Here is a 135540-nt window from a genome sequence, read left to right as displayed (position 1 = left end):
GATTTGAACCCAAGCCCTTTTGAATTGTTCCTCATTTTTTGTGTCCACATTATCCCATCAGATTCTGTGACCATTTATGAAGAATCTGTAATAATAATGAACATTTATTATGCAACCACTAAGTGTCAGCCTCTTTTTCATACATTATCTCATATAATCCTCCATCGACCCTAAGAGGTAGGCATTGTTATTGTCCCCATTTTACAGATGAAGAGATGAAGGCAGGGAGAGATCACGTGCCTTCACACAGCTGGGGCGTCAGGGATCTAAACCCTAATGTGCAATCTGTTGAAGATTAAGATTATTGGCTCTGTGGCTTGGGAATAATAGTTAGTATCTCTACAGGTTGACGGGTAATGAATTCTGAACCGACTGTTTGCCCTGGGTAGATTCAACCATTGCAAATCCTGATCCCTGGCTCTGGCCTATGCCTGGACAGCAGTGTCCTAAACTTAGAATGGTTAATACCTGGAGTCTCCCTCGCCAGCTGTGAACTTCTCAGATGGGCTCAAAAGTTCTGGCAGAGGCCCTGGCCGGTTGGCTTAGTGGTAGAGCTTGGTCCTGGTGTGCAGGAGTCCTGGGTTCGATTTCCGGCCAGGGCACACAGGAGAAGCGCCCATCTGCTTCTCCACCCCTCCCCCCCTCCTTCCTCTCTGTCTCTCTCTTCCCTTCCCGCAGCCAAGGCTCCATTGGAGCAAAGTTGGCCCGGGCGCTGAGGATGGCTTTATGGCCTCTGCCTCAGGCGCTAGAGTGGCTCTGGTTGCAACAGAGCAACGCCCCAGATGAGCAGAGCATCCCCCCCCCCCGTAGGCATGCCGGGTGGATCCTGGTCGGGCACATGCGGGAGTCTGTCTGACTGCCTCCCCGTTTCCAACTTCAGAAAAATACCAAAAAAAAAAAAAAAAGTTCTGGCAGAGCCATTTGCAAACCACTGATTTAAAGGACTTCCACTTCAGTCCAAGGAAGCTCTGCTTTCATGTCGATTCCTAGCTTTAATGTAAGACCTTGGGTGTCCGTGAGCACATAAAAACGTTTGCCTCTTTAGGGAGAATGTTTGAATTGCCCATACTCCGCCATTGGCGGCAACCTAGCATCGGTCAACGCTTTTTAGTTAATATATTCTTCCAGGAATGGAGAAAACCAAAACCTGCTCTTTTTAGCTGCACTGGGCTGCATCGTCCTTTCTGTGGACTTCAACCACCTCACTCTTCAGGGCACAGACTTGCCTGCATGCACACGCGCACACAAACACACACACACACACACACACACACACGAGTCTTCTACAACTTCATGCATGTCTTACCTAAAATTAATCACTATATGAAACACACCTCCATGAACCATCTGATTAATACTCAGCTCTGGGAATTCTGAATGGGAGAAAATTTTCAGATTAGAAATCATGGATGTAAGCTTAGGGACCCTCTGAGCCCGTCACTAAACAGAGGAGCTCACGGAGACCACAGGGGAAGTGACTTGCCCAAGGTTACACAGTGACTCAGTGCTGGAGCCCAAGTGGGGCCCCAGGCTCCTGGCTCCCAGTCCAGCACTGCCCAGAGAGGTGCAGGAATGGAGGTCATTGTCTACATTTCAAGGAGACGAATACAACTTCTCTGTCCCCGAGGAGAGCCAAGGAAGAGAGTCTTTGCTGGCACAATTGGCACGAAAAGTTTTCAAAGCCTTCCCTAACCTAATATATGTAAAGAAATCTTTGGAGAGTCATTCCCATTAATCAGCTGTCAGCAGCATTCTGAGGGAGGGGCGGGGAGAATAGAAAAGACTAACTCATTTCCCAGAGCCTGTTTTCAGAATTTCGAAGACGAGTTTAGCAGAACCACTCACATTGGGGAGCATCTGAAACAATGGCGAATGCATCTCACACCCTCAAATGCTCTACACCCACACGATGGCCCCTCTGATTCAGTGCTTCTCACCCTTTTGCAAGCATTAGAATCACCCAGAAGGTTTGTTAAAACACCCTTACCTGCAAGAGTTTCTGATTCTGCAGGTCTAGGTTGGGGCTTGAAGAGCTGCATTTCTTTGTTTTTCATTATTATTATTGTTGTTGTTGTTATTATTATTATTAAGTGAGAGGTGAGGAGAAAGAGAGACAGACTCCCACAATCTCCCCAACCGGATCTACTCGGCAAACCCACTCACTCTTCAGGGCACAGACATGCCTGCATGCGTTCATGCCTCAGAACTTTTTGCCTGCCCATGGCCTTTGCCTAGGGGGCTGTTCCTCATTTTTATTGATTTGTAAGAGCTCTTTATATAGCAAAGACATTAACCTTCTGCAGCAGAGATGTTAAAAGACAGGAAAATACCTGTCTGGGGCCATTGCTTTGTTGCTTGACAACTGAGCTATTTTAACACCCGAGGTGAGGCCATGGTGCCATCCTCAGTGTCCAGGGCCAACTTGCTGGTATGAGCCATGGCTGCAGGAGGGGGGGTTGAGAGAGAGGAAGTAAGCCCTAAGTGCTGACCTGTCCCTGCCACTCCCTGGGGCTGGCACATGGTGGGTGTCCCATAAATATGGGTTTCTGGAGTTCTCCTTGTTGTTGGGTAGAGGTCATTCACACCAGGGCTTCCCCACCCCCTATTAAGTGGAAAGGAAGGGACAGCTGACACAGGATCTACGGGAACATCAGGAGTGCCCCATGAGTCTCAGTTCTTTGCCTTGACATTGGGTGGGGGGTAATGAGGTTCTGAGGCATGAAGGTGGGCCCAAAGTCTGTTTCCTTTCATTGTAATACATTGTAATAACTTTCACTTGGACGTCCTTATTTTTTTTACAAGTTCTAATTCTCGTTATTTAAAAAAATTAGGAAAACACTTGGAAGCAAAAAGTATCCCCCATCATCTCATCCATAGTAGGACTCACTGATCATTTGGACACACTTTCTTCTAGGTTTTTTCCTGCACGTGTGTGTGTGTGTGTGTGTGTGTGTGTGTGTGTGTGTGTTTGAGATAGGATCATGCTGTTTTGGAAGCTGCCTTTTTCACTCAATGTTTTATGAATATTTGTCAGGTCTTGAATAACTTTGAGAGCTAGTTCAGTTAAGGGCACAGACACTGGAGTCAGACTGCCCAAGTTCACATTAGTACGTGCCGCTTACTAAAGAAGAAACCAGGGACTAGTTACTGAACCTCCCCGTGCCTTATTTCTCACCAGTGTAATTGGGATGATAATATTAGTAGTTACCTCAGTTGTCGTGAGGATTAAATGAGCTAATAATATATGTAAAACATTTAGAATGGTTGCTAGCATGGAGCCAAAGAAACATTATACAAGTGTTACCTCTTGTGACGTATTTTTCTGGTGGCCAGAGTATCTCATTATATCGATGATGTGTAATATATGCGTCAGTATTCTGTTTTTAAAGATTTTTTCCAGTTTTTCCTATTATAAAAATTGTGATAAACATACTTATACTTCTGCGCATATGTGTAATAAATTCCTGGAAGGACAAAATGATATCCCAAGGACGGTTCTAAACATTTTAGAGCTTTTTTAAAAGAATTTTTAAAAATGTATTCATTGATTTTGGAAAAAGAAGAAGGGAGAGAAAGAGAGAGATAGATAGATCAATCTGTTCCTGTATGTGCCCTGACCAGGGATCAAACCAGCAACCTTTGCCTATCAGGATGATGCTCTAACCAACTGAACTATCTGGCCAGGGTAAGCTTTTGAAACATACTTTCCAAATTGCCCTTCAGGAAACTGGTATCAATTTACTCTGCAGCAAACAATATATGTGAGTCCCAGTTTCCAGAACAATCAGCAACCCTGGGTATCATTTCTTCTCTTACAATTGTCCCTTTAATGGGTCATCATAGTATCTCATTGTTTTAACTTGCTTTTCTTGGGTATTTGGTAAGGCTGACAATTTTTCATACTCTTCTAGCCTTCAGGGATGTCATTCACAAATTGCCTGTCCATGGCCTTTGCCTAGGGGGTTGTTCCTCATTCTTATTGATTTGTAAGAGCTCTTTATATAGCAAAGACATTAACCTTCTACAGCAGAGGTGTTAAAAGTATTCTCTTCAGTTGGTCATTTGCTTCTCAATTTTATCTTTGCTGGGCTTCTTCCCTTGTGTGTCACTTTGTTCCCATCAGATTCATTTGGTAACCAGCCAGGGAAGCCATAGCTTCCTCCCCCCATCAGCATCTTCCCTGCCAAGTTCCATCAGCCTGGGGCCCTTTTAAGTTTGTAGCCAGGAGCAGTCCCTTTGATTTACTGCCCTTACATAATGAAAAACCCCAAATTGGAAAGTGGTTGATCAGGTCTTTCCAGAAGTCCTAGATGACCCCAAATCTGCTGGGCTCCTACCCCTGCTGGCTGCACAGGTCACAGGTCATCACGCCCCAATGACCCCCAAAAAGGGATAACTCAAGCCCCCTGGTGATAACAGTTGATGCCAGCCAACTGGTTAGGCTGCTTGCTTCTCTAAATGTCCCTGTTCATTTTGGGTGGAATGCAGTTTATAGCCCAGGGCTGTAAGAGGAAAATAATATTCACTCGAGGATAAGTGATGAAAAGCTGCCCCTTCCAGAGCCCAGCTAAGTGCCAGCCACCGGACACATGCTACCTCTCCCGCACCGCCACCACCCCATCACAACCTAAATGTTACTGCGCTCCTTTCTTAAATGAAGAAATCAAATTTCAGAGAGGGTAAGTAACTTGCCCCGGAAAACCCAGCTCGTGAAGATTAAAATGGAGTTCATCACGTTTCGAAGCCTGTGTCCTATTGCACTCACTGGACCCACCTGCCAATAACCCCGGCTTTGCCAGCTGCCTGCTCTGTGACACCAGGAAAACCGCTTTGCCACCCTAACCCCAATTTGCCTTCATCTCGTGATAATAATTACCTGGCTTATACCACTCACTATTGAAGCAAAAATCAAGTTTTTAAAACACAAACACCAAAACCCTATAAACTGTAAAGGGGTTCAACAGCAGTGCCAGTGGTACCTTCATACACGGAACATAGCTACTTATTCACTCAGTCTTACAATTAATATCAACTTGTATAATCATACATAGACAGATACTTACATAGACAGGGTGGATCACCAACCCTCTTCCCACTCCCACACTCATTCATTCACGTTCTTGAGTGGAGGGGCAGACTCTGTCTGTGACCTCAAGGAGTCCACACTAATACATAAATGTCACACATTCACACACGGTACACACCACGCACGCACACACATGCATACACACGCACGTGTTTTCCATTTGAGAGTCTTTCTCTTCCATGGCTTTGAACCCTTGACTCTCCAAGGTCTCAGAGACACAGAATCCTGAGTTCACTTGGAACCAGATCCCACACTTTACCCCATGCCCCAATGTGGCCAGTCTCCCGGACACGTGGCAAATCCATGTTCACATGAGCCCCCCACACCTGGGATTACCGGGAGCACAAGTATGGCTCTGCGCTCTCAGAACGTGGCAGCCAGGGGAACCTCAGCTTCCTCCTGGCGGAGGGTCCCGCAGAGGTAGAACGAGGCTGCTCAAGATCCCGCTGTGTCTGCTTGGCAAAGACAGTTCCTTTTTGCCTTTAAACCAACAACCCCCTGTGCCAATAAGGACAAACCTCCAAAACATTATGTTGGGTAAGAAAAGCAAGTTTCAGCCTGATACCCTCAGTATACCACATAGAATCTGTAAAGATTACAGATTTTAATGTAAACAGGTAGTAAAATGAAAAAAAGCATGTGTATTTGTTTCCTGTAGCTGGCGTGAGAAATTACTAAAAAACCTGGTGAGTTAAAACAAAAGAAAGAGGTTTTCTCACAGTTCTGGAGGTCAGAAGTCCTAAATCATACTGTCACGGGGCTAAACTCACAGTGTCACAGGGAGTGCTCTCTCCAGAAGATCTAAGGGACAACCCATTCCTTCTTCCAGTTTCTGGTGGCTGCCAGCACTCCTTGGCTGATGGCCACATCACTCCGATCTCTGCCTCCACGGTCACAGCACCTTCTCCTACTCTGTGTCACATCTCCCTCTTCTTCTCTTTTACAATGCCCCCCCCCCGGGGGATGGCACTTCCAGTCCACCCAGATTATCCAGGATAATCTGTCCTCCTCAAGATCCTTAATTTAATCACATGACCAAAGAGCCTCTTGCATTTTAAGATAACATTCACAGGTTCCAGGAATTAAGACCTACTGTCCCTGAGGCCCATTATTCAGTCTTCTGCAGCATGTATAGAAATGATATGTGTTAAATTCGTGATTGTGGTTTCTTCTGGGGGAAAAATAAAGATAATGAGGTAGTGAAGGGGCACATGAGGGTGTCCACTATGTCTGCAAGTGCCCGTTCTGATTATAATATGTTATATTATAGGTGAAAGACTTAATAATTAAAAAAAAAAATTTTAAGTCCTGCCATCTCCTAGCTGCGTGACCCTAGACAATTTATTTCACATTTCTGGACTTTTGTCTCCTCGTCTGTAATATGAAGACACTGGTACCTACTTCATGGATGTGTGCTAGCATTTAATAATATAGTGTATGCTTAACAAGTGTCTACTTGTCTTAAGTACCAAGTCACCATTACCGTTATCATTGTTGCCTTTCTGAAAATGAAGAGCATTGTCTATAGCACACACACACACCTTCCCTAGCGAGAGGAATAAGTTTTTCTGTTCCGAGCCCTGGTTTCTGAAACTCAGCATCGGTTGGAGGTGGGGTAGGCAGCGAGCTACAATGGTAGACGCTGGGTGGGGGCAGGGGGTGGGGGACGCGCCTTTGCAAAGGCACTTTTTTGATCTGCTGTAACTGCCACTATAGAGAATTAGATGGAATTCATTTTTATGATGAAGGAATTAATGGTTATGGAGAGAATCGGGTTTAGGTGGAAGACTTGAATCCAAAGAAGGGAATAAAGCCTTGAAATTCAAATGAAAAATTATTATATAAGCATAAAGGAAACCTATTTTACACCTGTAAGACTAAATGTATAAATATGAACCAACTGCTCCCTCTGGGAAATGGGGATTGTGCTTTTAACTCACCTAGACAAATATGCAGGGCACTCTTCCTTCCACCCGTACATTTCAATGAAGACTGGCACCCCTGGGGGGCTCCCGGCACCCCCTCACTGGCCACCTCCTCCCTTGGGCGAGGCACTTTCTGGCTAGGCAAAAGCCCCTCTGGCTTCTCCACAGCCCCTAGGAGGGAGGTGAGTTCCTGAAGCTGCAAACTCCTTGGACAAGGTCATCTCAAAGGCTCCCTCCCAGCGCTAGCATTTGGTGGTGGTCCTGCCGTCCCCACCCCACTCCCCATGGACTCCTGTGTCACCTTACGGTCATTAGAATGTTTCATTCAGTCAATCAATAGCACCTTCTGAATGCCTGCCATGTGCTCATCTCTGTGTTCAGTGCTGGGTTCATCTGGTTTACAAAAGGGGAAACTGAGGCAACAAGTGAAGAAATGGGAGCAAGGAAGAGGCCAGGCTTTGGAGTCAAGGAGGTCTAATTTAAAATCCCTCTCCTATCACCTGATAGTCTTTGACTTTGAACTAGTCTCAGTTTAACTTTGGACCCCCATAAGTCTCAGTTTCTCCCTCCTTAACAGAGATATTGGTTTCCACCACACAGGGCAGCTTTGAGATTAAACAGGCTTGCTGCTAGATGCCTGGCATGGGGTGGGCATTCAAAAGGCTAGTTATTAATATTGATGTCCAAGGTCAACGAGTAAAATGATCATTCAACTTATTTCTTCATTGAGCACCTCTATGCTCTTCTAGACACAAAGCCTAGCCATAGAATTGCAGAGATGAGTAGAAAACAGCCCCTAGGGGCCGACTGCAGAGGAAACGGGAAGCAAGGGAGCCAGCATGCATTGAGTACTGACTGCAGAGTGAGCACGAGGCATCATTGCTACTTAAGACAGAACAGGTCGGCCAAGTTTGAAGTTCCGTTTGGGCATGCATGTATGTATCATATGTGGCACAGCAAAGGTTCAATATTATAGCAGGTCACTGACTGCACAAAAGTCAAGCCCAGCCTGACCAGGCAGTGGCGCAGTGGATAGAGCATTGGACTGGGATGCAGAGGACCCAGGTTTGAGACCCCAAGGTCGCCAGCTTGAGCGCAGGCTCATCTGGTTTGAGCAAAAGCTCACCAGCTTGGACCCAAGGTCACTGGCTCCAGAAAGGGGTTAATCGGTCTGCTGAAGGCCCGCGGTCAAGGCACATATGAGAAAGCAATCAATGAACAACTAAGGTGTTGCAATGTGCAATGAAAAACTAATGATTGATGCTTCTCATCTCTCTCCATTCCTGTCTGTCTGTCCGTCTATCCCTCTCTCTGACTCACTGTCTCTGTAAAAAATATAAATAAGTAAATAAAATTAATTAGAAAAAAAAAAGTCAAGCCCAGGTTTCTCAACCTTTTCTCAAATCCGATACCCTGCTTGTGCTTCATTCATTCATTCATTCATTCATTCATTCATCCAATGAATATTTATTGAGCATCTACTATGGAATGTAAGCTACAGCAGTAAAACAAGTACTCCTGCACCCAGGAAAGAGCACTCCCTTCTGAGTGGGCCCATGATGGAGGAGGAGGCTTCCCAAGGAGAGAAGGAAGGACTTCACCTGGGGACCAAAGAAACCCAATTCCATCAGCTTTCCCTTAGTGACAAGTCATCTAAGGTGAGGACTAGGCAGAATTTGATCTTTTCATCCTCATTCCCACCCCACCCCACCCCACAAAAAGCCTGCGGGCCTGAAAAGAAAGTTAGTCTGGGTCATAGGTTTCCCTGGAACTCCTGTACCACCAGAGCTCCAGGCCAGCACAACTCCCCCCCGCCCTGTTTTGATATTTTAATGCAAATGCTTTGCCAGTTCCATAGATGTTTAGCTGTGATAAGGTAGGTATCCAAGGGCGTAGTCTACAACCCGGGAACGCTGGACTGGGTGCAGACTGAACTTGGAGAAGTGACCCACAGGGGCCGGAGAAGGCAGCCCAGTGCCATCCGACACTTGGAAGCTGGGAGCTTGGGAAGAGACTTCCAGCGGTTCCAGGAAACAAATCCCTATTGCACACACTCCTCCACCTCCTCCTATCTGTGTACACGCACACGCATCCTGTGTACACACATGCATGCACGCAGACGCGCACATGTGCACATGTGTAGGCACACTCTATATACCCTCACACAGGTACACACAGGCTCTCCGCCTCACAGTCCCACATGCACACTCAGGGGCACACACAGTCACCTCCACCCTGTAGGGCACTGGGACCAGAATGGAGGGGCATTGTTCTTATTGGGGAGGGGGCTGCTTTTTCTACACCAGAAATGGAAAAAGGGATACTAGGCAGAGGAAAAGTTTTTCCGGACATTGGGGAACATGCTGTAAAGAGGGCCTTGGCTGCGCTTCTGAAAGCCAGAGGGAAAGTGGTCAGCGAGAGAGGACCGTCCAGAGGGAAAGTGGTCAGCGAGAGAGGACCGTCCAGAGGAACAAGAGAAGGAAGAGGAGAAGGCAGGCCCCGGGGCTGGATACCACGGTGACATGGGCAAGAGGGACCCCCTGGCACCTCCTGGGGCTCCCTCTAAGTTTCACCCCCACAGTCCTTATTTCCAGAACTTCAGGGGGGTAAGAAGCTCCCAGGACCAGCCTGAGAAGGAGAAGGGAAGAAGAGGAGAAAGAAGAGAAGGAAGAAGAGGAGAAGGAGGATCAAGAAGAGGAAGGAGAAGAGGAGGGAGGGCCCGGAAGAAGGCAATGAGGAGGCTCAGGGAAATCCTATTTAGCAGTGGGCCTGGAAGCGGCCGAATTGTTATTATTAGTATCGTTATTTATCTCGGGGACTGGAACCCAACACACACTATTTTATTTTTCTGGGAGGGGGAAATAAAAATGTCAAGCCAGAGAACATCACGGCTCCCCTTTCCCTCCCATTCAGATCTGGGCAGAGAGTTCAAGGTCTCTCTTTGAAGCATGCTACTTCTTAAGAGAAAAATAATCATAAAAGATTGGGGGAGTGTGGTAAAGGTGTTCTTTTTCCCTCCCAGGAGACTCTTCAAACGTGGCACTGAGGAATTCCGGCATCCGGAACCTGGAGCGAGCCTCCAGAGGGTCTTTTGTTCATGGATATTCCATTTCTCTCCCTTCCCCACCCCCACCCCCTCGGCTCTCATTATCAAACATTTGAGGACTGAATAATTCCATTTGTCGATGTCTCTGGCCGGAGCCTCTGAAAATGCAAAAGGCCCCACTGAAATCAAAACCCCCGGTTTTCAGGGTGGATTTATCACTCTTTAAAGGAAGATTTATTGGGCAATCGCTTTCAAAAAAAAACAAAAAACGCTCGTTGCAGAGATCTGAAATAGAGAGTTCTACCCCCTTGGGCTGGGAGAAGGGACCACTGGCCACGTGGGGGCAGGGAGAGGGAGCCCCAGTCGTGGCCATAAGTTGTCTCACACGGTCCCTCATTCACAGTCTGGGGCAGGAATGACCAGGAAAAAGCCCGTTTCTCCAGCTGATGTCAACCTGGGGTCTTGCTCCGGATCCTTGGGCCTATGTTTTTCTTTCTCATTTTAATTGGGTTTGGAGAGTTCACTTTGGGAACTCAGAAGGAAGAATTTCTATTAGCACTGTTGTTACCCTTAAAAATGAAGTGTGTGTGTGTGTGTGGGGGGGTTTCAATACATACGAAGAGGTGGAGGAAGGGGACTGTTATGCAACCAGAGAGTACTAGCAGGGGGGTGCTTTCTGGGGGGAAGGGGTGCTGGAGTCGGGCTGGGGTGGGCCCAGAGATGCCCCTCTAGGGACAGCCTGCGGGAGAGGCAAAGCCCCCTGTGCTGGGAGAGAGGAGAGACAAGAGGCCCTTCCCGAAAGCATCTGCCCCACCCCACGGGGGCCAAAGGGCTCCCCCAGAGATTCAGGTCTGAGTTCCAGCCCAGAGAGCAGTGGAAGCTGGACATACCTCAGGAAACCATGGAGATGGGGGCGGTGGTGGGCAGCACGGACAGGCCGGGACAGGGAGACTGCGGGAGAAGGCAGAGAGGCGAGGAGAAAGAGACAAAAAGAGATAGAAGAGCCTGTGGGACTGTGTGTGCGTGTGTACACGCGCGTGTGCGTGCGTGTGTGTGCATGTGTGAGTGTGTGTGTGTGTGAGAGAGAGAGAGACAGACAGACAGAGACAGAGGAGGGAGGGAGGGAAGAAGAAGCAGAGAGAGAGACAGGGAGAACAGGATGAGAAGCTGAAAGGAAAACTTGCCAGGCCAAGCCCAACCAAACAGTCAAAATGCAGACGGTGCCCCCTCAGCAGAGACTGGAGGTCTTTGGAGTTGATTAATGTCTCTATAGGGGTGAACTGGGGCAAGGAGGTGAGCAAGGGGAACTGAGAGGAGGGGGAAATATCACCCCCACCTCCAGCTGCAGCCACCCCAGTTCCCAGGTAAAACCCCCCCTTTCCCCTGCTGGATGTGAAATCGCCATTTCACCCCGCCACACTTCTTAATTGTTGCAAAAATCATTTGTGAAATTGGTCTCCAACAGGCGAGAACAGCCACGCTCATTCCAACAGACACCCCCTTCCTCCCCCTCTGCCTGCCCCGCAGGAGCCCACGGAATCCCCAAGCTGCGAAAAGCGAAAACAAAAAATGAAATCGCAAGGTTGACATCGCCAGCCCCCCTCTGGGGGAGTCTGCTGGGGGGAGGGGTGGCTCCTGTGCCACTGGACCCACAGCTGCAAGTCGGCTGCCAGAGAGGGCAGGAACCACGCCAATGGTTAGGTGGTCCTGCGGTTCCAATGTGCCCAGCGACAGCTGATTGGTAGACCTTGGATGGAGGGGTATGCTCGCCCCACCGGGTGCAGAAGAGGTATCGATGCGCAAGTCTGAGAGGGGGAACAGAGTCGGTCAGTGTCCACACCAGGTGCACTCCAGAGGTCCAGAGGTCTTTTCTCTCCAGAGACTGACCAAAACACCACTTACACCTTCTTGCTGGCACCTGGAGCTATGCTCAGGCAATATGGAAGAGATTTAAAAACATAAACACAGACAGAGACCCTCACTAATGAACACATACACTCACACCGGACCGCAGCCTCCAGCAGACCTGCGCACAAACCCACCTTCACCGACACATGGACACGCTGGCCCGGTCCACACACAAATAGAAACGGTGCCTTAAATCCTTCCAAACCGAGAAGAATATCTGATTGATGAATGAATGAATAAATGAATGCACAACACATGTAATATATGTATACATATGTGAGTATTACATACACACACACACACATACATAGATGAAATATACAACTACCTCTGTAGGTCAAGGCAGGCCAGACCCTCAAGCAAGATGAGATGTGAAGGGGACTCAAGTCTAACCCTTCTTCCCCAGACCCACACACTATGGCTTGAAACTTCACCTCCAATCAATCTCTCCTGGGGGCAGTGGATATAATGGGATGGTATCTCCATGAAGAAAAGGGACCAGAAAACCTTGTAGGGCTCCTATAACTCAGGCAGCCTGGCACCCTGGTCTGGGCAAGGCAACCTGGTGTTTCCGTTCTGAATTCTAAAGCTACTTGGCCTCCCCCTACTAATTTTGGGGCCACTGGAGGGGGTGGGTTTAATAGCTTTTCAGTAGGCCCCCCATTCCTAGAGGGCCTCCTCCTCCCCAAGCCCCCTGTGCTGGGAGAGGGGGGAGAGAAGAGAGTGTGTCACATACTGAGAGGGCAAAGGTCACAGGTGAGGAAAGAGGGGGGGGAAGAGGCACAGTGGGGCCAGCCTGAAGAAAGCCCCCCAGGCCAAGCCGAGGCTGACCCCAGCGCTGGGAGAGGGCGGGCAGGGGGCGGGCTGGTGGGCTGGGGGCGAGTTTGGGGGCTGGGTTTATTTTATTGTATTTTGCCTGCAGCGCTGGGCTGGAGACGCTCTTTCCCGGGGGAGACAAAAGGCCTGCAGTCGCGGCGTCCTGCCCCGCTGGGAGGGCGTTTCGCCCGTAGGACTCGGGGTCCGAGGCAGAGGCGTCTAGTCACTCTGGCCCAGGAGGACGCAGAATTTCGGGACCTCTGATTACCCCCACACACACCCGCTCCTGACCGTTCAATAAGGTCATTCCCCCCTTAGGAACCCCCCACTCCGCCTCCAAATTCTGAGCGGAAGAGCTAAGATTTGAGGAGCTCATGGTGGTACCAAGTGCTGGCCCGCTCCCTCCGTCCCACCTCCTACCCCTTCGGACCCCCAGATCCTGGGTGCCCACTTGCTGCTGTTCAGCCTCAGGGAACCAAACTACCTGCTGGAAACGGGTTCTGGGGGTGCCGGGGGCGCCGGCCGAGCAGGGTGGGTTTCATGGCTGGAGCTGGGCAAGGCGTGGGGGGCTGCTGGGGCGGAGGAGACGCGTCCCTAACACTTGGCAGCCCTAGTTTCCTAAGGACCGGACCCGGCCGAGTCACTCTAAGCTTCTCAGAGCTGCGGGAGGCCTGGCGAGAACCGGACGGACACCGGGGCTCAGGCGTCATTTCAGGCAAAGTCATAAATCGCTCCCTTCAAGTCACCCTCGGCCCCACTCGCGGAAAATTCAGTGAGTGAAATGAAGGAGAAGATGTGAAATACAGCGGACCCTGGCCCTGGGAGGCCGGAGAGACGGCCAGAACCCAGAGGAGCCACCAGCCGGAGGCAGACATTCCCATGCAACCCGACCGCGGCGAGGGGCCGTGGGCGACCGGGGGCTGGGCATTCCGCGGATCCGGCCCATTCGTCAAAGGAAGACACTTGGACAAAGTTGGCCCCCTCTCCTTCTCCCTCCTCCCCCAACCCCCGGCCTCCGCTCCCTCTGTTTTAACGGGCAGTTCAAATTCTCCCCCCAAAACCAGGTCGAGCCGGGGATTAGAAAACAGAAAAAAATATATTCGTTGGCGATTTCTTTTCGTTATTGGTTCTCAGCTCCCTTCCGCCCTGGCCCCCTTCCCTCCTCATAAATAAAAGTCCGAACCTATCAGATCTCGTTTGCTGCCTCTGCCTCCTCCTCCTCCTCCTCCTCCTCCTCCTCCTCCTCCTCGTACTCGAGTTGAGCACTTTTGCACAACTTACCCAGAGAGTCACCCCCTGTCGCCACCCCTCAAGCCCCGAAACCCGAGAGCCACCTTCTTCCCTCCCCAAGTGTTCTGGGGGCGGGGGTGTGGACGCCTGTGTGTAAAGAAGTAGCGAGCGTGGTCTAGAGAAAGGCGTGGAGAGGAGTGCGGGGGGGGGGGGGGAGAGCGAGAGAATAAATATATAAATAAATACGAAAAAGAATCCACTCCGCAGCCTCTCGGCTCAGAAACTTTGGCCCGGAGCGCGAGAGCGCGGCGCCCGGCGGTCCCAGGCTGGGGGCCCCGACTCCGGCTGCGTCCCCCGGGTCTGCCCGGCGCACCCGCCCGCGCAACTTCTGGCGGAGCGAAGCCGGCAGAGGCGGACTTGGGGTTGGTGTGTTTGTTTGTTTGAACTTCCTTGTCGCCACCTTCCCTCCCCCCAACCCCACCCTCCGCCCCTACCTCGCCCCCTCCCCAGCTTCTGGACGCGTTGACTGCAGCCGAGGGTGGGGGGGTGGGGGTAGGCAGTGTGTGGGGAGGGGAGCGGGAAGAGGTTAAAAAAAAAAAAAAGAAGAAGAAGAAGGAAAGAAAGAGATCGCAGCAGGGGTGAAGGGAACTGACGGGAAGCGATTTTTGCCGACTCCGGATTCGTCCCCGGCGCGCGCTAGAATGGCGGCCCTTCCCGGCACAGTACCGAGAATGATGCGGCCCGCGCCGGGGCAGAACTACCCCCGCACCGGGTTTCCTCTGGAAGGTAAGAGCGCCGGGCTTGCCTTGCCTCTCTCCTCTGCCGGGAACGGGGTCCTCCGAGAGGTAGCCATCTCCAGGGGGTGGTGGCGGCGCCAGCGACAGCATGAGGGCCTCCTTCTGTCTGGGTCCAAGTCCGGGCGCCAGACCCAGGAAGTTTCTGAGACCAACACTTGTCGGGTTTTACTTGGGTTTCGCTGACCCGCGCGCGGCCTCAGCTTCACGGGTCGCGCTGGCTCTGGCCTTTACCGCTTAGCTGAACGCGTGGATTTGGCTCCTAGTGATTTTCAGGTTCTAGTGAATTTCAGTTCTTTCCACTATTTTCAGATACTCACCCCCCACACACACACCCTCTAGTACTTTCTCGGCTCTCTTCGTTCCTGGGTTGTGGGCTTTCCACTCCTGTTTTGGATTGTTCTTTTCACCTCGGATGGTCTTCCAATCCCTTTTATTTCGAAATACCAATAATGTATGATTTTTTTTTTTTAATGTCTAAACGGGAAAGTCTATCCGCTTCTTCCAAAGCAACACTCAGAAACTACTTACTGCTTTGGGATCTGGAAACAAACCAATTAGAAATGATAAATAGTAACGAACATCCCACCGTCCAAACTTTTCTTTCGGGCTATCGAACTCTGGAGCTCTCCCAGGAGAGAACCTCAAGACGGCGAGGGGGGCACGGCGATGTGCCAACAAGGGGAAAGCGTTCATTTTGTAACATGTCCTTCCTAAATATCCAGCACCTGGGACGGGCGGCGAACCGCTTCCCGGCTGCAGAAGGGGCTAGGGGCGCGCCGCCGAGATTCCTTCCTGCGTTTTTGTTTTGTTTTGTTTTAAAACTAATGGAAGATCCTCGACCTGTCAACTGGTAGATAATTCAGCTCCCGGGGGGTAGGTAGCCCAGGGTGTCATAAGAGACCTGGCTCGCGAGATAGGTGAGACTTTTATTTTTTAATTACAGTTCTTGGTGATTATCTGATCCCCCCCGTGCGTGAGGCAGGGGAGAGAAGGCAGGGAGGAGATGGACAGGCAGGCAACCGGCTATCTGGGGAAGTGGAGGGGGGGGTCCCTCTGGCAGCGAGACGGCGCGGGTCCCTGAATTAGACAGAGGCGAAGAGAGTGGCTCCGTGATCAAGTGCGCGCCAGCAGCCACGCAGGCGGGAGAGCGCACCAGCCCGGGGATTTGCCGTAGCACTCTCCTGTAGCGAATGCAAGTAAAACAGGCAGCCGAGGACGAGCGGCGGATTAGAACAATATTTGCCCAACATGACGGAGAATACTGAGGAGAGCCGAGTGCCGGTCGTTCAAGAGGCTCTTGAATATAAAGTTGGGCGCTTGAGAGCTCTCCAGCGCTAATGGCATATCCCGCCACGGAGACCGAGTGACTCTGACTTGGCGACGCACGATTTCTGATTAAATCCGAGGGTGGCTTCAGACACCTACTTTTACAAAGAGAGGTGGGGGGACCGAGATAGCAAGGGGAGAGGCGGTAGGAACAGCTCAGCAACCGAGCCTCTTCTCGCCTCCTCCCTTCCAATTATGCTGTCGGCTCCCTCCACTACGGCGGCTGTGAAATCGGTCTAATCTGCCAGATCCCCGCAGCCGCCCAGTCCCCAAATTGGGGGGATCGAGGCCGGATTAGTGCGCCGGGTGTCCCCTAACCTTCTGTGAGGAAACTGTGTAGATTTTGCATTAAGGCGAGGCGTTTTCCTCCCCAGCGCACACTAAGAGAGACTGTCTTCTTGGTTCCCAAAGTCACCCATACCCAGGGACTTGCGCCATCTGTGCACCACCCTCTTCAGAGCCTGCACAGACGACAGTTCCTAGATTTCTAAGTCCAGGCTTGTATTTGATTTAGGAGACTGCCAACCATGGAGCATGTCCCCAAACTGTCCCAAAACGAAATGAGAACTTTGAGAGAGGTTAGAAGCAAGAGGAGGCTCTGGAGGGACAACCAGGTGCCCCAAGAGGCAGCAGCCAACAACATTATGTCACCGGTCCTCTGCTATTTGGTTATGGGTAGGACAGTCCTGTGGCCGGGTCCTGGGCTGTAAATACTAGTAATCAACCAGCCCCTTCTAGCCCCTAACAAAACGGATCAGTCTCGACCACTTAGAGCCTGGAACTGACCAGATGAGCCACATCTCACCTGGTAGCAGTGTCTCTAAGAGGCTGGCAGACCTGCAGCCCAAGCTGCACCCTTGGGGGACAGAGAGCCATTGGTCCCAGAGCCTCCAGGCTCCACCAGACTCTTGGCTCTGCCCCTGTCTCTCTCCCTCCCTCCTTCTCAGAGGCATTCAGATCCCCCAGGTGTGTCCTCATTCCCTTAGTGTGGCAAGACTGAGGACGCACAGCACCTGGAAGGACTCTAGCAGTCAGCTGTGACCCCTCTCTCTCTGTCTCTGCAGGACCCTTCTTCAGCTTCGTGACAGTTTTTTTTTCTGATTGCTGTGGCTACAGCTCTCAATGTGGGGAACTCAGAGCTTTGAGGGGTCTTGGGGCTCAAGAAAAACTGGAGTCAAGGGGTGCACTCAGTGTCTCATCCCCATCCTCACCCTGTGCCTCTCTCCATCCTCTCCCCTCCCTTTTCCAGTGTCCACCCCGCTTGGCCAAGGCCGGGTCAATCAGCTTGGTGGGGTGTTCATCAATGGGCGACCCCTGCCTAACCACATCCGCCACAAGATAGTGGAGATGGCCCACCACGGCATTCGGCCCTGCGTCATCTCCCGCCAGCTGCGCGTCTCCCACGGATGCGTCTCCAAGATTCTCTGCCGCTACCAGGAGACCGGGTCCATCCGGCCTGGGGCCATCGGTGGCAGCAAGCCCAGAGTGAGTGTCTTTGGCACAGAGCTGGCAGTAGGCCTTCCCACGTTTTGGGGGATCCTGGCTGTGGCCCCTTTCACTATCCCCTGTCATCCAGTAGCCATGGGTGACTACATTCTTCTAATGGAAAATACAATGGAAGAGTCCCCACCCCCAGATATACCCCCCTCTATTGTTTGAATTTCTCAGGGATGGGAATAACTGAGATCCAGGTTGCCCTAGACTTTGAGGCCAATGAGTCATTGCTACATCTTTCCCAACCCCCTATCACCATTCCAGACCAGGAATAATCTCCCCTTAGTCTTGCCTAAAATAGTGAGGAGGGGAATCCTGGGGGTCCTGATTAGGTTTCTACTTCCTTACTTACCTCTACCCTATCCCCACCCCATCCCGCTGCCTTCTGGGGAGCCAGAACCGGTTTCTTGAAAGGATAAAAGTCCATTTCAGAGGGGAGGCATGGTAACCAGAGCCACTAGCCTGGCCTGGGGCTCTTGGGAGGTTGATATTAAAAGTATCTCCTTCCCTCCACCCCATCTCCCCACTCCTACTCTCCCACTTCCACCTCTGAAGCAGGTGGCGACTCCAGACGTGGAGAAGAAAATCGAGGAGTACAAGAGGGAAAACCCGGGCATGTTCAGCTGGGAGATCCGGGACCGGCTGCTGAAGGACGGGCACTGTGACCGCAGCACCGTGCCTTCAGGTGAGCAGGCAGCTGAGCCAGCAGCGGTACCTGAGCCTGGCCAGAGCTCCGGAGGCTAGACGTGGGAGAGATGCTGGATGGCAGGGAACTTGGAGAAAAGTTGGGAGCAAAAGGGCAGAGAGAGAGGTAGGGCACAGGAGGAAATCAAAACTGAAAGGAAGATGGAAGAAAAGAAGGACAGGAAAGAGGAAGGAAGGAAGGAAGGAAGGAAGGAAGGAAGGAAGGAAGGAAGGAAGGAAGGAGAGAGAGGAAGGAAGGAAGGAGAGGAAGGAAGGAAGGAAGGAAGGAAGGAAGGAAGGAAGGAAGGGGAAAGGAAGGAAGAAGGAAAAGGGAAGGAAGGGAAGGAGGGAGGAAGGGAGGAAGGGAGGAAGGGAGGAAGGGAGGGAGGAAAGAGCCAAAAGTTAATCCATAATGTTGAGTAAGAACAGGAGCTCCCTGGGTGCTTTCTCAGAAAAATGGCCTAGAGACTGGTTCGTCCCAGGAGGTTAGATCCCCATGGGCTCCCTGGACTCCCATCTGCAAGTCAACATTTCTGTTCTGTTGCTGCTACCAGACACCAGGGGGTCTCAAATGTGGAGGCCCTGGACCATGCTGCCTGTGAGAGGGAAAGGGGCCCGGGCGTGTGTGTGCAGGGGCACTCAGACACGCAGGGCTGGGGCACACCTGACTGGGATGGCAGCGGCAGGGGCTGGGGGTCCTGCCTCCAGGGAGGTCCTGGGGAAGAGTGGGAATGTAAGTGCGTCTAGAGTATGTGATAGTGAAGGCACAAGGGTGTGTATAGGAATGCACAGGTGGGTGTTTCTGCCAGGGTTGCTGCCCTGTAAGTGCCCCAGGTGGGTGACTTACTGCACTCCTGCCTCCGAGTAGGTGTAAATGCTTAAATATGAGTGTGAATCCCCTTGCAGTGAGTTAGGGGGAAGGGGCTTCAGGACTTTTTTCCAGGGACCCAGGCAGCCCCGTGCTCCCTTGCCCCAACAACTTATACTCGCTCTTTTGCCTTTGAATTTCTGAGGTTTAGTGAGTTCGATTAGCCGCGTGCTCAGAATCAAGTTCGGGAAGAAAGAGGAGGACGATGAAGCAGACAAGAAAGAGGACGACGGCGAGAAGAAAGCCAAACACAGCATTGACGGCATCCTGGGCGACAAAGGTAGGGACCCTCGCGGGGCGCGACGCCAGAGATCACATTCCCCCCGCGTGCAGGTGTGCGGGCCAGTGGTTTGCTTCTGTCGCCCCAGACTGGCGGACAGAACTTGAGCGGGGGAACTCGTCGCCCCGGGGCAGCCAGGAGCCTCTCGGGGTTTGCGGAGAGCGCCCCCGCGGTGCGCCCGGGGGCCGGGCCGGGCTGGGAGCGGAGCCCGGGCGCAGACAGGCTCTCGGTCCCCGGTCCCCGGGGAGCTCGGCCGCAGGCGGTGTACGGTGCGCCGCCGACCGCGCACCTAGTCTCGCGGAGGATTCCGGGCGCGTGTCCTGCGGGGCTGGTGTTTTGGCTGCAGGTCCCTGTGTCGATTTATAATTTATAGGAAACTTGGGCAAAAGGGGCGGCGGGGGGTGGGGGTGGCGAGGAAGGAGGAGCCGGCCCGCGGCTCCCTAAATGAATTTGTTAACCAGACCCGCATACGCTCTCTAAACGGTCCCTTGAAACCCGGCCTGACAGTTGACTGACCGCCGCAATCAATAAAAATTAGCGAGGGCCGCGTGGGCCGCTGCCTCTCCATTCCGCCCGGCCAGTGCCTGAACCGAGACAGCGCGGAGTGGAGAGGCTGATGGGTGAACCAATAAGGTGCTCTCCTCCCGCGGGGCCAGGAGTTTTTGCTAAATTCCCAGAGCCCGAGTCGGAGGATCCCAGTGAAGGAGAGAGATCGGGGCTCCATTCCGCCCGTTCCATCGGCCAGCGTGGCCGCTAAGCGAGCTAGGGTAGGTTTTCCCGGGAGGTCAGCTAGGGAAGGCGTTTATCTTCCAAACGCCTGCGTGCCCGGGACGAGGGACTGTGCTTTCATTTATTGACGCGGGAAGTTCAGGAGAAGGGAAAGTCTTGCCTCATGATACCCTCTCCCATCGCCGTTGTCTTTGAGACTTGGTAAGTGTGCCTTAAGTAAGGACAGTGGGAGAAATAAAAATAGAAGACTCAGAGTCACAGACTAACAGGAAAAGAAGCAGGTCCCCAAATACACAGGCCGGGAGACAGCAGGCAGCCGGGAAAGACAGTGGCCACCCGAACCTGGCGAACGGTGGCTTTGGGAAAAGTGCAGAAACTTGTACAGAGCACATCGTGTTCGAGTTTCCTTCCAGAGGTCCCTCAGGGCCCCTCTTCTTGCTTCCCATGAACTCCCAGCCCAGGTCTCTCTCCAGTTTCCAGTTGTCTTTCCCAACCTTGAAGATGAACTTCACAGACAAAGCCTGCTTCCAGAGACAAGTCCCAGGGAGGCCCAGTCCCTCCTGGGCCTGGTAAAAGGGGGGAAGATCCAGGGGGCGGAGGCAGCCCCTTGTGAGAGCAGCTTGGAGCTGGGGACAGGGCGGGCTATTGACATTCAGGGCCCCAAGGGGAGCCTTGTCCCACCAGGGACAAAAGGGGGTGGGAAGAAAGGGAGTGAGCTGTGCCTGGCACCCCGCTGTGCCCGGCCAGCAGAGGGGCCCAGGTCTGAAGCAGGAAGGGCCCTGTGCTGCCAGGCAGCGCAAGGCTTGCCTGAGGCCACCCAGAGCCCTGGCACCCCTAATGGTGGGGTGGGGGTGGGGGGACGCAGTCCTTATTTTAGTCTGTATTGGAAAGGTACTTGGACTTCTTTGTGGGGTAGGAGACATAAAACTTGAATAATCTTTTGCAACCTAATAGGGCACAGCCGATACCACTTCTGGGTAGTACCCCGGAAAAGTACAAGGAGATTTGATTTTATTTGGAGAGACTTTAAGGGTGTGTGTGTATTTGTCTGTATGGCAGGGATATGCCCAATTCAGTCTGTAAGGAAACACAATAGATTAATTTCTTTTGAGAAAAGAAAAAGGAAAGGAGGAGGCTGGACAGATTTTGTGATTTTGGGGAAACACTTTGACTGAAAGGAGTTTAGGGGCTTCAGGTGCAGGTCTGGCCTTAGAAAACCAGCTAACGGGCGACTTCGCTAGATAGAGGTTTTTCCTGCAGCAGAACCAGGAAGCTGCACGTCTCCAGGGTTGACGGAGGAGCCTGGCAGTTCCACTGGGGGAGGCTGAGCGTACAAGCACTGAGTCTGCGGACTTGAAAAATGAAATGAAAGCTACAGGCCTTCTGTCCGGAAAGTCCTGCAGTTTTTGAGTGACAGTGGGCGTTCTGGGCATTGTGACTGTGAGTTAGATGGCCATGCAGACACTTGGGTCTTTCGGTGTGACAGAAAGTACGTGGGTTGTATTCTGAGCAAGTGGGATTCTGAGTGGGTGTGCAGTGTCGTTGTAGATGGGTGTGAATAGACAGAGTGCGCCAGGATTGTCTGCCTATCTGTGGACAAATCATAGCCGCTCCCGATGGGGTACCTGGGCCAGTCCATGGGCACCCCAGTGAACTGCCCAGCTGGAACTTCTCTCTCTCCTAGGCCCCAGACATCGGTGTCATGGCCAAGTTAAAGGTGAAAAAGATCTCCCAACCTTCACCCAAGTTGACCAGGTGGAGGCAGGCAGAGAAGCACCCGTGTGCAGAGCAAGGGGAGGGGTGCACATCCACAAACTTTGTTTTGGCTCCTTGCTTTTGACAAACGCTTTCTCCGGGGGTTGCCCCACTCGTGGCGGGGAGCCTCCGAAGAAGGGGTTTAAGAGCTCTCCTCTTTAAGCGCTAAAGAGAGATCCCTCCCTGAGTCCGTTTTTTCCTATCGTCCGCTTGGCATTTAATAATGTTAAGACTTATTAGAGCTGGTAATGAAAACTGGGACTGCTGAATAGGAAACTGTGTTGGAGAGGGGTGTAATAGCTTCCAGGCATGGTAAGAAACTATTTATCCGCAATCAGTCCTCACTCTCAGAGTTTGAAGCACAAACGTTAAGTTGAAGGGTTTTAAAGCAGATTAAATTGAGCTTTTATTTCTGTGCACTTTCATCTCTGAACAGCTCACTCCTGCTCCCCTTGGGCTGATATTCATGAGGCTGTCCATTTTTTTTTTTTTTTTTTTTTTGCTCTTATCCTTGTTAAGACTGAGTTATTAGGATTGTTGGTTGTGAGAATTTGCAGACCGCTGCGGATAGGGGCTCCAGCCATGCTCTGTTCAGCCGGAGAGGGAAATGGACAGTTCCCTGCCCTCATCCACTTGAACTCTCTCCTCCTCACCCCTTCTCTGAGAATCAGGGGACAGACAGGCAGGCCAGGGACCCAACTGGGAAAAGGTTTGAGGAGGAATGGAAAAGAACAAGATTTTCCTAACCTGAGCCCAGGAAGACTCTTGTAGGAAATTTGATAGGGGTTTGCACGGAATCAAGCCATTCTTTTATGGGAGCTGATGGAATGTGTGTGAAGAAATAAGCAATAATAATGATAAGAAACAATAACAACAGCAATAAACAACAGGAACACCAAAGCCTCAAGCCTCTGACAATGTACAAACTTAGGCTGGAACTGACCAGATCAGACATGGGGCTCCACATTGTTCTCCAGGGCAGAAAGCCCAGCAGGGTCACAATTAATACGAAATAAGGGGGAAAAGTAACAAGATTAACAAAGGAGGGTGTGCATTCTCCTGAGGGGGAGGGGTGTTGTTGATACTGGTGCCAAAGTCCCTGGGAGAATTTGCTGACTTCCGGGTAGGAAAGCCCCTCTGAAGTGGGGGCCGAGGAGTGTGTGCGAGAGAGTCAGATTTTTGTTTCTTTGCATTTTTTTCTTAATTTATCTTTAAAGCGGCACACTTACAGGTGTGGGGTGGGAAATGATGGAGAAGGATGGAAAGGAGGGAGAAAGCCCCCAGTGTCGATTTTAGACACTTGTAAAAGGAGGTGGGGAACAATTTAATTTGGCAGCGGCGGTCGCTGCTAATGCGGTTTTTGGTCGTTTGCTACACAGGAGGAAGCTGTTTTGATTGTGTGTACAAGGACCTGCCAAATTTAATTAGGCTCCGGGGGAGCGAATGAATAGGGGAAGGGGGGCACGGCTCCCCTCAGCCCACACCGTTGTTGTTTTTTTTTTTCCGGCTTCACACCTGGAAGGGGCATTGTTTCCCGGGTAGGAGTGAGCGGGGAAGGGAAAGGGGGAGGGGGCGCAGAGGGAGAGGGGCCTTGGAAGAGGGAGCAAGGGAGGAGACAAAGATAGTCCATTTATCAAGAAACAATCTGCATTGATTTAAACCAACAAGTTCCCTCATCTGTAAATGTGTGTTTAGAGAAAGGTAATTGACACTCCACCAAATCAAAGGATTACCCCGGGTTGGCAATCTAATCAAACAGAGTCCAGGCGGGATTTGAAGCTGTTCAGAGTGGGATCAGCTTCGCATAATGGGGGCTCGGAGGAAGATGGGAGGGTGTCAGGCAATTCCCTGGCTTAGGGCAGCGCTGGGTGGTGGGTAGTCAGTGAGACCCGAGGGGGAGAGGGCGGGGGCGGGGGCGCCGGGCTCCGGGGCTGGGGGGGTGGGGGGGTGGGGGGAGCCCGGGTGGAGGGGTGGGGGGGAGCCCAGGCGGGGTGGGGGTGCGTTGGGGGAGAATATCCGGGGGACGGAGCCCCTGGCGAGGCCACGCGGGGCAGATCAGACTTCCCCTTTTCTCCCTTCCATTCCCCGGACCGAAGAGGAGAGAGGGGAGGAGGGAGCCGAGACTAAGGAAGAACAACAATGAGATAACTATTACAAAGGCAAACACTGGCGCTCGCCGGCTTGCAGCCCCGGAACCCGCGGCAAATAAACAAAAGTCGGCTAACTGTTTGCCAGATAAACTCGTGCCTAAATCGAGTGTGACGGGCCAGGAGAGAAGAGACAGAAAGAGATAAGGTTGGAGGGGAATGAACGACTATAATCTAATAGACATTTAGAAAACAAACTTTAAACAAGGGAGAACAGGCGAGCGGAGGGTAATTATCTGCCCCCAGAGACGAGGGAAGACGTCGGAGCGCTGGGGGACGCGCCGGAGCCGAGGCGGGGCGGCGTGGTGGGGGGTGCCGCCTCCGGGACTCCGCCGGAACCGGAGAGGGCCCCAGGGGCGCACGAGGGCAGGGCTCGTCTCCCACACTGAGGTCCCCCCGCAGCTCCATTCTCCCGGTTGCGTTTCTAAACGGGGTGGGGTCCTCCGCTGCCAGGGCTTGCGAGTTTTAAGTTCAGCTCCTCGGGGCACGCACCACCACACACCGGCTGTTTTCAGACGTTTGTACCCAAAAGACACCCGTGCACGGCACAGCCGTTAAAGGCATTAGATATTTACCAGTTTGAAATAAGCCTGGTTAAGAAGAAGAGAGAGAGAGACGGAAAAGATGAGGCTGGGGGTAGACTTCAAACGAATTCATCACTCGGAATGGTGGAGGGGGGAGATTTACCAGACAGTATTGGGAAGTTATTTAGATATTAATAACACATTTTCCTGAGGCGCGACCACGGCAGCCATCTGCACTGCTCTCCGAGCTATTTGGCTGGGTGAAATATGGGCGTCTCAAATGTTGGGAAGAGATAACGCAATCAGGCTAACCCTGGTCCTAAAACGGCATCGCTGCGTTAAACCCGGATTAACCTCCCCCACCCCCCACCGCCCCCTCCCCTTTCACAGCTTTCCAAATTTTTCAGTGGAATTTACATGGAAGGATTTAAAAGCACATATAACAGTCGCCTTAAAGCAGTAAGGTGATTACTTGGACTTTTTATTTAAAAAATAAAAAGAATTTCTGAAAATGATAGTTATATATTACATGATACATAAACATGATATTAAAACATATATCATTTTATATAAGGAGAGAGGGCTAGTATACAAATGAGATTTCCTTCCAGGTTGGTTGCCTCTTTGGAGTTCCTACGTGTGTCATCATCAGGAAAACTGATGAGGCTTCACTCCTGAAGGGAACCTAAGATATAAACATGAACTGTACAGGACCCCTGGTTCTGGCCCTAGAAGCTAGAGATCTAAAAGCCAGACAGAACTCACACCCCAGAAGAGACAGTGCCCGGTGAGGGGAAAACTTCCTGCTGTGAAAAGCACAGAATAGAAACCCCAAAAGGGGAGGTCCTCCAGGGGCTTTGGGGCCTTGAAGGCCAAGACAAAGAGGGGGGACACATTCCATGAATTCCAGGGAAAAAAAATACCTCTTTTCCCTCACCCACTCTAGACTAATGAGGTAATTAGAAAACCCAGTTGGGGATGGGGATGAGAGGGGATTGGAAGGTTAGGATGCCCCCCTCAGTTTTTGCTGTCCTAAGCCTTCCCTTCCCCCAACTCGGACTGAAAAGAGGAAAAGGTGGAAATGGGGTCAATGCTTTCTGACCTGCTTTGGAGCGATTGGCCCTGGCTGGGGTCGGGCAGGGGGAGGGAGGGAACTCGCCTTCCCAAATCGAATCAAGGCAGAACGGTGACCTAAGGGGGAAACTTCGCCATTAGTAGATAGATCTCTCCAAAACTTCAAACAAAGTGAGGGGGGGTCGAGGAAAGAGTCCAGAGAAAGCGGGGGGGGGGGGGGGGGAGCGTGCAAGGGGAGGAGCCTGGAGGAGGAAGAGATGGGGTCGAGGGCAAAGGGGAAGTGAGAGCCAAAGAAAGGGGTGTAAGGACGGGAATGTCAAGGAAGGGGGGGGGGTCCACTGCACTTGAAACTTCAGCCAAAAAAGAGGAAAAGCGTCTGGGGCCGCGGCAGCCTCGGGGGATTTGAGGGGAAGTTGTCTGCTCCTCAATTCATGTTCTGAAGAGACCCCTCGAGGGTACTTCAGGGCGCCTTTGGCGCTCACCTGGCTGCCGGCTGGGCAGTGCAGTGAGGGTGGGTTGCAGAGAGCCGCGGAGCTCTGCAAGCCTGCTGAGGATGGATGGATTGCTTCGATGCCGGAGACATTAGATTCTAATGGACCCTTTCCAAGTCTTGGTTACTAGGGCCACGAGGGTGCGCTGGGCCTGAACCCGGCCGAGACCAAGAGAGGTGTGGGCAGAGGCCAGGGCCGCGGGTGGGGGGACACAGAGCCACAGAGGTGGGATGAAAGAGAATCAGAAAGAAGAAGAGCATCAGGAGAGAGAGGGAGAGACCGCGCGCAAATTCAGAGCGAAAAAGACCGAGCGCGATAGAAGAGAACCTGAGTAGAGCGTTTGCGGGCCGAGAAATGCAGAGGGGCCAGAGAGGCTGGGGGCAGCAGGAAGAAAGATACAAGTAGAGCCACCTAAAGGCTGGCCCTAGGACGGGCAGATCAGGAGAGGCCATGGGACCCGGAGACGGCCCGCGGGAGAGCGCGGGCGGATAGGGCGAGCGCGCAAAGCCGGACAGCGGCGGGAGGCGGGCGAACCGCTGTCCTCTTTTTGATCCTCCGCGGCTTCCCCTTATCAGAAAGCGCTTTCGGTGACACGGGCACAAAGGCAGTTCATCATATTACAGCGCGGCCCGGCGGCTCGCTGAGATCCCGCCGCCTAATTAGAGGCGAGGGAGTCGGGCTAGCGGGGCGGGAGGAGGCCGACCCCCTGGCGGGGGCCGGGGCTCCGCGCTCCGACCCGAGGCGCTGGGAAGGGGCCGGCCTACGAGCTAGGTTCTGTCGGGACTCGGAGCGAGGAAGACGGGAACCTTTATTTAGAGCGTTGTAAATAAACAGGCCAGTCCTGGTTTCACTGCCGGGAGAGTGAGGCTCTCTGTCTTCTGGTTTTTTGCAACCGCCCCTTCTAAGTTGTCAACTTTGGGAAGGATGGCGCACCAGCCACCATGCCCACTCCCCAGCTTCGGACACTGCAGACCCATGGAGGGTGAGTACGGGTAAGGTTACAATGAGCTGAAGGTTTCCTGCTGCTCTGGGTCCAGTTCACACCCACCAGTTCCAGGCGATTGAGAGTTCCGTCCCGCTTCCTTGGCCTCTCAATCTCCATTTGAACCCAACTGTGCAAGGCAGGGAGGGTCCAGGGAGGGCAAAGTGCATTGTGGTGAGCCCAGGAAGAAAGAGTTCCAGTGTTCATCCTGCCCCCCACCCCACTTAGCAGTGTAATCTGGGACACACTCAACCTCTCTGTGTCTCAGTTTCCTCCCATAAAAAACCAGAGAATTGAACGAAGACAAAGATTCTTATCCTTTGGGAAGGGGGGTGATCCTGAGCCCTTGTGAGAATCAGATAAAACCTAAGAAACATCATTCACGTATGTTCATACAGGCAGAACTCTTCAGATCCGTATAAAGGGGTCTGGGGGTTTCTAGGGGGCCACACCCCATTAAGAACTCCACATATGCGTGATTCTTGATGATTGTAGTATTCTTGAGGGAGTTTCTGATTCTGGAAGCAGAAACCCTGGGTGAGGCAATGGATTAGGAGGTGGGGGTGGTATGAAGCTGACAGCCTTCCCTCAGCCTGGCCCTTGCTGCTTCCTCCCCTTTCCAAAAGAGAGCGCAGCCCATTCCCCCCTCTTTTGGAAGAGTCTTTTCCGAGGTTGTTCTATGCAAAGATAAGCACAAATACTGAACTCCCCTTTTCTCTGTCCCAAGAAAGAAAAAGAGAAAAAGAAATTTCCCAATGGGGGTGGTGGTGAATTTTTTGATTCATTAGTAAAAATTTGTTGAGCACCTACTATGTATCAGGCATTGAGTTAGGCGCCCAGGAATACCTGAGCCAAGAAGGTTCCTGCTTTCATGGAGTTCTGAGCCAGGCAGTTGACTCAGAAGATAAACAAGTCCACGACAGACATGCCCCACCACTAGTATTTGTGTGATGTCTATTGGTGTATCTCAGTGCGCCTGCCTCCTTGCCAGGCTACCTCTGTGTTTGTGGACATTGTGTGTGTGTGTGTGTGGGGGGGGTCTCTGTGTGAACACACATCAGGATGTGTTTGGGGAGGAGGCTGAATCTGTCAGGTAGCCACCATTCTGGCCTCGCAAGTTGCAGGCGTCAGCCTGGACCCAGAAGCACTGCGGGTTCGAGCGGAGGGAGGAGCAGGAGTGGTGGGCCACCGGTCTCCTGAGCCTCTCGCCTTGACTGCGCTCTTTGTCTGAAGTGGAAAAAAAGGACCTAAGATCAAAGAGGCCCCAGACCAGACAGAAAAAGAGGTGGGACTTCGCAAGTCAGAGCTTGGAAAACTCCACCCTGAATTTTGCTGGGGTCCTTTCAGTGGGACCCAGATGCATCGGAGCCCCAGGCAAGTGGGTGGCTGCCTCTCAGTGGGGCCCTCCCCACGGTCCCAAACCTCAGCGTGGGTGACAGGTAGTGAGGACCACCATGGCTTTGGATTTAAATTCAAACTAGAGTCTCTAGGTGACTGGAAAAGGTGTAGAGAAGGCAACATCCAGGGAAAGTTTTGTAGGGTTTATGAGTGGGCGCTGTGTGGTACCTACGTTTGCGTGGAGATTGTGGGTCCGGGATCAAACCCTGATTGTCTGGAAACTTGTCCTAGAAGTCTGTACCAGGTTTATCCGGGTTGGATAGACAGCCCAGGTTCAAGCTCTAGTTTGTCTCCAGAGTGTTTGGGGGTCAGGATAACCCAAAGGATCCTTCTGCGAACATCTCTGGTTCCCAGGGGAAGCTTGCAGGAGTGCCTCATCTCCCATGTTCTCTTGTAACCACGACAGGACAGATGCTGCCTGTCAGGTCGCAGGAGGCTTTCCCTGGACTTGGCGCTAAGACCAGCCTCCCAATCGATCTCTCCATCCTTGCGGTTTTCCTCCTCCCCTGCACTTCTCGAGCTTGGGTTCACCCTTTTGAGGGTCAAAGTCCCATAATAAAAACAAAGTCCAATCCCTGGCCGGGTAACTCTGTTGATTAAGCATCTTCCGGATATGCCAAGGTTGTGGGTTTGATCTTTGCCAGGGCACATAACAAGTTAGCCAATGAATGCATAAATAAGTGGAACAAGAAGTGATGTCTCCTCTTCTCCTTTCCTCTCATCAATGAATGGAGAGAGGGAGAGGTAGGAAAGAGGGAAGAAGAAAGGAAGGAAGGAAAGAAGGAAGGAGGGAGGGAGGGAGAGAGGGAGGGAGGAAGGAAGGGAGGGAGGGAGGGAGAAGGAAGGAAGGAAGGAAGAGAAGAAAACTAACTCCAATGTATGTGTGTGGGAAGAGGGAACAGCTAGGAGAAGTCCTTTTCCTCTGCTGTTTGCCCCGCGGCAGCCTATAACCCTTCTCCCATTCCCCCACCCCAACTGCCTGCAAATACTAAAATTCACAATCTCTGTGCGCACCCTCCCATCTTAGGCAATGCGGAAGATTCTGAAATACTGTACTGGTGTTTCTGGGATTTACTGTAAGTGCTGAGAGTTCCTAAGAAAGGGGGTTCTGGGACTTTCTTAAATAGAGCTAAATTTCTCTCTCTTGGGAGGTCATATGATATTGGGTTAGGACTGTCCCCTCCATGGTCTGTACAGGTGACACCCAAGAGGTTTAGCTGGTGTGCTCAGCTACGTGCAGCTGGTGATTATTGCTGTAAATGCCACTAAAAAAAAAACCCTTTCCCCCGTCCCGGATACTTAGTAGGTTTGAATCCCGGGAGCCCATCCTCTGGTGTAGAATCTTGTTATTTCCGGTGCGGGAGCCTCAGTTTCCCTATCCGATTACCAGGTAAGGGCCCCTCCTCCCTTCCCAGGGCAGGAGGAAATAAGGGCCGGGAAAGTGCTTTGGAAACTGGTCAGCGGGTCCAAGGCGTGGGGAGGGAGGCTCCCAGCGAGAGTTTCTCCTCCGCCCCCTGGTCGCCCCCCTCCCCGCCGCCCTCTCGGCAGAGTCCCCGCTCGCGCATCAATGGCCACTTTAGAAATACAAACAACTTTAGAAATAAAGTAACCAAACCCCCGAAAGGGGCTTTGAAGGGGCGAATGCCTGGTGGCGCTTTACTATGCTGTGGGCCGAGGCCCCGGTCTAATCCCGCTTTCATTTTCACCGACGGCCGCGGGGAAAGCGCTCCCGGCCTCCCGGCCCCTCAGGAGGCTGATTAGGCCACAAAGAGTCCCCATTATCCCGAGAAGAAAACCGGGGGGCGGCGCGGGGCGGGGGGAGCCGGGGGAGCCGCCCGCCCGCGCCCAGGCTATTGACTTAGTGGATGAAGTCAAGAGCGGGCGCGCTGGGAGCCTGGAGGGGGTGGGGGCGGGGGCAGGGGCGGAGAGACCGAACAAAACAGGACGCACAAAACCCCACAACAAAACCCCAGCTCCCGGCAAGGGGAAGCCAGGCCAGGCAAAGAGAGGGCTTCGTCTGCTGATCTTCTGCTGGGTCAGCTGCCCCGGCGGCCCGCTGGGGTGGGGGTGGGGGTGGGGGACTCCGCCGGCTTCCCCACCGACTCCAATCGGTGGTTTTCTTGTGCTGAAGGAAGGGAGAAAGTTACAGCCATGGAAGTAGCTTTATCTGTCGTTCAGTGCTGCCTGACTTGAGCAGACACCCTGGCTCGCAGACCTTCCCTTCCTCATCTGTGAACCTGGGGAGTTGTGTCCAACCGTCTCCAAAAGCCATCCCAGCTGTAGCCACCTGTGGACTGTGATCAGTGATGATCCAGTGGGTAGAGGTAAACCCCACTGAGATGCTCCAGAGGAGATGCCCAAGTGAGGGGGCTGGGGGTCAGAAGGGGGGTGTGAAGAAGAAAGAGGTGCTCCACCCCCAGCCTGAAAGACGTGAGTAAATTTGAGTGAGGTGCCCTGAGAGCCTCAGTGTTCCTGTCTGCAGAATGGTCCTGTGGATGACAAGCTCAAAGTGCTTTGGGAGGAATCAATGTAATTCTATACAGTGCAGGGCAAAGGGGAGGCTGGGTAACTACAACCTTCCAAGCCCTTCTGCCTCCTCTTCTCCCCAAGGCCGCTTTCAATCTAGAGACCACTCTCCCAGGACTTGAGGACTCATAGGGCTGTAAATCTCCAAGTGACCACCATTTGGGGGGTGGAGTGGAGTAAGGACAGGTACTCAACCATGTACAAATGAATAGCATCCTTTCATATCTGAGAGAAATAAGTGGCCCCCCTGTGGACAGCTCCTCATTCAACAGAAGGCCAGGGGAAGAAGGCAGGAACAGAGCCATTTCTTGGGGCCCAGCAGCTGCTGTTATATAAATGAGCCCCCCCCCCCCCCAGGTAGAGGCCAGGCAGCTCTGGTGAGCAGAGTAGAAGGGCAGGGTGAACTCTATGTGGTGGTTAAAGGAGATGGTGGAGACATCATCCAGGTGTAAAGGAGGCACGTAAGGGTATGCGACATCCTTCCTGATGGGATGCCTTGGGAGTACTTTGTAGGTAGCTGGCTCTTTATTTGTTCATCCCGTACCTCTTTATTAAGCTCTCCTTTGTGTGGGCTGTGCTGGGGTGATATCCCTGGAGTCCAGGTTTCTGTTCCTTTAGGCTGAGTTAAGGAGTTAGGACTTATTCCAAATCAGTGGGGAGTAATGGGCTGAGCAGAGAATGCACTGACGGGCATGGAGAGGCCAGCTCCAGGTTCATGCTGTGACGCAGAGTCAGGTACAGAGGGGATGGAGAACAGAGAGTGAGCGGGGGAGTGAGGAGAGGGCAGCCCCGTAATGTGGGGTGGGAGGAGTAGCTGTTCCCAGATGACTCCCACCCGCTGTCCAGGTGCGCTGGACCTGTGGCTGGCTGCTAGGTCAATCAAAGGGACCTTGGAATCCCTTTCTAGGCTGAGATCCCAAAGGATGAGTCAAAGTGGAGGAGGCTTCAGAGGTCATCTGGTTATTGCAGATGGCGAAGCTGAGGCCCAGAGGGCGTGGCATGAGCGAGCCCCCAAAAGGGAAAGGTGACTGGCCGTCTGGCAGCTGCCCTGGTAGAGGAGCAAAGTACGCTGAAGTCTTGTTTCAGGAACTCAAAAGCTAGGGCAGCCATGAGAAGTTTGGCCTTTCCCCATCCCTATAGTCTCTTACTCTCTGTAAGTTCCATTTTACAGAGGGGGACATTGAGGCACAGAGCATAGCCCAAGGAAGTAGGGGAAAAGGGGACCATCTTCATAAGGGTGGCAGGAGGCCCGAAGGGCACAATCAGCTACTCTCCGTTGTCCCACCGGGACACCTGCAGCCCAGCACCCCCCCACCCAGCCTTCGTGCACCCTGGATCCTCATGCCTGGTGAAGACTGTGGCTCAAGCCAGGACCCCCAACCACCACCCAACTGCCAGCACCTGTGGGCACCTACTGGCATCTTGAAACTGGATAGAGGCCACAGACCTGGCCCTCTGAAGGGCCTGTTCATCTTCTGGGAAAAGCCCTTTTAGCAGCATGAAAAATCAAGCCCAGAGGGAAAGGAACTGCAGTGTGGTGGCTAGGGTTAGACTTGAGACCTTCCCATGAGTGACCCACAGAGTGGCCCTTTGGCACTAACTGCTGTGTGACTCTGGACAGGTCACTTAACTTTTCTGGTTCTGACATTTTGTTTGAACAATGGCAAGGCATGAGGAGCCCAGTGGTTTTCTTTTTTTTTTTTTTTTTTTTTTTAAATAAATTTTTATTAATGTTAATGGGATGACATTAATATTTCAGGGTACATATATTCAAAGAAAACATGTCTAGGTTATCTTGTCATTAAATTATGTTGCATACCCCTCACCCAGAGTCAGATTGTCCTCCGTCACCCTCTGTCTAGTTTTCTCTGTGCCCCTCCCCCTCCCCCTAACTCTCTCCCTCCCTCCCTCCTGCGTCCTCCCTCCCCCCACCCCTGGTAACCACCACTCTCTTGTCCATGTCTCTTAGTCTCATTTTTATGTTCCACCAATGTATGGAATCATGTAGTTCTTGTTTTTTTCTGATTTACTTATTTCACTCCGTATGATGTTATCAAGATCCCACCATTTTGCTGTAAATGATCTGATGTCATCATTTCTTATGGCTGAGTAGTATTCCATAGTGTATATGTGCCACATCTTCTTTATCCAGTCTTCTATTGAAGAGGAGCCCAGTGGTTTTCAAACTGTGTTCTGTGGCACCTTGAAGGGTTCCGAGCCGGAGATGATGGCAGCTGGTGAGGCTCCTTCAAGCTCTGATAATCTGGATATGTCCACATTGGAGAAGAAAAACCAGTGTGACCCTGTTGACAGAAAAGACTCTGGTGAGACAGGGCTTTGTCCTGGAAAGGAGCAGGGATCACCTCCTATCTGAGGTTACTCTGGAGGAGGGGGAGGGCAGAGGCTCTGTTTACAAACGGAAATCAGAGCCTAGGGCTGTGGTTATTGGTCTTCAGAGATAAGCTGATATTGCTTATCTGGTGACAAATGATTCCCCTCCTCTTCTAATTCCCCTGATTAGAGAACTTTCTCTCCTGGCTGGGAGGTCCCTTTGGAGAGTAGGCATGGCTGGCCTCCAGCCACTGGGCTCTCTACCTGCCCAGATTGCTCTGTGACTAGGGGAGGCAGTTCCCTCTCCGTGCTTCCCCAAGCCACTGGTGGTGTGGCTGGCTGGATGGCAGTGTCACCTGGGAGCAGTCCTGGGAAGAGGATTTGCTGCAGAGTGTAGGAGATGGAAGACCCATGAGCAAGAAGGGCAGAGGGTGTGCCTGCGCGGCCCGGCCGCTTTTGCAAAGCATGCACATCTGGCTACGTGCTCTTTTTGGGACAATGGCTTTGGATAAGTTGCCCTGGTTGAGAGCCACTGGTCTGGTGCAACACTCTGTTTTACAGATGGAGAAACAGGCCCAGAGAGGGGAAGGAACTTGTTCCTTATTACACAGTAAATCAAGAGCAGAGTCAGAACAGTCCCCAGACTGTTAAACCAGGCACCATGAATGAAATATTCTTTCAAAGTCGCTGGGTCCCTTGCTTTTTATTACTATTGCCTGCAAGGGTCTGAGCCGCAAGGGCTCCGTGCTTGGAACAAGGGAGCTGACAGGGCAACACCCCCACCTGTCCTGCTGTCCCCAACACCTGCCCTCCCCCCCACACTCCCTTGTATCTCTGTTCTGGGCCCTCAGCCCAGACATCCAAAGGCAGCCTCAAGGACACATAAAGAGCTCTGGATGCACAATCAGCGAGACCGGGCACAGCCTCTCTGCTGTGGGTCCCCATAGCGTGTCAAGTCGCTTTGCCTCTCTGAGCCTCAGTCTTCTCATCCATCCAATGGGAATAACAGTTACAAAAGGAACAATGAGTTAAAACACAGAATGTGGCTGGCACAGAGGAAGTGCCTGGTGAAAAAAAGACCTGAGAGTAACCTGTGTAGAATAGATGACCCTAAAGGTTTCTAAGATGAGGGCTCCCCAAGTTAGATACATGCTGCCTCTATCAGGGGCACTAAAATACATGTGCATGTAGTGTTACCATATGCTTTTGAAAAGTTTACTACAAAAGTAATAGATGCTTATAAAATTTCAAATTGGAAAGAAAAAGTTATAATGTTTAAATTGGGAATCCTTCTTCCCCAGAAGTAATCTTGAGTTTGGGAATACAACTGTCTAGATTGATATAGCTAGATCTAGATTGTATCTATCTATCCATTCATCTATCTAGATATGGGTAGATTTAGGGGAAAGTAGTATCATATCGGCTTCACCTAGGGACTATAGAGGCTTCAGGGGTGACCACAAAGCCCCAGAATGGAATTCTCAATTGAATGTGTCTTTAAGGATGTATGTGTCTGCCTGGACAGGGAACATTAGCTTTTCCTGGACTCTGGGTCTTCAGAAGGGTAAGTGTCTTGTGTTAGGAGATTCGCAGGTGTTTGTCCTCTGGAGGAGAGGCAGGCAGAAGCCCTCTCTCCCTTCCCCCCAGACCCGTTAGTGCCCCCCCCCCCGCTCCCTCATGCACCTGCCAGGGCTTCCGGCCTCCTCTGCTTCAAAGTGCAGGCTGGGCTTTACCTGCCTCGCTGCCACGGAGAAAGGCAGCCAGGATTGAAAGAGGAAGTGGCATTTCAGGCGCTTAATTAGACCCAGGACAAGAATGGAGGCTTGCTCCTGAGTCAGGCTGGGGAGATTGTTGGGGGATTAACACCCAGGTAAACCCTATCAAGGCACACCTGCCTCTTGGCAGGAGGCATCGAGAGAATCCCAGGGCCACAGCAGAAAGGCTGGTCAGCAGCATGGACTCACATTCCCAAGGGGAGGGGGGGGTATGTGTGCAGGGAGGGCAGGAACTGAGGAGAATGGAGGACCCCTCCACCTACAACCTCCACCATCCTTCCACACCCCATGCCAGTGTCCCTCAGGAAGGCGGAGCTAGGATTCCCACTTTATTCTCACAACATCAATGTGCCAAATACTATGTGCCAGGCACTGTCCCGGGAGCTGGGAGTACAGCCTCGAACCACACAGGGCCCTTGCTTCACTGAGCTTACATGCTGTGGGCAAGAATTCAGTGAACTCATCTGTAAATAGGAAGCCACTTTCAGAAGGTAGACAAGGGCTTAAAGAAGGTAGAAAGTGACTACTGACCTAGGAAGTGGTGGGTTATTGGGTAGATGAGTTATCAAGGAGGCCTGCCCAGAGGAGGTGATATTTGACTTGAAACCTGGATGGCAGAAAAGCGGCAGTCATTTATTGAACCTCCTTAGGAGAATAGCCCATTGAAAGCTGACTGCGTGCTAAGTATTGGGTTAAGTGTTTATAGGAATGAATTCATGAAATCCTCCCAAGAGCACCTAGAAAGAGGGATTATTAAGATGTGCATTTATAGATACAGAAACTAAGGCACAAGCAGGTCCCTTGGCCCTTTGGGCACAGGTGAGCAGCTACGTCTCATTGGAAGCCTGTATTCAACTTGGCCACCTCCTGCTACATGTCAGGAACCATGCCAAGTGCTTTCTACACTTCATCTCACAACCCCCCAGCCTGCCCCTGGGTGTTCGTTATCCCAATTTTTCAAATGCAAGCAGAGCTCAGAGAGGATTGCTCAGCTCCAAAGAGTCACACAGCGAGCAAGCGGTAGAGCCAGTACTTGAATCCAAGTGCCACAGACTCTTACTGTTGTGATGGGACACATTGGCTTTCTGGCTAGCAAATTCTTCCAGCATCTGACTTTGGAAGGCCCTCCACTAATCCATAGGGTCCTGCGTCCCTGGGGGGTGGCTTTCCATTTCTCTAGAGCGAGAGGCTTGTCCTTCACAGAAGATTCATTAAGAGGGTCTGCTGACTTGTTTTTTCCCATGGGATGCCGTACCCACATTTTTGACATGCAGGTGAGATTGTGAACTGAGAATCGCAGTTGGCCTTGGGAGTGTATTGGAAGGTAGCTGTTAGGGTCTCTTTTAAAGGAACATTGTTTCTTATCTGTGTTTGTTGCACCTGAATTGTATTGTGGGAGTCAGGAAGGAAGTAGTGGGTCCTGGTGACATTAGGTAGGGAGCTTTGTCTTTGTTGTTGGTGTGTGGGGGTTTGTCCTTGTGATACAAAGTGTGATTGTGTTTAGGGGTGTGTAGTTGTATCTCATGGGTGTGCCTCTGTTGGTGCTGAGGGGTGGATGTCCCCGGGTGTCACTGGAGAATAAGGGATATGTGTACTGGTGGGCCGTGTCAGTTCCACTCTGCACAGGTGAAGGTCAGTGCACTTGTCCGTGGTCAGATGTATCTGCCCCCATTTTACAGAAAGGAAACTGAGTCTTAGAGAGGTCAAGTCATCTGCCCAAGGTCACCTGGCCAAGGAGTGACTGAACCAGCCAGGGAAGTTGGAGCCGCCTTCAGAAGGCAGGCTCTTTCCTCTGCTTCCCAGGCAAGGTACAAGTGACAACAGGAGGTTTAAATGCCAGCGTGGGGTTATGCCGCCTTTGGTCAGGGGCCTGGAGGACGTGTGTGTAGTCACATGCTCCTCATTCTGGCATCTCAGCCTCTGTCCATGCCCAGGGCCCCCAGCCCAGCCCTGTCACACGAAGGCCTTTCTTTTGGGGGATTGCAAATAGCCCAAGATTAACTCCGGCAGCTGGGCTGCGGCCCTGAACAATGGAGAGACCTAGGAAGTGAAGAAATCGCCAGAGAGGCACGGCAGCCCTGTCCAGAGAGGTGGTCACAGGGTCTGCCCACTTGGCTTGGAGTGACCTATCCCCCTCTCTGACCTCATTGACTACCCCCCCCCAACACACACACCAGCTCATGCTCCCAGCTGGAAGGGAGAACCGAGTCTGTTAGGAAATTCTTGTTAGAAAGAATTCTTCTCACAAGTTCACCACCTTAGACCAGATTAGGGGAAAGTTCAAAGGAGGGAGGGGCACCTCCAGGGGGGAAAATCCAATAAATAATTGGAGAGAGAGAGAGAGAGAGAGAGAGAGAGCGCGCGCGCGCGCTCTGGGGAGGGGGCCCGGAATCCCAGCTAGACGCTGTGACCCAGCCAGAGGTATGTCAGCTCCAACTCAATTCTCCTTAATGGACGACAAAACATGACATCATAAAGCAAACCAGAGCCCAGGGACACATGCCCTTCTCCCTCCCCAGTCCCCACTCACCCATTTCCCCCTGGTGAACTGGCAAAGGTGAGAGCTGTCACCTGAGAACATCATGGAATACCCGAGCAAGTGGACAAAAAAATCAGAACACATTGGGTGGGCTGGGAGGTAACATGGGCTAATTTGCAAGGCTGTAACAATGAGAGAGTGAGAGCATGCTCGTTTCCAGCTGGGATGCAGCTCTGGAGAGCGAACCTGAGATTGTGAGGGACCTACTGTGTGCACGGCAGTCCCGTAGCCCCACAGCCCTGTGAATGCCACGGGTTTTACTAATCCCATTTTACAGATGAGAAAACTGAGGCTCAGGGAAGTTAAGTCACTTTTCCCCAGCCCAGAGCTAAAGAAAGAGGCAGGAGTTTGAGTCCTGGTCTCTCTAGCTTTGGGTCCCAGATCAGGTCAGGCCCCAGGTGGTTCAGGTGGGGCCAAAGGGAAAACTAATCCGGCTTTGCTCATGCCTACCATGCACCAGTGGCATCAGCTCCTGGGCCACAGTGCATCTATTCCTTTATTTTGGGCATTATTATGATGATTTAATTTAAACTCTGCTATTTCATCTGGCTGGTCAGTTTTATGCAAGATCCTTCCCAAGTCATCTCATCACCTCAAAAAAAAAAAATAAAGAATCCTCTTTTAAACAAATAGGAGCATAACTCCCTGCTGGCAGCAGAAGCTGATCTCCCTGGATTCCAGTTTGCACGGTCAGAAACAAGGGTTGTGGCCAGTCCCCAGCCCATGACTGGGAAGCTGAGAAATGCAGGTGGCGCATCCCCTCTGCAGATGAAGCCACTTAATTACCACGCAATCAATATGCAAACAAGTGCCAAACTGGGTTTGAATCAAATTTCTCATTGGGGACCCAGTGCAGGAGGAGAGTCCAGCAGAAGGGGGGCCCACCAGGGTGGGCTGGCTGGGAAGGTGGTTGTAGGATAAAGAGCTGGGCTTTGACTGGGACCCAGGCACCCGAGGGCCACTCAGAGGCCCCCGTAGTCCCCCGTGTCTGGCGTGGGGCCCAGGTCCTATTGAGGGGAGCTTGGGTCCATGGCTTAAGGCTGCTGTCCACGGGAGGGTTTCCAGGCCTGTCAGCTGAAGTCTGGCGGCCTCCACTAATTCATTTGACTCGGAAATCTCAACTTGACCAGGTCCCCCCTCCCTTCTTTAAAACAAACTCATTAAACTTGTCAACACTCATTAGGCCTGTAAAACATTGAACTAGAGCCACTGGGGAGACTTGGAGAGGGTGTGTGCGTGTGTGTGTGTGTGTGTGTGCGTGTGTGTGTGTTGTCTGGGAGCACTCTCGGCAAAGCTGGACCAGGGCCTGGGAGACCCACCTCGGAGGCTTGGCAGGGGCAGAAGTCCGACTCATTTGTTCATCTCCTCCCTTCCTTCTGCATCTGCCTTTCGTCAAAGTCTGGACAGTGTGGGGGCTGAGGTCCAGCCCCAGAGTCAGACTTGAGTTAGAATCAGCTTTGCCCTCATGGCCATCTGACACGGGCCAGTTCCTTTTCCTCCGTGCCTCGGTCACCCCATCTGTCATATGGGTACTTGCATACTAGGACCCGTTTCCCTGGGCTGTTGGGAAAATAATGTGCGTAAAGCACTCACAACAATTCCCGAAACCATTAAAGGGCACAACTACTGGTAGCCGTTATTATTAATAACAGCTTAAAATGTAAGGTTAGAACTTTGATATGACTCCAGTTTGGGCCTCTGCTCCCTGCTACGGAACTCTGGATCGGGGACCATTTCTCTGAGTCTCGGTTTACCCAGATGTTAAATGAATACAATAAAATGCGTATTAAAAATAAGATTGTGATGAGAAGTGAGTTAAGACATACGGAGTCAAAACTAGTGTGTATCTGTCACTGTGCTAATATTAGGAACATCCTTTCTTCTTTGCCCCTTCCCCAATTCAGCCCACCCCCTGCGCCTCCCCACACAGCACAGAGCACAGGGCCACTCCTTTGGTGAGGAGCTGGGGGTCCCTCCTGCAGCCTAAAGCTAAGCTGAGGGAGATACAGGCTTTCAGGAGAGGGGCTGGGGACAGAAGCTCTTAGAAGCAGAAGCCTCACTTAGTGCAGGACACACTGCTTCGAGGAGAAAAAAACTGACCCCTCTGCCCTTGCTTAAAAAAAAAAATACACACACACACACACACACACACAAAACAACAATAACAACAACAAACACCTCTAGTTTTTAAAACCATCTGATGGGAAGGAAACCAAGTGACCCCTGATGGAAAAGGGAAACGGAAGGGAGGGCTGCTGCCCGCTGCTGCCTCTGAGCCCCGCTTTCTCCCACGCAATGCCTCCTCTCTCCCCGGACTCCCTGCAGTAAGGACTGGGCCTCAGCCTCCCCTGCCGCTGCCGAGGGGTGGGTGGGGCAGACCAGCTCCAGCGGCCCGAGACCCTCGCATGGCCGCGGACTTCAGGCCCCATGAATAGCGGTTTTGTCTGGGCTTCCATTTAGGATTTGTGGCTGCAGTTGTGATGGGTTCTTTTGGCCTTTAAAGTGGGGTGTCTACAGGCTGTCTCCCTCTCTCTCCCATTCCCCTTCTCATTGAGAATGCCTCCTTAAAAAAAAAAACACACCACAACAAAAAAAAACATGCCAGCCTTCTGCTATTTTTCTTCTCTCTCTGAAAATGAGAACATCAGCTATTGAAGCGGATTGATGAACTCTTCCCAAAAGTTTATTAAGGGAAGGTTAGACAAAGGCCCCAAGGCTGCAGGCAACTGAGCAGTCAGTATATATACTGGGCCCTTTTGTCCCCCCAGGGCCGACGCATGAATACCTCTCAATGGCCCTCTTTAGAGTGACAAGATCAAGCCAGACAACGGCTTGTTAAAAGGACTGCCAGCGTTTTCTCTTTCCCGGCCCGAAGCCCTGCCCCCCCCCCCCCCCACCTCGCCTGCATTAATGTACATCTGCAGAGGGAGGAATAATCGGCTGGAATTCTGTCTGTTGTGTGTGGGTTTTTCTTTTTTCCTAAATACACCCTTCATCCTCCTCCTCCTCCTCCTCCTCCTCCTCTTCCTCCTCCTCCTCCTCCTCTTCCCTGCCCCCACCCTAGCCTTCCCGCCCCATCCCCTCTGCGGTCCCCCAGCCATATGTTGCTGGGCACAGCCTGCTTGTGCCTTTGAAGGGACCCCAGGATGGGTGTTTCTGGAGGAGAGAATGGGGTTCATGCCGGTGTCTCCCCACCCGTCCCCATCATAATCACAACCTTGACTGAACGTTGACTGGGCACTGGGGCTGTGGTAGGAACCGGGGTATGTCATTGCTCGTGTGGGCTCTCGCATCCGTGTCGGAGGTCACTGCCCCCTGAGATACAGAGGGCAGAGACAGGCGAGGAAGCGGCGTCTTTCTCGGGGGAACTCCGAGCAGAGTGGTCCCTGAAGGCCTGGCTGCCACGAGCCTCACCCTGCTTTTCAGCTGCTACATTCAGGACGGGGGGGTGAGGCCGAGAATCAGTCCTGTCCCCCGTCATACGCCCGGCGTCTGAGTCGGGGGCTAGCTATCTCTCTATTGGCCCAGAGAGAATCGACATGTTGAGGAGGCCTGAACCCCGGTTCACAGGACTGGGCAAAGTTGTGGGAGATCTGGCTGGGGTGCCAGGACGTGAGGTGGCCCTGGGAGAATTGTCCCTTGATGATCCCTGCTGAAGGAGAAAGCACTGGAGCTCAGATAAGCCCCAGTCAGGGTAAACCCCTAACTCCCTCTAAATGGGATGAGACATGTATGTGTGCACACGTGCAGGTGTATGAGTGTGCATGCATGCATGCAAGTGTGTGCGCATGTGTGTCCTGTGTGTGTGTATGCATGGATAGTATGTGTATGCATGTGTAGTGTGTGAGGTGTAAATGTATGTGTACATGTGTGTGCGCTGCTGAGCTCAGTTCTGTGCATCTGTCACTGTGCCAGATGAGAACTTCCTTGGAGGGTAAGGACTAGTTAGTGGACCTGCATCTTCCTCTGTACAATGCTGTACGCAGAGTAGGTGCTCAATAAGTCTTTCTAAATCGAAGACTTTCCTGAGACACACGAGCAGTGTAGGGGAGACGGGAAGCAGGCCTCTGCTGAGGGTCAAGGGTAGCCCCTCCTCTCCTTCCTCCCCCTGTCCCCATCTGACACCTGTCTCCACGTAGGTACTGAAGGGGCCTTGAGAGGGAGCATCCCTAATGACCACGGGCCAGAGAATCGGACCTGTGTCACTGACCTCCACCTTCTGAACAGCTTCCCTTGTCGCCAAGCCCGGGAGCGTGTTCGTACTCGCTCTCTCTGGTGGCTCTTCCCTGGGCAAAGGGTTGGCGGGGAAAGGGAGAGGCCTTGGGCAAGTAGCAGGTGGAAGGAAAGAGCTCTGTCTGAGAAGTAGGAGCCTGGCTTCTGCCTTCGGCCTTCTCCCCCTTGGGGGCTGGGGCAGCTGACTGGGACTGTCTTGGTCTTCACACTGACAGTCCCAGGACCATAAAACCCTCAGTCTCAGGCAGACTGGGGTGGTCCGTCACCCTACTCCCTGGGGCGCAGGAAGAAGTCTCTTTGCTCGCCCTTCCAGGTAGGTCCTCATCAAGTGGGGTAGTGGGCCGCGCGGGAAGGAAGGAGGGACAGCAAAACAACTTTGCAAAGTAAGGTGCGCCCTGAGCTTGTGCGGCATTACTTTGGGGAGGAAGGACTCGTGGACACCTGAGCTCTGTGCTGGTGGCTGAGGGGGGTGTCCTGTGGGTCCTGGGGCTGCCCGATGAAGCCTCCCTGTGGGGGGCGGGGATGGGAAGGCAGATTCATACATGACAGCAGGGGCTCAGCCCTCTGCTTCAGACCAACCCGAGCTCCAGTCCTATCTCGGCCCCTTGCTGGCTGGGTGGTTTTGGGGGGTCATCACCCCACTTGTGAAAAGGAGATGCCACTCAAATCTGGGTTTGCTCAGAACAAAGCAGGCCTCCAACAAATGTCCAATTCCTCCCTTCATCTCTGCTCTGCTTGTCCCCAAATCCCTTATTTTTTTCTGGCTTAAGGACCTAGTTAGACGGAAGAAAACGGGAAATCCAGATGCCAAATCTATCCAGAGAGACCAGGGGGGTGCAGGGGGAGGTGAGTGAGGCTTGGGGGGCGGGGGATGGGGAGGTTATGGAAGAATCATCATAACTTAAGAAACCTGCCTCTCCCCACCCCAAGATAAGAGTCACTGTTTCATGGATGCTTCAAGGCGAACTTCGCCCAGGGAAGGGCTGTGACCCCTGACCCCTGTAACCTGTATTTAACATGTTCAAAAGCTCCCACTTGCCCCAGAGAGGTGACCTGCGCTGAGACCAAGGTAACAGGGCAGGCAGGGCCATAAACAAGCGGGCTCCGTGGGCTCAGGAATCCTGAGCGAAAAAACAGAAGGGGCTCAGAGGTGGGGCCCGTTCTGGGCTGCGAGCACATGGCCAGCAAGGGGGGGGAGGGGGGAGGGGGGTGAGAGGAGGATGCTCAGGAGGTGAAAGGTGTTAGGGGAGAAGAAGTGGGCAGCTGGCCCCCCAAATAACAATGTATTTCCTCTTTCTGATCCTCAATTTCCTCACCTGTAAAATGGAGCCAAACATATGGTCCTCATAGGATCTTCCTAAGTATTTGCTGAAACAATGGGGTAAAGGTGCTTACGTAAGCCCAATAGGAAGGGCTTAGAAGTACTAGGGGGAGAAGATGAAAAGAGAAATGGGCTAAATCAGGGGCATGATTGGTGGGGTGCCCACAATCTTACATGGATGGCTAGCACCGATGCCAGGCAATCAGCAAGTCTTTGTTGAGTACTGAGTCTGGATGCCAGGTCCTGGCTGAAGCAGAGAACGGCTCAGGAGTGCCCCTGCCCTCAGGCCCCTTATTTGGTGGGAAGACAGGCAACCAGGTACCCCTCCATCCAGTGTGAGAGGTGTGTGGCGTAGGGGGAGGGGCATATAGGATCTGTGGGAGATGCACACTGTGGGGCCATGAGATGGAAATGAGTTTCTCTTCATTTTCACAAACACATTTCCTGTGCATCTTTCCAGAAACTTTCCGATCTTTGCTCCCACCACCACCATTGCCCACTCAAACCTGCCGCAACGTGTCTGCCTCTCTCGCACTGACCGCAGTCCTTCCCCATCTCTCTGAGCCTCGCTCTACTCGTCTATAGTCTGCATGAACCCGCCTCACACTGTAGGAAAGGCCCAGTGCTGTGACTGCACACAGTAGGTCCTCAGAGTGAGGGAGCCGGTGCCCGAGGCAGGCCTGGTGCCCGTGCTGGCTTCTGGCTGCACACGGGGGCCAGGGCGTGGCCTCCCAGGCCCAGCCTGGCCTTTGAAGCTCAGGGCAGCTCCTTATTACCGCAATTAATTACCAGGCACAATGGCGCTCAGCCCTGCCCTCTGACTGAGCCTTCCAGTGCCCGGGGGTGGGCGGAGGACACTGGCAGGAGGAAGTTAACGGCCTCCTGCTCGTTTATGGGCGAAGGAAGCTTTATTGGTTTTACACTCCAGCCTGTTTTGAAATCAAAGAACGTTTCCAGGGAGGGGTGGAAGCCAGCCGCCCGGAGCTCGGAGACCGACAGCACAGCCTAGTCTCTGTCTGCACCTGTGTCCTCAGAGGTCTGCTCTGGGGCTGGCCAACAGGAGGGCGCTCAGGGGTCAGGGCAGCCGGTGGGGTGGGAGGACCCTGAGTAGATGGAGAAGGAGCTTTGATTTCCCAAAACCTCAAGAGGGACCAGGGACCTGGCCAAGCCACTCATCCTCTCTGGGCTTTTGTGACCTTATCTTCAAAATGGGCCCAAAGTTGATGACCCCCCCGCCCCAGACCCCTTCTCCAGCAACCTTGAAACATGTGCTAAGTGACATTCAATGATATGATAACACTGTAACCTTTGTGAAGTCCTGCAGTTGGCTCCTTTGTTCCCTCTTTAGGCTATTCATTCATTCATTCATTCGAGCACCAATTCCCTTGCTCTGTGAGATAGGCTAAAGCTTCAGGTCAAACTTCTGCTTGGAATTAGAAAAAAAAAAACAACCACCACTTGGTTTCTACCATTCAAAAAACATTCTATTAGTTCTTTATTACACAAGAATGACAGCCTTATTATGGGATAAAAAGTCCAATGTTGGAAGAGTACAGAAAGTAAAAAGCAGCCCAGTGGATAGAGCGTTGGCCCGGCGTTCAGACATCCCAGGTTCAAACTCCGATCAGGGCATACAGGAGAAGCGACCATCTGCTTCTCTGCCCCCCCCCCACCCCCTTCTCTCCCTCTTTCTCTCCCACAGCCAGTGGCTCAGTTGGTCTGAGCATCGGCCCCGGGTGCTGAGGACAGCTTAGTTGATTCAAGCATCAGCCCCAGATGGGTTGTTGTTGGGGGGGGGAATCCCGGTCAAGGCACATGCAAGAAAAAAGCTTACCATCCCTTTCTTTGCACCCTTCCAGAGTTACATATTGTGAATAATATGGGAGTCTGGTTGCCTAGCTGTTTCTCTGCAGGGACCTCTGCACTTCCATAGGGACGATGATTTTGAGAAGGTGGGCACATGTGGTAGGTGCTGTTCTAGACTTCATACAGTGAGCGTATCAAGGGCAGCATGTTCCGAGGCCGGAGCAAGAGGCTACTTCCTCCCTGAGGCCTTGCCGGTGGTGGGTTTTATCTGTTGGTTTGTTGCCATCCACCAGACAGGTGAGAACTGTCACTTTCCTCTGTTACCCCAAGCAGCCATTGCTGTCCCTACCTTACAGATAAGGAAACGGAGAACCAGAGAGTAGAATGTGACTTCAGGCCTCCTGCCGGAAAGTAGCTGAGCTGGAATTTGAATCTGGAATATTCCGGGGTGTGAGGAGCAATTGACCCCCACCCTGAAATACAGCTGCTCCGTTCGTTCGGAGGGCAGGCTCCAGATGAGAATGCAGCCCGGCCCTGTGGTGAAGGTTCAGCAGGGCTGACGGTCTCCCGACGGGCCAGGAGGAGTCACCTGACTTTACCGGGGTCCTGAAGTTAAGGGCGGCCATGACCAGCCTGTCCAAGATGACTCCCGGGTATCTGTTCCCTCCTAATGAGAGAAGACGGAGAAGAAAGGGGGGGCTTAGGAAGCTTGCTCCTCATTCTCCGGCATTCGGAGCGTGGGACCCAGGGCCATCACTCCTTTCGCCCGCCTAGAATCCTGAGACTCACACCAGATCCTTGTACTGAGATTGGGATTTGGGGCTGAGAAAAGCTGCTCCTACCTCAGACCCTCCTCTCATGTCAGGTCTGGAAGCATTGAGTCTGACCCTCTCACTTTCACAGATGGAGGGGCAGAGGTCCCAGAAAGGTTAAGTGACTTGCCCAAGGTCACACAGCTAATTGGTGACAGGGCCAGGACAGATTCCGTCTTGCTGGAAAGATGATCTCATCCCTCTGAGGCAGCGGTGACCTCGCTCCTGGCCCCCGCACGGCCTGTGGCCACATCTGGGTTTTCCCTTCCCCAACTGTTGAGAGCCTTCCAAACCTGGAGGAGGTCAGGAGGCAGAACAAATGGGGAGTTGGTGACCTGGAAAAGGGAAGACAAAGCCTGTGGCGGGGGAGGGCGGAGGCAAGCTGCTCCCGGGGAGGAGGGGGAGGCGGGGGAGGCGGCTGTGCTGATGTCCACCAGGCAGCTATGGAAGCCCTCTCATTTGGCCAGCCCTTTCCAGTTTATAAAGTTCTTCCAGGGCTGTGAGCCTCACGCCCTCTGTGAGGTAGCCTTGTCGCCCCTGTTCCCCACGTGGGAAAACTGAGGCCGACCTGGTGAGATCACTGTGTTAGGGTCGCGCAGCGAGTGGTGGTGGTGGTGGTGGTGGTGGGGATCAGACTCGGGTGGGGAAGAGCTTTGGGGCCATTCAGCTCTCTGTTCCTATTTTATAGATGCGGAAGGGGAGGCCAGGAGCTCCCTCTCTTCTGGGACCTGTTCCCCTAGACACATGACAGGTGAACCCCATATCCTCAGGGGAAATAGGATCATTACATTTCCTTTCCCAGGGTACATAGGTACCAGCCTGTTGACGAGGCCCAGCGGGAGACGCCCCCCCCCCTTGGTTCCAGTGATTTAAACATGACAGCGCAGGGTGGTGGCTCAGCTTCCAGGCTCCGGAGTCCACTGGATCCAGATTCCAATCCTGACTCTGCTATGCGTCCTGGGGAAACCAGCTCCTCCTGTCTCTGGGCCTCCGTTTTCTCGTGTGCTGTGTGGCGTTCCATTATAACAGCAACGGCACGGGTTAGATGACAGGCCCCTGCCCAGCTCAGCAGGGAGCCTGGTCACAGCGCTCAGTAAACGCAGGTGCTGGCTGTTTTTACTATCAGGGCAGACTGAGAGGGGTGGGGAGGGCTCTGCTCTCAGCACCCCTGGCCTGGACAACACACCTGCAGCACAGGTACCTCACGGTTCTCTGGTCACAAAGAAGGAGCCAGACGTCTTGTGCCTGGAGCTAGACAGACGTGGGTGCGGGCAGGCTTGGTGGCATTTCAGCGGCCGGCTGACATGGCGGAGTCCCCTCCCGCCTCCCAGAGGCTGTGCCAGTTCAGCTCAAAGGAACGACGCAGAGTGGGCAAAAGGAGGTTTACCGTTGGGAGTGTGTGCAAGACAGTTTATTCTTGTATTCTTATTTATTCGTTATTGTAGTCTTTTCTATACGAACAACCGTAAAACTCCTTTTGCCCACCTCTGTCTAATTTGGAGGGGAGGAACCCCAGCTCTGCAGTCCAGGGTTGAAGGCCGACTCCAAACCTCAGACTGTCCTCCACACACAACAGGGGTCTTGTTGCTGTCTAGGGCAGGCCCTGAACACCCTCCGGCCTGTGGGGACCACTCAGCTCTCAAAGAAGTTGTTGGGTGGGGGTCATACTCTCTGCCTCAAGCCCCAGAGGGGCTAAAGGCACAGGTGAGTATACCTGCAAATGCCGCATTCTCTCCAATAACCACCCAGTGTATCCGTGGCAGGGAGGGGGCCTGCCTTGCCCATCTCAGCCCCCATCTGAGTGGATTCCATGCCAGCCCGTGACTATAGGAAAGGCTCTGGGGTCAGGGAAGGGGTTGATGGAGCCCAGAGGTGATTATGGGAGGGACGCCAGCCAATCACGGAGCCCAGACACCCTCCATTCGTTCCCCGGCAGAGTCCTGGGGGCGGGGGGGCTCATCCCATCACCCAGGTGGTGCATGGCAGCGTTCCACCTGAAGACAGGCTCTGAAAGTCAATTATTTGAAACCAGGGGGGCCAAAGCCTCATGGGCCTCTCAGAGCAAACAAGCTTTTGGCAAGTTCAGAGAAAAGCAAACTAGATTGAATTTCCCCTCCGACTCACCTGGGGGAAATGCAGACTGCTCGGTAGTAGGGGGGGTGGTGCATTTGGGAGCTTGGCTCCAGTGGCAGGCTTAGGGGGCAGGGGTCACCGAGAAAGAGCCCTGAGACATGCTCCAGCTCCATGGCAGCTGGTTCAGCCAAGGACTCGACTCCTGAGGTCGGGCAGTTCTTTTTTTGGTTTGACTTCATTTCCTCACGGGGCAGATCAAGAGCTAAGTGAGGTGCTGGGTTCAAGTCCTGGCCCTACAGCAAACAGCCATGTGTGCTCTGTCTGTCTGTGGGGTGTGTGTGTGTGTGTGGGGGTAGGACAAGCTGCCTTCACACTCTGCGTCTGTTCCCATCTGTGAAATGGAGGAGAGTAATCATTCCCACTCAGAGGCTTTCGGTCGAGTGTGCAATCCTACAGAAAGAGCAGGGGTGGGGAGAAGCTTGCCGTGTGGTGGTTTCACCTGCATCCTCCAGCGTCACAGGGTAAGGGAGGGTGCGTCAGTCTCTGCACACCCCGTACTCTGCAGCAGCCCCATACGGGGAGCCCTGTCCCCAGGAAGCCAGGCTCTCGCTTACAACGGAGCGCACGGAGGACAAATGCCAGCAGATGGGTTCTGGAGGATGCACTTGGAGGACTGAGATTAGACTTAAGGAAATGCACACCCGTTAGTCTCTACAGGCCACGAGGTCCTGGGGTGAGGAGGATGCTTGGCTGAGGTGGGAAGCTATTTACTCTGAGAGTGTGGAAGGGGAAGGGAGGTGGGGAGATGGTGTAAATGACTTCCCCAGCCCAGACCCGGGAGCTCCTGCTCACCTGTCAGCTTTGGCGGGACCCCCATTCCCTGAGCCAGCCCAACCAGCCCCAGGAGGTGGGCAGGGTCTAACTTTGCTCTTCTATCCCCCCAGCCAAGGCCAGTGAGACATGTACCCCAACTTCTCCCCCTCCCTCTGATATCCCCCGACTCCTCCCCCTCCTGCCCATCTCAACCAGGCTGCCTCGGGGGCTGAATAGGAGATGGGAAAATTTGGAGCAAAAACTGGGGAGCTTACGGTCAGTGGTCCTCAGCTCTGGCTGCGCATGATATTCATAGTGGGGAGCTTTTACAGATCACAGTGCCCAAGGTGCATCCCAGACCGTGATGTCATAATGGGGGGCAGTCTTTTTTAAAGCTCCCCAGCGGATTCCAGTGAGTTGGTCGAGGTTTCGAACCCCTGGCCTGGAGTCAGAGCTGTGGTTGGTCCAGGCCTGTGGATGCCTGAGCCAGGCCCTCCCAGATTCTAGATCCTCACCTGCAAAAACTAGGACCCATCAGAACTGTAAGTCAGGTGAGACAGGGGGCCTGTGAGAAAGGCCTGGTACTTAGTAGGTGCTCATTAAATGCTTGTTAAAATAACAGTGACTTCCATTCCTGGAGTGTCTGCTCCTGACCAGGTAATTGGCATGCATTTACATAAGTTTTTCTCCTAACGGGGATGATTCCTGGACTGGCACATCTTCCCCCTGGAGGAGGGTTGCCTTTGTCGTGGTTTGAGGCAAACAGGTGTGTTTGGAGGCCCTGGAGGAGAACCGTAGCTGGTTCTTGTTTGGACACATCTTAGGTAACCTTCGGCAAACAGTGACTCAGCTGTAGCCAAGTCCCTTCCCAGGCTGGCCTGGCTTCCTCAGGTTTCTTCTTCCTGAAACAAGTTAGGGCCCACGGGGGCGTGGCAAGCGCCTGTGTCAGTTTTCCTTGGGGGCCCTTGGGAGGGATCAGCGGCCCAGGGACAGGGGTCTCTCCTTCGCCTCCCTTTCCTTAGAAACTTGCTTTTCCTGAGCATGCACCCGCCTCTTGGATCCTGGGACTCAGAGAGGTTAATTGGCCAGCCCGAGGTCAACCAGGAGTCACATCCCCTATTTTTGGTCTCCAAAGCCATATCTTGCTGGTAGCCTGTAGTTCCAGGTCTGGAAAACCCTGAGACTGGGGGCAATGGCCAATGGCATCACTTCCAAGCTTTCAGGGGAAGCCCAGGAGAAATCTAGGGCATCTTCATTGCTGCAGAGCCTGTGTTCCAAGTTGGTGGCCCCAGGACTTAGATAAAAATGGTGGCCATACTGGCAACACCTTCAGGGAATCCCTGCCTATGGAGGCCTGCTGTCCCTCCACCATTAGCTGGCACACCCTGAGAGTGTGTACCGGTCTCTGGGACTAGAGAGAGGGAGCCTGACCTCAGCCCCAGTTCTCTCTCTAACCTGCTGTGTGACCTCTGCCTAGTCACATACCCTCTCTGGGCTCAGTTTTCTCATCTGTAAGACAATGCATTGGGACTAAATTATCTCTCAGGTTGCTCCCAGCTTGAGTGGACTGACTGTCTTGACACAGAATGGGGTCCCGGACGTTAGAGACCAGGTCTATCTGGGGAAGCTGTCTTAGAGGGGGAGGCTGGTGCCTGCTCCAGACCCAGGGTCAACCCCACACTCTGCCTCTGGCATCCTTGGTCTCCTTATCTGTAAATGGAATAACAGTTGCAATGTTGGTTAAGTAAGCTAATTCCCCACAAGCCCTCGCCAGTGCCTGGCCCGCAGGAAGCACTTCCAGGGAGCAGGATGACCACTGGTGGGGCCTTCCTTGCGGTCCAGAGCCCTTGTTTGTAAAGAGAGGTAATGATCTAGCAGGTGGTGCTAGGGCCAGGGTTAAGTGAGATAGTAAGGGCCCGGCCCTTGGTGCCTGGCTGATGGTCCCAGATAGGATAAAATCAGGGCTTTGCCCAGGCGTGGCTGAGGCTCCCATTTCCAAACCTCATAATGGGAGCAGGGGCGGTAGGAGCTGGGAAGTGGGGGAGGATGGGGACAGGGTGGGGTGGCTTTTGGTTGCCCTGCTCAGGGGACACTCTGTTCCGCACACCCTGAGTGCACAGGCCCAGGGACCTGCCACACCCCTCCCCAGCCTCTTAGCCCAGGGTGCGGTCACAGGCCTGGTCCTCCAACAGTACTCCTCCCCCCTCTCACTTCCCCTTGGGCCAGAGCTCTCAAACCTTAACTTATGAAACCTGCTGATGCGGATCCCAGGCCCATAGTCCATAGGGCCTCCATCTGTCTTGTCCATTCATCTGTCTGTCGCACATCATCTCTGGTCTGACTCCAGGGCCCGGAGAGTGGGTGCCAGCTGACTGGTGGGGGGCTGCAAGCTCTTTAGAAGACTGCCCAGGCCTGTGGGACACCATCCACCTGGCTCCTTGTCCCATCAGGCCCCACTTAAGGGGATGTACCCTTAAAATGTGGAGGGCAAAGGCAGGGCTTGCCATGCCTTCAGAAATGGAAATAAGAGGCATTTGTTTATAATTTACTGCCTGACATGTAACGGGAACCCGATGGGACCAATCAAGGCTCCATACTCACCCAACTCCTAGCTCAAAAGTGCTGGAGCCGGTCCAGTTCTCTGGAGGCAAATGAATCTCAAAGTGGGGCGAAGCACTCTTCACCCCACCCCATGCCGCCCTCCTTCCCTTCCCACCCGACCGCCCACTCTCCAGACTTTTGCAAGACTCTGCACGGTTCTCAGTCGGGGCTGCCAGCCTTTCCAAGCTGTGGGGCAGGAGGGCGGTGTGGGGCGGGAGTGGGGGGGCTTGCTCTCAAGGTCGGAAAGAGCCAACGAGGCAATTTGGGAATGGACTAGAATATTCTGGGCACAAGACGACGGGCAAAGAGAAGGGGCCCCCGTGATGGAGGAGGAATTCAGTTTTCAATTTTCCTCAAGAGAAAATTGAGCACGCGAGAGACAGAATAATTTTCCAGCGTGTAGGCCATAAGTAAAACCTCCCTGAGACATTGTGAGTTATTAAAGAGGAGGAAAGAAAAGAAATTGTGAAATCAGTTTGCCTTTAGCAGAACTGTACAATGAACTCTTATTTCCAGGGCAATCTAATTAGAGGACAGGCAGCCGAGCCGCCAGGGGAGGGGAGCTGGAGGCTGGGCCCCCGGGGCTGCGTGGGAAGAAGGCTGGGAGCAGCACGTTGGACTTTGGGGAGGTGTTTACCCTCCCAGCATCATCAGCTAGCTTGGATTCGAATCCTGGATATTGGCTCTGGCTGATGTGTTCGAGTTGGTGGCTTAACCTGAGGATTCATTTGTTCATTAAGAAACAGGAATAGGCCCTGGCCGGTTGGCTCAGCGGTAGAGCATCGGCCTGGCGTGCGGGGGACCCGGGTTCGATTCCCGGCCAGGGCACACAGGAGAAGCGCCCATTTGCTTCTCTACCCCCCCCTCCTTCCTCTCTGTCTCTCTCTTTCCCTCTCGCAGCCAAGGCTCCATTGGAGCAAAGATGGCCCGGGAGCTGGGGATGGCTCCTTGGCCTCTGCCCCAGGCGCTAGAGTGGCTCTGGTCGCAACATGGCGACGCCCAGGATGGAGAGAGCATCGCCCCCTGGTGGGCAGAGCGTCGCCCCTGGTGGGCGTGCCAGGTGGATCCCGGTCGGGCGCATGCGGGAGTCTGTCTGTCTCTCCCTGTTTCCAGCTTCAGAAAAATACAAAAAAAAAAAAAAAAAAAAAGAAACAGGAATAGTAAAACTCGGTGTTGGCATAGTTGTCAGGATAGATGAGGGATGTGTGGGCAGAGCTTGACGCACACTGGGAGCCCGATGTGTGTCGACTTCTGTTCCTTCTTATCCACTGGGGTTACCGGCTGCCACACTTCCAACACCAACACTGTCCACATCTCCGGGCACCCTTGGTCACCCCCTTTCCTTTCAGAACCTCTCTCCCCACCCTCCGGCCCTCTGAATCTAGCCACAGAGTCCCCTAGCTTCCTAGTATTACGTGTCTAGCTCAGCCTCTGAGGCCACCAAGCTGTCCATTCTCCTCCCCACCCTGACCTCTTGCAGGCTACTTAAGATTCTTCTTTTTTTAAAATTTAAAGTGAGAGGAGGGGAGATACAGAAACAGACTCCCCCACACGCCCCAACTGGGATCCACCCAGCAACCCCCATCTGGAGCCAATGCTCTGCTCATCTGGGGCCACTTGCAACTGAGCTACTTTTAGTGACTGAGGCAGAGGCTCCACTGAGCTATACTCAGTGCCCAGGGCCGATGCTCTTGAACCAATTGAGCCATGGCTGCAGGAGGGAAAGAAAGAGAGACGGGAGGGCGAAGGGTGGAAAAGCAAACGGTCACCTCTCCTGTGTACCCTGACAGGGAATTGAACCCAGGACTTCCACATGCTGGGTTGACACTCTACCACTGAGCCAGGGCCAGATTCTTTTGTTAAAAGATCAATTATTTTGCTCAGAAATACAGAACGGGGAGTCACCGTCCCCGGAATTATAAGCACACGTGCATGTATGTGCACGCCTGTAACAGTAACATGAGTCCTTCCACATCTATCTTACAAAATGCAGGATCTAGCACCTTCCCATGTTATCCGTCCATATCTTGAATGCTGCACCGCCTCGCACCAAATGCAGCCCAGGCTGCAGAGCACTGCTCTTCCCAGTAGCCCCTGTCAGGGCTGTTTGGAGCGCACAGTATAGTATTGGAGGAGGGAGGGAGAGGAAGGAGGCAGAAGGGTGCAGAAATAGAAGCGGTGGCTGGTGGACGTTTGGCCAAGGTCTTCCCATTGTCCTCAATTAGAGAAAGGGAAATGGGGTGACAAATGGGCTCTATACATAGGGTTTCAGACTCCTGACGGATCAGGGTTCAAGTCCCAGCCCAGCCACAAAGAGCTGTGGGACCTTGGGTAAGTCATTGCCCTTCTCTGAGTCTAATCCTTAGAACTGGTTTAATGCCAATAAAATCTGCCAACCAGGTCTGAGCTTTGTGGGTGCCAATTATGCATGCCAAGGCTAGTGCCTGGCACCAGCTGAGTGCATCACCAATGCTCGGTATCGCTGTTTTATCTCCCGAGGGGATCACTTGTTCTTCAGAACCAGAAAGCCCAACTCCTCACCTTTCGTTCCTTAAATGACACTGTTTTGCCCACCCCCAAATATCTAGAAGCATGATTTTGTCCTCTGAGAACAGGTATGCTTTCAGATCCCCCCTCCCCCTGCTAGTTTAATGTAACTAACCTCTTGACTGGCCACATTTTGGAAAAATAATGTTATTTATTCTATTAAGATTCAGCTAACAGGACCCGGAGCAATAATTGCCCCAGGGTGCAAGTAACAGATTTTATTTTTATTGATCAAAAAAAATTTTTTTTTATCAAAAACACATCAAACTAGAAAAGGCGTAAGCAGCAGGATCAAATTGAATTTTAACTCCTTTAAAAACTGTCTCCCTCCAGCAACTCATTTCCAAAGATGTCTGATTCTTTGCAGTGAGATGCTCTCAGTCCAGGGGGGGGGGGGGTCAAGGGATTCCGTGGGCAGGGGAAGCTGCCGTGCAGCCAACCCGAAGACGCTGCATTTGCATTTGGTCGGCCTCTGAGTGGACCGAACATCTGGGAGCAGCCCGGGGAATTCAGTGGAGTACCTCTGTGTGGGTTTGCTGAGCGCTGATCCTCTGGACCTCTTGGAACTGTTCAGCTGGCTAGCGGGGGCTTTCAGCGTGGGGCCAGGTGTCTGGTGTGGCATAAATACATTTTTAATGAGATGATTGTGCAGGATGTTCTTAGCATACTTACCAATAATCATGTTGGTTTTAAGAACAAACCATCGTAAGCCTCTGTTAGAACATTGCAAGTTGTTGCATAGATCTGGATATATAGGAAGGGGGCAATGCTTTCATTCTTAAACGTACATTCAATCATCATTCATTCATTCCTTCAATAAATGTGTGTGGAGCTCTTTCCATGAGCCAAGTTCTTTTTCTGGGCCTTGGGAATAAAGTAATGAACAAAAGAAATAAAAATCCTTGTCCTCTTGGAGAGGAAATATTGTCCCTCCAACTTATTTAAGCTGGGGGGTCAGAGGGTGGGTCACGAAGGAGACAAGTTGTCAAGCATGATCCATGACGTCAGCCTTTTAAAGGTCACTCTCCTGATACTGGGATTGCTCTTTCCCCTCGCTAATACCAGGGGCACATCTGGTGGGGAAAAGGAAACAGGATTTAGGTAAGAGCCGGGTAGAGAACAGAGGTGGAAATAGGTGTGCTCAGAAGCCGGGGCAGGTCTGGGGACACGCTGGGTCTTGGTCAGGGCTCCAGGCATCCTGGGCCATGGTCTGTCAAGAATCCGACAACGCAGTGACCGTGGGAAGTTGCAGGAGCAGATACCACAGAGAAGAAAGTTCACCTGCCGAGCTTACCCCACTGCACACAACGTGGGCGAAGTGTCTCTCCCCCTACCCCAACCCTCCATTGTGAAAAAGATCTAGAGTTTGGGAAACCTGTGGGGCTGAGGGCTGGGCAGTCTTATTTAGGTCCTTGATTTCCATTCTGATCATTGGTAAGAAGTTGCGTGGTTTCCTGTCCACAGAGCAGCTTAGTTTTATTTTTAGCTGTCGCTGTTTTTCTCGGAGGTTTTTTTTTTTTTATATAGCAGAGCGTTTCTCAAACGGTGGCCCCGTGAACTGTGAGGGCAGCCTCACCTGGGAACTTGCTGGGAATCAACTTCTTAGACTCCACTTTCTGAATCGGAAACTCTCGCCGAGGCCCAGCAATCCCTGTTCAGTGAGCTCTCCAGAGGACTCCGATGTCCTGAACTGCTGGGGAGGCCGCTTGATGGACTGAAACCGCATTCGTCAGCTTTGGCGCCGGACCCACCGGGGTCGGAAGGCGGGCTTTGCTTCTTAGCACCTGAGCAGGTCTCTGCACCCTTCTGAGCATTCACCAAAGAGCCCTGGCCCCTGAAATGATTGTGAGGAGGACACCATGAGAACACACGATGCCTGCTGAGTCCCTGGCATGCAGCAGACTCGCAACAGACTGTCACCCCTTCTTCCTTCTGTGATTGCGGTACGTGACAGAAGCCACGCTTTGAAAGCAGATGGAGAGTGTTCAACAGGGCAAGGGATGATCGACCCCAAAGAAACTGTTTAGACCCGCCCACTTTTTTCTTTTCTTTTCTTTTCTTTTTTTACATAAGAAGAAACAAAGGCTCACAGAGGAGCCTGCGTACCTGGTCTAGATGACATGGCATGTTAGAACCATCCCTCTTGTCCCCACAACCTCTTCCAACCATGCAGCTGCCTCCTTCCATCCGTCCTGCCCTCTGAGCTCTTTTGCATAGAGACGTCCAGCGAGAGAGCCCCAAATGAGCCCCTAGCTGCTATTTGCAAATAGTTTTTGAAGCCGGACCTCACAGCCACTTTGTTCTCTGCTCTGTCGGCCATAGCTAGTTCAGTACTAACACGTGTTCGACACGTTGTGCTGAGTGGATGGATTAATGTCTTGAAGGTGTGGCCCTGAGCTGGCGTCTTTCTTTGGCTGCTCTCCCCTCGTGGCGATCTCTCTGGGGGTAGGAGCTGGGGCGATGGAGAGGGCAGCAGCGGGGGACCCCTGCCCTTGATGGGCCTCCCATTGACCCACTAGAATCCTGGCCCTGGGACCTGGCTCCAGCCGGTGTCGGCTTCAGGACCAAGTTTTCTAGGGCTGCGTGTCCGCCTGACATAATACGTAACAGTAATTAAGAAGTAAGCCGCCTTGCCCAGCTTCACAGTGATCATTTGGCTAAGTAACTACCATGGTCCAGTGCCTCAAAAATCACCATTAGAGTACGCTCCTTATGGCCATAAAATTTCTCGTTTTCTGCCTTTCATCAGCCTCCCCCTGCAATCTTCGCCTTGCTTTATTTATACATTCGTCCTCAAACAATGGCAATAAACTCTTTCCCAGAGTGTTGCAAATCAGAAATTTGTCCACATTTTTCCACCACCTTCCACTGTGGACCTGTTCTGCCTGGGAACGGCCTGCCGGGCCAGCTGGAGAGGCCGGGAAGCCCTAGATTGATGGGGGCACGGCAGGATGGGGTTGCTGGGGAGAGAGAGCGGGGAGGGGGCCCGCGGGAGAATGCGCCATGAAAGACCTCTGGCTGCCCAGCGACCAGCCCGAGACACAAGGCGCTGAGACTGCTGACGGGCACAGGGGTGGGGAGGGGAGAGGGGAGGAGGGATAAGCCTCCCTCCCCCTCCCCCTAAGAAAAGAGGAAGGGCCTGGGGACTTTGGGAAGCATGCTGGGTCCCAGGCAGAATAGAAGCCTGATCAAACCCATCCTCTGGCCCCTCCTCAGGACTCAGAGGATCTCGAGTAGCCCACACTCACTGCACCTCCAGGTCAGACTCCCAGTCCTCTCTGGAGCTCCTCACTTCCCATGTCCATCAATCCTTCCATCCAGCAGCAGGCATTTGCTGAGAGTCCTACTGTGTGCCAGGACCTGTGCTGGGCCCTGCGGGGTGCAGTACGAATGAGTGAATCAGCGACCACCCAGGCCTCCTTCTCAGGGTTGTGCTTAGAGATCCAGGAGGACCGCTTGTTTTCAGGGACGAGGAAGGTGGGGCCCGGGAAGGGTTTAGACTTGCCGGAGGTCACATAATACGTTGAAAGCTAAGCCAGAGACAAACCTTAGGGTTCCGTTCTGCAGCTTCTTAATCTTTCCAACCAGCCTCCTCCCTCCCACCTGCTCTGCCCCAGACTCTCTAGGGACCTTCCTCTTGGCATCTGGCTGGGATTCTGGGTGACAGTAGCTGGTTTGCGGGCTGCTTCGGCAGTGACTCTTTGCCTGTTAACCTGGAATTACTGGAGGTAGCCATAGGTGGACAAGTAACGGAGTTGCAGGCTTTGGTGTAGGTCTGCAGAGGGGAAGACTGCCCTGCCCAGTGTGCTCCCACGTAACCCTCTTGTTTCTAAGGACATAGGCTGGCTTCTGTTAAAAGCCGCTAACCCCTGTGGCAGGACGGTCCAGACTGCTTTTCCAATGTTCCTGCCTGACCTTCACCTCTGCTCTCTGGGATCAGCCTGCAATCTGCCCATCTACCTTCACGAGAGTGGTTCTCTTTAAAAGGGCCAAGCCTGGCGACATAGGCTCACCTCTATAATAGTGAAATGTAATTGCTGTCGCTTTTATTGGTGTGGGTCTGGGGCACGCTCGGTAGGCACTTAGGACTGTTGGGCACATGCTTCTCTGTGCACCTTGACCAGCGATACAATGTTAGGTTTCGGAGTTTTCTTTTGAAAGAAAGATGGAGGTGGGGATGGACGGACACTGGATGGAGAGAAGCGACCCCCAAGGGGAAGAAATCAGCGCACAATTCTGAGACGACTTGGGGGGGGCAGAGCTTGAGTCAGCTTTCGTGTTGGTGATGACGTGGACCACGGGTTTTCTTTTGTTTAACTGGTGGCAGCAGCTCCTACTCGAGACTGTTACTAAGAAACGTCTAGGGTAACAACCGCAATGCTGTTTCTAGTCACTCTGCCCTGCGGTAACACCAGTTATAATGGAAAGAATATAGTTTCCATCCTTAAGAAACTCCAGTTTTATTATGCAGGCATTGTCTCTATGCTGGGGTGCCCCAGGTTTGAGGGCAGAAACCAAGTTCTCACGCTCAAGAAGTTCAAATGAACCTTTTACAAACGGAATGATAAGGTGTGTTTGAGAAAGGGAACATCTGCGCTGAAAGTTCATCGCCAGTCTCTGGCTGGAGTTGATGCCAAGGGCTTAGAGGATGGCACAGGTGGCAAGTGCCACAGGGATTCAAGGAGAGAGCTCTCCAGGTGCGACAGTCTCGGAGAGCTTCACAGACTCGGTGGACATGGAGCCCAGGTTTGAAGAGTGGGGGAAGGGAGACAGTTGGAAACAAACGTGACAGCATCATCCTGTCCAGCAGGTGGACGGGCCTGGGGGGGGGGCCTGCAAGGACAGGCACGTTTGGACCAGTGCAAAGAGGACCTTGAAGACCAGGCTCACAAGTGTCACCTTGATGGTTAAGAGGGGGGTCTCTGGAGCCAGTTGCCTGGGTTTCGCTGTCCCTTCTGACCTTGTGGCTAACGATACTCCTCACTAATAGCAGTACTTAGCTCTTTGGGTTCTAGTGGGAAGCCATAAGGCACGTGTCAGCTCAGAGTTCATGAGCTGCTATTTCCGTTTATCCTCCTGTGGCCTTCATGCCCAGGCCAGCCGGAGCAGACTGTGTGTGATCACAGAGCCCAGGCTTCGGGGTACAGTGAGCGCCAGGTTTAAGCCCTTCCTCAGGGCTGAGCCCTGAAGCAGAAGGTCCAGTGGACAGAAGGTGGTCCTGAGGCCACCTTCCATCCTGCCTCTTTTTACAACTTTCCATCGGGCTGCAGCCCCCCACCCCACCCCCACCCAACCACCAGGGCTCCAGCACTGAGAGGGGGTGACGGAGAGGGAGAGGGGAGGGCGAGAAGGAGGTCCGGGCAGGCTTGGCTTCTCAGGCATATGGTCCTTTCACAGTGGCTTTGTGGGGTGCTGACGGGTGGCCAAGCTGCCTTTTCCTCGCCGTGCTGGGCAGCTTCATCTGGCCACGCGGGACCAGCTGCTGCTCTTTCCCCTTCGCTGCTTTTGAGGCCCCACCCCAGGACCCCCCCAAGCCCAGCTTCCTGGGGGTCTCTCTCTCTCTCTCTCTTTGGGCTTTTAGAACCTGCTGGCATTTGTATGCCAGCTTCAGCACTTACCTGGGACTCTGGCACCCTTTCCTCCTTGTGGGCACCATTTACATCTGGGACAGCTTTCCCTGGAGATGGGACGTGGGTCTGTGGGCATGGCTGGAGCTGTGCAGAGTCCCCATCCTGGTAGAATAAGGAAGGGATGACAAAGGGGTGGGTATTCATTCATTCCTTACCTTTGTATTCTGTGCCAGGCAAGTGTGCTTGCCGCTGGGGGATACAGGGGAAAATTAAGCTCTCATTGTATGCAGACACCAATAATAACAACAGCGGTGATAATAATAATAGTTGCTAACATACTGTACTCTGAGCACCTACTGTGTACCTGGCACTGTTGCAAGCCCTTGTCTTGCAGTAATTCACTTAACTTTCATGCGGGATGACTCTATGAGGTGGGCACAGACTCTGTGGCAGCCCAGAGGAGGGAAAGAGCTGAGTTGGCACGGGAAGCAGGCTGTGGTGATTGCGTCACAGGCACCACCTGGCATTTCTCTGGGTTCCCATCGGAGCAGCCACACTTACACCCCGAGAAGTAGGCAGCTGGCCGTTCCCAGTCCCAGGGGGTGGATGGGGAAATTGAGACTCCAGGAGGACCAGTGACATGTTCAAGACCACACAGGAAGTCGGGGACTAAGCCTGGAGGGCCAGCCGGCCCCCCACTTACCGGGCTTCTGTCGGAATGAGAGGAGAGAGTGCGTCAGGGAGTCAGCCCAGTGCCTGGCACCCACCGGCCTCAGACCTTGGCCACCAGACAGTTTTCTGCTTTTTCCTCGCTTTTTCTTGTCTCCCATCACTGTCCTCATTTTAGAAATAGAATGAGGCTTGGGAGTTAAAAAGCACATCTGGCATCTATGGCTCTTGGGAGGCAGACCCAGAATCCGCACGAATCCCAGGTCCATCTGATTGCACAGCATCTCTCCCCCTGGCCCCCACGTCTACCTGTGGCTGCCTCGACCATGCTCCGTATGACAGGGCCCTTTGGCAAGCCCCTTCTCAGGAGCTGGCATAGAGAGCTCTGCCATCTGCCAATAACCACTGAAGGAGTGAAAGAAAACTGTGATTGTTTTCAGGATTGTCTTCAAGTCACAGGCCGAGTGTAGAAGGCGAAAGCGAGCAGAGCTCCTGTGGTGGCGGGCTTGCTCCTGCCTCTAAGGTGCCTGCTTAGGATGCCCACCTTCTCCCCTCCGCAACCCCCTTCCACAATGCCGCATGTGCTGCCTGTGACACCAGCAGGTTAAGGAGACTGAGTTGGAAGGCTCCTCATGACACCTTTACCTTTGACTTCTTGCCGTAAGGGCAGGTGCACCTTAGTTTTGAACTTGGCACCCAATAAGTTTTCCCTGTGTGCTGTTGCCTCAGATGGTTCCAGCCCTCTACAAACCCTCTTTTCTCTCTCATTTGTGACTTGTGCTGGGTTCACAGTCCAGGGCAAGAAAAAGAAACCTCTGGATCCACCATGAGAAAGCATGGCTTGGAATTCTGGCAATGCAACCGCACAGTGCCATTTCAAGCAGTACTACTTCCTTCTTCCTAGATCTGTCCCTTCCTGGTGGGAATGTAGAAAGAGTGTCCTCCAATGCCTGAGAACAGTATTATGCTGTTAGCACTGAAGCCATGATCAGGTTCCTGGAGAAGGAAAAGTTTTGTCAAATTTAGGTTGTAAGCAAAGTAAGAGTTCCGTCCTGGCTTTCTTTTTTTTTTTTTTTTTTAAGCTGGAAACGGGGAGAGACAGTCAGACAGACTCCCGCATGCGCCCGACCGGGATCCACCCGGCACGCCCACCAGGGGCGACGCTCTGCCCACCAGGGGGCGATGCTCTGCCCATCCTGGGCGTCGCCATGTTGCGACCAGAGCCACTCTAGCGCCTGAGGCAGAGGCCACAGAGCCATCCCCAGCTCCCGGGCCATCTTTGCTCCAATGGAGCCTCGCTGCAGGAGGGGAAGAGAGAGACAGAGAGGAAGGAGGGGGGGAGGGAGAAGCAAATGGGCGCTTCTCCTATGTGCCCTGGCCGGGAATCGAACCCGGGTCCCCCGCACACCAGGCCGACACTCTACCGCTGAGCCAACCGGCCAGGGCCGTTCTGGCTTTCTAAAGACAGTTTCCCCCTCCTCCCTCCTCTCCCTGACTTGAAGGACTGAAATTGCCCGGTTGATTCATCTCAGTGACTGAGAAATAGCCTAGGGTTTGATGTAAGGTAGGACCTATTTGGATTCCTACCTTGCTGGTGCCTCTGCTCCCCAGGGAGGACTCTCACAGAGCGGGACTGAAATGAATCAGATGCAGACAGTTTCGCTGAGTCCCAGCAATGCGGACACCTCGGACCCAGATAGAGGAGGGACGCCGCCGTCAGGGAAGGTATCCTGGAGGGGTGACTCCAAGCTGAGTCAGAAAGGAGGAGGATTAATGGAAGAACCTAAAAATCAAGAGAAGGCTGAGACTCAGACGGGCAGCGATGGAAGAATTAGGGAAGATCACCAAGAGCAAAGATGTGTCATTAGATAGAGACCAAGGCTGAGAGCATCCGCACCCCAGCGTTCCTGTGTACATAATTACTACGTGCAGAGGCGAAAGCCGGACGCTGGCGAAGGAGGATAGGGGGAAAAAATGGATTTATTTGAGGGATGATGTCGGAGAGAAACTCTGCAGACACCCTGGACTGCCAGAGAGACAAACAGACGGGTCAGAGAGCAAACTAAGCCCAAAACACATCTGGAGGCAAAAATTACAAACGTCGGGCACATCCTGAGAAGGCAGCGTTCTTTGGAAAAGACAGTGATGTTGGGGAACGTGGAAGGCAGGAGGGAAAGGGGGAGACTGAACATGAGATGGGTTTCCATAAAAGAAGCCACAGGCACGAGCCTGTAGGCGCTGAGCAGGGCTGCAGAGGACAGGACATTGTGGACGTCGCCCATTCCTCTGTAGGGTCGTCAGGAGTTGGAGCTGCCTCGATGACGTGTGACACACACCTGTTTGCTGAGCACTCACTCGTCCCTGGCCCAGTTTCATGTGTTGTAACAGACTCGCACATCTAGTCACTCATTCATTCATTCATTCATTCATTCATTCATTCATTCATTTAACAAATGCTTGAGGCTGGGGTTGCTGGTGTCCAGGGAGAGAGGGAGTGGTGTATGGGGCAGGTTCGGGGCTAATAGGGCTTCTTGCTGACTCTCCGGGCTTTGGTTCTGGACTGGTTGCACGTGAGGTGTGAAGGGAGAGGCAAGGACGCCGAGGAGTGCCTGGGTGGCGGTGCTGGGTGGGCACCCGGGAGAGGGTCAGGCCGAGCCGGTGAACAGGAGGGGGTCGCTTCAGGGAGGTTTGACACGGGGTCAAGCCCCACCTCTCCGTCTGCCCAGTCCTTGCGCCCGGCCAGCCGGCGGACTCCTGCAGACAGGACCTAGATGCACGCACCATGCTCTGGTTACAGCTGAGCGGCCCCAGCGGAGGGGCTGGGAGGGCGCCTGCCATGGCCCTGGCTCTCCGGGCCCCCAGCTGAGCTGTAAATGACTTTTCCATTTTCTCAGACCTGCGCCCAGGCCTGTTTGGTATTCAGGGACGCCCGGCCCACACTCATCGGCTCCCAGCTCTGCCCAAATTACTTGATTAAAACGCATATCAACTATTATGTGATTCGTTTCTCTGCCGCAGCTCCTAGCCGGCCTATGTTAAACTGTAATGAAGGCTTGTTCGGGAGACAGCCTGCACGGGGGCACAGGAACAGGGCTGGGAGGGTGTCTCTGCTGGGGGGTGGGTTCTGAGAGAAGGACCCTCTTCTCCCCTGCCTCAAGGCCATTGCTGGCTTCCCCTGATCTAGAATGACAAGGATTTGGAGGTGGGCCAGCTCGTTCCTGCAGGTCCAGTAATGGTAACCATCTCATTTCAAGGTTTTTCCTCTGGCAAAGAGAGTCAGAAGGTTTGGGAGGGGAGGGACAGAGAACAAACCACCTTGGTTTCCATGATCCAAAATGGAATTCTCCACCCCCACGCCCCACCCCGGGAATTCACTGTAGGGAAATTGACTCTCACTGGGCTGGGAGTTCCAAGTCCCGGGTTTTCTTCCCAGACTCACTAGCCAGGGAGTCCACTGAACATCTGTAAAGTGGGGCTGTCCCTGCCAGCTTGGCCGTCCGGAGTTATTGGGAAGAACTGTGTTAGGAGAATGACAGGGTTTCTACACTGTAGAGCGAGTGCACAAGTTTCAGGTGATGATCTTAATTGACTGCAGTGTGTGATTGTCCCGCTAAGACCCATTCACCTAAGAAGCCTTTATTGAGCACCTGCTGTGTGCCAGGCACAGTCCCTGTTGCAGTCAAGGGCCTCCTGGTACAGCGGGACCCAGATACCCAGAAACAGGCAAGTTTGGTGTCTCCTGATGAGCTGGGAGAGCCCTGAAGCCAGCCCGGATAGGCCCAGGAATTCTTCCTAGAGGAGGCACCCATGAGCTGGGTTGTGCTGGATAAGTAGGAGTGCTCCTGGTGACAGGGAGGGGCATTCCAAGCAGAGGGAGCTCCCATTCAAAACACGGAAGGTGTGAGATAGCCTGGCTCGGTCATTCAAGGAAGCTGAGAGCTGGACAGAAAACCACGTGGAGTGGCCGGGTAAGTTGGACACGTGAGCAGGGCCCATGTGGTGGGGCCTCGCTGGTGGGTCCTCACTGGTGGATCGAGGCTTCCTGTGTCAGTGGCTGTGAGAGCTGCCTCCAGCAATATCCCACCCACTGCCATCACCCTGGCCTGGGCTGAACTCTGCCCTGAGCTGACTCCATTCCTGCCCATCCTTAAGCATTGACAAGCCAGATGGAGGCTGTTCTTCATCGGACCGGAAACTTCCGAGAACAGGAGGGTGATACCTCTTCTATCAGATTGCGAGCTTCCTAGGACAGAGGCTGTTTTTCCCCCTGTAAGATTGGGAGGCTCCCAAGGTGGGGCTGGTTTTCTTCCTTGCTCAGTATTGGACTCCCCACATCCCGAATCTGAGAGAGGATCCCGGAACCCAGAAGAGGGTCCCTCACCATATCTCTCTCTCTTGGGGCTATCTCCAGATTAGCACCAGCTCGGTGCCCTCTCCCTGGGGTCTTCCCGTCTCACAGCAGCAGGAATGCAGCTGGCCGGGAAGCTGCTCCCCCACTGCCCACACCAGACCCAGCCTCTGTTTAATGAATGCGCTCCCATGTCCACTGTCCCTGCCTGCCCCTCTCTGTGCCAGCTGCCCGGCTCTCGATGCACGGAGGACTCAGCCCCAGCCATCAGGGCCTCTCTGTGGCCAAGTCCACCTAATCCTGTTGATGAATTTAACTCTGAGACTACAGGGTTCCGGAGGGGGAGGGGAGGGCATTGCTGGGGAAACTGAAGTGAGGGTGGGATGGTGACATCAGTGTTCTTAGTGAATGAGCCCCCCTCACACCCACTGCTTTGGTCCTGTACCCCTACCCTCTTCCTTCTTCTGTCATTATCCACATTGTCATCCTTCGGGGGTCCTTTCCAGGTTCCCGATTACTTCTACTGGCTTCATTTCATTCCATTCTCAAAGCGACCCAGTGAGGCAGGCAGGCGTGCACCATGACCTTCACTTTTACAGCTGAGAAAACCAAAGTCCAGAGAAGGGAAGCAATTTGTCCAAGGCCACGCAGCAAGGGAAAGACAGAACCTAGATAGAATCCAGGTGTCAGGCTTCCCAGACCAGGACTCTTGACTAGACCAGAGCTGCCCCAGAGGGCCCCCAGACTCCCGCCCAATCTGTCCTTCCTCCCCTTCCTTCTCCAGGAGTGAGCATAGGTTTATAGGCTGTTTGGCCTTCATCAGGTTACTAAACCTCTCTGAGCCTTGTTTGCCCTCTTTGTCAAAGAGCCAATAGCCTAGACCTATGGTGAGGCTGGTACAGGCCTAGAAGGATGTCTTTTCCTGGGCTGGGCTAGGCCAGAGGAGGAGGAGATCTTTTGCAGAGGACTGAAGTTGCACAGTCCAGTTCTCACAAGATCTCCCTCAACCTCTGGTTACTGGGATAGAGGCTGGCTTTCCCCACTCAGCATCTAGAGGGTCGTTATGGCAACTGCCAACATCCTAGAGGATCCTTTCAAACGATAGAGGCTGGTGGGTCCTGCTTTGCCTTCCCCAGTCTGGGTTTAGGTCTGGGGGGTCTCTCTGGGCCCACGGAGGTCCCAGATTGGTGTTGACTGAGGGGTGGGAGGGACAGGGACATGAGGAGGAAGTAGACTCAGCACTCCATGATGAGTCTAGAAAGCTGCATGTAAATTGGAGGGCCAGGGGTGGGATTCCTACAGAGCCTGAGTGAGCATGGAGCCTGGGCAAGACAGTGTCAGAAGCACCTTGAATGTTCCCTCAGTTGCTAACTGCATTTATGCTTTTGGTTACAGCTCCACGTCCTGTTCTATTATTTCCTTAATATTTTATTTTCTATGAAAGCACCTTAAAACTGAATTCAAAGAAACTAATGCTGTTGTAAGTGGAAAGTGAGTATCATGTCCTATAACTAGATAGGAACCATAAAAACAGTGTTGTTCGTTCTACTGGCTTCATTTCACTGTTGCACGCAGAAAGCTCTGAGGTCGGTCCTCTCCTCATCAGGAGAGAACAACAGTGTTAAACTTGTGCTGTCCTGGGTGGTAGTCACCAGCCACACGTGGCTATGGGAATTTGAATTAAAGTGAAGTAACATAAAAAGTTCAGTTCTTCAGGTGCACTAGACACATTTCAAGCGCTCTTTGCCACATGTGGCTGATTCTGCCACACGGAACCATGCAGGTCTAGAACTTTCCCGCCTCACAGAAAGCTCTGTTGCACAGCATTGCTCTGGACTGAACTGCGACTTAATCAGACTGGGGTTCCTCCTGGCACAGGGCCGTGTCTCCTCCCCGTCTGACCTCCTAGCTCTGAGCACAGTTTCTGCCCAAAGGTTTTTGCCTCCGAGGACCCTGATCCCCGTCTCACCCAGCTGCTGTCTGAGCTCAGGGGTTCCCCCTGGAGGAGGGGCCTGGGGCCCCAGTCACCACCAGCAGGCTGGCCTCCTTTCCTGCCTGCCCCTCCCTGCTACTGCCTTCTGAGGCCCCAAGGGCTCACTCTCCCTGTCACTGTCAGAAAACTGAGGTTATGCAGTGAGTTTCAGGAAATGAATCCTTGTGATTAGTTGTCTTTGGCTCTGAGCCGCAGACGTGCTGGGGAAGGCGGCCAGGCTGCCAGCTGTGCTCACCATGGCCTCCTCTCAGGGACAGGTTGCTGGGCAGCCTGGGAAAGGGCAGGTGAGGGCTTGGATCGGACCCCAGTCTGCCTGTAGGGACGAGGCAGGCAGTGATGAAGGGAGGGCTTCCTTGCCTTTGGACCCTTGTTGTCACAATCAGGGACGGCCTGGCAGTGACCAATAGAAAGCAGGCCATGACTGTCTAATGGTCAGGGCGGCAGGATGGCGGAAAGTGGACTCAGGAGGAGGGGCAGTGCCCAAGACTGGGTGCGCTCCCAGCTGTGGACGCAGCGCCATGATAACACGACCCATCCTGCCCTTTGACATGCCAGGCCTTTGCACATGCTCTTCCCCCCGCCCAGCATGCCTTTCCCTTCAGCTCCTGTGACATCTAAGAGGCTCTATTAGGTTATTGGAGTTGGGGGTGGGGATGCTGTCCCGTGTGGGAGGGGCCTAGACCATTTGAAGCAATTGAGTCAAAACAGGGGTAGGGACAGGTCACTATTGCATTCTCCCCCCTGCATCCCCCATCCCTTTGTCCCTCCCTCCCTTCATTTCTGCAGTCTTTTCCCCAAATGCAGTAGTGTCATTGTTTAAGTGGTTGTCATTTAAAAAATACTAAACTATAAATAAATATGAAGAAGAAAGCAAAAGTTCTCTCTTCTGAGGTTATCATCTGTTAATCTTTTGACAGTGGTGTTCCTTAATTTGTCTTCCACGCATTTTCCAAAAGTGAGGTTGATTGATCTTTGCACATAGGTTGGCACGTTGCCTTTTCCTATTTTTTCCCAACAATCATTTTATTTTTATTTTATTCATTCTTCATTTATTGGGATGACATGGTTCTCCAAACCATATGGGTTTCAAGTGCACAACTCAATGAAACACCATCTGCACCCCATAGCACGCATCCTGAACCCCAAGCCTGCATTTTTCTTAAAGTCAGGGTTATTTATTTTTATTTTTATTTTTATTTATTTTTTTGGCAGAGACAGAGTCAGAAAGAGGGACAGATAGGGACAGACAGACAGGAAGGGAGAGAGATGAGAAACATCAATTCTTCGTTGCTGCTCCTTAGTTGTTCCTTGATTGATTTCTCATATGTGCCTTGACTGGGGGGGGGGGTGGAACTACAGCAGACCGAGTGACCCCTTGCTCGAGCCAGCGACCTTGGGTCCAAGCTGGTGAACCTTGCTCAAACCAGATGAGCCCACGCTCAAGCTGGCAACCTCGGGGTCTCAAACCTGGGTCCTCCGCGTCCCAGTCTGACGCTCTATCCACTGCACCACCGCCTGGTCAGGCTTAAAGTCAGGGTTATTGAGGTTATATTTCATATACAGTAAAATTCTCTCTGTCTTGGATACTATCATTCTAGAAATTCTGACAAGTGTTTTTTTTGCCATGAAACCACCCTTAACTCCTATGTCACGGGCATCCTTCCGTGTCAGTGGAAATAACCTAAATGCTCAACTGGAGGGAATTTTGTTCTTTAAGGAATGGTTGTGCCATGAAGTATTTAACTGATCCCCTAGAGCTGGGCGTGGAGGCTGCTTCCCACTCTTCCCTCCGATAAACGATAAACGATGCCTTGTGCTCAAGAGAGATCTCTCAGCGCAGCGATGGTCCTGAAGGTGGGCGCGGAGCCCCTGCCGCTCACCAGGCCCCGCCCTCTCCCCCTCTCGCCTGGCTGCAGGGAACCGGCTGGACGAGGGCTCCGACGTGGAGTCAGAACCCGACCTCCCTCTGAAGCGCAAGCAGCGCCGCAGCCGGACCACGTTCACAGCCGAGCAGCTGGAGGAGCTGGAGAAGGCCTTCGAGAGGACGCACTACCCGGACATCTACACCCGCGAGGAGCTGGCCCAGAGGACCAAGCTGACTGAGGCACGGGTCCAGGTGGGAAGGCGTCTCAGGTGTCGGGCACTGCGGGCCTCATCCAGAGACTGGGGTGGAGAAGGTGGGGTAGCCAGGGTCTGAGTGAGGGCTCAGTGGGCCCCCAGGGAATTCTGCAGCCGGTGGTCTGGGGACCGCATAGACAACTAATGCCACCAGCAATTGATGCAGAGTAAGTGGGCAGCAATTGTTGGTTGACTGATTGATTGATAGAGTGTTGGCGAGCCCCGGGAAAGCCAGGAGCTGCAGTGAGTCCTGTTGAATTGCATTCATCTCTCTAAGCAACAGGTACTTCAGAAAATGATGAAAGGAGGGATGGAGAGAGGGATGGAGAAGAAGAGAAGAAAAGGTCAAAGGAGGGAGGGAAGAAAAAGGAGAGAGAGGAAAGGAGGGAGGAAAGGAGGGCAGTGGTTCAACCAGCAGAGAGGGCCCAGGGAGTATAAAGATCTCCAGATCTCTGATGAGGCAAATTTCTGAACAGGCCTAACTTCCTAAGATGGATAATGAGTTTCCCGGTGTGGGAAGCATGCAGACAGGCTGGGCAAGCATGTTCCTGGTGGGGTAGCAGCATCAGAGGTGGTTGGCCAGACCCTTCCCACACCCTCAAGTGTGCGGTTCCCAACCAGCACGGGTGAGGGAGGGAGAATGCAGAGAAGTATAGCCTGCCTGGGGCTCAGGGCCTGCCATGGAGGGGGAGACTTGCCTCCTCTCCCCAGGCTGAGCCCTCAAAACCCCCCACCCCCACCCCAAGGACTACAGTCCTCTGAGAGCAGAGAGAGTCTCCTGGGCTGGCTGGGAGGGGCTCAGGCTGGGCAGTGGAGAAGGAAGGTCATGATGCCAGCTCTCTTGGGAACCCATTCCTGGCTAGTCTCCTCCCTGAATGGGGAGGCACTTCTGCAGACGGGGCCACCCCAAACTGCTCACCGGGGGCACTTGCCTCCGAGGGCAACCAGCTTTTGTTGGGTATCCACCTTGTGGCTTCTTGTGCATGAAGTGATGGAACCTCAGACCCCCTGGTCAGGGTCAGTGTGGTCACCCGCCAAGCCGCAGGGACAGAAGCCGAGGCTTAGAGAGGGAACGTGCCCAGAGGCGCACAGCTGAGCAGGGGCTGAGCTGGGCCTGGAACTCGGGCTTGGAGGATGTCGAAGCCCGGGTTCTTTTCATCCAGAAAAAGAAGCTGACTCAGAGCCTAGAATGTAAAAGCAGTAGGGAAAGTTCTAGAAGCAAAGTGGCATTTAACCAGTCCAGGAACTGTTGTACCACCCTCGCCCTCCCCACCCCACTCCCTGAGTGGGGGGAGGGGGGCTTGGCTGCCTTTGCGGGAGACCCCACAGAGCAGGGGCAGGGGGCCGGCAGCAGCAGCCAGCTCCTCTTATTCCCTCCCCTCCTCCCCAGGGTGACACCCGAGCCTGCCCCATGCCTCCCTCCCCTCCTCTGATCCTCCTGCAGCTGTTCTCCTGGGCACATTCCTGGGTGCTTTCTCATTCCCACGTCTGGGGGCCACGGCCGCTCCCACCACCTTGAAGCCTGACTGCTCCTTGTAAAATTTCCTGGCTGTCAAAGCAGTGCTTTTATTGGCCCAGGGGACCCAGAAACAGGTGTCACTCAAGGTCCAAGGAGGGAGGGGGATGGGGAAGAGGGGGAACAGCCAGAGCCCAGACAAACCCACGGTGAGGAGGCCCAGGCAGACATCCTCCACATGCTGACTCCCTATCAGACTCTGGGCTCTCCCGGGGCGGGGCTGGGTCTCCCCCTCAGACCCTGAGTCCCTTAGGGCGGGGCTGGGTCTCTCCCTCAGACCCTGAATCCCTTAGGGCGGGGCTGGGTCTCCCCCTCAGACCCTGAGTCCCTTAGGGCGGGGCTGGGTCTCCCCCTCAGACCCTGAGTCCCTTAGGGCGGGGCTGGGTCTCCCCCTCAGACCGTGAGCCCCCCAGGGTGGCGCTGGGTCTCCCCCCCTCGCCAGCCTAAGAGCTTTCCCTGCAGAGGGAGGAACAATAAATGCTGATTTTTTTTTAAAAGAAGAACAAACAAAAGGAAATAAAAAAATTTCAAGACAGGAATGGTAGAACATTTGGTACAGGGAAGAGGAAACTTGGAGGACAGGGCTGTTCTGAGAAGCCCCAGAGGGTAGAACCAGGGCCAATAGAGAAATGTCCCAAGTCCCGTATAAAGGTCTGTAGAGACGAGAGCACAGGACTGGGAGCTACAGGTCTAGGCTCCCATGGGTTCCTGCCCCTGACCTGTTGTGTTACTTTCAACAGGTCAGTTTCCTTTCCTGAGACTTTCCTTTCCTAAGACTAATTTTTCATCTATGAATAGAGGAAACAAACTGAATGGTAACTAAGGCCCCTTAAAGTTCTAGGATCATTATTGACAATCAAGGCTGCCTTGTGAGATGATGAGATCCCCATTTCCAGAAGCATTTAAGCAAAAGTGGAGCATTCAGTCTATGAGAGATCCTGGAGAGAGGTTTCTGCTGTGGAGAGTATGGCAGGGACCTCAGAGCCATCTAGTCACTGCTTAGGTTTTGAGGTCTTGGCCTCTGATTCTAAGAGTCTTGGTTCAGGGATTTTGCAAAATGTTTATTTTATTGATTTTAGTGAGAAAGGAAGGGGGAGAGAGAGAAAAAAGAAAGGAACATCGATCTGTTCTTATATGTGCTTTGACTGGGGATTGAACTGGCAACCTCTGTACTTCGGGATGATGCTCTAACCAACCGAGCTATCCAACCAGGGCTAATTTTATTTTTCAGTTACAGTTTATATTCAATATTATTTTGTATTAGTTTCAGGTATACAGTGTAGTGGTTAGATAATCACATATTTTACAAAGTATATCCCTGATTTCTCCAGTACCCACCTGGAACCATATGTAGTGATCACAGTATTATTGACTATATTCCCTCTGCTGGACCTACATCCCTGTGACTGTTTCACAACTATTACTTCGTACTTCTTAATCCCTTCACCTTTTTCACCCAGTGCCCCTCAAGTCCCCTCCCTTCTGGAAAGCAATGTTTATGCCACCTTTGCTCCATGGCCCCGGGAGATGGGGTGGGGTGGGGGGGTGGAGTGGTTCAGTGTGGTCTCAGGGCCAGATGCCCACGTGTGAATTCCAGCTCAGCTGGAATTTTGTTCTCAGCTTTCCTCATCTGCAAAATGGAGGTGACAGTAATAGGGTCTAAACCAGTGGTAGTCAACCTGGTCCCTACCGCCCACTAGTGGGCGTCCCAGCTTTCATGGTGGGCGGTAGCGGAGCAACCAAAGTATAAATAAAAAGATAGATTTAACTATAGTAAGTTGTTTTATAAAGATTTATTCTGCCAAACTTAGCGAAAATCCGTCATAAAGTACTTGGTAAGTAATCATTATTATATGCTTTAACTTGCTATAACTCTGCTTTATAAATTTTATAAAGTAAAGTTACTTCCCTACTTTATAAATCACCATTACTGTGGAACCGGTGGGCTGTTAGAAAATTTTACTACTAACAGAGATACAAAAGTGGGCGGTAGATATAAAAAGGTTGACCACCCCTGGTCTAAACAATGACATGGAAAGACACACGCAGAAAGTTAGAAAGTGGAGGCACACAGATGTGCTGTAGGTTGGGGAGATCATTGTTATTACAGCTCCACCTGTTCTTGGTGGTTCCGATCCTGGCCACTCTTGGAATTCCAGGTTCATTCATCTAGCACATTTATTGAGCACCTACTGTGTGCCAGACACTGGCCTAGGCAGCGGAAATTCAGCGGACAGAAGTCTGTGCTGTCGTGGAGTTGAATTTGAATAAACCGGTGAGCAGGTCAACATGAGTCAAGTGGAGTTTGTAACTCAGGTGTGTGCCCTCCCTCTGGCCCCCCCCAGCCCTGCTTTTGAAGCCTGCAGGGTATTATATGACACCCCGGTGTCTGGCAGAGACACCCCTGTCTCAGCCTACAGAGAGCCCAGCCACCGTGAAGAGCATGAAATGGGGTGTCAGGCAGGAGGACACATGCCTGAGGACCAGTAACTTTCTCTTGGAGGACTCTTTCTTTTTCTTTTTTTCTTTTTTTTGTATATTTCCGAAGCTAGAAACGGGGAGGCAGTCAGACAGACTCCCGCATGCGCCTGACCAGGATCCACCTGGCACGCCCACCAGGGGGCGATGCTCTGCCCATCTGGGGCGTTGTTCTGTCGCAACCAGAGCCACTCTAGCGCCCGGGGCAGAGGCCAAGGAGCCATCCCCAGCGCCCGGGCCATCTTTTTGCTCCAATGGAGCCTCGGCTGAGGGAGGGGAAGAGAGAGACAGAGAGGAAGGAGAGGGGGAGGGGTGGAGAAGCAGATGGGCACTTCTCCTATGTATCCTGGCCGGGAATTGAACTCGGGACTCCCACACGCCAGGCCGATGCTCTACCACTGAGCCAACCGGCCAGGGCAAGGAGGACTCTTTTTTTTTAAGGAGCTGGAGGCTGACGCCAGCCTTGCGTACATCTTCCTTGGAGGTAAACAAATCCATTGTGTCCCCGAGGCCAAGGTCCCTGAGCCTGTGTTTCTTCTAGAAAGAGGCCACCCTGAACTGAGTCTCATTTTGGAGGCACTAGAGGGACTCTAATTAGTCACTTCAACTAAATCTTTTCACAACACTTGAAGACATGTATAATGAACATCTTATATGCCAGGCACGAAATGCGACATTTACATACCTTATCTTGACCATCCTCACCCTAATCCTAGGAGGTAGGTAGGTATGATTAATGTCTTCATTTGGGAGGTGAGAAATCTGAGATTTAGCTAAGCACAGTAACGTCGTGAAGACACAGTCAACAGGCATCTGTGCTAGGACTTGAACCCAAGTCTTCCCATTGAGTTCTTTTCATCTGTTTTGTATTGAAGAAAGGGCCAGAAGAGATACTCAACTCAGTAAACAGATGCTTTCTACGGGGTCTGCTCCCAGAGCTAGGTGTGGAGGGGAGGATCAAAGATGAATAATAAAACTCAGTCTCCGCTTTCAAAGACCTCGACCATGACCAGGGCTTCTGGGTGGGGTGCCGAGCTGCCACTGTCCCTCTCGGAGCCCCCAGTTCCTTATCTGTAAATGTGTAACTTCCTGGTACCAGGTGCTGGCTAAGAGCCCTCCAAGCCCCGCCATCGGAGGGTTTCCAGTGGATCAATAGCTGTAACTATATGCTGTTCTCAGCACTTTGCCTGTGTTAACTTATTTGAGGTCCAGAACTGCCTAGGAGGTAGATGCTATTATTGGCCACGTTTTACAAAGAAACGGAGGCACAGAGGGATAATGGGATTTGCCCATATTAACTAGGAGTCAGAGGCAGGATTCAAACCCAGGCAGTCAGGCTCCAGAGTGACTGCTGTGAACTAACCATCAGGTTGCACTTTGTGAGGAGGGAGGTGCCTGCTGGAGTGGAGGCAGCCCTGGGGAAACAGGACAACAGAGGAAGAAGAGGTGAGAAAATTGACAGTGAAGGGCATATCCTCTCCTCCAGGAAGCCCTCTTGGATTCTGAGAGGTGAAGTTGGAAGCCCCTCCTCAGACCTATTTGGAGCACCCTAAAGGTCACAGCGTCACTACACTAGGAAGCGACTGCTCTTTGAGGTGTCTGTTGTGTGCCCAGGGAGAGGGCAGCTTGAGGAATAGGGCTGGCTCTCTCCTGTGTCTTGCTTGGCACAGTGCAGAGTCCCAGTAAAAGTTCAAGGCCAGGAGGGAAGTAAGAAAAGAAGGGAAAGTAAGGGAAGGGGAAGGAATGCCTCCAACTTCATTTAATATCTTCACTCGAGGAAAAGACCCTCCTTAATTAAGGAACAGCTTGCCACAGAACAAACTAGAATAGCCTGTCCCATATTGAAGTCATTCTCCAGCCAGCTTCAAGATTTTTGCCACATTTCCACAGTACCCATGTTGTTCTTCACTTTTTATAAAAATCAATGTATTTGAAAATAAGAGTGTATCTGAATCTCATAAAAGGGAGGCTGTTGGAAACACACACTAAGAAGACAAAACAACATGGGGAAAGTCGTGCAGGAACATGTCACCTGCAAAGGCTCCTCCTCTCTGTGTCAAAAAGGGAGGTTAGCCAGTGTCGGGAAGGCAAGGAGGATGCATTCGCCCTGAGCCAGGACCAGAGGCCTGGAGGAAGGGAGTGGTTCAGGATTCTTTAATGTCTGCATCACTGGCCATCAGGGATATCTCCCCAACATGGAGTGATAGGAGTCCCGCCCTTTGAGAAAGGCTGAATTAAAATGCCCTCGCGCAAGCAGGGAGCAGGAAGCAGGAAGCACTGCCCATTCCTCCCTGCACAGCGGCAGCCTCAGTCTGACTGGCCGGCATGCAGCCCGCCCCAGGGGGCCCGAGGAAGCCATCTGTGCTCTGGGGAAGCGGGGAGAACCAGGGCTTCCATTTTATTAGGCTCCAGTTTTCACTCCTCAGACTCCCCTCTGCACATCAGCAGGCACAGTCTGGACGTTTGGGGGTCTTAAGTGATCCCGTGCCAAGGATGATGAGGGTCTTAACTCCAACAGGAGGAGCTCCCAACTGAGCCTTGTGGTCCCAGCCCTGGAAAAGCCATCTCTGCCTTTATTTGTTCATTCATTTTTTCATTCATTCATTCATTCAGAATGTATTGGGTCAGCACCAATGGAGCACCGCAGGGAGGGTAGGGGCTGTAAATAAGGTAACTGTAAGCAAGCACAGAGGCCTCCTGAGAAAAGGCGGGACCTGTCTAAACTTCCCTTCTAGGCAGGCCGTGATTAAGGAATCCCAGTAGGAGGAGGAGATTCAGCTGAGCCCACAGGCCCAGGAGTCAGTTGCAGGAAGAGTATTCCAGTTACAGGGAACAGCACGTGCAAAGCTTACAGGCTGAGAAGAGCCCCCACAAAGCAGCCCCCATTTCGCATGTTTGTTCTCCTCTTTCTCTGGCCGGGCCCAGAACTATTTGCAAACTCAGAGAAGTACCAGTAGGCTCTGGAAAGTCAAGGTGATTTAAGTTTGAACCTCAGCTCCATTGCAGATTGTCGAGTGTGTGGCTTTGGCAAGTCATTTGACCTCTGGGAGCCTCCGTTTTTCCCGTCTGTAAAATGGGAACAGGGAGGACACATCTCATGGTTCTATGTATGGACAGACATGTGGAGCACCAGCACAGGGCTTGGAGAAAAAGGAATCTCAAGGATGTTGGGTTAGCTTTGCACTGATGCTTAACAAACGGCTGTGTCTGTGGGAGGTGGGTTTCCCCAGTCACGGTGGTCTGTGCTGGGTGAGCAAAGTGGAGCCTCAGGCTCCAAACAAAAAGAAATGCGTTTCCATCTGAGCCTGGCAGGCAAGTCTCATTCAGGTGGGGCCTGGATTGTGGCTTTCTCTTTGGGGACTTTCTGGAGGAGGAAAGGGTTGAGCATGTGTGGGAATAAGGACAGTCACCTACTGACATCTCTCAGGGCAGGAGCAGCTGCAATGGAAAGAACACAGTGCCCAGAGTCACACAGCCTATCACATGGGCAAGTAACGTCCTCTCTCTAGGTCTCAGTTTGCTCATCTGTAAAATGGGGATAATGATAATAAGCCTGTCACTTGGGAGGTTGTGAGGACAGACCGAGCCCATGACCATGGAAGCACTCTGCAAGCTGTCCCCAGCTGTGTGAAGGTGGGGATGTCCTCCTGTCCGGGCGGATGCAGGATGGACGGGGGGGGGGGGGTGACGGCTGAGGGGACTGTTTCTAGCCGAGTCCAGGCTCTCTGATGGGAGCCAGGCTAAGGGCTCCCTTCTCCACTCTCAACCCCCCCAGGTCTGGTTCAGTAACCGCCGTGCCCGTTGGCGTAAGCAGGCGGGAGCCAACCAGCTGGCAGCGTTCAACCACCTTCTGCCAGGCGGCTTCCCGCCCACTGGCATGCCCACACTGCCTCCTTACCAGCTGCCGGACTCCACCTACCCCACCACCACCATTTCTCAAGGTGAGTGCCTGAGCCCCATCCTGCCATCTTAGCTGTGCCCCTTAGTCCTTTTCCTCTCTGCCCGCCCACTCCTTTCTTCCTTAACAAAGGAATAAGAAGGTTGTATGTTTGTGACCACTTGTCTACTTTCATGAGGACAGGCTATTGAGACAAAAAAGGTGAGGTCCTGCCCTTGAACTTCCTGGCTCTGCCAAAAGGCCACAGAGCTTCCAGTGAGGATGACCAAGGCCACCTCCATGTCCACATTTAGAACAGAGCTTCTCAAACTGTGAAGTCACATGAATCTCCTGGGGTCGTATTCAAATGCAGAAGAGGTGGGAGCCTTGGAGGAGGAGAAGGGTTCCTCCCCTCCCTCCCTCCCTCCCTCCCTCCCTCCCTCCCTCCCTCCCTCCCTCCCTCCCTCCCTTCCTCCCCTCCCTCCCTCCCTGGATTCTATCTCCAATTCAGTCCTCCCTCTCCGTCATGTCCCCCTCCTCCACCCCAGCACAAGTTAGGAATCCCACTGCCTGACCCCCGGAGGTCTCCTCTTAAAGGGCTGGCAGGCTGGGGCTCTGGAGACTGAGGAGAGAACCAGGGGGCCTTCTCTGGGATTCTTGATGAGAAATTAAACCTTTGCCAAAAATGATGGTTCCATCTGCTGGAAGGCTGCATGGAGGGGCAGCCTGACAGAGCGAAATAGCAGGCAAGCAGCTAGGAACAGATACAGCAGCAGTTCAAACCTCGGCCATACCACTCACCTCACACACACACACACCCCAGCCCCGCCAAGCCTCAGTTTTTTCATCTGTAAAGTGGGAACCATAGTCTTGCTTCCGACCCTTAGTATTTGTAAAAGCACCTGGCAAGTGGTCAATGCCCACAGAATGCGATCAGGACAGGCCTGAGTAGATAAGCAGAATCTTCAATGAGGTCTGGATTTCAGTGCAGATAATTCGCTGAGTACCCAGTGTATGCCAAGCACTGAGCAGCGGGAGTGGGGCCGGTGCACCGTGGCCTAGAGGTGGTCTGGAATGCTGATGGCTGCCAGTCCAGACTTAGTCAGTCCCTAGTGCTCTGCCCAGAAGCCAGCTTGTCCCATTTTAAGTATCAAGAGAAGATGGTCCCTTCTCTCCTCTGGATGGGGACTGGGAAAAGGAGGCTCACAGCTTGCTTTCCAAACAGGCTGTCCTTTCCCTGCTCTGCGAGGCCCGCCCTCCACGGTGAGGCCACTTGCTCAGGCCGTCTCCTGGGTCTCTCCACAGATGGGGGCAGCACCGTGCACCGGCCCCAGCCCCTCCCGCCGTCCACCATGCACCAGGGGGGGCTGGCCGCAGCGGCTGCAGCCGCGGACACCAGCTCTGCCTATGGAGCCCGCCACAGCTTCTCCAGCTACTCCGACAGCTTCATGAACCCGGCGGCGCCCTCCAACCACATGAACCCCGTCAGCAACGGCCTGTCTCCTCAGGTAGGTGGCCTCAGCTCTCTGCCCGAGGTCCCTTCGCCAGATGCCCACCAGCCCAGACTTCAGGGGCTCTGGGTGACACAGGGGGAAGCGTCACTGGTCTCCACAAAACCACTGGCTTTCGATCACCTGGGGAGAGTTTAAATACCTCCACTGGTCAGTATTTTGTGACCTTTCACCTCAAGTTTATCTTCTCCAGCTGCTGAGCTGGATGACCCGGCAGGGAGATGCAGAGAGGTTTTCATAACAACTTTCCGTACTTCTTGCCACCAACCACCTGCTCCTGGTCCCAGAGCCATCCTGAGCTTGTGAAACTGGCCCATCACCCACCATATGGCTGTTCAGTCCATAAAAGTCGGGCATTTTCAGACAGTGCGTTGGTGGAAGCATTGCACCATTTTCTGTGGGATGCTGACTATGGTTGAGGCTTTGTTCTAGAACCAGGAGTCCTTCCTGGATTCCATCCTGTGTTTCATCTCTCGCTTTTCCTGAGGAGTGACTAATGAATGAAAGAGGACCGGGTCCTACTGGCAGAGAGAACTGTGACTGGGGTTCTCCACAGGGAACTCCGCTGTCATTGGGGATCGGAACTCTGTACACTGGTGTGTGATTGGCTGCTGGTTAAGTCACTCATTGCCTGGTGGTGCTGTTAAAAGTGGCAGGACCTACTTTAAATGGAGTGGGGAAGACAGTGCTGAGGCTGGTGGTGGTTAGCAACGAGCTTCGGGTATAGGACTTGGTGATACTGGAAGTTCTAGTGAATTTGTGGAACTGCTGAGTTCATTTTTGTAGCTACAGTAGGCTCTTAGATATCCACAGGGGAAGGAATGAAATCCAAGACTGGTTTTACCCTGCCTCTCACCTTCTGAGACTCCTCCCTCTCATCCGTGGTGAGAATACACGGGATACACACTTATCCGAACATCGGTAGAAAAGGGAAGGCTTGGAGGGGGTTTATATCCCAACTGGACTGCTCAGGTGTTAGGCATTGTAGCATCCTCGAGCCTCAGTTCATCCCCTATTCAACAAAAAAGTGATTAAACAAAGAGTGTCTCTAACCTCTCAAGAAAGGTGTTCTCTGCACTCACACGCTAATAGGTCAAAGCATAGAACCTGGCACAAAATAAGGGCCGAGTAAATGTTAATTCTCTTTTCTGTACCCTACACCCCACCATTTCCAAGACAATATAATTAGTATAAAACCTATTGCCTAAAATAAAAAGGAGCTGAAAGGGGAGTTCAGCTACTACCCCTACCCTTGGCCACATCCCTCCAGCTACCTGTTTTTTTGTAAATAAAGTTTTATTAGCACATAGCCACGTTCACTTATTTACACATTTATGGCTGCTTTTGTGCTAAAAAGCAGAGCTGAATAGTTTTGAAAGATATGATATGGCCCGCAAAGCCCGAAACATTTACTATCTGGCCTTCACAGAAAAAAATTGCCACCCCCGGTCTAAGACATTTCCAGGAACGTTAATTTTCTGCATATTTCTGGCTCATTCTTCCTTGCCTCTACTAATGTGTAGAGTTGAGGGTGAATTGCATTTTAGTTCAATCATTTACTTGCGGGTAATATCCCTTTTCCTCTCTATGCCTTGATTTTCTCCTCCATGAAATGGGGACAACATAGCACCGGCCTCAGAGGGTCATTGAGACTTGAGTGAGATGATCTCTGTAAAGTCCTAGCCCACGTTGAGTTGAGTGCCGGGTAAACACATGCTGCTGAACACAGAGTTCCTAACGACGATGCACCAAGGCCCCTCAGGGCCCACAGTCTAGGGGGCGATGCAGCCTGCAGACCAGAATGTTTACCCAGTGGAACCCAATAGAGCATCTTTGGGAGTCAAGACCATGATCTCCATCTCATTCGTGCCAAGGGCTCACCGGCCCAGCTAACCTTCCAGAGTCAGGAGATGGATACAACGGACTCTGAGAACCAGCTGGGTGAGGACCAAGGTGTCCACACCAGGAAAGTGGTCCTGGCATGGACTTATGGTACAAAACAGATTGGAGAAGCATGACTTGGAAATCTGTAGAGGAATGTTAAGATTATATGGCCAGCCATCTCACTTTCCAGCTGGAAGGCCCAGGACACCTTGGCCGGGCCAGGGCTGGGTTGAGGGCACCTGGCTCCCTGACCACTGCTCCTCTCAGCCCACTGGTCTCAGTGTGGGCTGAGGTTCACCCCCAAACTGATACTTTCATCAGAGAGCAGAGGAGAGAGACTCGCAAACCAGGGCCCCTGGCTTCTGCAGCGTGGCTCAGCCGGGGATACAGAGTGAGGACGGTCCATGCAATTGGGCCCAGAAACGACCCTTAGGGAGGGAGGGAGGGAGGAAGAAGGGTCATTTCTGACTCACCCACCCATGTCAGCAGCCAGATCCAGCCCAACCTTCGGCGGTGAGGCTGTGGGGCCATGATGGATTGGGCGAACTTCGGACACTCGCCCAGAGGTTCCCACCAAAGGTGTGAAGACAGATGGAGGGTCTGACAGGGGCAGAGGCGACCAGGAGGTGAACAGCTGCTGGAGGGGGGGTGAGGGGGCCGTGCACAGGGCAGACGCGGGGGCAAGCCGTGTGTGCTTCTGTGCACATGACCCTCCGGGGTTAAGCTGCGAACACTTCCTGAAGGAATGGGGCAGCAAGGGGGGCGTGTGGGTCTTGTACAAAAGTTCCCGGCGTTTCTGAGCTCTGGCACCCGGCGCGCTCCCTCCTCTGCCTGAGCAGGCTCGCTGGGCATCCTCAGCATATCTCTGTAGGCTGGGGCGCGGTGGGGGTTCTCCCCAAGACAGACCTACTTCCCACATCTTGTCTCCTCACAGGAGGGGCTCACCTGGGCAAGAGGGAGGGGACGGACCCATCTGGGATGAGGCTTCCACTGGGTTGTGGGCTGGCACATACCCCTCACCCAGAATTGCAAGTCCCTGACATCAGCGCTGCCCAGACAGCCTTAGCCCAAGAGGGCTGCATTGGAGGGCGAAGTTGGGGCTCCACTGAGCACTCACTTGTCACACTGGCTGGGGAAGATGTGTCCCCTCCTGGGGTTTATCCCATCTTTGTCTCAGACTCAGCCCAGGGGACGGGTGCTGCGAGGCTCAGGGACTCCACAGAGAGAATGCCACGCAGAATTTCACCAGAAAGCCATTTCCTCATCCCAGCCCTGTGCCTGATTCCTGACGCAAAGATAATAAATAGTTATGGAGCGCCAGCCGTGGGCCAGGCACTGTTCTAGGCATTGATCCATGAATACGGGGATGGAGGCCCCGCCCATGTGGTGCTGGCAGCGTCGTTGGGCAGACAATAAACATCATAAGATAGCAAGTCATGCACTCTGTTGCATGCCGATGTTGATAAGAACAGCGAAACTTTCTGAGCCCCCGTGACTCAGACCCTGTTCCAAGTGTTTCCTGTATCCTAATCTGTTGAAGGTTCAGAACCAGGATTCAAGCCTTGTCCTCAGAGCCTGAGAGCTCTGAACCACTCACACGCCCGCCTCAGAAATGCCCACACTTGCCGCTTTTTCTTTTTTTTTCTTTTAAGCTTGGTTGGCATCAAAAAGAAACCATCTCCGGGAGCTGGTACCTTCAGCTCAGTGGAGGGGAAAGCTCATTCAACCCATGTCATGGATGAGAAAACTGAGGCCAGGTTAGGGGCTGATGGGCACAGCTGACTTCAAATGAGTAAAAGCCTTCCTAGAGGTTTGGATAACCATGAGTCTTGGTTGCCTCCTAGCCCAGCCTTCTCTCACCCCCAAAGGCCAGCCACATAGGATCAGGCACGCACACATGGATGTCCCCAGCTTTGTGCACTGGATCCTTCTGAAGAAGGAAACTTCTGCCCATGCGACCTCTCTCTGCTGGCTTGTTGGAGGCTAAGACGCAGACTTAGCCCACTCTGTCCTCTCCAGTCCAGGCTGAGGGTAAGTTAGTTGGAAAACAAAATAGGGCAGCTTAGGGCAAAAGGAACCTTGTAACCTGAATGACATGGAATAATCAGATCCCTGCAGACTCATCACGTCGCACTGGCCCATGTCGGGGAACCGCTAGCAGGGCTTGCCGTTAGGGGGAGTGGGCAGAGATATAATGGGGACATCTAGGTCTATCCTTAGGGGTCCCCCAGTTCTGAGGCGGAGACACAGCCCCTGCCCCAGGAGCTCCTGGTCTGAAAGGAAGGACCCAGCTCCTGTCCTCAGGAGGTCGTAGTCGAGTGGAAGAGAAAAGGCCCTTGTCCTTAGATGCCCTGGTCTGATGGTGGCATTGCAGCCCGGTCTTGGAGAGTTGCCAGGGTGATGGGGGAGGCAGGCATCAGAAAGTCATTCTTAGCTGCAGCGCTTACCAATCCAAGCTCCTAAACAAATAATCAGACACAAAGTGTTGCCATTTCTAGGGTCATCTGGGCTGGGGATCAGGGGCAGGGTGCCCTCGGCTGGGAGCTTGTTCAGGACCCGTGTGTGTGACCCCGGGGGGAAGCTGGAGTTTTCTCCCCCCACCCCCTATACAGCTGTTTTATACGCAGACTCCACCAGGATGGGAAGTGGAAACCAAGGCCCAGAGAAGGGGAGAAAATTGCCCCAAATCTCTCACTATCACTCTGTCAGTGGCCGAGCCGGGACTGCCGCTTAGGGCCCCAGATGCCAGCCAAGAACTCCGGCCACCGCCTCTCGGAAAAGGGGGGCATTTCTGTCCTGCCCCCACCACTCGTTTGGCTCCTTCATGATGTCCCACATTGGTGGTCCCCTTTGCTCCGCTCTGGAGCTTAAGAGGAAGGAACCTGTAAAAAGGATTTACATATTTACAGTTTTCCCTACACTGAACTAATGGAGAATATTCTCTGACCACCAGGCAGTTAATCACCTGGCCACAATCACAGTTAGCCAAGCCTTTTTTGGTCCTTTCTTTCCTGCACTTGTAATAATGACAGTGGCAGCCGGTGTGGCGTGAATGCTTACGATGAGCCAGCCGTGGACGGGGCTAAATACTGTGTCTGCTTTCACTCATCGAATCTTGGCAGTTATAGTGACCCACATTTTACAGATGAGGAAACTGGCTTGTCCAGGGTCATCCGTTCATCCTTCATTCATCCATCTTTCCAACAAATATTTATTAAGCCCCTGCCATGGGCCAGGCTCTGTGGTAGGTTCCGGGAAGTGGCAAAGCTAGGATTTGAATGGGCCGGCTGCAGAGTGCGCTCTACTCTTCTACTGTGTCTGCCTGGGGAGGGTGGGCCTGTGGTCCATACGGGACAGCTGAGGTTGGCAGCCGCAGGGGCACAGCCGGGTTCAGAGCTTTGCCCTCCTCTTGAGACCAGTAGAAACAAAACTCGAGACTTGATCTTCATGTCTTGACGAATGAGGTCGCCTGAATGCCTCTCAATGGCAGGTTCCCACCGCCACCCTCCTGGTATCCTTCAAGGCCTCCGGGGCAGCCAACCCAGCCAGGACAGACACTCCATCCACTGAACACCTGCAGGTGCCAAGTCCCATGTAAGCACTTGGCCTCTGTAAAGTCATTCAAGCCCTACAGAGGCCCTACACTGGAGGAAGCAGGCTCAGAGAGGTTAAGTAACTTGCTGAAGGGCACACAGCAGGTCAGTGGCAGAGACCGTCCTAAGGAGGCTCTGCCTGACCCATGCCCTGCGCCTCCCCTTGGCCCTCAGCAGGATAAGGTCAAGCACACTCACTCTGGGAGCTCAGCTGCGCCCCTCGCGCTGCAGCGAGCGCGGGGAAACTCCTTTGCCTCTTTCTCCTCTCACTTCCTCTTGTGTTTCCCCCCCTTTATTGGCGACACTGCGTTTATAATAAGCATTTAAAATGAGTCTTGCTGGACCAGGGACGAGGAAGGCGGAGGGAGTGGGAGATTTGTAGGCAGGAAGACGGGGAGGGGGATTGTAGGGTGTTAAATAGCCCAGAATTTTTTAAAAAACTGATGCAAATCACTGGTAGGAGAGAAAATTATGTGCAATTACGTCCTGATATTGGAAGGTTTTGCCTAGCCCAGGCAACAAGATCTCATTAACAAGCAGAAAATAAGATTGAAATGGTGTGTAAAAGGGCTGAAAAATGAATTTGAATGCTGCGTTTGTCCACAATTACCCCCTCCTTCACACACATTTTATTGCAATTTTTTTATTATTCTTAATCTCTCCGTTCCTCAAAGCAGATTGGGGACATCCTGGCATTACCGGGGCATCGGGAGGAGGTGTGGAGGATTTCCTGCTCCCCTGAAAGGAGACTTTCTCTCGCACATTTTTCAAGGTTGGGTTTTGGAGGGATCAGAATTCATTTCTCGGGCTTAGTGGGTTGTAGGAACATGGGGCTTTAACCCCAGCCCAGCGCTCCTTGGGGCCCCACCAGCCCTTCCTTCTCCTCCCTTCCCTGTGGCTCTTCTGCCTGGTCTTCCTGCCCTTTGCCTTATCAGGATCTCTTCTAAGTTTTTCGGGCCCCAGAGTGCCTCTCCCTCAGGCCCCTGGGGCAAGAGAAATCCATGGCCTTTGCTAAGGAGTAGCCCTGGGTTGAAGTTCTGGTTCTACTACTTCCTAAATTGCTGTGTGGCTCTGTGGCAGGTTGCTTAACCTCTCTGGGCTTCATTTTCCTCATCTGAAAATGGGAGTGATAATACCTACCTCTCTAGGCTACAATGAGGGCGAAAGGAGATTTTGAGTAAATTGTCTGGCACATAGTAGGTGCTTAATAAATGTGCATTCATTCTCCCCCCCCCCCCATTTCTCTCCCGGTGTCCAGCCCTGCCTTCCTCCCAGCCTGTCTCTTCCACTTCTCCCTCCCCCCATCCCCTTCCCTCTCTCCTTCACTCCCTTCAATCGGTTGGAAAATAACTGAGTTGATTTCCAATCCCAAAAAGTGTGGGGTATTCTACTGACCCCTGCTTTGCAGAAAGCACGGGAAAGGCTGCCCCCCCCCCACACCCCAGGCAGGGCTCTGGGCAAGGAGGAGCTGGGATGGAGGAACTGACTGCCTCGCATTGGAAGGACACTGGCCTGGAGTGGTTTTTCCCAGGATTAGGGAAAGCTAACTGAGTCACTCCATCCACCCACCCACCCATTTCTCACCATTTCTCACCATGACCAAACCGCGATGGTGTGGGGTCAGAGGTCAGCTTGTGGAAAGGGCCAAGAATCTGGCCAGACTTTCTTGGACCTGAAGCCAAATGACATTTTACAGTGTCTGCCCTCCCCAAGTGGCTTTCTCAGTGAGTCCATACTGAGGATAGCCCAGCAACCAGAGATGCCCCCCCCAGCCATACCTGCCAGCCCCTCATCACAGCCTTGATCAGAGCACCAACTGAGGCTGTGGGGACTGTCCACTCAGCTCACCACGCATCCCCCACACCCAAGTGCCCTTCCCCTTGGTGCCAGGCCAGCTACAGGGCTCAGAGAGTTGGCCGTGAGGCCCTGGGCATCCTTGAGCCTTTCAAGCCCCTGGGGGGACAGATCCTGCCAAGAGCCTGCTCTCACGTCCAGTTCTGCCTTTGTCCACGGTTAACCTACCTCAGTGGGAAAAGCTGAGTTATTGCCCCCCTGGCGAGTCCTAGGCCAAACAAAACCACCTGCTCACGTCAATCAGAGGCCCAGCTCCAGCCCACAGGGAGAGGCCTGGTCAGAGCCTCCTCTCCTGTGAAAACAGACCTGTGTTTACGTCTCTGCCTCTCTCACCCTCTTTTCCTAGGTGGAGGGGAGCAAGGGGGTGGGGGAGAGAGGCGAGGCTGCGATCAGGAACTTTCCAGACTGCTGGTGAGCGGTGGGTCATGCCCATGCACAGTCCTGCTAGGAACTGGGGGGCCTGATTTATTATCTGGCTGCCAGGTGACTCTGAGGTCTTTTACCATCGAGAGAGATGCAGGAGGGCCACCTTAGCCCTTTCTCCTTGCTTAGAGGACTGGGTGGGAGTCTGGGAAGATGACATCCTGGGCCCTCCTCTCCGAGTCTGGACAGGAGAGACAGGTTGAGGGCTGCCCTCAAGGGCCACTCTAGGCTTCTTTTTTGCCTATCTCTGAAACATCTCCAGCAATCTAGACTCCATAGCTTAAGGGTATATGGATGGGAATCTGTCTGCCCTTTCCTGGCCCAAACAGGCAGGGGAGGGGAGACCTCGATGCTCCCATGCACCCCTTGACGTCAGGGACCATGGTCTTCAGTAGGACCGCCGGTGAGGCAGTGAGAGCCGGTGCATGCTGATTTACTTCGTAACACACAGAACTCAGTGTCTGGCACATAGTAGGTCTCCAGCAACCGTTGATGATTCCCCAGGCGTGCTGTAGGCCTGACCGTATGTAGCTGTGGTCTGTTTCCAAGAGCTTCTTGAGGCAGAGGATCACTTACAGTAGTTTGTACTTGAATTACAGCACAAATGTATGGTTCCCTCCAAATTCATTTAGCTAGCTCCTGTTTTTAACACGGTGTCTAGGAAGGCTCAAAAAAGAAATAAACACGCTGTCTCTGCTCTTACCAAGTACGGGGGGAGGGGAGACAGCACTCCCTCTCCCCCAGAGCAATGAGAGAATCAGTTGTTGACGATTTAGTGGTTAAACAGGAGAAGAGCAGAGGAGTTTGGCGAAGGGAGGACATGGCCGCAGAAGGTTTCCTGGAGGAGGAGTCTCAGAGGGGATGTAGGATTGGCTCAGGGGAAAATAGAAAGGGATAGGAGGTTGGTGCACACCAGACAGCAGGCAATAAGGTGGCAAATACTAAAACAGTGTCTAAGTCAGATACATCGTGGACTTAGTGAAACGACCATACAGACAGACCAGGATTCAGATCCCAGGTACTTGCTGTGTGACCACAAGCAAGTTATATGAGCTCTCTGAGCCTCAGTTTTCTCATCTGTAAAATAGGGTGACACTGCTCACCTCGCAGGATTATGAGAAATAAATGAGACCGTGTACATTCAGGACCATGCCCGGCGTACAGGAAGAGTTTAATAAGTGACAGTTTTTCCCTCTCTGCTTCTCACCGCCTTAACTGGCAACTGAATTAGCGATGGCCTCCTAGTTTCTCTGCTTAGGCCACTTTTTTTCTAGGGCTAGAGGTATGGCTCGGCCTAGGCCAGGGCTGGTCCCTGGTTGGAATGTCAAGAGACCTGAATTCCCCCTGGCTCTGCTTCTGATCTCTACACTGCTAGGCCTCAGTTTCCCCATCTGTGCACTTAAAGAGATGAATGAACTGCTAGTAAGGAACCTTCTCTCACTCGTTGTCTGTGGTTTCTGTGGGTTCTTTGTATGCGCCCATGAGTCACATCCTCTAGATCTGCAGGCGGGGCTGGCCCTCCTGTCCTGCGCCTCTTCCCCGCCCTCCTGGGGCCTCCGCCTGGTCTGCTGGGCTTCCCATTTAGCTGTCCAGAGCTGCCCGGTGCAGCGGGAAAGAATGCAAATAGCGGATTTGTCCTTCTCCCTGATTAGCATGAGGGCTCCGAATGAGACAGTCCCGGCAGATAGAGGGGAAGAAAATGAGGGAGATTAGCAATTAATACGGCGGGCGGACTCAGAGCTGCTCAGGCTTGTCCCTGGGGTCCCCGGCGGAGGGGGAGGCCGCCAGGATGGCCAGCAACTGGACCTGGGAGGCCAGGCAAGAGAGGCCTGTAAGAGAGATGGGTGATTTTGAGGGTCCCCTAAGGCCATGCTCTACCCTGCCCCCCAGCTTTTGCACCAGCTGCTTGCTCTGCATGGGACTCCTTCTCCAGTACCTGTCATCACCTCACTACCTCTCCCACTTGTCCTTCTAGACTCGGCCTCTTCCAGGAAGCCCTCCGTCACCCCCTCATGGGTACTTGTCCTTTCACTGTTCATTTGTCACACTTTGTCGGTATATTAAAAGGACTTGTATTAGTAGGTAAATAATAATACTGGTTCAGATTTTTTGGAGTCTGTATCACAGGCCAGATGCTGTGCTATTTAATCTCTATATCACTTCCTTTGGAAAGGGAGGGCGTCAGTTACTTCTGTCTTACGTATAGGGGGACAGAGGCGCCAAGCAGTTTAAACAGTGCCTAAGATAAGTTGGCTAACAAGTGGCAGAGCCTGGATTTGAACCCACCTGCGTGGCCTCAGAAACCATGCTGTTATTCAGTACATGCCCCCAAATGGGTCTGTTTTCCACTTGCTAGTGACCTCACCAAGGCCCCAAACATGACTCTTTGACCTCGGCTATTCCCAGTGACCTAAGAGGCAGCAGAGCAGGGGCATCATGAGTCAGCGCATGGAACCCCAGGGCCTGGGCCTGGGCCTAGTCCCTAGCACTGACACTTCCTACTTGTATGACACCAAACAGGTCCTTCTCTGCCTCAGTTTCCCTCTATAAAGCGGGGTTACTAATAGTTCGTATCTCACAGAGCTAGTCTGAGATGGTATCTGCAAAGCGTGTTGGTGCTTGGCGCAGTGTGAGGTGGCTATCTGCTTATGGAGGCTACCAAGGACACACCGTGAGGGGTGCAGGGCACACCCCAGACCTCCCATTGCAGAATTCATTTTCCCCCTGAGCCTTTGTGTTCCCCTGCTCCTTCCTGCCTCCCTGTCAGGCATCTCCCCCACCCCAGCCTCAGTGCCAGGGCCTCCCCCCTCTCCTGACCCTGACACCCAGACCCTCCCTCTCTGCTGGCCCTCTCCCTAGCCGTGGACATTTCTCCAGCACCTTGGGAAATGGGGATAGGTGTTCTGAGCTATCCCAGGAGTTCTGCTGGGGCGGCCGGGGCTTCTGGGAGCATCAGAGATCTGGAACACTGTCCTCCAGGACATCCATGGAGACCTTCAGAAGGTCAGGCCTGCGTGCCAAACCTAACTCCTATGCAGCCTCTGCCAGTCACCCCACTCTGTGCCTCTGTTTTCTCCTGAATGACAAGTGCTGACACTTTCTTTGGAAGGAGGTCAGCCTCTCCCACACATAGCCCAGCCAGGCCTGTCACCCCATGTGCCTTCTCTTCCACCCACTGTCCCTCATCCCAGAACTTTCTCTTGGGCCCACCTGATGGGAAGGTCACCCCAGTTCTTTTCCGCACACTGCCTCTGCTTCCTCTTCTCTCCCGACCCCTGCTCCCCCCCCCAGCCCCGGCTCTCCCAGCCCCTGCTCCCCCTCCAGCCCCTGCTCCCCCTCTAGCCCCTGCTCCCTTCCAGCCTCTGCTCCCCCTCCAGCCCCTGCTCCCCCTCCAGACCCTGCTCCCCCTCCAGCCCCTGCTCCTCCTCCAGACCCTGCTCCCCCTCCAGACCCTGCTCCCCTTCCAGACCCTGCTCCCTTCCAGACCCTGCTCCCCCCCCAGACCCTGCTCCCCCTCCAGACCTTGCTCCCCCTCCAGCCCCTGCTCCCCCTCCAGCACCTGCTCCCCCCTCCAGCACCTGCTCCCCCTCCAGCCCCTGCTCCCCCTCCAGCCCCTGCTCCCCCTCCAGTACCTGCTCCCCCTCCAGTACCTGCTCCCCCTCCAGCCCCTGCTCCCCCTCCAGTACCTGCTCCCTTCCAGCCTCTGCTCCCCCTCAAGCCCCTGCTCCCCCTCCAGCCCCTGCTCCCTTCCAGCCCCTGCTCCCCCTCCAGCCCCTGCTCCCCCTCCAGCCCCTGTTCCCTCCTCCAGACCTTGCTCCCCCTCCAGACCCTGCTCCCCCTCCAGACCCTGCTCCCCCTCCAGCCCCTGCTCCTCCTCCAGACCCTGCTCCCCCTCCAGACCCTGCTCCCTTCCAGACCCTGCTCCCCCTCCAGCACCTGCTCCCTTCCAGCCTCTGCTCCCCCTCCAGCCCTTGCTCCCCCTCCAGCCCCTGCTCCCCCTCCAGCCCCTGTTCCCTCCTCCAGACCTTGCTCCCCCTCCAGACCCTGCTCCCTTCCAGACCCTGCTCCCTTCCAGCCCCTGCTCCTCCTCCAGACCCTGCTCCTCCTCCAGACCCTGCTCCCCCTCCAGACCCTGCTCCCTTCCAGACCCTGCTCCCCCTCCAGCACCTGCTCCCTTCCAGCCTCTGCTCCCCCTCCAGCACCTGCTCCCCCCTCCAGCACCTGCTCCCCCTCCAGCCCCTGTTCCCTCCTCCAGACCCTGCTCCCCCTCCAGCCTCTGCTCCCCCTCCAGACCCTGCTCCCCCCTCCAGACCCTGCTCCCCCTCCAGACCCTGCTCCCCCTCCAGACCCTGCTCCCCCTCCAGACCCTGGCTCCCCCAGCCCCTGCTCCCCCTCCATACCCTGCTCCTCCTCCAGACCCTGCTCCTCCTCTAGCCCCTGCTCCCCCTCCATACCCTGCTCCCCCTCCAGCCCTTGCTCCCCCTCCAGCCCCTGCTCCCCCTCCAGACCCTGCTCCCCCCTCCAGCACCTGCTCCCCCTCCAGACCCTGCTCCCCCTCCAGACCCTGCTCCCCCTCCAGACCCTGCTCCCTTCCAGACCCTGCTCCCCCTCCAGACCCTGCTCCTCCTCCAGACCCTGCTCCCCCCTCCAGCCCCTGCTCCCCCCTCCAGACCCTGCTCCCCCTCCAGCCTCTGCTCCTCCTCCAGCCCCTGCTCCCCCCTCCAGACCCTGCTCCCCCTCCAGACCCTGCTCCCCCTCCAGACCCTGCTCCCTTCCAGACCCTGCTCCCCCTCCAGACCCTGCTCCTCCTCCAGACCCTGCTCCCTTCCAGACCCTGCTCCCCCTCCAGCACCTGCTCCCTTCCAGCCTCTGTTCCCCCTCCAGCCCTTGCTCCCCCTCCAGCCCCTGCTCCCCCTCTAGCACCTGCTCCCCCCTCCAGCCCCTGCTCCCCCTCCAGCCCCTGCTCCTCCTCCAGCCCCTGCTCCCCCTCCAGCCCCTGCTCCCCCCTCCAGCCCCTGCTCCCCCTCCAGACCCTGCTCCCCCTCCAGACCCTGCTCCCTTCCAGACCCTGCTCCCCCTCCAGACCCTGCTCCCCCTCCAGACCCTGCTCCCCCTCCAGACCCTGGCTCCCCCAGCCCCTGCTTCCCCCTCTAGCCCCTGGCTCCCCCAGCCCCTGCTTCCCCCTCCAGCCCCTGGCTCCCCCAGCCCCTGCTTCCCCCTCTAGCCCCTGGCTCCCCCAGCCCCTGTTCCCCCTCACCACTGCACCACCCCCTTGACACTATCTCCTGGCTCCCATCACAAGCCTCTACACCTCTGCAGACAGGATGCTCTCTGCCCCCTCCCCTGCCCCCAGACTGCCCCCACCTCCCCCCTCTTGCCTTCCTTCAGACCCTCTTTTTTCTCTCTCTTCTTTCTCCCCTCTCAAATCCAGCCCCCCTCCCCATTTTCTTTCCTCTAATCTCTCTCATTCTTCTCCACCTCTTCTCTCACTTCCAGATTTCTCTAGAAAACACCTCTTCTTTCTCCATCTCAAGCCCTCCCACCCCATCTCCTCTCCTCCCCATCGCCTCTCCTCCTCCCCGTCCCCCTCTCCCATTTCTCCTTTCCCAGTGCCTTCCCTCCCTGGGACCTGTCCAGCTGCTAAGGCTGGGCCCACAGGCTGGGCTGGGCTGGGTGCAGGTTCTGGGGGCCCAACCGACCTGGGTCCGAGCAGGGGTGGGGGTGGCGGGGTGGGGAGGAGAAGAAGGGGGAGATCCGGCTGGATCGGCAGGGCCGCCCCTCCCTGCGCACTGCGCTGCCACTGTCGCTGCCGCTGCCGCGGCGCCTTTGATCCATGGCCCGAGGCCGCCTGACAGTGGAAAATGCGGGGAGACAAAACCACTCAGTCAAAGTGATTCCCAACAACTGTCTCCCCGAGATAAGGACGCGCTGGGGCTCGGCGGCCTGCTTAATTCCAGCTGCCCGGCCCGAGAAGGGGAGCCGCGCGAGCCTGCCGCCCCCGAACGTCAAGCTTCCGCCTGGGCTGAACCTGACACCAGGCTATGGTCGCGGGTCCTGCCTTAGCCATGTGTCCGGGTGAGCGGTGGCCGAGGGGCAGGGTCCGGGACGCCCAAACAGTGAGAAAGGCAGAGGGACTCTCACTTCCTCGGTGGTGCCCCCGAGTTTATTAAAAATATATTTTATTGATTGATTTAACAGGGGCAGGAGAAGCAAGAAGTGTCAACTCATAGTTGCTTCACTTTAATTGTTCATTGGTTGCTTGTCTTACATGCCTTGACCAGGCAGGTCCAGGGTTTTAGACCAGTGACCTTGGCATTCCAGGTCCAGGCTTTATCCACTGCACCACTGCAGGTCAGGCAACGAGTGCACTTCATGGAACATCCTCACTCTCCCCTCTTCACTAGCCACACTCTCTTCCTCTTTCTGGTCTCAGCTCAGGGGTCACTTCTTCCCAGAAGCCTTCCCTGACCCTCCAGTCTGGGTGGCCATAATCCTTCCCAGAGGAGCAGTTTTGCCTCTGAATTTTAACTGTGGATACCGCTGTCTCCCCCTAGAGCAAGGACTGGGCTATCCTGGTGGCCTGTGTTCAGGCACAAAGCCTGGCAGGTAGTAGAGGCCAATAAACAGCCGTGGGCCTTTTCAGTGCCTGCTGTGGCCCCTGCTTCAGGGACTTTCCAGTGAGTTCCACAAGAGACAAGCCAGCACTCCAAGAGCCTCCAGAGAGGAGGGGACACCCCGGGCAGGGGTGGAGAAGGAGTATCTGTGGCCGCAGCACGCAGCCCCCTCCTGCCAAGGGGCATCCCTTTGGCCTGGCTAGGCTGGACAGACCACCTGGAGGTCTGCCTTTGCTTTCTAACCCCCTTCCTTGGTGGTCCGATGGTCAGATTATGTACAGTGAAGCCAAAAGGGAACTCACCATCCCACCCTACACCTACCTCCATGGGGCTGTTCCTCCTTGGGGACAGAAAGAGATGGTGTTTGGGGTGATGGCAGGGGGCAGATGTCACGGGGAGGCAGATTCCACTCAGGACGCTCAGGATGAGGAAGGGCTTGTCACAGCAGAACTGGCCGGGGTGGGAAGGTGGAAAGGGCAGCCTTGTAAAGCAGCGAGCACACCCTCCCTGGGGGTGGAGGGGCGCCAACAGAATCCGGTTTTATCAAGACTGTTGGAGAGTGGATTCTTTGCAGGGTGTAGGAGATTGAATTAGCGTCAGTGGGTCCCACACCTGTGCACAGGTCTCTGGCGGGCCTGGGGGAATCTAGATGTTAAAGAGGGCACCATCTAAGGCCGCAGAGCTGAGGCCTGGCACGTCTGAGGCACTGGATTGGGGGAGCCTTCATCTTGTCAACACCGCATCAACATTTTGACTCACCCCTCCCCCGTCTCTTTAGGAAGCGACCCAGGGGAGGGCTGTTTCACTCGAACTGAGACTCCCCTCTCCAGCAACCCTCAAGCTGGAAGGCACCCTAGGAGTAGCTGACCTACGACCTCCTTGTAACAAATAGAGACACTTGGCCGTAGCCTGCCCACTGTCCAGCACCTGGGGTGACTCAGGGGTTAGCAGGCTCCCCGGAGGGCACAGTGGGTGTGGCGATGGCCGGATCCTGCGGAGGGAGGCTCATGGACAGCCTTCCCAGTCACCTCTGCTTCTGCTCTGAATGGCATGGACAGCCCCAGCTCTGACACAAAGCCCTGGGAAATCTTCTCCAGCATTGAGTGCCCGACAAAGGGAGGAGGAGACTCAGGTGGGATGTAACCACCCCTGCCCAGCTCCTGTCCCTCCGTCCTGCTGGTCTGCTGAGGGCCAGCAGGGAATGTTAGTGGATTAAGGTCCCGTGAGGGCCCTAGCAAGTGTGTTACACAGTGGGGATGTGTCCAGGCTGAACTTGAGACACCATGCCCCGGGGCAGAATTTCCTGAGCACCCCCAAGGGGCCTCCTTCCCTGTCCCATCATAGATAATGCCCTCCCCAACCCCAAACTCCTTGCTGTCTCTAACCCCAGTCCACTCCATTCTCCCTCCCTAGGCCTCTGGGGAGAACCAGCTGTCCCAACTGGGGTCCCGCCCGGCTTTGGCCCCTAAAGTAGCAGGGTTGCTGTCTTAGGCATTGGTTACTCTCCATATAACAGTAACACCCTCCCTGATTTGTTCAGAGCCTGGCGGTCAAGCAGGTACTAGAGGCTGTTTGGTCCTCACTGAGCCCCGAGGGCCTGGGATCGGCCTGCCCATCTTGCAGACTCAGAGATGCAAGCTCAAGGCCAGCAGCTGCAAGAGACAGTGTCAGAATCCAAAACTCAGGATGGAATTCTCTCCTCCGTGCGGAGCCACCAGAACAGGCAGGGACTAGACCACACTCTTGCCCCTCCGGGTATGGTCTGCGCTGTAACAATTCCCAGGGGACTCGCGTGCTCAGGGCAGTTTGAGAAACACAGGCTGAAATGCCCTAGTCATGCCCTCCCCAACTCCCCACCTCTCAGATGCCCAATCAGCTTCCTAGAGTGACTCAGAGTGGACCGACCACCCAGGACGGCAGAGGAAGGAGAAAAAAAAAGAGGCCTGGGAGGGAAGCTGAAATCCCTCAGAGGTCCAGAAGATGAGGCAAGGGGCAGGGAGGCCAGCTGAGGGTTCCTCCACCCCTGCAGTCCTGTTCTGTGCTCACAACCAGCTCACTAGGGTACGAGCTTGGCACCCCATCCGGGTGGGTTCATTCCTGGTGCGCTAAGGTCCAGGGCTGATTTAGGAGGGGCCTTCTGCTGCAGGAATAGCGGGGCGGCGAGCAGAGGGCCATCGACGTGGACAGAGACCCGTGGACCCATAGAGAGAATCAGGGTGTGAGATGCTGTGGAGAGAAGGGAAGTGGGTACAGCCAGACACTCAGAACAGTAAGGGAAAGGGCAGGATGGAGGAGCAGTGGAGACAGAGGGGAGAGGGCGACAGAAAGAGAGTTCAGGAGAGACAGGCACCCAGAGACCGAGAGAGACAGAGGCAGGAAGAGAGAAAGAGAGACAGACAGAACAAGAGACAGAGTGACACAGAGAGAGGTGTGCAGACAGGGATGGCGACAGACCTGGGTGTGAGCCCAGCCCCACCGCCTCCTGGCTGGGTGCCTCGGGGAGGGAAGGAACTTCGCCTTCGGTTTCTCCATCAACGGGAACAGCAGCAGGATGGTCCCTTCTTCCTCCCCCACGCTAACCTGCCCAAACCCAGCTTGTCTCCACGTGCCTTTCTCCCACCCACAGTCCAGGTGTCTGTGACAAGAACCTTGTCCCAAGCAAAGGGCACTGCTCGGGCCTGAACCCCAGATGCCCTGCTCCCATCCCTGGCCTCCTGGTGTGGCGGTGGTTGGTCCCAGAGCTCCAGGAGCCCGGGGTGAGAAGTCCTGCCCTTTTGCCAAGTGTTTCCCTTTAGTTCCAGATGCCACCCTGACAGGTGCTCCCCTGTGATTAATGTCTCCACCCCCTAGGCCTGGGTCCCACCCCTCCTCCCCAAAGCAGAGTCGGTGGGCGTGTGGGCTGCACAGGGACCAAGCTTTCCAGAATCCCCTCCTGGCCCCTCCCTCCCTCTCTCTGGAGCTTTCTCAGCCACCAGGGACAGAGAAGGGACTGCTCCTCAAAGGCACTCAGATGAGCCAGTTAACTGAGTTTTCATTCAAGTCTCTGTGTAAGTCTCCATCTGTGTTAATTAACAATGCTGCTGCCACGGTCAGGAGGCCATGTCAGCAAAGCCCCCGGAGCTCCTTGGGACAAAGCAGAGAAGCCTCTGGGGGCTTGCTGGAAGACCCCCATAGCCCTGAGAACAGAGCCACTACTGTTGGATGCGGGGTAACTTCTGCTCTGTCAATAGCGAAGTCAACTTGACAGTCATCAGATCGTATATGGGGCACACAGGCTCCGTGGAAGGCCGTGTGTAGAGAGGCAGGGGTGGGGACCATAGAGAGTTGGAGGTAGAGCCAGGAGGACTGCTGTCAGAGTTAGGGACCATGGTTGCAGATGTGGGTTGAGTCGTGTGAAATTGGTCATGGTTGAACTGGAGAGCTATTGTCTAAGCTTGGAAATAGATGATAAAATTTAGATAATCTAACTCTCCAAATGGAAACAGCGGTTACCAGCTATATGAGCTTGAGCAACTGTCCTGAACGCTCCATGCCTCAGTTTCCCCATCTATACTACACGGACGACAGTACCTTATTTCAGAGGGCTGTGGCGAGGAGTTAACGGGTTAACACGTGAAATATTATACTTGGAACGTTGCTTGGCACGGAGTAAGCACATTGAAGCACTCCGAGCTAGGGTTACGAGCGGGTGCGTGTGGAAGTGTGGTCAGCATCCGGGTCACGAAGCTGGGTTGGAACGGGAGCTGGGGACCCAGGCTGGCATTGGGGTGCACGCAGTGTAGGATGGGGCAGGGACTCCATTAGGGTTCCTTCCCCCACCTCGCCCAGTCCCTTCCCGTATACCCCAGGGCAGAGCCTTCCCAACCCCGCGGTGCCCACTGGAAAGCTGCTATCTCCCCCCCCCCCCCCGCATCTCTCCCGCATCTCTTGGGGGCCCTGGGACTGAAAAGAGACAACATCTTTGTGCGCAGTCCCCAGCCTCTTGTTTGTTTGGTACGTTGGAGCCGTGGGCACGTTTTTGCTAATTTTGTGGCTGCCTTTATCAAATGGGGATTCACAGGCGCTTTATCCTCGATAAGTGGATTAGTCGGTGTGCTAAACAAGACGGTGTGGGACTCGGGGGGCTGCTCCAGAGAAGATATTTGTTTCGCAAAGAAAAGAGCCCGTGTTCCCTGCCCCGTGCAGGTGAGGCAGTCAGGGTGTGAAGTCGCTGGAGGGCCCTCTGTGTTCCTGCCTGGCAGGGGGAGCCCTGACTCGTGGGAACGCTCTGCAGCACAGGTGAACAGTAGAGGGAGGCTGGGCCCCAGGAGGATGGCCTCTGGGCCCCTCGGGGAGGGCAGGGTGGGACCCTGTGTCCAGCCCAGCTACCTGGGACACCAGGGCTCATTTGGAGGATGTCACCTCCCTGGGCAGCAGCTTCCTCTTCCCCACCTTCGACCTTTCTCTTCCTTCCTTCCATTCGCACTAGCCTCTCTTCCTTTTAGTTTCCTCTCTTCTTCCCTCAAACACCCCCCAAAGGCCTTTTGTGAGGTCCTGTGACTGCAGACACGAGTGAGGCGTGGTCCTTGCTTTTGCAGACAAAAGCACAAAATCAAACCAACGAATTAATAGGCTCCCCTAAACAAGGCCTGTGGAGTGATTCTGGTTACACATCGGGCTTCTCACATGTCCCTCCAAAGTACCCCTGATAAATAATAGTTGAGTGTGTTCCCCGAGGTCCGGACGGTGGGGTATCACACAGACGTTGCATGGATTATCTTGAGAATGCATGCCCATTTTGCATTCTTTGCCACCGTGGAGCCACGTTTGTTCGTTATAGTCATGAGGTCAACTAGCGTCGGGTCAAACCTACTCTCCAGGAAGTTGTGCCACCTTGAGCGTACATGTTGGCGTGGCGCCTGACACTGCAACATCATGGATGCTGGGACTGAGGGAGGAGGCGAAGGTGACTGGACATCGGGCGTGTGAGTGACCAAGAGGGTGCTGAGGAGGGCCCAGATCAGGTGGACGTGTGCAGGTCAGGGACGAGGTTTAGATTTCAGAGGCCTGTCTCCACGGAGACCCGTAGATGGAGTAAGAAGTCAGGGGGAAAAGAGAGATTGAGGCTGGGAGGATGCTTGGTCCATCTGTTTCCCCCCCCAGGGGACCCTAATGTTTTGCTTTTCTCTTATATGTTTCATGAGCGACCAGGATCTTGAGGTCCTTGCTCTATGCCGCTGCAAGAATCTGGTTGAGGGTGAGAGGGGGAAGCAGAGTCCCTAGGATGGAGAGAGAAGGACGGGGCAGAGCGCTCGGGTCCCCAGCTGGTCCTTAGCAGCGTCTGTCCTCCCCAAGCTGCCTCCAGCTGAGTGTCATTTTGCTATTTATTTACATGTAATTATTGCTATGAGGTGCAGATATTAACGCTGTCAAGAGCAATTTGCTCTGACATTTTTCACTCGCTCAGTGCCCCCTCCACCATCGACGGAGCCCAGGGCTCTCCCTGCTCTGGCTGCTGCGCGCGCGGTGGCCCGGGCAGGAACCACCCAGCCGGCAAGGAGCGGTGTCAGCAAGCGCACCCGGCTCCTCTGCAAACTCATTAAGCTTCGAAATTGAATTTGGTCCGGGAGAGGGCTGGCTGGGCCCTGCTCCACCTGGCCTAGGCTGGCTCAAGGCCTCCCTGCCCTGCCTTCCTCCGAGGAAACTGGGCAGGGGCTGGGCTGGTTGGGGGCCGGGCCGGTGGCTGAGGCTGGCTGGCTGGCTGGCACAGGGCAGCTGGTGAAGATGGTGAAGGGTCATTCTCGGAGGTGAGCGTACACACAGCCACAAGACGGCCATGGCCCAAGGGTCAGGTGTGGAGGCTGGAATCCTCTCCACCCCGTGGCCTGATCACCCCACAAGGAAATCAGGCAGCTCTAACTTTTGGGGGTATGATTGCAATGGACAACTATACCTGCCCAACAGAGAGGCTTTCCTGTGGAGCCAGGCAAGCATCTTAGCCAGGCTGCAGGGGATGGTGCCACGGGAGTAAGACAAGTGCTGAGCCGGCCCCGCACTGGGTCCCGTAGGTGGGTGCTAGAAAGAGGACTGACCTCGGAGGTAGGCCTTCTGAGTTCAAATCCCAGCCTACCACTCACTCAATAATTTTGCAGACTTGGGCAAATTATTTTAGCTTTCCAGATAGAGCCTCGGTTTTCTGATCTCTTAACTCAGAGCCGCCAGGACCATCTCTCCCGGGATCTAGGACAGTTCGATGCTAGCGCATTCTTGATCTGGGAAGGCGCCAACAGAAGCTGTGCACGCAGCACTGTCCTCACTGCTGCGTGGGGGCGATGCTGCCTGGCCGCTGCCCTCGCCGTAGGAAGGCAGCGGGGATGGTAAAACAGTACGGTTTCAGAAAGATCAAAATACGCATCCTTGTTACAGCTGTGGTAAGGAGTGAATGGGGGTGCTTGATCATGGAAGGCTATGATCCTTTCTTCTTCTTTTTTTGGAGCCTTGCAATAACTGGGGGTCATTTTACTGAAGAGGAAACTGAGGCTCATTCATTTATTCTGCTTAAAGGACTTTACTCCTGGGAGAGGGCCTGCGCGATCATGGCCACGAGTCCTTAACACATTGTGATAAGTGCCAGCTTGTCTGCCCAGGTACTAACGAGGCCTGCCTGCCACTGCTCACTCCCTGCCATGGCCAATCTGCGTTCACGTCTCCGGCAATTACTGATGGGGAGCCCCCCTCCACAACGGGGGTGGGGGGCGGGAGCCCAGGCCTCCCCATCCTCCTCCTCCTCCTCCTCCTCTTCCTCCTTCTCCTCCTCCTCCTCCTCCTCCTCCTTCTCTCCCAACCTGGGCCTGGCCAGTCAAAAAGGCCCTCTCCCTGCCCGTCTCAGCCCTCCTGCCTCCCCTCAGCTCAGCCAATTAGGCCCCTGACACCTGGAGCCGCTGACAAACTGTTTCTGTCACTTGCTCTCTGTCTTTCATTAGGGGCCGCCAAGGAGGGGGAGCGGGAGGGGAGGGGGAGGAGATGGGATCTTTCATGCTTAGTAAGGCCAAATACATTAATTACAAAACGGCCATTTGCCGCGTGAAAGTGTGCTAATTAAATTTATGCAATCATTATCTTTAAATAGTCATATCTTTCCCGGCGATCGGCCCCTTCCTTCTCCAGCCCCGCTGCCGCTCTGAGCAGAGCTGCACTAATCCCTCGTCCGCCATTATCGCACCATCAGAGATGGTCTCTGAATCCCACTGCACCCCCCCCCAGCTCCAGTGCCCGCCGGGGGCCGGGGCCCTCGGACCCATCCTGGCACAAACACCTTCAGACTTAGACCAACCCAGGATCCTCCCAGAAGGGGAAGGCCAAATCCAGGTCCCTCCAGTTTTCCAGATATTTCCAGATATTTGGAGATTGACATGTTGTAGACCAAACATTGGAAGTGTGTGTGTGTGTGTGTGTGTGTGTGTGTGTGTGTATCTTTAGCTTCTGGGACAATGAGTGGGAAGTCATTCTCTCCAACCCCTCACTTCCCTGTAGTCTTTAGCTGAAGCCTCCCAGGACCTCTGTGGTGGGAGGGGGTTCTGAGAGTCACTGAGTTGAGGGGTGCAAGTATGCCACAAGACCTCCATTATTCTTTTCATTCAACCAGCTCTGTGCTAGGCCCTGTACTGGGGATAAAGAGATGAATTCATTCATTCATTCATTCATTCATTCATTCAGGAATTCACTCAATAAATATTTGTTCCACACCTACTATGGGCCAGGCAGTAGGAATAGGACCCCAAGTCTGCCCCCAGCTGCTCCCGGCCAGATCCAGGGCCAGGGTCAGTCTGTGCCCAAGGCAGAAGGCGGAGCCACAGTAGGGCGGAGAGTCTCCTCTGGAAGGGGGCCACATGCAAGCCTTCACAGCCCTTTCTGGCTTAGCCTCCCAGAGCCTCCCTCCACACTCTAGGGGGTTCTTATCAAAGTTGTAGCTGAATCCTTTCTCTGCAGAAACTCCTCTTCAATCACACTCAGCCTGTCTCACGAGTCTGCCAGACCGGCATGCTGAACTCCCACGTGGAAGAGAGAGATAACCTGCCCAAGTGTGGGGTGGGAGTCCCCTCCTGGTCAGAGGGGGCAGCCAGTGACCAGGTGCTTATCAAGCACCCTCTGAGCTTCTGAGGTCTCCAGGCCCCCAAGTGTACCCAAGGCAAGGTCAACTAGAGGGGCTGACGGGACATGTGCCCCCACACACGTGAAGCGCTCATACACACACGCATGAGCAATGCTCACACATGATAATCACACACACAGACACAAACTCACACACAGTATTCATATACATGCACACACAGCCTCATACATACAGAACTCACATACAGAATACACACAGTACCCTCATGTGCACATGCATGCATGCACATGCACACTAATCTCTCACACACAGATATTCCCACAGGCATGTACACAGTACACACATGCACAAGTTAAGGATGAGCCAGAGCCATCTGTGATATTAAAGATCACATCCAGGGCAAGAGTATTGCACTACAAGACAGAGGTTAAGAGTTCTAGCCCCAGTGCTGCCATGCATCCCCTAGGAAATTCCGGGTGGACCCCTAAGCCTCAGTTCCCTCATCTGAAAAATGGGCTGACGATGCTTCATAGCATAATTATAAGGGTTAACGGGAAATGCTTTGGAAACTAAGGTGTTGCACTCGTGCGAGAGAATGACAACAGGCAGACTTACCTAGAAGAGCCTTCCTGAAGGGCTGGGTGGTGACAAATGAGGGGAGAATGGGAGTCAAGGGGCTGAAGTTGAGGTTGAGGGAAGGGAAGAGAGAGGGGTCTGCTGGCCATGCCTAGACATCAGGCTGTCCTGGTGGGTGAGGGCTGCTTAGGAGATGCAGACAGCGGAGGGGCAGAGTGGAAAGGCCATGAGCAGAGAGATGGAAGGGAGAAGGGGGTGGGAACAGGGAGACCTGCAGGAAATCTTGTTTGGAAGCTCAAAGTCAGCACCCGAAGCCCATTACCGCTGTCCACGGGAGGCAGAGAGAGGGGAGGGGGCCCAGATCCTCTTAGCAGAGAATTGAGCCGGAGAGAGGGGGAGCAGGGTAGTCGGCTGCCTGGGTGGGTGATTTCTCGCCTGCACTAATCCCAGCATGGAGCTGGGGACAGGCAGCAGGATGGGGGTGTGTGTGTGATGTGTGTCTGGGTGTGTGTTGGGGACTGGAGGAGGGTGACTACAGGCACAGAGGCATGCCTTAGTGAGCTGGCGATTGTGGAGCTGGGAGGCTGCAGTGCGCACAGATGTGTGTGCAACTTTGTCCATGTGTGCATCCGTGAAGCATGCGGATGGCGTGCGGCCCAGCAGTGCGGGGGGATGCCATTTTCATGTGTATCATTCTTTGTGTTTTCGTGACGACTTGTCCATATAATGCTGTGTGCATCGGTTTGCGTGTTCGTGTGTATTGTGTGTGTGTGTGCACATGTCTTCACCCATCTGGATATGGATGCGTAGTTATGTTGCATGCGTGTAGCAATAATAGTGATGATTTGAGAGAAGAAGTTCTCAAACTTGGCTGCACATTAGAATAAATTGAAATCAGCTTTCTCTCTCTCTCTTTTTTTTTTACAGAGACAGAGAGAGAGAGTCAGAGAGAAGGATAGGGACAGATAGACAGGAACGGAGAGAGATGAGAAGCATCAATCATCAGTTTTTCATTGCAACACCTTAGTTGTTCATTGATTGCTTTCGCATATGTGCCTTGACCACAGGCCTTCAGCAGATTAAGTAACCCCTTGCTCGAGCCAGTGACCTTGGGTCCAAGCTGGTGAGCTTTGCTCAAACCAGATGAGCCTGCGCTCAAGCTGGCGATCTCGGGGTCTCGAACCTGGGTCCTTCCGCATCCCAGTCCGACGCTCTATCCACTGCACCACTGCCTGGTCAGACTGGAATCAGCTTTCAAAAATTCTGGTGCCCAGACCCTGAGATCAATGAAACAGAGTCACTAAGGGGGGAGGAGGTCTGGCACCATCCTTCTGAAAGACTCCTCAAGTGATTGCTCTGGGCAGCCGCGGTGAAGAGGCAGTGACTGAGTGGGCAGACCCCAGGAGAGCGGCACTGTTCCTTCTTCTCAGCCCTCAGCCTGCCACATGGAGTCCATCCAGACACGGAGATGCCCATTCGGGCACACAGAGCCTTGGGGGCCAGGGCAAGTCGTGAACTGGGCTGTCTCAGCCTGGCATTGTTCTTGGCCCACTAGAGACATATGTCACTCAGTCCAAACAAACAGTGCTTTCCGTTTCTGGCAAGCTGTGCCCTTGGCTTCTCCCTTCAGGCTGCTCCTCAAACATGCCCTCTCTCACCTCTTGTGGGAGCCACGGGGATGAATTAGTTAGAGGATAGACCAGGGCTGCTAGTGGATGTGGCGCTGGGAGGAAAACGTGCCCAGGGCGCCGAGCCCGCGGGTCCTTTTGGAGTCAAGCCTGAGACCAGGGCGGGAGGGCCGGCAGGGGTGAGCCCGGAACTGGCCCAATTGCTGTTATTTCGTGGTGACACTCTCCCCGAGTGCCAGTCACTGCCCTCCTCTGAACCAACCTTAGTTTTGCAATCTGTGAAAACGCAGCAATCTCCAATCTCCAAGGATGCCTCCCAAGTTTCAGGTGTGCACTCCGCTGTGTGTGCACGTAAGTGTGTGCACGTGTTAAATATACTGATGAGCTTTAAAAAAAAAAAAGTAGACGTGCCCAGGTGACGGGTTTTTCAGGCTGTTTCACTGGAGTTTTGATGAGAATCTATTTGGCCCTTCAGATAAGAGGCATTTTGGAGCTGTCTCAGCTTCCCGGATTCAGGTGTGTGTCCCGGTGGGGGTACGGTGTGAATTGTCCCGTGGGGTGTGTGTGTGTGTGTGTGTGTGTGTGTGTGTGTGAATTCTGGGCCTCGCTAGGTCTCGACTGGAGACTTCACAGATTCGTCAGCATGGCCTGGTGGCCTTTGACGCCACCCCCTTACTCTAGATGAACACATTCAGGCCGAAGGGGGGGTGTGGCTCGTCTTAGAGACACGCACCTGGCTCCCCTTCCAGAGCACTGGCCACAGCTTCTGCATGGAGGCAGAGTAATTCTCTGTTCAGAAAGCACCCACTGTGTGCCAGGCCCTAGGGGAAGAAGAGGTAGAAACAACATGGTCTCTGACAGGGAGCAGTCCCCTGCCTCTGTCCTCAAGTGATCATGTCTCCCTTGGGCCAGGTCCCTGCTCAAACAGGTGAAAGAGAGGGGGAGAGCTTGCATTTACTGAGAACCGGTGACGTACCAGGTACAGACTCACTGTGAACTTACTCGTTTAATCCTTACCGTGACCCTATAAGTAGCTACAATTATTATCATTCCCATTGTACAGATGAGAAAACTGAGGCTTGGAAGGTTAAAGAAATTGCCCAGGGTCACAGTGAGTCAGCAGCCGGGTGTGGATGCTAATGCCGATATTCTGGCCCCCAGTGCGGCAGGGAAGCCCCTCACAGAACTGGTTGGCCAGGTGCCCTCGGTGGAATCCCCGGCTGTCCTCTTCCGGCATTGCAGAAGTGGGGCTTCCGACCTGCCCACGGGTCCGAGTGGTCTTTAGCCTCATTCCAGTCCCGGTCTCATCTCCAGGGCCACGTCCTGACCTCACTGGTCCCAGCCCCTGCCTCTCCCTCTCCCCTCTGCTTTCTGCAGAGGCCCCCACTCCTCTATCCCAGACCCTGCCACGGAGCCCTGATGATGGCGACCACCCCTTCTAATTGCAGCCTCGCTCCCAAAGCCACGTTCGGTTATCACAGAGGGTGCAGATCTCACAGCTCAGCCTCCTCTGTCCCAGGCCCTCCGGGCCAGCTCAGGAACGGAGGGAATTAATTACATTTTTCCCATCCCCTTCTTTTAAAGTAGGGGAGCGCTGGCAAGTCCCAGGGGAGGGGGCGGTGAGCAGAGGACGTGGAGGGGGGCTGGCACGAGGCTTCCTTGGCTCCCACCCCCCAAAACCTTCAAGCCTCTCCCCAGCGGCGGAAGGGGGGTGCGGCTAGCCCCTTATTGATTTAGTCTGGTGGAGGCTGGGACTGATTTAGAGCAGAGGGAGAGGAAGGGGCTGGGGGGCGGGCAGGGGGCCATGGAGAGTGAGGGGGGGGGGAGAGGAAGGGATGGCTGTCACTCAGCCTGACAGACAGCCGGGAGATTTGCCTTCAGATAAAACCTTACAGATGTGGAGGTCGGTATTGATTTTGAGTTAGTAACGGTAACGTACCAAGAAGTAATACATTAGTGAAAGCAAGGTCACCGGGAAAAAAGTAAAACCCACCAGGGAGAGGCCTTAGCATTCTTGAGGGGGGTGGATTACCGCATCAGACCAGGACTTCCTCAAGTTCAAAAGTTTGCAGGCTCCAGACCTTGGCTAGGCCCCTAACCATGGGCAAATGCTTTCTGCTTCTGCAGGCAAAAGGGGACTTTGGGGAGTCCAAGGGCCAACCAGAGGCCGGGAGGGCCACCTAGGCCTGCAGGGCTCTGTGCAATGGGGTTTGCTGAGGGCCTCTCTCTCCATTCTCTCCAGCACTGCCTGTTGTGGGGAAGGAACATGCTAGAGACCGGGGAGACCAGGGTTCAAATCCCAGCTCTACCACTTACTGGTTGTGTCATCTCGGGCATACCTTTTTACTTCCCCATCTGCAAAATGGGAGTATAATAATAGGCTGTTTCCTCGAATAGTCACTGCTCCCAACTCCCACTTCTCTTCAGTGGGGTCCTGTTCCATTTGCTTGGAAGCTGCCATACCCAGAGACAGGGGGATGGATGAAATGGAAGCCCTTTCATCCATAGGCCTCCAGGGACTCTGGGAGAGAGTGAGCAGATGCTGCACCTCCCCCATCCACACCTACCCCAGATGTGAATTTGATTTGATGTTCCAGGGTAAATCCCATTGAACAAATCCCATTACAGTAAGAGCTCCCTGGGCCTGAGCTGATTCGGAGCTGTCTTTAATGGCCCAGGGTCCAAGGCCTCCTGAGCCACTGAGTATCACACAAGTCCCTCTGACAAATGATTCTGGGAGTCCTTGCAGCGCTCAGGGTTTTCATTCATAACACTGACCTTCTTGCTATTCTTTAAACCTGCTGGGCATGTGCTCACCTCAGGGCCTTTGCACTTGCTGATCCCTCTGCCTGGAAAGTTGTCTGTTACATCTTCTCATGGCTGGTTCTTTTTGGTCTTGATATCACCTCTTTTGAGGATATCTTGCCTGACTCTTCCTCAAACCTCCCTCCCATTATTTTTCTGCCATAGCACTTACCAGTATTGGAAATTATATTATTTCCTTGTTTGCTATTAGCCTCCTTCACTAAATGGACAGCTCTGGGAGAGTGCGGAGCTGCTAATGCTCACTGCTGCACTTCAGTGCCTGGCACATACATAACAGGTGCTCAATAAATATGTATTACATGAATCTGCATGGATTTAGCAGGGTTTTTCTGATCTCATAGTATGAAGTAGACACAATGTAGGCACTGGGGCAATAAAGATGGATGAAATACAGCTCCATCCTATCCTCAAAGAGTTCACAGACTAGTCCTATCTCCAGCCTGTCCTGTGGCAGCCCTCTGTGGAGTGTTTGTTGACTGAATAAATGAAGGCTGTCTTTAGGAACACCACAGTATTTGGTGTAGGTGGGATTTAAAGTGCAAGATAAAAAATGGTGGGGAGGAGTTGAGACAGGCAGGTAGCGGTCAGATCACAAGAAACCTTTGTCCTGTTTACCTGGGAGGTACTGAGGAGTCACCGATAATTCTTGAGTGATAGGGTCAGCTTGGTGGCAGTTCCCTGTAGATCTGTCTGCAGGATGAGTACTGGGTTTGTGCACAGCTCTCAATCCATCCCCAGAACACCCTCATCTCTCCCTACCTCCCCCCCATTTCTCCCTCCCCATCTCATGTCTCTTCTGTGCATCTTAGTGATGTGCACGAGGAAAAGATTAAGCTGGGGTCCCACCTGAGCTGACACCCCTCCCTCCGAGAGTCTCCCACCCCCACTGGTATCCTCCCAAAGTACGAGAAATGGGCCTGTGTGTTTATCCTAAGCCTCGGTCTCTCCGTGGGGCCCAGGCCTCCTTTGAGGAGGAGCAGGGTTAGTGTTTATGTGGGGTGGGGAATAGGATAGGTGGTGATTGTCTCCATTTAAACAGAAAGTGAGGTCTGGACAGGAACTTGGGAGAGAATGGGGTCTCCTAACACCCAAGGCATCGTTTGATTCCTGAGCTTTCTCAGAGAATCCCCCCCTCCAAAAACACTCCCCCCCAAATTTCTCAGGCCCAGGAGACACCACCTTCACAGTCAGAAAGCAACAAACACAGGTGGCCCAGTGGTGTCAGACGTCCTCACACACCACCGCACTATGGGACCCTCCTTCCTGGAGTCCTTCCACCACCACCCGGCACTGTATGTGGACCCTACCATGACAGAGGCCTCTGCAGCCCGTCCTGGCCAGGGTGAATTAGGGAGACCTCAGCCCCCTAAACCAGTGCTGCTGCACAGAGGAGCCCCGACACCACCTGCCCAGACTTCCCTCTTCTCACAACCCAGGTCCCTGCGTCTCTGCCATCTCAGTGGGTGGGCGCACCATTCAGTCCCATCTAAATCCCACCAGCTGTGACGGGGACAGACCGACCGCAACAGGCCCATGCCCTGGACTCTGGCTCTGGGAAGGGGGTGAGGGCGGGTAAAGGACAGAGGAGGGGTGCCCCCAGGGCTGAGGGGAGTGTGTTGAGAACATTGAGGGAAGAATCAGGGAGGAGGGACCCCACCCCCACTGGTAGCTGCCCAGGAAACAAACCGTGGCTGGTCCCTGGGGTGAGAACCTCTGAAGGGGGTCACGTGTCTCACAGGCACCCTTGAGAGTCACTCTTGGCATCAGGCAAGCAAGTGGGGTCCAGCCAGCCGCACTTGCTATGAGAGCTGGGGAAGCCCCAGCCCTTCATGGACCTCAGTTCCATCATCTGAGAAATGGACCTCATAGCTCTGCTCCTGTCTCTGTAGGGCTCCGGGTCAGGAGAGAGTCACAGGAGTTTGTGGCTAAGAGGAGGAGGGGCAGGAGGAGGTGGGGAAGGAGAGGACTGGAGGAGCTTGGGCCACTAATTTCTGAGCACTTACCCGGTGCCAGGTGGGGTGCCGGGCCCTCTCCATTCAGAGCTCATATGATCCTCTAGCCACCCCTGAGTTAGGTCCATCATCCTCTTTGCCCCGGAAGGGGTGGCCGCAGGAGGTAAGGGACACTCTGAGGCTGCACAGCTAGGCGTGGAGGAGCTCAGTGCCTGTCCTGGCATGAGCGGGCCAATCCTGGCCATGCCCCAGGGTCGATGGCAGGGACAAGTCAAAAGTGAGGAGGCACACATATTCAGCAGGTGTCGTCAGCCACAAGGTCATTGCTCCGATGCCCACAGCACATCATCTCCCAGGTCATGGGCGGGGAAATCAAAGAACGCAGCCGTGTGCCCAGCATGGAGGTTTAGCCTGTGGTTGGGCAGACTGTCAGCCAGCCTGACCTTACTTGGCACGGCGGCCTCCCTCCCATAAGAGGGGTGGCATTAGCAGGAGTTTACCAGTGTCCTGGGCCCTGTGGGTCGGATCCAGGAAGGTCTGCCTCTCCACCCTCTCCCCTGGCCTGACCACGGCACCATGCTGTCCCACGTGACAGGAACTCCTGCGGCCTGCGCCCCCTCGGTCCACTCTCTCTCCCGGATAGCTGGACAGCAGGTGTCACCTCCTCCAGATGTTTTCCCGAACCACTTGGCTGGTTGAGTGCTCTCCTCTGGGCTCTCACAGCCCCCTGGGCTGCTTCTGTAACAACCCTTATCAGTCCAGATTTTGATAATCTGTTGCTAGGTGTCCCCTCTCCCAAGCCCAGACACTCCCCCTGTTGAGGGCCGTGGCTGTGGCTCTTCCTCCTGTCAAGTCCCAGGCCTCAGCCTCAGGTCTGGGGTCATAGTCACCATCAATGCATGTTTGTTGAATGAATAAACAAACACACCAATGAGCCAGGACCAGGTTCTTTAAACAGAGTTTCTAGAGTTGAGCCTCACCCTGTCATTCCAAGTTGCCAGCACTGGTGGTGAGTTCCTGTTTGCTGAACCAGGACACGCAAGGAAGTGTGTGGTGGTGGACACAGACATCCAGGAGCTGCCGGAATCAAAGAAAGGTTCCAGAGAAGCTCTTAGCACCGGCCATGTATGTTGGCGTTGTACATTATTACCAGGAGGTCGTCACCAGGTCATGGCCAAAGTGAAGAGCATAGCAGGCCTAGTGCAGGATGATGGGTGAAGCTGGACAGACGCAGTCCCGCTCTAATCTTTGTGTTGGAAGATGGGGGTTTCCCAGTCTGATAGCCCCATCAGGGGGAGGCACAGTGCCCCGTCCTCGAGAGCTCCCTGTTTGATAGGAGAGACATTACTGGATAGTTTCTTATTCATTTGTTCATTCATTCATGCATGCACTTATGCATTCATTCATTCAGTCCAGCCTGGGGCTAGAGAGGTGGACAGGCCCCGCCTCTTCCCAGGAGCTCTCGGTGGAGGAAGCCTCCATGGGTCAGCACCTCGCTGGGGGAAACCACTAACCATTTACCCACCAGGACAAGCAAACAGGTCAACTAAAGATCTCGAAGCTGCAGGGACCTCAAGGAAGAAACTCCCGCCATGGCCTCTCCAGGGCCAGCCGGGCGTCGTGTCCCCGCCCGTCCTTGCATCTGTGGGGTCCCGCCAGCCTCCACCCCCTGCCGCTCAGCCCACACGGGTGGTTTCTCCCCACAGGTGATGAGCATTCTGAGCAACCCCAGCGCGGTGCCGCCGCAGCCGCAGGCCGACTTCTCCATCTCCCCGCTGCACGGCGGCCTGGACTCGGCCCCCTCCATCTCGGCCAGCTGCAGCCAGCGGGCGGACTCCATCAAGCCGGGGGACAGCCTGCCCACCTCCCAGTCCTACTGCCCGCCTACCTACAGCACCACCGGCTACAGCGTGGACCCCGTGGCTGGCTACCAGTACAGCCAGTACGGCCAGAGTGAGTGCCCAGCGCCCCAGCATCCCCCTCCTCACCCTGCCCCTGCTTAACTGTCGAGACCCAACGGGGAGGGGAGGGTTGTGCTCATTTCACAGTTAGGGACACTGAGGCCCAGAAAGGAGGAACAGCTGTTCTCACCTTTCTTTTTTTTAAGTGAGAGGAAGGGAGACAGTGAGACAGACCCCCTCCCTGCACGCACCCTGACCGGGATCCACCGGGCAACCCATCTGGGGCCAATGCTCGAATCACCCAAGCTATCCTCAGCGCCCAGGGCCAGTGCTCCAACCAATCAAGCCACTGGCTGCAGGAGAGGAAGAGAGAGAGAGAAGGGAAAGGGAGGGAAAGAGAAGCAGATGGTCGCTTCTCTTGTGTGCCCCGTTGGGGAATCGAACTCAGGATGTCCACACGCCGGGTTCACACTCTATCCACTGAGCCAATTGGCCAGGGGCCCCGGGACAGTTGTTCTAAGATGGTGCTGAGCTGGTCCCCTGCACTCGGGCTCCTGCTGCCTTAGAGAAAAGCTGCCCCATAGAAACAGCCACAATGGCATTTAAAATTTCTGAGGAGCCACATTTTAAAACATGAGAAATAACAGCAAAATTATTTTTTACTAACATACTTTTATTTAACCCATTCGAGCCAAAAGGCCGTCACTTTGACCTGTAACCCATATGAAATTATTAACGAGCTCTGTTCCATTCTTTCATTCATGCTACGTCTTTGGAGTCCAGTGTATTTCCATGCAGACACAAAAGTGTTGATTAGAAATGCTTCATCTGTGTTGAAATTTTATAAAATTTGCAGGCTGAGGGAGTTGTAGGTTTACATACCCGAGTTGTTCCAGATATACTGAAAGGTTTCCCAACCACTGAACTAAACCGAATTTTAGTTTTTAAATTTAAATTTGGTCAAATTAAATCGAAATGTAAAATGTGGTTCCTCCATCATAGTAGCCACACTTCAGGCGCTCCAGAACCAGCGTGGCTGGTGGCTGCCCCGGGGACAGTGTGGCGTCAGATCCAGCCCTTTTCTGCCCCCTGGTCACGGGGACAGCTGTATTTTGGGTTCTCTCCTCAAAACAGCTCCCATCCTCAGCTTTGGTTTCCCCAAACGTTGAGCTGGTCTCACATGCCCAGCCCAGTCGCCTTCCCCCGATGCTTTGCTTAGAGGTGTGGATGGCAGGTCCTCAGACCAAAAGCTGCAGAAGACATGGCCAGCCACCGCTTCCAGCTGATGGGCGGCCTGCAGCAGGGCAGGCCACGAGGGCACAGGGAGCGAGTTCACTGGTTGCCCTCCTGCCCCAGCTCCCGGCAAAGGCCTCACCTGCTGGTGTCAAACTAATCAGAAGGACTTGTGGGGAGAGGGTGAGACCTCCCAGCCCAAGGACATCCTCCCTCCCCCACTTCATGCAGCCCTGGCCTGACCTCCCTGACCTCTGCTTCCTGTCCCCCACACCAGCCCGCTGCTCCTCATATGGCCTTGGCCTCCACAGCTAAATGAGGGCCAGCTGTGCCGGCCTCCGCCTCCCAGCTGTGTTCATGGCTGCCTCCTGTATGTGCGTGTTCCAACAGGATGTGCGTGCATACCTGTGTATGCATGAGTGTGAATATGCATTTTGGATGTGTTAGGATTTGTGTGTGTGTCTCTGTGTGTCCTTGTATTTCAGCATACAGTGTTAGTGCACACATCCTTGTGCATAGGTGAGTGTGTGTGTGTGTGAATGTGAGTGGCACATGTGGGTGTGTGCATATGACTATTCACATATGTGTGAGTTTAAATGAGCATACTGTATGTACATGATGTGCATATGGGTTTTTATGTGAACACACATGTGCACGTGTTTGGTCATGTAAACATGTGTGGCTGTAACACATACGCGTGTGTTTACATGTGCATTCAGGTATGGCCATGTGACCATGTCTGTGCATGTGCCTGTGTGTTTGACACATGTGGTGTGTATAGGTTATTATGTGGACATGTATAATAACTATGTGTGCATAGATGTGTGAGTGTGCAAATATGTTTAACTGTACATGTATATGTACATGTTTCAATGTGTCTGCATTTGGAAATATGTATATGGACATGTAGATGATGTGTATAGTGTGCAAATATAGGTGTGTGTATACTTGAGTGTCTGCGAGATGTGGCTGTGTGCTCATGTGTATAGTTGCACACCAGGCTTGTACACCAATGTGGTCTCTGTGTGTAACAGTGTCTGTGAGAATGTGTGTGCATGGGGAGCAAGTGCGTGGGGGTACGTAACGTGTGTGCACATATGTCTGAGAGTGGGGTGCACACAGGGGTGTTTCTAGAGGAGCCCAGGGCAACCCCTGCCCCAGCCCACGTGCCCTGGGGACCGCAGCGGACACACATGCTCCTGATAAAGAGTTTAGAGCCCCGGCCTGGGGCAGGCGTTAGTCACACCCAGAGCCCCGTGCCGACTCCAGGGATGCCTGGCTAACTCGGAAATAAAATTAACCCCAGAGTCAGCACGGGGTGGCAAGGGAGGGGGGATCAAAAGGGAAAGGGCCCAGGAAGCGAGAAAGGAGTGTTTGTTCCCCCTCTGCTCCTAGAAGTTGGCCAGAGCGATTTCCTCCTCCCCTCCTCCTCATCTTTTCCCCCTTTCCCTCCTCCCACTCTCCTCTAGCTCCAGCCCAGTCTCCCCTGACTCCTCCTCCAGGGCTGGCTCAGAGCTCCTCCGGAGCTGGTTCTCCAGCCCAACCCAGAGGGAATCCGAGCATAAGACCCCACTCCACCCACCGAGGCTCCAGGGTTGGGCTGGGAGGGGCTGAAGGAAATCTGCCCCTCTTGCACTGTGAGAGTGGGCAAGGCATCCTGCTTTTCTTGGCCTCAGTCTTTCCATCTGTGATGTGGGGGCCCAGGGATTAGATTCAGGCTTCTCAAAGTTTTTCCTAGGGAGCACCGCCCCCACCTTTGACATCCTGGGACCACTGAGAGACTCACTGACCACCGGCCCCATGTTCACGGGCAACCGAATACACCCATAACTGGGCCCCCACAGGCAAAAGTCGTGTGTCCCAAACTGCCTGTGTCTTCCCAGGTCCAACCTGTCATCTGCTCACATCTGTCCCATGTGTGCGTTTTAGCCAACCAGACACTGGGTGAAAGGCAGGGTCCTCATTTCCTGTGATTCTCAAAAACACCGCCCCGGGTGGATGTTATTTGTCCTCAGGTTTCAGACACTAAAGCGAAGGCTCAGAGAGGCTAGGAACTTCCCCAAGGTCGCACAGTAGGTAAATGGGGGCTTCGGGTCCAGGACACCTAGTAATGATACACACCTGGGCCCACCTGTGTATGGATTAACGTGTACAACTTCACACCCACCTGTGCATGCACAGAGGCCCACACACAGAGATTAAGTCCTATGTGAGTTTTCACTAATGGAGGTATATGCCTGGCTTTCAGGTATAAATATACAAAAATGTGTATGTGTGAGGAAGGAGAAACAACCATTTATTGAGCATCTACTGCAGGCCTCACATTTAACCCTCACGGCCCCTTCTATAGTGTACATGGTCCTTGCCACTGGATGGATGAGGAAATGGGACCCCAGAGAGGTTGTTTGCCCGAGACTGCTCAGTAGTGTGCAGCTGTGTGTACACAGCCTCCATAGCCCTGCCCCTAGAGAGACTCACCTTCAGGTGTGCACGGCGTGTCCCCACGGGCCAAACTCTTCAACGGCAGAGCGTACCTCCTCTCCCTGGGCCTTACATCTTCCCCGGGACAACCTCTGCACCTTCCTTTCCTTCCCTTGGCCGTTGTCCATCCATCTGTCTTTCTCTCCCATCCCTGGAGGAGGTCGGGGTAGGGGGGCGGGGACAGGGCACACGGCAGATTAATATGGCCCTGGTGTTCCCAGAGGCCAGGGCCGTACTAATGATGGGGCTGATAGAACGCAGAAGTGTGAAAAGAATTTTAATAGATCTGACAAGTCTAATAAGAATTTGTGTCTAGAAGGGTCCTCCTCTGGGGCCGCGGGCTGACAAGATACTGACGGCTGAGATTTGTTTACTGGTTGGCATCACTGCCGCATCTCCTGCCAACTCTCGATTAATCTAATTTGAGATGTTTAGAGCCCAAGCGTGGGTGTAAGGCAGAGGAGGGGCGACATGGAGAGACAGAGGGACAGGGAGGGCCATCGACAGAGGCCATAATGAGAAATGCCACAGCCCTGCCCTCGCCAGCCCCCAGCCGGACCCCAGGGAGAGACGGCTCTGTGGTGTTATGGGTGTCCTTGAAGTTGGCTGGGTCATCAGTAAAGTTTGGCTTTGTGGTGTTTCCTCGCTCACCTCGACAGGGCCCGTGGGGAGCTCCCACTGTGGTCTGGGCCGTGGCCGGTAACTGGAAGTAGCAGAGTGATCAGAGGCACAAACAGGACAAGTTCAGGCATTGCCATCTCACGTGCTGGCAGTCACTGGGGGCCTGCAATCTCCCTGTGCCTCAGTTTCCCCCTTTGTAAGATGGGAACAGCCGTACCGAAAGCATGGGGCTAGTGACAGAATGCAGTGACATCATGCCCGCCTAGCACATAAATGCTCATATGTGAGAAGTCTCACTCTGTTGTTCTTTCTTGTCTATTATTCAAAGCCAGACCTACGTGCCCCACCCACAGGAAGAGCAGGAGAGGCTGGGATCAGAGGTTGGCATGACGTGGAATAAGGGGGGTAGGGAGAGCCTTTGGTTACTCAGGAAGAGGCGCCCGACTTGGCCATTGGCCCTTGGAAAAACCCCTTATGTGTTCTGGGGCGGAAGATGGGGCCAGGGCAGAATCTGGGGGGTGCCTCATCCACTCTGAAGTGCTGTACACACACCTGGGGTTATTAGGAGGCTGCTGGAGGAGTCGTGGGCATGGTTAGGAGTTGACATCAGACTGCCTGGGTTTGAATCTTGGCTCCACAATTCATGAGCCATGTGATCTTTCAGATTATGCAATCTCTCAGGATGGGCCTCAGTTTCATCATCTGTAAAATGGGGATAATAATACTACCAGGCTCACAGACTTGTGAGGAAGTAGCACACACAAACTGCTTAGAACAGGAGCAAGCTCTTGGTAAATTAGCTTGTCCTCTCCCCCCTCTCCCCCCCCCCCCCCCCCCCCCCCGTCCCATAATGACTCTGAAAATTAGACTTCCTTATAGGGCAGACCCTGGGGCCCAAGTAAGACAGGCTCCAAGTAGCAGAGATGGTTTGGCCAGAGTTAAAGGGTCCTCATGAGGAACAGAGATGAGAGATTCTCTCATGCCCACCTAGACTAAGAGGCAGACCCAGGTAGGGCAGGGCTGGCCACCACCACCTCTGCTCTACCAGCTGGGAGCATCAAGGCTGAGTAAGTGACCTCTGCGGCAACCCAGCAGCTCAGCTCCGACCCCAGAGCCTGGGAAGCTGAGGGGCACAGGGGCCAGCCACTCAGAAGGCCCAGGGCATTTGTACATTCTTTATGAACCTAGGGGCCTGTGTCCTGAGCCCTCTGTGCCCAGCATCTTAAGGTGCATTATCTCATTTGAGCCACATAGCAGCCCTTGAGGAGGGTGGAGCTCCTTCCTTCCGTTTTGTAGGCGGGGAAAGAGGTCTGGAACAGCAAACTGATTTGCCCAAAGCCACGTGAACAGGAGGTAGTCTGGACTCCAAATTGCCCTGTTTGTTGTTCCTTTCCTTCTCACCCCATCAAAGGTCACATCTGATTAGTAAGTTTCAATCCTAGGAGCCCATGTCCACTGAGCTCACTATGTGACAAGCACAGTGCTTACCGACCGCTTTTATATGCATTTTCCCATTTAATTCTCGCAACAACTCTTCAGCCTAGGTGCTATGATTATTCCCATTTTATAGGCAAGGAAACTGGGACTTGGATAGGTGAAGTGGGATGCCCAAAATTATGTGCTCAAAGTTAGCAGGTACAGGATTTGAACCTAGGTCATTTGAAGCCCTAGGCAATATGGCCTCCTTTAGCTCAATTGTTGGGCCTTGCCCTCTGGCCATCCCTGTCACCTCCTGGCTCCACCCACCGACCCTAGCCAGGAGCCGTCAGCTTTGGGGAGGCACTGTGGAGTGTTATACAATTCCTCAGTGGGCAAGTGACAAAGCGGTGTTAAGCCCAGCCTTGTGATTCCTAGGGCAACCCTGTCCTCCTTCTCCTCACCTCTGGATTTGAGAGATCCCAGGAGGCTGGCTTGGCCACAGCCGCAGAGTCCAGCTTGGGAAGCAGTGTCTCTGTGCCTTGGTCACATGCCAGTCAAATCATTTGGTCAGGGCTGATTTCTGCTGTAGCTTCAGGCAGGTACAAGTAATACAGTCAAGAGAGCATGTGCACATGCAGGCCCAGTGGTCATACCTGTACACACACACATCCTCTGACACGCGTGCCTGGCTTAGGTGGAGCTCGCCGGTACACAGTGACCTGTACATGCACAAGCATTCCCACAGTCCCACTCACACAGGTGCACACCTTCATCTGTGCACAAGTATTGCTCATGTGTGAACATATGTTTGTGCCCATTGCTACTTCACTGAGAGTCTTACTTCCAATGTTCACATACACACACACACACACACACACACACACACATACACACAACCTCAAACTCCCATCCCTGTCCCCTGAGTGACCAGAATTGACAAGGATGAAGGTCTCCACTTTTTGCATATCTGGGCCCTGGCTCCTCCTCACATGAAGCCCTCAGCTTACCTGCAAAAGCTGCTTTGAGTTTTGAGTAAGGGGTGTGGCTTTGCCTCATCCAAGAGCTGAGCTTAGGGTCCAAAGGAGGCAGAAGGACCTGGCCCTCATTACCTGGGCTCCATAGACACCCACCCTCATAGAGGTTTTATGCACAGAGAGAGGGACTAGTTCTTCATTCAACAATGTGGATATCCTCTCGAACTCCCTACAGAACCCCCAGAGAGAGTTGGGGTTTTATTATTATTAAGTGTTAAGTAAATATTTGCTGAGTGATTGGAAAGGAGGTGAGAGAAAGAGCTTTAGGAAGAGATGGATGGATGGATGGATGGATGGACAAACTAATGTATGGATAAATGAATGGATGATGGGTATATGGATAAATGAATGGATGTGTATGTGGGTGGATGGTTTTAATGGATAGACATAGGACAGATGGACTAGGAAAAAAGAACTTTAATTTCTAGAAGTTTCTTTGTTTTGTTTTTTCCAGCTGCTGTTGATTACCTGGCCAAAAACGTGAGCCTGTCCACACAGCGCCGCATGAAGCTTGGGGAACACTCGGCTGTGCTGGGACTCCTGCCGGTGGAAACTGGCCAGGCCTACTAGGGCCCCTGGGGCGACTTGCCCCCGCCCAAGTCCCAGCGCAGCCCTTACTGATCCCTGAACCTCCCAGCCTCAGTCCCCTCACTGCCCTGGGGCCCCGGAGGCCAGAAAGGAGCTCGTTCCTGTCTCATAGCCAGCCCTCCGGAGGCACGCAGCCGGTCCATCGTTCACCTGAGCTGGGGGTCCAGAGTGAGCTCCCAGCTGGGGGTCTGCCCCTTCACCTTCTCTCTGGGAGGGTTTCTGGATGGCCCACAGTCCTCTCCCAGTCCAATCCTGAGGCAGCCTCTGTGCCATCTCAGGCACAGAGATCGAAGCCCGCCCTGACTCGAGCACCATGAGTACCCAAAGGAGGAGGATGTCTGGGGTGAGGTCCTGGAGCCCTTTGGATCCAAGCCCAGTGGGAACCCTGACCAGAGGTGGAGGAAGAGCTCACAGACCACTCTCAGCTGGAAGTGCTGGGAGTCGGTCCCTCCGAGGTCTCTGGTCCTGGACCAGAACCACAGTCCGTTCCTCCTTTGGATGCTGGAACCCCAGCAGAGAGGGAACCTAGCTCTGGGGTCTTTTTGCAGGGGCCTCACCCAGGCATCCTGAGGACTTCAGGACCCTCCCCACACACCTTTATTCGGTGTAGGGGCGATCTAGCCCAGTCTGGGGGACTGGGAAAACCAGGCAGAGACTTATCCAGGAGGTGGGGCCGTGTGGAGGTGAGGCTTGTCAGCAGTAGACCAGCCCAAGAGACAAGGACCCAATAAGGCATCCAGAGCAGCTGGCTTATAAACTGAAGCCCAAGTTCCGACCGTGCCCAACCCATGTGGGATCTGAGGAGCCCACAAAACCCTCAGTTTTCCCATTCACTGGATCAGATAAGAGGGGGAGGGGATCAAATCTTGAGGACCCGTGAGTGAAGAGACATAGGGCAGGCTCAGAAGGGAGTTTGCAGCTGGGGTCCCTCTGCTTAGGGGCAGCAAACTTTTGTTGCCAAAGGCTTCAGCTCTATGTAGCTTTGATTTCCCCCACAGAGACCCAGGCCCACTCCCTGTGTGCTCAGTCTTCTAGGAAGGGGGCCTCTACCTGCCAGGGAGTTCCTTTAAGCAGCTGGGGGTGCAGAGGACTTCGCTTGGAGTAGGGTTCTTGGACCAGCAGGGACTGCTTGCCCCCACTGACAAGTCCCCCGATTCCCCTTGGCATTTGTGGGAGAGGGAACATGTCCCTGTCCCAACCAGAGTGGCATCTTTCAATGTTGATTCACTCTTGGCCAAGAGGCCTCTGTCTCCTGACCCAGCACAGCTGTGCAGAGACAGATGTTGCCAATCTTCAAACCTCCATCCCTGGGCAGAGGGGGACACTGGCCATTCTGAAGAAGAGGACGACGCCTCCCTTGGCCACTCCAGTGGCTTCTTGAAGCCCCTTTCTCTCTAGAGTTGAGACCTTTAGGGAATGGTTCAAGCCCCTGACTACACTTCCCTTGGCAATTTTCACCACCTTCACCTACTTATCAAAATTATAGTCAGCTTCACCATCAACATCACTGTAGTCTACACGTGGATCGCCTTTATCAAGTGCTGCTGGGTACAAGGCACTGAGATGGGAGACACTGCACTGAATCCACAAAGACTGGACCAAATTGCTTGTCCCCATTTGGGAAAATGAGGCCACCCCTTTGCTCAACCCATGCCTCTTGCCCTCAGCCAACAAGACATTCCGAGAGGAACGGGCTGCTGCTTTGGGGGCTGGGCTGAGCTCCTCCCTGCTGGGCAGCCGGGACACTTTCCTGCATGGACATCACTTGTTTCTCATCTTCAGACTCAGTATTGTCAAGCCCACCCTGGACCATGCCTGGGTGGCTCGTATCTCTGGTTTAGAGGAACCTGTTAATGGTTGGGGACAGACTCTTTGGTAGCAGCGGACACCCAGATGTGTGTGGCCCATCAAGTTCAGCCCAGGTTTCAACTGGAGCATCCACTGTAGGAGACTTTGGGTCATTTAAGCTCTGGAAAAAAAAAAAAGGAAGACTGTGTTGTCCCTTGGTGACCCAGTCCATGCTTCTGAGGCTGTCACAGCCAGGAAGCAGCTCTTCCTTACCGTCAACCACAGCCCTCATCCACATTCCTTGAACGGTCAATCCTTCCTCCTGAGGGCCTGGCTCAGGGGTCATCTGAGTCTCTCTATGCCCTGTGTTACCCAGGAAAAGGATGTCAGGCAGGTGAGATCCAAACTGCTCGGCCCCATCCACAGGAGGTAACATTCCAATGCCGGGACCAATCCAGATCTCTGCCCCTAGGATGAAATGGGAATACACCAAATAACTTAACGCATGTTCAACTTCTCTGGAGTTCTCCCAAGCCACCATCTTGGTAGAAAATGTTCTCCCAGGGGCTCCACTCCCCTCAGAAAGAGACCCTGACCCAGACAGGTTTTCCCCCAAAACCTCATGCTTTACTTTGTTTAGCCAACTTGGTCTATAAAATTCAGTCGTAGGTTGGCAGCTCGCAACTTCACCAGAGAGATAGTGTGGGTGAAAGGTGCAAGGCCTCAAACTCTTGAGAGTTGACCACAGCCTGAGAAAGAAGGCCTGGATCCCAGTGGCTTAGGCCAGCCCAGAAACAATCCCCATCCACCCCTGTAAATAGAGTCTGTAGCAAAATAAGAGATGTTTCCTCCAACTTCTCATGAGTAGCTATTGGTCCTACCTACAGGCGACCCCCTCCTCTGAGCTCATTGTACATTAGTTGGAAACGTGGTGATGTGCTGTTCGTTTATAGGAGTTGACTTTTATATATATAAATATATATACTAAAAAAGGAAAGAAACCCCCACAGTGCGTGTCGTGCTAGTGCCAGGGACCATCTGTAGGGATATATCTGCATATCGTGTGTTTCAGAGATACATTCCAGGCTCTGTTGGGTTCTTTCATGTTTATTGCTTTGTTTTTTGTTTTTCATCTGGCCTTTTGCTCTTGCTATGAAAAAGAAAAGAGTGTAAGAACCAAGCTACGCTTTTATACCCTTATTTTCTACTTGATTTGCCTTTGCCATGCTTTTGCCAGAACAGGAAGGAGAAGAGAGAGAGACGGGAATGAGAGAGAAGGGAGGTTTGCCCAGAAGGAAAATGAGAAGGTCAGACTTCCAGTCTGACTGTGGCTTCAGAACAGGACAGGTCCTGAGCTTTGACCACTTCACCAAAATCCGGTGTTGTACACGGAGCTGGCAAAGCATTCTGAGCTTTGGACTCTGGAACTTGGTGAAACACCATGATGACCCAAAAAGGACATTCCTCTGGAGCCTCTTTCAGATTGATATTTCTGTCAAGCTCCCCAATGAGCCCTTCACTATTGGAGGCTTTTTTTTTTAGGTCAACAGGTCTTCTCTCCTCCCCTCCTGCAGCGGCACCAAACTAAGACCAAATGGGGGTTCTCCAGCCGCCATCTTGAAATGCTCAGAGACATCTGTGTATTGAATACTTTCTCTGTCAACTCTTAACATGGCCAATCCCCTACCTGGGAAATATCTACATAGCACTCTAGGTCATTCCTTCTTCCTAGTAACTGCAACGTGGTTGCTTCCATGTTTGACTCACAGCCATTTTTCCTCCATGTGGTGGAAGTGAGTGAGTGTGTGTGTGTGTATGCATGGAGTGTGAGTGGGGCGTGCGTGTGGGCGCGAGGGTGTGTGTTTAAATATAATCGCACCATAATTTATTCAGCTATATGGAGTAGTAGACTAGAAAGAGAAACTGGCATTTTGCTTTAACTACCTGCTTGTAAGCGCTTCCTCTGTAACTCAGGCGTAACTGTTATACATTAAAAGAAATTAAAAGCATTTCCAGGGTTCTGTGTACTCACTCGATCGCCATTACATGGCTGCCCTGAGAGGGACTGGGGTGGTTGAGAAGGGCTTTGACCTAATTTAGAGAGTCAGGCTTGGAGTCGCATTTCCCCCACGCTCACCGGGTGCCCCATTGCCAAGCAGCTGCTAGATACACAGCAAGTACCTAATCAGTAGCTGATCAGTGGATGCCGTTTCTTAAGCTTACCTTTCCGGTGAAAGCTCAGTTCTCTTCACCAGGACACAATTTCCCTGCTGCTGAGCTAAGAAGCCTCTGTGGCCGTCTCTTAGGACACAAATTAGGGGGGGGCAAGAGAGAGCTCAGAAGCTTGCATCAGCTTAGAAGCGAAACCTGGAATGAGGATTGTTGGGCAGGTGAATTACTGAGGGAGAGCCTTCAAGAGAAACGCATAAGGGGGTGAAGGAAGCAAGAGAGGGCAGGGGAAGGAACTAAGCAGAGTGGAGTTTCACTGGAGGGTTTAACTGCATCCTAATAGTGCAGGGAGCTCTGGGCGTGAATCGCAGCACAGGGTGATTCTCAGCTCGAGATCAGGAACTAGCCTTTTGCTCCACAGTATCTGCCATTCATTGGCTGTTGGCTGTCCCTGGGGGTGTGGGTGGTGGGTAAAGGGCTTATTAGGTACCTAAACCTCTCTGGCTCCAGTGGCTACTATAGGCTGAGGCCAGTTCTCCAGAGAAAGGCGCAACAATGAGCCCTTAGTGGCAGCGTTCATATCAGAAGACAGGTGCACTGGCCCACCAAGGGCATCTGGGTAGGGACCAGCAGCATCCACTTCACATGTGTTCCCCCTGGCTCGAAACCAGGGTTCTGGTATACCTGGATGATTGGGACAGGAAGAGGGGTGTGGTGGGGGAGAAATTGTACATGAAGGATTGGTAGGGTGTTTCTATGGACCTGATCCATCTAACCCAGACAAGTTCTTCAAGGCAGGACCAAGGGAGGTTAAGACCAATTGGAGGGTTGCTCTAGCATCCTCCTCCAGACAGAGTCCCTGCAGTGGGATCAGCGCTGTTCCAGCCCCCTGTGAAATCCAGGCAGCTCAAGTCAGAACCAGGATTCCCAAGCACATTCCCCCATGTTTGTTGCCCCACCTCCCCCCACCCCTAGCTAGGCAATCTCATTCAGTAAGTCGGGAAGACAATGGGGGCGAGTCAAGAACTGGTCAAGTTCTACTCTTCGCTCTGCATATGACTTGCTGTGGATCCTGAGAATTTTCTCCCCACCTCAGAACCTCATTCCATGTTTTTAAAAAGCAGGGTAGATGATCGCTAAGGATCTCCCAGGTTACCATGGTAATAAACTGAGCCTGAGCCAAAGGCTGGTCCTGGTCTCAAAGCAGCCCAGAGAATACCTGAATGGCTTGGAGGTGTCCAACACCAGCACTGGGAAGGCGATTCAATGGGTTGGGTGCTGAGTATATGATGCTAAAAAGCTTCCAGACACAGCCTGCCCTTTGGGTCCCTTGGGGGAGCTCTCTGACCCCTTCTTAGGGAGTTTTCTTAGGAATCCCATTCAGAAACCTTAGTCTGTATCCCACAGAAAGCTGAGGAATACAGCCTTCTGCCCGTGCCCAGTACTGCCCAGAATAAAATCAGGTGTCCACATCTAAAGGAATGAAGAAGAATGGATATTAGATAGACACATGTGTCCATCAGCTACTGTCTTTAAATTCTGTGTAACATAGCAGGCTGTTCCTGGTCTCTTTGCTCATGCATGCTTCATGGTTGGTGAGTCTCACAGCCTCTCCCTGAACCAGATTTACTAGCAAAGAGAAGAGGCTCCAGAGAGAGGAGATAAATGGAGCCACAGAGGTGAGGAGGGACACATGAGACAGAGAGACCAAGGCCTTGGAGTACAATCCCGTCTATTGCAAAGTTGAGTCTAGAGTACCTGGTCTTTTTTTTTTAAGATTTCTTTTTTTTTTTTAAATTTTATTTATTCATTTTAGAGAGGAGAAAGAAAGGGAGAGAGACAGAGAGGGAGAGAGAGGAGAGAGAGATAGAGAGAGAAGGTGGGGAGGAGCTGGAAGCATCAACTCCCATATGTGCCTTGACCAGGCAAGCCCAGGGTTTTGAACCGGCGACCTCAAGTACCTGGTCTTCTTGAGAGTACAGCTTCCAGAACCATGCCCTCCACTGCCCAGGCTGCCGTTGACTTACTCGGAACAGAGAATCATTTCCTTGCTGTTGATGGTGTAACCGGAGCAGGCACTCACTTCCTGGAGGCATTAGAGAGAGCATGCTCGGAGCTCTAGTCACCTCTGCTCTCTCCTTGGAAAGCATCAAACATGCGCCCTCGGCCAGAGTCCACGATCCCATCATCCCAGGTACCCTCTGTGTGATGTTAAGGAAGCCCCTTGCCCTCATCCTTCAAATGGAAATAAAGTCTGTGCCGCTATATCAGGCTCGGGTGCAACTCCCCCAAAGCTCAGTGGACTAAAACACCAAGGGTTTGTTATTTTTTCTGGTTCATATTCGTGTCCACTACTCATTATAGTCAGCCTGATAGAGAGCAGGCATCGTCTCACACATTGCTGATCACTGGTAGCAGAAGGAAAGAGCCCTGGCCGGTTGTCTCAGTGGTAGAGCATCGGCCCAGTGTGTGAAAGTCCCGGGTTCGATTCCCAGCCAGGGCACACAGGAGAAGCGCCCATCTGCTTCTCCACCCTTCCCCCTCTCCTTCCTCTCTCTCTCTTCCCCTCCTGCAGCCAAGGCTCCACTGGAGCAGAGTTGGCCCCAGTGCTGAGGATGGCTCCATGGCCTCCACCTCAAGCACTAGAATGGCTCCAGTTGCAACAGAGCAACGACTCAGACGGACAGAGCATAGCCCCCTGGTGGGCATGTCGGGTGGATCCCAGTCGGGCACATGTGAGAGTCTATCTCTCTGCCTCCCCACTTCTCACTTCAGAAAAATACAAAAAAATTTTTAAAAAAGAAGGAAAGAGAGAGGTGGTAAATTGGGCACTGGTTCCTGAAGCTTCTATCCAAAGTGATGTGGGATGCCTCTGCTTACCTGCCATTGGCCGAAACCAGCCATGTGGTCACACTGAACTTGAAAAGAGAAGTGTAATCCATCCTGTACCTGGGAGGTGGGGCTACTGGCAACAGCCTTTAGGACCGCCATGCCCACCTCTGCAGAGGTTTCCATGAGGATCAAATGAGACTCAGGATGTGAACTTGGCAGCAAATATTTCCATAGCACCTGCTTTGCACTCCTCTTTATGAAGGCCCAGGCGGTAAGGCGGGGCAGGGAGTGGTGCAAAAAGAACAGATGTAGATGGATCCTGCTCTGGGGAACAAGACCCCCAGCTATGGAGCCCCTGTAACGGGCCCAGGCGCATGCTTTTGGTCAGATCATCAGCGTAATGGCCTTGTGAGGCGAGAGTCTCACCCTCAATGTACAGGAAAGGAATCAAGGTTCAGAAAGTTAAAGTCACCAGCCCAAGCTTACGCAGCTGCTTAGTGGTAGCGACTACACTCTCCAAAATAGGTCGGCCATTGTCACATTTTAAAATCACAATGCTGGAAAGATGGAGCAGGGGTCTTATCTGTGGGTGGATACCCACGGTCTCCACCCCATGGAAACCAGGCAGGGCTCCTTCCACAGTCTGGTTCAAACAAGGAGTCCCCCCAGGGTCAGAGAGCCCTGCAGGTCACCCTCTTATCTGGTGAGGAGATGTCAGCAGTGGCTGCTCCCAGAATTCATACCACATTCATGCTCTGGAGACATTGGCATGTCAGCTGGAAATACAAACTTCCCAGAGAAAAGATGCGAATATTGATGGTGCCTACTATACGCCAGGGGGTCCTCATCCGGTTTTTTCGTCAATCCTCCCAACATCCAGGTGATGTAGGCATTGCAGTTCCCACTACACAGATGGGGACACGGACCCAAAGGAGTGAAGTATCCGGCTCAAGGCCCCCCAACTAGGCAGTCAAGTCAAACCCAGACTGATTTGTCTCAGTACCCTATCCTTCATAGCAAGCTGCCTCCCCAACAGGGAGACAGGATAGTCTGTGAACTAGGAAGACAATGCTTCTTGAAAAGAAGTGTATCAGACAGCCACCACCAGAGTAATGCTGCATAATAATAACCACCACAAACTCAGTGGCTTATCATAAGCATTAATTCTCCCCTTTACGAGCTTGTAGGTCGACCACGGTTTGGATAATCTGTATTTGGGTAGTGTGGTAGGCAGAAATCTGTGATGTCCACTGCCCTTGAGAATGGGCAGGATCTGTGACTATGACGGGATGGTCACTACCTGGACACGTTTACATTATCTGGCAAAGGTGATGAGATAGTCACATTCATGATCACATTGTGTTACATGAGACTCCATCATAGTTGCTTGCTATGTTGTAAGAGGGCCATTGCTAGGTTGTAAGGACTCCCTCTAGGAAGCTGAGTGACCCTTCTCCAACAGCCAGCAAGAAAGCAGGGACCTCAGTCCTACACGAAAACCGGAATTCTGCCCATTCCCTGCATGAGCTTGAGAACAGATTCTTCCCCAGTCAAGCTTTCGGATGAGATCTCAGTCACTGACAAGACCTTGGCTTCAGTCTGGTGAAACCCTGAGCAAAGGACCCTGCTGTGCTATGTCCAGACTTTTGATCTACAGAAATAAGAAATGGGGCGCTTTAAGCTGCTAAGCTAGTGTTAATTTGTTGTGCAGCCACAGAAAACTAATACAGGAAGGCAGCTTCAGTTGTCAGCTGTAGGTCTGACAATATTTGTTCTGCGGTTGGAGGCGTGAAGAGGGAAGCTACTGGGCCATGATTAAAGATCACCAGAGTTCTAAAGGCCTCATGGGAGTCCCATTCCAAGCTCTCTTTCCAGCTTCTTCTCTTGTCGGATTCATTAACATCTCGTTGCCCAAGGCAAGTCTAATGGTCAACCCCAAATTCAAAAAAGTTGGGGAAGTCTGTTACACCCATCTTGAGGCATGGAATGGGTATGGATGTCTATTACAATGGAGTTAAGAACTGGGACACATTCAGGATATTTAGAGAAAAAAAAAATCCTCTGCCTGGTTCTGTCTCTTCCACTTCCATGGTCCACTGTTAACCAATAAACAATGATCCCCATGGTGCATTGAAGTCCATGTGGCTCCCTTCCCCAGGCCTGTTAAATTTGTCCATGGAGAACAGGCCTCCAAGAGAGGACAGTCAGGTTGTGGGTCAGGTACCAGTGTGAGGTTTGTGGGTTATCAGGAGCAACGTTGGATAAAACTGACACAAGTAGGAGCATTCTGAGGCAGAAGGGCTTAGTTAAGAGCTGGGGTAGGGGTTGCTGGATTCCCTGAGACCATGGGCTGAACCAAATCCTCCTGACTCCTTGTTTTGGGAAGCCAGGCTTGAGGCCTATGCTGTGAGGCTGAGCATTTGCTCTGTGCCAGGCTTTTCGGGGGGGAGGGTTGTTTTTGTTTTTTTGTTTTTAATTTAGAGAGAAAGAGAGAGAGTCAGAAAGAAGGAAAGATAGGGACAGACAGACAGGAAGGGAGAGAGATGAGAAACATCAATTCTTCATTGCAGTTTCTTAGTTGTTCATTGATTGGTTTCTCACATGTGCCTTGACCAGGGGCTACAGCAGACCATGTGACCCCTTGTTCAAGCCAGTGACCTTGGGCTGGTGAGTTTTTGCCCAAACTCGATGAGCCCGTGCTCAAGCTGGTGACCTTGAGGTTTCGAACCTGGGTCCTCTGCATCCCAGTCCGACGCTCTATCCGCTGAGCCACCGCCTGGTCAGGTTGCCAGGTTTTTTATGTATGTGATTTGCCTACATTTTAAGAGAGCAGATGCTGAACTCAGACAGCCTACGTTCCAAAACTAGTGCCACCACTGGCAAACCTTGGGCAAGCAGGCTAAACTTCTCTGAGGATGCAGTTTTCTCATCACCTATAAAACTGGCTTAATGATGGTACCAACCTCCAAGACAGTTGTGAAGATTAAAAGAGATTTCAGAATAAAGAAATCGATTTAACTTTCTTTAGCTCTGGGTTTCACAATCTTATGTGACCATAGGCCCTTTTACTGTAAGAATGCTTATTAACATTATGGAGAGGTACCTGGAGCTTCCTAACAGCCTATGGAAAATGGGAAACCAGGCGCTGGCCAGTAGTTGGCTCAGCGGTAGAGCATCGGCCCAGCATGTAGAAGTTCCAGGTTCAATTCCCGGTCAGGGCACACAGGAGAAGCAACCATCTGCTTCTCCACCTCCCCCTTTTCTCTCTCTACATCTCTCTCTCTCTCTCTCTCTCTCTCTCTCTCTTCCTTTCCTGCAGCCATGGCTCAAATGGTTTGAGTAAATTGGCCCCAGGTGCTAAGGATGGCTCCAGGGCCTCACCTCAGGCGCTAAAATAGCTTGGTTGCTGAGTAACGGAGGAGCAGCCCCAGATGGGCAGAACATTGCCTGGTGGATTCCAGTGAGGGTGCATGCCAGAGTCTGTCTCTCTGCCTCCCTGCCTCTCCCTTAATATAAACAAACAAATAGATAGATAGATAGATAGATAGATAGATAGATAGATAGATAGATAGATAGATAGAGGAAATCTGATGACTTACACAAGTACTGATGCCAACAAGATAGAAGAAACTTGCTGAGAAGGTTCTCCCAGATATCTTCCTAAATAGGACAGTGTGATGTAATAAATAGCAACTTAAGAATAAACTTTTGAAATATACAAAAATGTGTTGTGAGGGATTATTTCTCATAAAGTTCTTCCTATGAGTCGTTAATTCAGTATAGTGACCAGGTGGCAGGTGAGGAGGAGAACAGGACACTGGGTTCACTGATGACTTCACTTGATCCAAGTATAATTTTAGAATATCTGGAGAGGGAGGGTGAGCCCATCAAAACAAACAAACAGAAAAAAAACACTTAACATGACTTTTTTCCAGCTAAGCTTTGATAAATATTGAATAGCAAAGAGCTGGGCCATAAACACCCTGGAGAATTTGTAGAGTATAATTATGTAGATACTTAAACAGGTTTCTTGTAGACAGCATTGTCAGAATCTGATAGTCCCTGTCTTTTAAGGTTTATATATAGACCTTTTACATTTCATATAATGATTGGTGTAGTTGGATTTAAGTCTATCATTTTATTACTTTTTTTTTTTTGTTCGTAACCTTTTTTTGTTTCTCTGTTCCTTTCTTCCTGCCTTCTTTTGAATCATTACAGAAAATATATCTTAGTGTTTCATTTTAGCTTATCTGTTGGCTTTTTTACTTTGTCTCGTTATATTATTTTTAGTGATTGGTCTAGAGATGATAGATAACATACCTAACTTTCCTCCATCTACTTAGAGTTAATATTTTGCCACTCCAAAATAAAATATAGAAGACTTACAACCTTTGATGCATCATTGTCATATGTATTCCAATGTCATGATTTTTCTTTAAACAACCATATATTTTAAAGAATTTAAGAGTAGAAAAATAGTTTATTATATTTACCCAGATAGCTGCCCTTTCTATTACCCTTTCTTTATTCCTGAAGTTACAAATTTCCCTCTGGTATCAGTTTTTTCCTGTTAGAACTTCTAGAAGTCTTTCTCTTAGAGGATGTCTGATGGTTAAAAATTCTCTCAGTTCTCCTTCACCCAGGAATATCTTTACTTTGTCTTCACTTCTGAAGGCTATTTTTGCTAGATGTAGAAATCTGTGTTGACAGTAATTTTCTTTCAGAAAAGATGTTGTTCCAATGTCTTCAGGACTCAATGAAATCTCCCAGTTACTTGATGTTACTCTCTTTTCTGACATAGCTTTTCTCTGATTCTTTTAAAGATCTTTATTTTTTGGCTAGGTTGTGTTTGGGCATGGTTTTCTTTGGGCTTATCCTCTTTGGGGCTCACTGAGCTCTTTTTCATTTTAGTGTGTGTGTGTGTGTGTGTGTGTGTGTAGACATTTTTTTTTTTTTTGCTTTTTATTGAATTTATTGGGATGACACTGGTTAACAAAATTATACAGGTTTCGGGTGCTCAATTCCACAACTCACTGACCTCTTTATCTGTAAATTTATGTTGTTTTTATTTAAGTTTGAAAATTTTACAGCTATTATTTTTTATTTACTATTTCTTCTATAGCTATCTCTTATTTCTCTTATCTGGAGATTTTAATGATAGAAATGATAGATCTTTTCTTAATGCCCTACAAGTCTCTGAGGCTCTGGTGTTGTTTTGTTTGTTTGTTTGTTTGTTTGTTTTTGTTTAATCCTTTTTCCCCCCTGCTTTTTGGATTAGATCATTTCTATTGATCTGTCCTCAACTTCAAACTATTTTCTGTTGTGTCTATTCTGCTATTAAACATTAAAGTAGTTTTCATTTCTCTGCTAAGAATGTCTATCTTTTCATTCACCTCAAGAACGTCCACCTTTCCCTCTACCTCGTGGGCGGTGGTTTTAATAGCCACATGAAAGTCTTTAAGAATTCCGGTATCCGGGTCATCTGAGGGTTAGCATTGTTGCCTGTCTTTTCCCTTGAGAATGGGTTTAAAGGGTTTTGGTTCTTGATATCATCAAGTCATTTTGGACTTCTTTAATATTATGCTGTGATTTGAGATTCTGTTAAAATCCTCTAGAAAATGGGTTTTGTTTGTTGTTTGTTTTGTCGTTCTAATTTAGCAAGGAATTACTTCATTTAAGTTCAGAGCTGAAGATCTGTCTTGCCTTCTGTGAATGACTGTCCAACTTCCATTTTCAAAGCCTTTGCGATGCTGCTCTGGTCTGTCCCACTTGCGCTAGTGTGGGACTTGCATAGGGATTTATAGCATCCTCCAGTCCCCAAAGCCTTCCCTGGGCTTTTTCTCCCCGTTTTATTAAGAAAAAAATTGACACGCATCACTGTGTACATTTAAGGCACACAGCATGATGGTTTAGTTTACAAATCTTATGAGATGATTGATTACAAGAGGTGCAGCTAACAACCACCTTCTTGGTTCTGTTTTGTGTTTTAATGTGCATTCTGTGCATGCACTTGAAGGTAAGTCAGCTACTCTGTCAGCTCACATGCAGAATCAGGGTCCCCCTTCTCCGTCTCCCCCCACTTAGGGATTTCCCCCATATCCTCTCGCTTCCAGGGCCCCCTTTCCTTGTCCTTCTGACCAGAAAGGCAGGGTCCTCTCAGTGTTTTAGCTTCCCACACTGTCACAGTTCCACGTGACTGGACCTGCCTTCAGGGAAGTCATAAGAGATAAAATTTAAAAAAAAACAAAAAACTCTGGGACTTATCCCACATTCCTTTTAATATTTTTTCCTTTCTTTTCCAAGTGAGAGGAGGGGAGATAGACAGACTCCCACATGCACCCCGACCAAGATACACCCAGCAGCCCCTGTCTGGGGCCAATGCTCTGCCCATCTGGGGTCATGCTCATAACCAAGCTATTTTTAGCACCTGAGGCAGAGACTCCACAGAGCCATCCTCAGCACCCAGGGCCAATGCACTCAAATCAATTGAGCCATGGTTGTGGGAGGGGAAAAGAGAGAGAAAGAGAGAGAGAGAGAGAGAGAGAGAGAAGGGGGAGGGGAGGGTAGAGAAGCAGATGGGCGCTTTTCCTGTGTGCCCTGACCAGGTATCAAACCCAGGACATCCACACTCCAGGCCAATGCTCTACCACTGAGCCAACTGGCCAGGGCTCTTCTCTCATATTTTTTCCAACACACAGGCAAGCCCCTTTGCCTGGCTCTTCCATCCAGAGGGACAAGTGTTCTCTCTGGCTCTTGGGCACCTGCTTGTGACCACAGTTATAACACCATTGCAGCTTCACCCAGGAGGTTGGCCTCAGGCGGGACAGAGGTTAAAAAATAATAACAATTAGAAGATGGAAGTTTCTCTCACACTCTCCAGCTCACAGGAACATTTTCTCTTGGCCCTGTGGCCAGAAGGTCAAGGTGGGGATCTGTCTCACCTGCAGGTAAATGGGCTCCACATGACCACTGGCCCTTGAAGTTCTCCATAAACTCTGTCCACCAACCCCAGGCTTCTGCGCCTTCTTGGGCCCATGGCTCTGTGGGCAGTCCTGATGCTTGGTAGTGTCACTGAAAGAAGCTGTTAAGAATAATTTTCTCTTAGTAATATGTACATTTCATATGTGTGCTGAGCAGTCTGCATATCCCTTCCCTGTTTGTTCTCAGATGGCCCATTTTATGAAGAGAAGCTAGAGTCCTGCCCCAGGTCTCCCCTCTAGGGAGTGTCTCCCTGTTAGCAGTGGCAGGCCCAAGCCCAGACGACCCCAGAGCCTGCCTTTCACCCGGGGCTTACCGCCTCAAACCCATGGGCTCCCCCTAGGAGCTGTGCCTTCACCTCGCTCTGTGGATAACTTGGGGTGAGAGCTCGCTCTGGGGCCATCACAGGACCCACAGCTTCCTGGTGAGCTGGGCGGCAGGTGGACCGAGGATCCATTCGAATGAGCCCTGTGACAGTGTTGGGTCTCCTGTCCCCTTGCAGGCATGCCCTGGCGGTAAGGGAAGTGGAGATGCTATGACTCCCAAGGAGCTCTGCTCTCAGCCGTGTCTTTGCCCTGCGTGGGAATAGCTCACGTGTTCTCTGCATTATCTCATCGGATCCTCACAAAGACCTGCAGGCCACATATGATCCCCTCACTTTACAGATGAGGATGCTGAGGTCCGGAGAGGAGAAGAAAATTATCGGAGGTTCCGGAAGAGGTGGACGAGCCACGTTGGGTGATGGGAAATTTCACAGAAGAGAGCCCTGGCCATCACCTGGCTTGGATAGTTATTAGCTCGCCGCCATACTTGTTTCATCTGTACCTTCATCCACCTCCCGTCCACATCCGGGGCTACTTTTGGAGCAAATGATCCCGGATCATTTCATCCTGAGATATTTCAGCATGTGTCTCTAAAAGATAAGGAAGAGTCCACATTCTTAACCACAGGGCCTGGCAGGGAGTGGGCATCATTAACTGTTTGTGGAATAAGTGAACAATCTCTAAGCACCTGTCAAGCTGTCCGTATATTTACTTACAAGTCTCTAAAAGGCAGCCAGGAGTGATGGGAAGAGGGTGGGTGTTCCCATAAAGTTTGGGCTCAAACCCTGGCTCTGCCAATCGGGACCCTGGGGGACCTCACGGAAGCCGCACGAACCCCCGTTGCCTTCTCTGGAATCCAAGCATCACAGCATCACGGTGTGCAAAGTTGCTGGGATCAAATGAGAACATGAACGTGGGCACATGCCCAGTGGAAAGTCTGGCAGTGGCAGAGTGCTCCAGCCCGTGTCTCGTCTTATTTCTCTGTGCCTCACTCGTTTCATCTATAAAATGGAATAATATAATACCTACCCCCAGGGGCTGCTGTGCAGATGAACAGTGAGTTGAGTCCAGTGGTTTTCCAACCTCCTTATACTTTTGGGGACTGGTGAAAACAGAACTATTTCGGGGGCCACTAAGGCAGAAATTCCCTTGAGCATAAGCAAAATTGCCTAAGATTGTTGGGCCTATAATCTTCATACAACATCAGGGTGGTTACCCCTCTTGCAGACCAGTGTGAAATTTCTGGTGGACTGGTCTGCAGACCAGAGGTTGAAAAACACTGTTGTTAGTCTACATTAGCAGGCTAATGCCGGGCACTTAGTAGGTGTTACACGTGAGCTACTAACCCTTAGAAGCCTGCAGCGAGGGAAAGTACCATCCAGGATAACAGTTGTTTTCCTGTAAGATAAAACAGATCAGGGTCAGGCCGGGCTTAAGATCAGAGCCATGGTTCTCAGCTGGGGGTGATGTTTGCCCCCGCCCCAGGAGGCAGTTGGCAGCATCTGGAGACCTTTTATTGTCGTCAAAACCAGGCCGGTGGGTTGCTACTGGCATCTAATGAGGAGAGGCCAGGAAAGCTGCTAAGCCTCCTACAATGCACACGTGGCCCCATGACTGAGAAGCATCTGGCCCAAAGTGTCAGTAGTGTCAAGATGGGGGAACTCTGGCTTAAAGGTGAATCAGGCGGGGTTGCTCCATTACTCAGAGACTGGGAGGCTGGGGCCTTGACCATTCTACACTGTGTGTGGAATCACTGAGTCAACAGAATCTCTCATCCTTATCAGAGTAGTAGTTAATCTGGTTCTTTCCAGAGACAGCTGATGAGGCTGCATGCCTATTTTCAATCGGGTGCACTGTGACTCACGGGGTGCCCTTCAAGCCAGTGTGGCCTGTCTGGAAGTGGCCAGGTCCTGGGGGGGAAGGAAGGTTCTGCAGAATGAGGGGCCCTGGGTGGGCAGTTCCAGCAGCAGCTGGGTGTGCCGCTGGTCCCAATGTGGAGACAGGGCAGGGGTCTGGGATGGGAGGCATATTCAGGGCAGAAGCATAGTGAAGTGTATGGGCTTTGGAACCAGATGGATCAGTGTTCAGATCCCAGCCCTCTCCACCGGCTCACCAGCTCGAGCGCGGGGTCACCAGCTTGAGCGCAAGATTATAGACATGACTCCGTGATCGCTGGCTTGAGCCCAAGGTTGCTGGCTTAAGCAAGGGGTCACTGGCTCGGTTGAAGCCTCCTGGTCAAGGCACATATGAGAAAGCAATCAATGAACAACTAAAGTGCTACAACCATGAGTTGATGCTTCTCATCTCTCTCCCTTCCTGTCTGTTTGTCCCTGTCTGTCTGTCTGTCTCTCTCTCTCTCTCAAAAAAAAAAGAAAAAATCTTGTGCTCAGTTACCACAAGGTGGCTTTGGCATGGGACTCAACTCCTGCAAGGTTCTATATCTTGATCTGTAAAATGGGTATAACCATACTGACTTTATAGAAGAATTAATCCTCTAAAATATTGAGAACAGAGACCCAGAGAAGACAAAGGAGACTGTCCAAAGTTCTAGAATAATCAGAGCTAGAGGCCATGTCTCTGAATTCTCAGTCTAGGCCCTTCCTATATATTCATTCATTCATTCTTTTGTTTTATCATGAACTTATCTAACAATATTACCTCCCAAAGGCCCTACCTCCAAATACCATCACGTTGGGGTTAGGTCTTCAACATAAGAATTTCAGGGAGGTGGACACAAACATTCAGTCCATAACACCAAGCATCGGTGCTAAACACATCCGGGTTACTTTTAGCCATGTGGCCTCTACCAAGTCATTCTCAACCTAACTCCTGGTAAAGGTAAATCCTTGAACAACAATGGTGTGACTCTCTCACTACAGCTGATGAGGTGTATTGACACATTCCATCTATGAATCCTCCTCTATAGTACTATAACGGAGAGGAGACCAGTTAGCTCCATTTTCTGGGTGGGGAAATGAGGATCAGGGATGCTGTCACTCACCAGGGGACACTCAGCCTGGGTTCCCATTCAGGTTTCCTTTCTCCTTCATCAAAGAGAGCCTGGAATTAAAAGGTGTTTGGAAATTGTTGGATGAATGAATGAATGAATGAATGAATGAATGCATGTCCTGGGCTAAAAGATGGGTAGTAGGTGCTTCTAAATAGATCCAGCAATGACCAGAAAATCTATCCCAGTGAAAAGAGAAGAAATTAAGCATCTGAACAGCCACTCTGTGCCAAGAACGTGCTACCTGTGGCATGGGGCACGCACAATCAACTTTGGCCAGAAGGGACCCATTCGATGGAGTTCATGGGTGGACAAGAGCATCTGATTCTGGTCGAGGGCCCCATCTGACATCACAAGGTTCAAACAATCTTATAGAACTTTCAAGAAAACTCCGGATAGAAAAGTTCCTCTGGGGAAACAAGGTCCCCAAATCCAGTGTTTTTACCCTAAAGAGAAATTTTGTATCTTTGTAGCAGGTGGAAACCGGGCAGCTGAGAACTGTTCAATAACTACTGGCTGGTTGTTGTTTTTTTCCTGACACCCAAACATCCTTAAATTTCTCACCCTGCCAACAAGCACTAATGCTCATGACAGGCCAGACACTAGGCTAAGCGCGTTACTTACGCTATTTCAGGGGTTGACAAGCTTTTCCCATAGAAGGCCAGATAATAAATATTCTCGGCTTTGTGGGCCATACGGTCTCTGTCACAGCCCCTCGGCTCTGATGGAGGCCACGGCAGCCACCGGCGAGCGCACAAGCATGTCTGTGTTCCAGTAACACTTTTGTCATGGACACTACTGATATATTTCATGTCACTATATATTGTTCTTCTTTCCATTTATTTTTTTTTTCAACCAGAAAAATAAAATTTTTTTTTTAAATGTAAAAAATAAAATTTAAAAATGTAGAAACCACTAGCAAGCTGTCGTGACAGAGGGCAGGTGGATTTGGCTCACTGGTGTGCTGACAACAGCCAGACAAGGTAGATTTTGTTGTCAACTCATCCTAAAGAGAAAGCAACCGAGCCCCAGAGAGGTTAAGAAACTTGTGTGAGATCACACAGCTAGCTCGCTGGTGGCCAGATACAGGATTCAGTGTCAAGTGGTTGGGCTCTGGGGCCGGGCCCTGCTGCCGTGGGAGCACGAAACGTTCCCTTGAAGGGAGTGGGGTAAACTGAGGCCCAAAGTGGGGATCAAGACTGCAGCCTGCCCCGGGGCTCCCCAACAAGGTGGAGACGGAGCCCAGCCCGGCCCCCGGACTCAGTCCAGGGTTCGGGCTTCCACATGGTACAGCTTCCTCATTTGTTCCAACTAATTATCATTTGTTAAGCCGATCAGGAAGTGCTGACACGTGAGTCAGAGGTGGGGAGGCAGGTGGGGGGACGAGAAGGCAGGAGGGAGAGACGGGCCCGGGAGCTACCGCATCCACACGCGTCCACACGCGTCCACACGCACGCACACACGACGGCTTCCATTTCCTGAGATGTCCACCTGCTTTTATGAATATAAGTGGATTTGTAACAAGCATTGCAGCTGCATATAAGGCATTCAGACATGGAGACAATTTTACTAGATAATAGACTATCATGCAGGATACAATTTAAATTAAAAAATGCAATTTTCACCTTGAAATGAACAAATGATTACAATTTCTATACAAATTAAGGCATTCAGCCTCTCTTTCAGTAGTGGCACCAGCCCATGAAA

At 52.9% G+C, this 135540-nt stretch overlaps 1 protein-coding gene across 2 annotated transcripts; it reads left to right on the top strand.

Moving 5' to 3' along the window:
• Positions 1–14685: 14685 nt before the first annotated feature.
• PAX7 (paired box 7) lies at positions 14686–120394 on the top strand. Of its 2 annotated transcripts, none has more exons than XM_066265154.1 (9): positions 14686–14797; positions 17384–17619; positions 18187–18313; positions 19332–19460; positions 68434–68633; positions 76405–76570; positions 77812–78014; positions 109166–109412; positions 116603–120394. In XM_066265154.1, exons 1-9 carry the CDS (start codon positions 14713–14715, stop codon positions 116716–116718), a joined length of 1509 nt encoding a protein of 502 aa, XP_066121251.1. In that variant the 5' UTR covers positions 14686–14712; the 3' UTR covers positions 116719–120394. The 2 variants fall into 2 exon arrangements, with proteins under 2 accessions (XP_066121251.1, XP_066121250.1); XM_066265153.1 differs by having other exon boundaries at positions 18184–18313.
• Positions 120395–135540: the final 15146 nt, after the last annotated feature.

The sequence above is a fragment of the Saccopteryx bilineata genome, chromosome 3 (genome assembly GCF_036850765.1).
Source record: "Saccopteryx bilineata isolate mSacBil1 chromosome 3, mSacBil1_pri_phased_curated, whole genome shotgun sequence".
Taxonomy (NCBI): domain Eukaryota; kingdom Metazoa; phylum Chordata; class Mammalia; order Chiroptera; family Emballonuridae; genus Saccopteryx; species Saccopteryx bilineata.
Note: the sequence above shows the minus strand (reverse complement) of the source record. Positions and strands in the feature narration are given on the sequence as shown.

Coding starts and splice junctions, on each gene's coding strand:
- PAX7 (XM_066265153.1), top strand. CDS start 14,713: ATGGCGGCCCTTCCCGGCACAGTACCGAGAATGATGCGGCCCGCGCCG. Junction 68,634..76,404: donor TGACTGAGGCACGGGTCCAG/GTGGGAAGGCGT, acceptor CAACCCCCCCAG/GTCTGGTTCAGTAACCGCCG. Junction 78,015..109,165: donor GCAACGGCCTGTCTCCTCAG/GTAGGTGGCCTC, acceptor TTCTCCCCACAG/GTGATGAGCATTCTGAGCAA.